At 40.8% G+C, this 127,567-nt stretch overlaps 5 protein-coding genes and 1 long non-coding RNA gene across 12 annotated transcripts; 1 reads left to right on the top strand and 5 right to left on the bottom strand.

Moving 5' to 3' along the window:
• Positions 1-7,764: 7,764 nt before the first annotated feature.
• Positions 7,765-37,753, bottom strand: arhgef37 (Rho guanine nucleotide exchange factor (GEF) 37). 4 transcript variants are annotated; one of them, XM_036004713.1, is made up of 17 exons: positions 37,552-37,753; positions 36,524-36,631; positions 32,132-32,333; positions 31,604-31,731; positions 27,372-27,898; positions 24,853-24,982; positions 23,389-23,536; positions 23,048-23,247; positions 22,587-22,717; positions 20,342-20,446; positions 18,749-18,862; positions 17,223-17,392; positions 16,400-16,547; positions 15,370-15,498; positions 13,594-13,789; positions 12,164-12,333; positions 7,765-8,466 (listed from the first exon to the last, which is right to left on the bottom strand). In XM_036004713.1, the coding sequence occupies exons 5-17, from the start codon at positions 27,885-27,887 to the stop codon at positions 8,248-8,250; spliced, it is 2,376 nt and encodes a 791-aa protein (XP_035860606.1). In that variant the 5' UTR covers positions 27,888-27,898; positions 31,604-31,731; positions 32,132-32,333; positions 36,524-36,631; positions 37,552-37,753; the 3' UTR covers positions 7,765-8,247. The 4 variants fall into 4 exon arrangements, with proteins under 4 accessions (XP_035860606.1, XP_031172994.1, XP_031172995.1 ...); XM_031317134.2 differs by having other exon boundaries at positions 31,604-31,728; XM_031317135.2 differs by having other exon boundaries at positions 31,604-31,711.
• Positions 37,754-38,067: 314 nt separating this feature from the next.
• elp1 (elongator complex protein 1) lies at positions 38,068-56,027 on the top strand. Of its 2 annotated transcripts, none has more exons than XM_031317131.2 (36): positions 38,068-38,212; positions 39,160-39,371; positions 39,566-39,718; positions 39,889-39,970; positions 40,475-40,555; positions 40,729-40,814; positions 40,945-41,135; positions 41,346-41,469; positions 41,599-41,692; positions 42,091-42,321; positions 42,407-42,577; positions 42,906-42,984; positions 43,277-43,432; positions 44,020-44,126; positions 44,967-45,070; positions 45,173-45,226; positions 45,324-45,429; positions 45,941-46,056; positions 46,258-46,331; positions 47,537-47,615; positions 47,870-47,949; positions 48,041-48,178; positions 48,930-49,015; positions 49,151-49,299; positions 49,985-50,108; positions 51,528-51,625; positions 52,153-52,354; positions 52,486-52,547; positions 52,641-52,703; positions 52,816-52,876; positions 53,548-53,661; positions 54,114-54,213; positions 54,325-54,452; positions 54,920-55,071; positions 55,584-55,659; positions 55,876-56,027. In XM_031317131.2, exons 2-36 carry the CDS (start codon positions 39,222-39,224, stop codon positions 55,941-55,943), a joined length of 3,939 nt encoding a protein of 1,312 aa, XP_031172991.1. In that variant the 5' UTR covers positions 38,068-38,212; positions 39,160-39,221; the 3' UTR covers positions 55,944-56,027. The 2 variants fall into 2 exon arrangements, with proteins under 2 accessions (XP_031172991.1, XP_031172992.1); XM_031317132.2 differs by having other exon boundaries at positions 38,086-38,212; positions 39,217-39,371.
• Positions 56,028-56,844: 817 nt separating this feature from the next.
• On the bottom strand, positions 56,845-88,764 carry LOC116062458 (probable carboxypeptidase X1). 2 transcript variants are annotated; one of them, XM_031317138.2, is made up of 14 exons: positions 88,345-88,764; positions 78,895-79,004; positions 78,649-78,788; positions 78,090-78,174; positions 70,117-70,276; positions 69,934-70,025; positions 68,238-68,361; positions 64,319-64,515; positions 63,371-63,550; positions 60,556-60,753; positions 59,846-59,942; positions 59,024-59,163; positions 58,108-58,210; positions 56,845-57,388 (listed from the first exon to the last, which is right to left on the bottom strand). In XM_031317138.2, exons 1-14 carry the CDS (start codon positions 88,682-88,684, stop codon positions 57,081-57,083), a joined length of 2,274 nt encoding a protein of 757 aa, XP_031172998.1. In that variant the 5' UTR covers positions 88,685-88,764; the 3' UTR covers positions 56,845-57,080. The 2 variants fall into 2 exon arrangements, with proteins under 2 accessions (XP_031172998.1, XP_035860617.1); XM_036004724.1 differs by lacking the exon at positions 88,345-88,764 and adding an exon at positions 86,021-86,220.
• Positions 66,027-68,228, bottom strand: LOC116062460. Its single transcript, XR_004107977.2, has 2 exons — positions 67,155-68,228; positions 66,027-66,525 (listed from the first exon to the last, which is right to left on the bottom strand). It is a non-coding gene; the product is annotated as an uncharacterized LOC116062460 (long non-coding RNA).
• Positions 73,524-77,288, bottom strand: LOC116062459. The gene is made up of 3 exons (XM_031317139.2): positions 76,915-77,288; positions 76,107-76,279; positions 73,524-75,470 (listed from the first exon to the last, which is right to left on the bottom strand). Exons 1-3 carry the CDS (start codon positions 77,143-77,145, stop codon positions 73,754-73,756), a joined length of 2,121 nt encoding a protein of 706 aa, XP_031172999.1. The 5' UTR covers positions 77,146-77,288; the 3' UTR covers positions 73,524-73,753.
• A 2,356-nt stretch (positions 88,765-91,120) lies between the features above and the next one.
• On the bottom strand, positions 91,121-100,637 carry smu1a (SMU1 DNA replication regulator and spliceosomal factor a). 2 transcript variants are annotated; one of them, XR_004898177.1, is made up of 13 exons: positions 100,507-100,637; positions 99,723-99,933; positions 99,067-99,219; positions 98,756-98,866; positions 98,186-98,314; positions 97,882-98,001; positions 97,630-97,746; positions 96,425-96,552; positions 96,129-96,255; positions 95,093-95,260; positions 94,558-94,710; positions 92,586-92,871; positions 91,121-92,168 (listed from the first exon to the last, which is right to left on the bottom strand). XR_004898177.1 is itself a non-coding variant. In XM_031317218.2 (12 exons), exons 1-12 carry the CDS (start codon positions 100,530-100,532, stop codon positions 92,773-92,775), a joined length of 1,542 nt encoding a protein of 513 aa, XP_031173078.1. In that variant the 5' UTR covers positions 100,533-100,637; the 3' UTR covers positions 92,308-92,772. The 2 variants fall into 2 exon arrangements, 1 of the variants encoding a protein (XP_031173078.1); XM_031317218.2 differs by lacking the exon at positions 91,121-92,168 and having other exon boundaries at positions 92,308-92,871.
• Positions 100,638-127,567: the final 26,930 nt, after the last annotated feature.

The following is a 127,567-nucleotide window of genomic DNA, read 5'->3' as shown; positions in this document are numbered from 1 at the left end:
GACAATTTTACTCTAAAAAAGGATAAATACAATTTGAATGTCGGTTCTAGCTCGGAGGATGTTTCCCGAATCGAGTTTAGAATGCCAACACAAAGAAAGCGGAATGTGAGGGACATCCGGCCAAAAATGAGGGACATCGGGCGGATCCTCGGGCGGCACCGGAACAATCCCGTAAATTAAACATTGTTGATTTAGAGTACATCCGACAGCAGAAGAAGACATTTTTAGGCGACCAAAATGTTACAACTAATTTTCTGAACTGAAAACACACAGTGAGAGGGTCAAAGTACCCACAAATAAGACATGTCAAGTATTTAAAAGTACACAGTGCCATGAACACTCATTGCAGCCTCTATCCTCATTGACAGGTCTTAATGGGACCATCATTGCCAAAATTTACATCATGCTGTATTGAAGAAGACTTAAAACTAGCGATTGAGACCATAAACTCATTATGAAAATGTTTACTGAGGTAATAAATCAAGTTAGAAGTAGGGTTATTTTCTCATAGACCTAGACCATTAGAATCAGACTTATTTTTACAACAAGTGAACTTGCATGGTCATTAAACAGAATGCAGATTTAAGGCACTTCCGCATTGGCTTCCCTTTTCAGGCACGGAGGCGATATTACGAATCCCACTATGGCCACGCCAAGACCCACCCACCCTTCAATAGCATTTATTGGCCAGGCGTCCATGCTTACGCAAGGTAACGTAACCCCATTTGTTCAGGTCCTATCCCCTGACCAATTCGCTATCCTAACCTTAACCACTCGAGGTCAAATGCCTAACCCCAACCAATCGAGCTGATTCGTAGGGCGGGTCTTGGCGTGGCCATAGTGGGATTTGTAAATTTGCGGCCCGGAGGTTGCCGCTAATTGCTACATATACATAATTGCTGTGGAAGAGGAGAAGCTTTGTGCTCATTGGTCAAACTTGCTGCAGCTTTTCAAAAGTTCCTGCATTGCCTGGGAGGCTCAGGCAAAAAACTCTCTCTCCCTGGTACATGGGGTGAAGCTGACTACTGACATAAGTACAGAAGATGAAAGAGAATATCTAAATCAGTTTGGCCTAAAAAAAAAAAATAGGACGGACAATACAACCAGTGTATTTGTCAGTCAAAACCTCTTCCTGCAGTTATCCAAACTCCTGAAAGTCGTCATTTCCAAAAACCCAGTGAAGCAGCTCACAGAGACATTGTGCTGGGTCTGTTTCATCCCCTCCTGTTTTAATATTTGTCATCTTGTGTCTTTCTCTCTGTCAGTATGAATCAATACTGGGAGTTCTTTGTCTCACTTTCCCCATTTAGCATTTCTTTACTCATTTCTTTATCAATAACTCAAACTAACTAAAATCTGCCTCCAAGTAAAGCAAACTGACGCTAATGACACAAAAACAACCAATCAGAGCACCTGTGGCTGGATGTTTGCTGTCGGACGCCGGCTGAGAGAACAAAACAGCTAAAAGCAGAGCTTGCTAACAGCTTCTGACAGGCAGAGAAAAACACAAACTAGGTGTTTAGGTTAGGTTTGGCTCACCAACAAAAACACATAGTTTGTGGGGTGAGGAATAAATACTGTCACTGCATTTCCCCCCAATTTTTATTTCTCTGGGAAACATTTGCTGTGAGCTGCTTTAAATTCACACGGCACGGTGAACTCACTGAACTCACCCGAAACATAAACAAAGCTAAACACAGAATATAAATCTGTGTGTGTGTGTGTGTAGATTCTCACTGCAGCTTTCTATTGTGCATTTTGTTTTTCTACTCCGCTGCACCGAAGGTGTATGAAGATGAAAGAGGTACCTGTGAGCAGTTCAAACTCACATCTGCTACTCTGGAGAAAACAAAGTGACTAAGGTGGCTCAGAGAAAATGGGAATTTGACAATAGTTTTATTATACGCCGGTGAACAATAAGAAAGGGAGCAGAGTGACTGCAAACTGCTGAGTCAATCTCAGCATTAAAATGAAGAGTTGAGGACAGGATGTGAACAAAACCAAGAGACACGAAGAGAGGAGGCACGCACGCAAACAGAGTATTTTAGATTAGCTGCAGATGATGTGTTGACAGCTGCTGCGCGAAGAATCCGACCAATTTGGACAGCAGGCCTGTTGTCACTGCAGAGTACGAGGAGATGTGTTTACTCTGCAAACATGTTCAGTCTGTAAGAATCTCCCAGAACAAGTAAATTGCTCAGCTGACACGCTCAGCTGTTGGGTTTCTGTGCCTGGCTTAAGGGCACCACAGTGGTGGTTGTTGACTAAGTAAGTTATGTTGTTGTCAACTTCAGTGTCCAGACTTTTTCAACAAGTCTGGGATTTAAATTTGCAACCAGCGGGTTGAAAGCTTGTCAGTTTGTCCTCACTAGTGTCTGGGAGGAAGATAGATGGATTTCAAAAGAGTTAAAGAAATGATTAAGTTATAAGAAAAAAATGATGGAATTTTATACTTAAGTGATTGTAACTTCGGAAGATGTCTACTTGATTTGAATAACTCAAGAATGTAAAGCCTCATATCAGCTTTAAGTATTGTGATTTGCAGTTTAGTAGTCCGGGCTAAATTTGGACAAAAAAGTGATCATTTTTAGATGTCTAGGTTACATATAACCATTGTTTTTAACAGAATTGTAGGTGTAGTTAAGACCTGCTTCACAGTGAAATACAGGTGATCTTCTCATCTAAAATACATTTACGTTTCAACCAAATTCATCCTGATTTTAACCTAGTTTTCACCAAATCAATGTTAACTGGTAACATTTCTAGTGGTAGTCAATTAAGCCATCTTAATAACTGATTAATCATTCAAATCATTTATTAAGCAAAAAATACTTGTCACTGTCCTGTGAAAACCACGTATCTTCAAAAGTTGATATGAGTGCTAAATTTCAGCTTTGTGAGAGTGCATCTTTTAGAAAACAAATTGGGTTTTAAATTGTATATTTAGCTGAAGAAGTTGCAAAATGTAATCAATTTAACACCACATTTGGAGTTAGGTGGTCTTCAATGGACAGTGTTGGTTTCAGCTTGTTAAATAGGAGGATTTGGAACCTGTCTCAGTTTTATTTCATTGTTTGGGTCTTTTTTTGGACAAAATAAGCTGTTTTAAGACATCAAAATGGACTAAACAGATGTCCAAAGACATGCAGGTTTGGTTAATTGGCGGCTCCTAAATTGCCTGTAGGTGATTGACCGGTGACCTGTCCAGGGTGTACCCCGCCTCTTGCCCAATGTGAGCTGTGATTGGCTCCAGACCCCTGCTACCCATCAAAGGAAAGCCGTGTATAGCTAATAGATGGACTTTGGACAATGCTGATGACCAACGTTCAATATTATCTATTTCTATCTTCAATGTAGACCTTGAACATAGTTTCAGATCAAGTCCATGTCCTGTACTGTAAGTTCCAACCCCTATGGAAATAATCACCAGTTAAAACCAGTTAAAAAGGGTTCAATGCCAACCCAAACAAGTACACGTTTTCACAAGACATTAAAGTGAAAAAAAATAAAATGACTTCAAAACGATTTGAAAACTGTTTTGATCTGATGAAAGCTAAGTTATGATTTCTCAGTTTCACACGACACCTGATCTGATCTACAAACAATAACCTTGGTGCATGGTTTTCATGTGTGAAGGGTCATATTTTAGCATGTGGTATTAATGTGAGGTGACATGATGACACTGAACAGGTTTCTGGTTAGTTTTTATTGAAGAGACACAGTCAGTTCACAGCTGCTCTGACATATACTACTGCTGAGCTGCAGACACTCCCATCTGCTGTGTGTGTGTGTGTGTGTGTGTGTGTGTGTGTGTGTGTGTGTGTGTGTGTGTTCAAAATCATAACTTTGGCAACACTTCAAAGACTTCATGGTTCAGTTCAGGTAGCCCTGTGGCATCAAATAAGTTAAAACAGCAATATGACTAAACACAGTTACAAAACAATAAATTATAAACAGAAATGCTGTAAAGAAAGATTATCAGCAGGTTAAACATGTTACACTTCACACGTTGGTTTGACAGCTGCTTAATATAAAATAAAAAAAATTCCCCAAAAAATATGAACAGAATGTACAGGATTATGTTCAGGCTCTGCTCTCAGGCAAGCTCTAATACTGTCAAAAGTAAAGAGGTCACACACACACACACACACACACACACACACACACACACACACACACACACACACACGCACACGCACGCACGCACACACCATAGATCTCGTAGTCCCCCTAGTGGAGAGTTGAAAAATGGCAGCCTCTTTTTATCTGCGCACACAAAAACACACATTAGGGACTATGTTTATGCCCTAACTGCGAAACATAGCCTGCATTTTATGAAGTTTCTGATGAAAAAGAAAGATTTTAATGGAAAAATTCACCCTTTACTTCTTATCCATTATTGTTTTTTTGTTGTTTTTTTACAGTATTTACATTTTTGGTCATGTTTGCTCTGGGAATAAGGAAAGGATTCAAAAATAGCAGCTCCTCGCTGTTCATTTGTCTTTAAAAGGGAATTAAAAATATACAGGAATATATGCCAAAATGTAAGGTTTAAAGCCATTACCTGGTTTTTAACTAAATGTAATAGGCTGAATTGTTCCAGTCACGCTCAACTGGCAGGTAAAGGCAGGTTAAATGTCGTCAGTTTAGCCTGATTTTTAACTTGAGGACATTTAATATTTTGGTATATTAATAACATTTCACGCACACTCTCCCTCGTGTCTTAAACTGGAACTCTCCTGTCCCTCCTGCTGCTCTGCTCCGTCCTGACATTCAGACGAACGGGAACAGCTAAGCTCCAGCTGAGCAGCTCCCTCCCTCTGCTTCACGTGCACTGCAGCTGACACAGCACTATCCAGTGGAAAAAGGCTCTATTATATGCAAAAACATGCCACTTTCATGAATGTCATATGCAGACACTGTCAAGTAGACACCACCATGTTGGAGAAATATGAAATAATAAAGAAAATAAGGACTTAAATGCTGCTTCTTTCTTGATTTCAAATATATCAAATCTCTCTGCTGCAAAAGATTAAAATTCTACTCTAAAAGCAGGGAAATTATGATTTTGACACTGATCCCGTTTTAACTCTGCATAGAAAGGGTCTTGTGACTGCTTAATACTAATGTCTACCTATGAGACAAACATCTAGCAACAACAAATAATAAACTGTCTTTATCTAAATATTAAGTTAGTGACTAAACAGTGAGCTTTAAAGCCTTAGTGCGTAACTTTTTGATATCAATGAACGTCCGTTACATTCAAGCCATTGCCAAATGAGTTGCTACAAAGCTAATTAAGACTATCAGCTCCACACAACTCTCTCTGTATTTCTCAGTATGACTATGTTCAGAAGATTGTGTCGAACAGCGACTTTCGCGTACAGAAACTCAAGTGAAGATAATTACCTCTTCTGAAGAGTCCATCATGTTTTTTCAATCCTCCGTGTCCTCCTTGGCTACTAGCAACTGCGTGGAGGAGGGGTGGGGGGGCGTGCGTGATCACGGAAGGCTTGTATCATGAGGGACGCGCCGACAGTTTTGTTGTCCTTATTTAGAATTCCTCATGTCCTCAGACAGAAACTACGCACTATAGCTTTAAATTCTAATTTTAATCTCTGCCCCACATGTTCTAACTAGACAAATCTTTATAAATATATATAATAGTTGGAAGTTTGAATCTCGTAATTTCGATCACTCTGGTAGGACATAAATGGGGCATCTAGCTTGCTCTACTGCACAGAGGTTGTATGAATTATTGCTCAGCTGTGATTGGAGCATTAAGTGAAAAGGGTGGGGCAAAATTGCAACAACCAAAAAAACATTAAACTACAGAGAATGCATTTTTTTCTTTTCATCCCTTTTTTCCAACATGGTGGGTCTGCAGTAAGAGTTGGTGCAGATGAGTCTTTTTGGTCTTTTCCATTAATGCTGACATGAAGAATGTTTTGTCTTGCTTATTAATTAGTTTGTCAGATTAGGGACAGCTCAATATAATGGGTGGGCATCTGGATCTTTTCACCAATAGACGCATTGTTTAGCTGTAAATACATACAACATACATAAACTAATGGAGACAAAGACTTCAAATAGTTGTTTTCTTTAAAAAAAAAAAAACATGCACTGAAATTAAAAGTTAAATGCATTGAAAGACACTCTCTCTGCTTTCATGTTAGAAAGAAGTGGAAGAACTGAAGCCATGGTACTTTTTTTCAGTTCAGTCATGCAGGTCTGTATACTGTGTGTCAAGAAGATACTCAAGTGGAAGACATTTGCTAAACCGACAAAAACAACTTAAATTCTGCGGTAGCTAAATGTTTTCCCAGTCCATCCAACTTGAAGAAATGCCACAGGGAGACGCGACCTGCATTAATTGAACAGTAACCATAGCAACAAGCATCATCAGGTGCCTATGAATACAGAAGAAGTTCGCTTCAGTCCTGTCTATACTATTTTATATCTATTGAAAACCTTTTCAAGTCAAAAACCTCAGGAAGGAATTTAGTCTTGTACTGTAATAGGAGCGGAGAGAATGAAAGCACACCGGTGACATATCTACTTTACAGATACAGAAGTAAACGCAGGAAGAGAGGAGTCTATTTTAAAGCAGCTCATGGTTAGAGTGGGAAAATGAAGGAGGCTTAGACAAAATAAACATCCAGAATAACAGGAACACTCTGTGCCGCCGAGTCTCCTGCCTGCCTGCTATTCCTCCTCACATCCTTTTTTCCATTTTCCCTCCAACTCTTTTACTTCTTCTCCCTGTATGAATTCCATCCTGTGTCTTTACATCTCCACCTCCACCTCCCCTCTCTCTCCATCTCTCTCCTAATCAGCCCTTGAGACATTTAACATTTACATCACATTACACAGTCTGAGATGATGAGAGCGCTGTGTACCTGTCAGTCTCGATACAGTACTGCTCCTGCCTCCAGGTGAAGAGGAGGAAACTCAAAACACACACACACACACACACACACACACACACACACACACACACACACACACACACCTGTCAGCCCAATTTCATATCAAACAGATACACGCACGCACGCACGCACGCACGCTGTTTGCTCTGTGTGAGTCCAAGTGTTGCAGTTAGCTCGCAAACACACGGAGGCTCCAACGACAACATGCAGCCTTTCGTTTTCAATTCAAGTGTCCTAGTGTCCCGCTGAGGATGCTGGGATACGTCTTCTCACAGAGCTCAACTGACCCTCATGCGCCTTCAAAACCATTCTCCCCATCATCTCTGGTGCTTTGTAATAATGACCAGAAGAGATTTGCAGTGCAACTTGAAGATCGTCCTTTCAGCATTAAGATGCAGAGTTAAAATTCCATCTGAGCATAGCATTTGTCGTGCCAAAGTGCTCATGAGCAAGACACAATATAACAACCAGCACACGGGCTGTAGCTTCCTTCATTTCTTTTTTCCAGTGTGTCACATATAGTAAGATTAAAGCATTCAGTGGGGGCCATGTCCACAGTAAAGCAGAGACATCCTAAAAACGCTGCGGATATCTCAAAGGTTACCCTCGCCCCATTTTCATGTGCCTTCTGATATTACGATATTTCTGTCAACTAGCTTTTTAACATTTTTACACTGTTGCACCGTCAAGTAATGTCTAGATAGTGTTTGGAATGACATCACAATCAGATGTCATTGTTTTAAAGCTCAAATTTGTTAGTCCACACCATTATGTGAGACTTGTCTCATCACCACTTCGGAGCGCAAAATATATATTTTTAGTGTTGTTGGACAAAAGTGTCACTTTTTCAAATATATCCAAGTTAGTACAGAAAAGGCCTAAGAGAAGGCCCGTACTTGTAAAAGGTTACGCCATTACTTATCCAATCAAGAGTCTAAGGACAGAGGCTATTGTATTCTGTAAAGCCCTTTGAGGCTAATTAGTGATTTTGGGTTTTATAAATAAAACTGACGTGACTTGACTTTTACTTTCCTTTTCTTGTAATTTGGTAAATGTGCACAGGAAGTGGGTGTAGGATAAGTGATGAAGATAACAGTAACAATGTGGCCATCTACTGTAACTATTGTATTAACAACTGAAATAGCTCTGAATTTGACATTGAAAATGAAAATAACCGATGGTCACTATGTAGAATAATGCTACTGTTTGAAAAGCAGGTGCACGTGCATTACAAAAATACTGCTGTAAGCCTTCTAAAGACAGTGTTGGTGAATCCCCCGTCATACTGTACATGCTGCTGTTTTTCCCCTCCTTCCTTTCAGCAGTAGGGCTGGTATGTGCCAGGTGGCCCAGTCCCCATAGGAACCATTGTGAGGTAGTTGGAGGGCACGTAGCCTCTCTTCCCACCTCTCGCCGCCACTAGACTCCATTCAGGGTTCCCACGTTTGTCGTGGCGCTCCAGGACATGAACTGGCTCGCCGGCTCGAAGAGAAACTTCATGGTTTCCTCTCGCTGTGAAGTCATATGCCGCCAAAATCTGGAAGAGAGGACTCTGAGTCAAAAACAAGGAGTAAATGTCTGTCACGCCAGGTACCTTGTGAGGTGCTAATGGTTATTACACAGCAGAGAACAAAGTGAAGAGAAATGTAGAGAAAACACTGTTATTTCTTGACCTTACTAGTAATAGAGGGGAAAGAATGTAACATTTGGCCGGGTGGCATCAGAGGAAAGGTCATGCACGCAAAAAGTTTGATCTTCTGTGATGTGGCCATTTAAAGACATCTCAGGCTCAATTTGCCCGGCTGTAGCTCTACATTGTCAAACTTTGCTCAAGTTTGTTCAGTCTAAGTTGACCTTATCAGCCTTAGCTCATTAGGATCAGCTCTGATTTGGGCTGAATGTAAATGCTAGCATGTTAGCATGCCTTGTGTTGTCCTTTTTTCATGCATGCTGACTATGGGATGCTATGCTGATGTCTGGAATAGAACATTAGCATGTTAACATGCTCATAATTAGCATGTTAAGTCTGCATATCACTTTGCAGCAAGCTAATGTGCATACAGATAGCATGTGTTAAAGCTGGGCAATAAATCAAATATGATCATTTATTGACTGCCAGCAGAATCATATTGTGATATGACCTTACATTACAGTACTTACGTTGCATAATGTGATATGCAAGTTTGCACAAACTTGACATATTGTGTATACATATGTCAGAAAATATACTTTATGATACAATTTCATTAAAATGATTTCAACAATAGCGTTCAGCATAGTGAGTGTGGTAACAAGCAAATGTTTCGCATTTTAGACAGATTAAGTAGGCTACAGTTATTTCAATGTGTCAGACACAAATTAAATCAACATTTCAAGGACCAGTGTGGAGGATTTAGAAAGATCAATTGGCAGAAATGGATTATAATCTTCATAATTATGTTTTCATTAGTGTTTAATCACCTGAAATTAAGAAACATTGTGTTTCCGTTCATATAGAAAGAGCCCTTCATATCTACAAATGTAGCTGGTCTCACTGAATATTTAATGATAACTGGATACCGAATCCCAAAATGGCGGCTATTCAGTTCAATGAGAATTGCTTGCATGGCACATACGGCAAAAAAACGTTTCTAAGGTTCCGGGTTTACTTCCCTGATACGCGGCCTGACGCGCAGGTCCTACTGGTCCCGCCCGTGAGTTTACCACCTGACCCATAGACTTTACATTGTGGTGACATTACAGTTTTTACCAGCTCCCGATATCAAATCTAAAAACTCCATGGATTAAAAATTCAGAATAGAAAGAGTCAAAATCAACCTTGTGTGCAGTTTGAGGTGTCCTTACAACGTCTTTTTTACAATGGCGGCCTGTGAGGAAAATGCTTTTTGGGCCGCAGGGGGATTTTTCCCTGCAATACCACGAGTGCCACTGGACAAAAAAAAATTGGCTGCAAGGCTAAGCGGCGACACCTTTTCCAGTTCTTATTATACATGCATGGCGGGTCCTCTTCCACTGAACCTGCCATGTTTTACTGCCATGTTTCTACAGGAGCCCAGAACGGACAAACCAAACACTGACTCTAAAGAGGGCCTTTCACGTTTCTACGTTACATGAAGGCGACCATAGGTTCTACTACACACGACTCACTGCTAGATGGCACTAAATCCTACGTACACTGCTCCTTTAAGTGAATATAAGTATCGGCTTGAATTCGGATACCCAATACTAAAGGATTCGGATCCCTAAATAACAGTGTGACTTACACACTGATGTTGTACAAAATCACACCACTCCAAGAAATTATTATTATTATTATTTCTTAATCTAAGAAATTAGCATGACGTCAGCATGCATGCACACAAGTGCAAATGCGAACACACACACACACACACACACACACACACACACAATTCACTGTAATATTCTCTGAAAAGGTTAAGCCCACTAGTTGTGTCTTGACAAATCCCATCTCATCACCACACACACACACACACACACACACACACACACATTATAAAGGCTTCCTAATGAGCCCTGTGTTGGTATGACAGAGTGCCACAGCAGTGCTAATAGCCAAGTTTAGCTGGCTGCTCAGTGTCATTAACAAACCCTTCACCTCAGCTACAACATTAGCTCTGCCCTGATGGTCTACACCAATTAGCATTTCATTAGCATTTTGCCAGGCAGAGACAAGGAGGAGGGGAAAAAAGAAGTAAAGTGACCATGGCTATCGGCTGCAGAGTGAATCATGTTGCAGGAGCTTGGCGAATATTTGCTGCAGCTATGTTTCTGATGGAAATGAAAAGAGTTGAGGAGTGGTGTAGCTACGCGGCGCCTCTCTGTGTTGATATATGGTATTGACAACGTGGTGGGGCCACAAATGTGAGAGAAAGAGACAGTTAACGGAGACTGCCTGCGTGTCTGCAGAAGCCAGACAGACATGTATTAATAAAAATATTGTTTGTTATACACTCTGTCACAGATCACAGAGAAAGTAGCAGCCAAGATGAATTTGGCACCTTAATGCTGCTGCTTCTGCTCTTTATAAGTTGACAGTGATAAATCATCTTTATTTTCTTCAGCCACTAACAAAACCTAAAATTTAGGGTGGATCAAAAAACAGAAAGGAGTTGGGGAAAAATTAAGGCGTTTTTTTGTAACATCTGTAACAATGAGGACAAGGCCAACGCTATGTTTTGTATATGAGCCGACTTGGGGTCATGAGGGATGGACGTGGGGAGGAGGGGGCATCTATACAGCGTCTATAAGGTCACTGGAGCAATCACTCACTTTAGCAGGCCTATCTCACACACACACACACACACACACACACACACACAATGCCTAATGCATCTCCCTATCTCCCATGTACAAACCCACATAAACAAAATTTACAAGCCACGACACTCCCCTCTCACACTCACAAGTGTTGCAAATGTAAATCAATTTCACAGACACACACACACACACACACACACACACACACACACACACAATCTCAGCCTGCAGCGGTGCATAAATTAACTCTCAACCCTTCACACAGTAACCCACTTACAAGGTTAAACAGTCAATTATGGACCTTTCTATTGATAACACACACACACACACACACAACATGCATGCACAAAATAACTCCAGTGTGCCCTCTTACAGATATGGGTACACCCATGATTACACTCACGCATGGCTGGATATGGAAAGATTCTCTCACACAGACATGTGACAGATTGATGCTTCCACAGCAGAACGCTGTCACATCGGTCAGTTAAAGCTTCAGACACACACACACACACACACACACACACACACACACACACACACACACAAAATGTCTGTAACATGTAATTAAGGAAATTAACACACACACTCACAGTTTGCAGTCTGATGTCAGATAATTTAGCAGCAAGCTGAGGTCGATGTTGCAGCCAGGCTAATTCTCATGAATGGCTGCTCCAAATGTACAAGTCTTGATCACTAACGAGGCCATTACATATGCTGATTGTTATTAGTTTAGAAAATATTAATGTCAAAATATGAAATTCCACATTTCAATATTTGGCTGATGCCAATATAAACTATGTATTTAAATCATTCCGGAGCATTAAGAGAGTTTTTAAGAGAATCACTTTCTACCTCATTAATATGCAGGTTTATACATCACAGGCAGAATTCTGTGTAGTGAATGTGAAGTTTCCATCATTTAAGTACAGTCAATTAATCAATCAATTAATCACCTGGAAGCATGGCCGGCTCATGACTGTCAGTGGCCGGCTCTCTGGGGTGTAGGAGTGTCTTCTGATTTCTGTCACGCGATCAGGCGGGGTCAGGTGCGGTGAAGGAGGCGGGTCCTCTGTTGCCTGGTGATACCGAATCAGCTTGGAACAAGGAGCGTACCCTCTTCTGCCTGAATACAACATACACAGATAAAGGAGGTGTTGTCAATGGAAAAGCTGTAAAGTGGTACCTTGTTATCATATATAAGGGCTGCAGCTAATGATTATTTTTTACGACCGATAAATCTGTCGATTTTCTCAGTCAATACATGTATTGATTGGTCTACAAAATGTCAGAAAATAGTAAAAATAAATGGCCACAACATTTTTCCAGAACCCTAGCGAACATCTTCGAATTAATTGTTTTCCAAAACCCAAAAGGTGTTCCATTTACTATCACAGGGGAGTATGAAAAAGTTTTCACATTTGAGATGCTGGAATCAGTGAATTTTAGACATTTTTGCTGAAACATAAGACAAAAATTATTAATCAATTATCAAAAATGCCTTTTAAATCATCTACTTTTGTAACATTTAGTCAGTAACAGCAGCACACACTTGGAATCTCTCTTTGTATGTACACTGACTATCTGATACTTTTAAAATCACACTTTGTTTGTTGTTATTTTTGAAGCCAATTCCATTTTCAGAATATGTCCTCTAAAATGTGCCACCTATCTGCTCAGGTGTCTGGCTCTCTAACCTATACTAAATTCTACTGGGCCTGTGTTTGATTGCTGGTTATTTGCAATAATGCCAAATACCCAAAAGATGGCGCCAAAAAGCTGCCTTTAAGAAACTAAAACCTAATGTGTATGGTATGTTAGTAAGGCAAGGCAAGGCAGCTTTATTTGTATAGCACATTTCAGCAACAAGGCAATTCAAAGTGCTTTACACAAAACCTTAAAGAGCAGTTGAAAACAATAAAACAGATAAAAACAGATAAAATGCGAGATAATAGGCTGCTAGTATGGGACTACGTATAAGCTGTTGCTCTATACACGTAATCCACCCGCAATCCTTACCGTTCCCAGAACGGCTGGTCCCACCGGTCTTACTTTTTAAATCTCTTTATATGATTTATATTTATATTTCAATTTTCAACAATGTAACTTCAGTAACAATAAAAAAAATATAAAAACTAATCTCGTAGATAAAATACGAGAATAAAAGTTACAGTGCAGTATAAGAAATTAACAATTATTTAAAGAACGGCAGCATCAAGAAAAAAGATGTCGATGGATTCATGTCCAAAGCTTGAATTCTACAGATTGTGTTATAAATATACATAGAGACCGCCCTGGTTGAAAACCGGCTATTGCAATAAAATGTTGCTATTGGCTGACGTTCATGGTGTCGGCTTTCCTCTTCAGGCAACCCCGTGGTTCTTACCTCCTGCGTCGACCAGCCATCTTCGTTTGTCCCCGCGACTGTCTGCCTCACTGATTATGGCCACCAGCTCGCCTCTGGCCAGGTTCAGGTCCAGGTCCCGGCTGCCCACCACCGTCTCCATCACCTGGTAGATTTTACCAGAACCGTGCTTATCTGTTAGCTGCTTCAGACGACGCTGAGAGGATGGACTCAGAGGCTGGCAGAAGAAAACAGAGGCAAAAGGATAATGTAGAGGAAAATTACATGACAAAACATAATTAGACCTGACAAAGGTAAGAAGAGCAAGATAGGCCTGACGTATAGGGCTATGTTAAAGTCGTTTCTTACTAGAACATGGATAATCCTTAGTTCCAGATTCTAACTGAATGAAAAAAAAATGGTTGTTATCCTTCATCACTGTACTGTACACATTTGAAAACAAAATCTCAGAAATTACCATGTGGGTTATTTCTCAGAATGAGCTTAGCAAAAGCATTAAATCTGTCACTGAATATGTGAACATACTGGGAAGTGATTCGAAAGTTGCAGAACAAGAAGAAGAATATTCAGAATCTTCTCATCAATGACTGATGACTGATTTGTAGTTACACACGAGACTGTAAAGCTGCAGACATGAATCACTGTGATGACTTGGAATATTCTTCAGCTTGTACAACATGTTTGACAGCGATGAAGAGTATTAAAGAACCACCTGCCAGAAAGTGTTTTAAATCTACTCTGAAGATATTAATAGCAAAACATGACGTGACTGTGCAACCCGCTTGTCAGCCGGTTATTTATGCAGGTTGCCTGGCAGCTTTAAGGAATGTGATCCAGTTCAAAACAACTAACCGGCATTACAGGCAGCACGACATACTGTAAAGAAAAGGTATTTGTTGATGACTACAAGAAACCAAAGGCGTAACTATGACATAATCACATGCAACAACTTGCTGCCAATTGTTGTCCTCTCATCATATATAACACCGCTGCTACTCTAGAACAGTAGGAGCCTACTAGGAACGTATTTGGTCATGACCTGACGTGTTGCACAATGGTTAAAATTGACCTAAAATGAGAAGTCTGAGCATCAGTGTAATTAGGATTCATCCTCTGAGGACTAAGAATGTCTATATAAACATTTTTATGGCAATCCCTCTCATAGCTGCTGAGATATTTCACTCCAGATCAAAGTGTTCCTAAAGCCACACTGCTAGATTGGTTTAAACGGTCATTAAACAGAGTTCAATTTAATGCTTTTTTAAAACAAATTATAGTAGCTACCGGTGTCAGGTTGTGTGTATGCAGATGTTAAAATTGCTCAAACATAAAAAGGTCCATAAAGTAATGTTAGCTGGGTTGAAGATCCCTAACTGCAGTGACTTTTGTTGAGTAAATTTCAATCAGGACATGCTTGTCCTTCGTCTTCGGTGACATCGTTCTATTTTGGAACATGTAGTGTCTTGTACAGTAAATGTCTTGCACCCATTGTGTTAATGCCATTCAAGCAGCTCAAATTTCTTGGGCTTGTGCACCTGTTGTAGTCTGTAAAAAAAGTCGGTAGTCTGAGGTCAGGTGTCCAATGTTGTGCTGACTGTTGTCCTAATGATATCTTTATTTTGTTGAGCACCGTGTCTGTCTGTCTTTGACTTATAAAACTAGGCCTGGGCTTTAAAAGGATTAATGACGTAAACAGTGCATGAACACACAAGTTGTTTACCAGTATTCTTGGTTAACAACCCAACACAACATACTGTGACACAACAATGACTTTTAGCTCCATCATTCTGTACCCACCTGGACAGCAGGCGCATTAAGCGTGTCCTCTACACTTTGACACAAAGTCTCCAGTCTTCCCGCACCTTCCAGCACTGCAGACTCTGCCCACCTCCAGAATGCACTGGGATTGAGAGAGCTGTGAGGGAGCTGGAAGAAGAAATTAATTCATTTGAAAGCAATTAATGTTCATATCCTCGTTCATTAGCGTACTGGAAAAAAAAAAAAAAAAGGTTGCCCAAGATCTTTATCTAAACTCAGAAAAAAAAGAAACGTCCCTTTTTCAGGACTGTATTGTAAAGATACTTTTGTAAAAATCAAAATAACTTTAAAGATCTTCATTGTAAAGGGTTTAAACAATGTTGTTCCATGCTTGTTCAAAGAACCATAAACAATTAATTTAACAATAATTTAAACAGTTAAACAAAAGACAATAACAGCTTGCAGGTGGTAGGCAATTAAGGTCACAGTTATAATAAAATTAGGAAAGTAAAAAGACCTTTCTACTGACTGAAAAACACCAAAAGAAAGACCACGGTCCCTGCTAATCTGCGTGAATGTGCCTTAGGCATGGTGCAAGGAGGCATGAGGACAGCAGATGTGGCCAGGGCAATACATTGCAATGTCCCTACTGTGAGACGCCTAAGACAGCGCTACAGGGAGACAGGAAGCACAGCTGATCGTCCTCGCAGTGGCAGACCATGTGTAACAACACCTGCATAGGATCGGTACATCAGAATATCACACCTGCAGGACAGGTACAGGATGGCAACAACAACCGCAAGAACTGGCCAGTCTGGTGCAGTACATGAGGAGGAGATGTACTGCAGTACTTAATATAGCTGGTGGTCACACCAGATAAAAATTGTTCAGTTTACTGTATGTCTTAGTTGTTAAATCTTTTAATGTTCATACAAATATTTGCATATATTAAGTTTGCTTAAAATATAAAAGCAGTTGAAAGTGACAGGACGTTTCTTTTTTTGCTGAGTATATCTTTCTGCTTGACCTTGTCATCTATGCAGAGAACACATGATACATGTGAGATTACCTGTTGTGCAAAGCTCTGGAACAGCTGCTCCATGTCTGAGGCGAGGTCTTTATGCAGGCAGCTGAACGTGCCCAACATGCTCCAGATCATCTGCAGAGCCATACCATTAAACTGAGGAAGCTCATTGAGGAGCAATGTGTTCATCGTCCTGTGAGGAGAGGAGATGAGAGGTTTGCATCTAAGTTGAAGTCAGAGATTTAATTAACGTTTCGTTCTTTTATTAGACGACCTCGCCCTCATCTTAACATAACTTCCAAAGGGTCTATTCATACTGGTCTCACGTTACAAGACCTTTCTCCGCAGCGCTGCGGAGAAGGTTGTCCCCACAACATTCGAATCAGCATAGTATGGCGATATTTTCCGTGGCAATACTGTATCGATACACAGACGCCAAGTATCGATCTATTATTATACATGTGTTGGTCAGTCTGTCTGCTTGACAATCCCATTTCGCAGCAATACAATTTTACTGAGATGAACAAACAGAGAAATGTATCTTTTTAGATAAAACAGATGTTGACAAAGTTTCCTTTTGGGGACATTATTTGAGATTGGGAAAAATTTGAAGTTGGAAAAAAGGTAATAAATTACAATATATTGCAGAATATTGCAATATGGTTAAAATCGCAATAATATCGTGATATAAGCATCGTGATGATATCGTGTTGTGAGGCCTCTGGTGATTCCCAGCCCTAATAATCATACAGACTGCCATAATTCAAAGGAGGAGGCTGAAGGAATAGAGCCACTGACTCAGAGATAAATGTTATCCATTATAAACAGACAACAGACCTTCCACACATAAGTCCAGCCCTCTCTCTACCTGTACGTGTTGGCCACAGCCTGTTCCTCGTAGCTCAGAGTGGATTTGGCTTCTATCAGTTCATAGTCGAGCAGCTTGTCCAGCCTTTTTCTGATCAGGTTCCTCGGGCCCACCAGGAGGTCACGGAGCACACACAGCGGCTTGTGGATTAACGTCCTCATCCTCGTCTCCTACATGGAGGTATAGATGACGTTCATCATCAGACAAATGCTGTGTAATGCATCAATCATTTTAGACTGGCAGGGTCCATCGTGCTTACTTTGAATACTTATGTGTACTTTTTTTCCCTTAAGTTCAATTAATAATGCAGCAAATGTATTTGCAGTTCAGTATTTCTGTAATTTGGTTGTTTGTTTTTGCTTCAAGTTAAGTAAAGGATTTGATTACAGTGGTGGAAGAAGTATTCAGATCCTTTACTTGAGTTAAAGTACTAATACCACACTGTAAAAATACGTAATAAGTAAAAGCCCTGCATTGAAAACGTTACTTAAATAAAAGTATGTAAGTATCATCAGGAAAATGTACCTAAAGTATTAAAAGTAAAAGTACTCAATGCAGAAAAATCCTCTCATTTTAGAAACTGGAAACGATCTGTCAATCAACTAAGTGTTTAATGGTCTAATCATTTCAACTGGACTTGTTGGCCTATATATTGTTGGGTGGTTTAATTTACAATAAGACATCAGATTTTATAAACTGCATGTGTGTTGTGTGCAAAAATCTTAATTTGTAAAGTAACTAAAGCTGTCAGATGGATGTAGTGGAGTAAACAACATTTCTCTCTGAGATGTAGTGGAGTAGAAGTAGAAAATGGCATGAAAAGAAAAGACTCAAGTAAAGAACAAGTACTTAACATTTGTACTGTAGTACAGTGCTTGAGTAAATGTACTTAGTTACATTCCACCACTGTTTGATTACTACTGGTATCTACATGAGAATGTCTAGCCTCGTGAGACCGTCCTGATCTCACAAGCTCCAGTTTTCCACTTGCAGATCAGTCTGGCATCTTGACACAGAGAAAATTTGGAGCCGTTCGCCAAACGATCGACCAATCAGCGTTGGTTTTGAGGCGGGTTTAGGTGTGACGCAACGAGAAGCGACTGTTCAGTCTAAAAAACATGGCAGCTTCCACGGATGAGATGAGCGTAGCTATCGCGCAATTTTTATCCGAATTAGAAAGTATTCCTTTATTGAAAGAAGAGCAAAAAACGGCACTGGAGGCTTTTCTCGGCGGAAAAGATGTTTTTGCTCTTCTTCCGACTGGTTTCGGCAAGAGTTTGATATATCAACTGGCTCCGCTAGTCGTGAAGAATTACGATAAATTAGCCTCGTGAGACTGTCCTGATCTCACGAGCTATCTGGCGGAGTCAGGTTAGTGATAGACAGATGGTTTATCCAATCAGCTAACCAGTATTTTCACCCCTTCCCAAAAGTTCTCCAACGGAAAGTTCCCAGATGGATATGCCGAGCAAATGCGAAGCAATCCATCTGGCGGAGTCAGGTTAGAGAATGTCAGGTAGACTCACAAATGTAGGAAGAATCCACTGTCTGAGAGCAGTAGTGATCTCCTTGTAGCAGATAGGTGCCTTCTCTCCATCCATATCTAAATCAAACTCCTCCGTTTTGCAGGCCAGGAATCCCTGAAAAACCAACAAAGAAGAAGGAGCCGTGAACCCCTGCTCAGGTCTCTGACATCTGTTGGGCTAATTTTGAATAATGAAACGGTTGTAGGACTACTGAATTTGCCAATGTCTGCTTTTTTGTTTGTTTTCTATGTTCACACGGGTTGCTGTTTCCAAATTAGAAGTTGTTAAAGAAACGTTGCCGATATACGATATGCTTTGTTGATATACAAGAAAATGATCTCAGCAAGAGGACGACTTGCATAGCCTGGTGAAAATAACTGGCCTTCTACAGTATGAGTAGGAAACTATGAAAAGGAAAGAGGATTCAGTGCTGATCTTTGTTGGTTTGGAATGGAAAGAGGAAAAGTACAGTTTCAACCCAGGATAATTTTAGAGGGAAACGGTACACAGAAACCCATGTGTTTTGACCTCAGGGACGCCAGGGGCCTCGGAGTTTAAACAGTGTGACTCAGAAACACATGGCGACATGTTCAAAAATACATATCCAGTTATGTTCCACTTATTCCACTTCTCCACTGCATATACTGTAAGTCACTAGTTCAAGTCTTTGGATGGGCTGGTGCACTCTCTTTACCCTTCATTTAAGACATGCAGCTGTTCTTAAGGAAGAGACTCAACCCCCAAACTTGTTGGTTAATATACTCACATCGAATATGTGGAATTGAATTAGTACGAAGGGAACAATGCTAACAATACTGTTATGTAAAATTAAATCTCCTGGAGCCCAAAACATCCAAGGTATGACTTCCCCCTCCTATGTGGCATAGATTTGATATACTCACTAAATATAGAGATGGTCAGATACCATTTTTTCCTTCCTGATACCGATTCCAATACCTGAACTTGCGTATCAGCTGATACCGAGTACTCATCCGATACCAGTGTGTCATATATTTTACTATGTTTGAACAGCTGTATACTACTATCCCTGTATGGATGTGATAGGATTTCTATCTTTGTTGTTCAGCCTGGCTTGGGTTAAACTTTTTGTGAAACATAAACGCCATATAACTTTCTATTATTATCCAATTTGACAGTCAGTCGTAATGGAAAAAGAACAAATAAAGCTACGTTATTCGGGCTAAATTACATGGTATTGGATCGATGCGTAGACTCCAGTACTTTCCGATACCGATACCAGCATTTTAGGCAGTATCGGAGGCTTTTCTGATACTGGTATCGCTATCGGAACATCTCTAACTAAATGTGGTGAACAGATACAAAATGATATTTCCTGAGTCCCAAGAATACGATGCTCAAATCAGAATTACCAAATTCTTTATTTCACCTGAGAAAAGTGTATTAAAAATGGAGGTACCAGAGCAGTTTGTCTGAGAGGTATCAGCATGGAAAACAAGACAAAGCAAAGAGAAAATAAGTAGATGATAGGTTCACTATCAGGTGAAATGCCTCAGTCAACAGCAGAATGTTGCACATATCATAATATGATCCATTAGAACAAATGCAGCCTACCTGTAGGTGGTGCAGGTACGTCTCCACGTTCTCAAGGAGCTCCAGGATCCCATGCTCCAGAACATAGAAGAAACCTTCCAGGGTGTCAAACTCCTCATCCACCAGCTGGAGCACAACATACAGGGAGAGATACAGTTTTTTGTGAAATTAAATAAAAAGTGCTTTATTGCCCTGTATTTCAGGAATTTAAAAAGGTCATGGGGCTTTGATTTGTGAGTTGGAAACACAAGATCACATTTGCCTCTTTTCTAAGCTCTGTAATTGCTATCATTTCTCTTCCTTTGTCTTCATCTTTTTAGTTTTTACTACGTAGAACACATTGAGGGCAGTATGACTCTGACCTTTCTAATGCATACTATTGGCTGCTTGTGATTTTAATTGTTTAAGGAAGAATATTTTGTAGATGCGTCAAATCCCTAATCATGAAAGTGTCAGCTAAACGCTTAAAATATAATGTAAATAATGGGAATAGAAAATAAAATAACGACTTGAAACAATCACTAAAATCACTAGTACCAATCCCTTACAATTAGAGGATGGATACCCGAACCGAGCATGTCGGGACCCGGCGGTACCCGACGGGCCGGGCCGGGTTCGGACAGATATTTAGAAAAGATGCTCGGGTTCGGGTCGGGCTCGGTCACATCAGCACGATAAGGCATTGAACATTTGAAATTTAAAAAAGCTTATTACGTAGGTGTGAGCCTGTGTTAACGTGCGCTTGTTGCCCTGTGTGCGCTGATGTGCTCATCTGTTGACATTTCCGAATGCCTTCCTACAGCTGCTTAATAAAAGCGGGCTTTCCACACAAACAAAACGTAGGCTACATGTGTCATTAGTATGAGAAAAAAAATGAGATTTTAACTGTGTCGGTCTCGGACAAAAATTATCTTAATTCCTGTCGGGCTCGGGCCGGGTTCGTTAACTGCTCTGTCGGATGCGGGCCGGGCTCAGACAGAAAAATGCGGCCCGATCCGCACTCTACTTAGAATCCATGTAACTACTAGGGGTGTGAAATGAATCATAGCATCGATGCATCGCGATGCGGACGCGGACGATTCTGCACCGATGCAGCGACATACCATAATCGATTATTGCCTAATGATGTTACTTGTTGATTTTTCCGGGCGCTGCTTTTTTTGTTTTTGCCCTTTGTCTGTTGCGTTCAGACTCCGCTATATTCAGGAAGTGTCTTTTTTTAGGAGCTGATACAATAAAAAGGGGAGTTTTATATATATATCTGACATCTTGAATTTGGTGATGAAAACCATGTGTAGCAATATATAATACTGAGGAGGTGACGCGTCTAGTATTGAATCGATATGAATCGTTGACAGGATAATCGTAATCACATTGAATCGTGACACCAGTGAAGATTCACACCCCTGGTAAATACTGCTTTCCATCTGCTGTTATGCAACATTAATACAATGGTGCGTTTTGTCTACATGGATTCTAGACACATGGCTCCTTCTCTTACTCTGTCTGAGCTATATTTTCTTTATTTTTGTATCATTCATTTCTAGTAATACACACATTAGCAAAGTGCTACTAGTCTATTCTGTCATCTAAAGCTGTGGTTGCACTTGTTTTAAATACAGCAAATAGCTTTAAATGACAGCACAGATAATTGGGTTTTTGCAGAGCTTCAAAGTGTGATTCCTTCATATTCTACATATATGCAATGCAGCTGCAACCTATATAATGTATGCGGAATGTAAAAAGATCATAAGGCAAAGTAGGAAAATGTTATCCTGTGAGCAACTATTAAAAATGAAGCCACAGGTGACATGTGAGGATGCTCATGGATGTGAACTCTTTGATCAGACCTAAAAATTTTTTTAAAAAAAATCTGTGGACAGATAAGTGTAACTTAAGGCAAAGCAAAGTGTAGCAGAACAGAGCAAACAGCAGGTTCCTAACAAGTCATATACTGTTTTGTCTGCAGGTAAAACACTGATTAATCATTAACCACTGTATTGCAGCTAGAGGCAGGGTGTCTGCTGGAAGATCATCTATGACTCAGAGGCTTGGGAGAGTCAGTAGTTACCTTCAAGTATAAGCACCATGAAACATAACTGCAACGTGTACGTGTTGCTTCTCTGATTTCTAATGTCTAACTTCAAACAAGGGACAGTGATCGGCCAGGGTTAGTTATAGAACAACATCCTGGAGATGGCAAGGGTCTTGGGTTGCTCCAGCAGGCGGTTATTTAAACTAGGGCCATTAAACACTTCAATCCTACCTTAGGTGCTATTCCAGTCTCATGTTTGATGTGCTGGCTGAGCCTCGCTGTCTTCTTTGCGATGCTGTGGGTGTTGAGGCGGTTGATCTTGTCCTTTATAGTCAGGGTTTCTGTCTTCTTGTATTTGTCAGCTACAATCATAGTATGAGGGACAGTTAATCTGGGGTAGTCAAGTCAACTTTATTGTCAAATATCTCAAAGTATGTGCCAGACAAACACAGGAATTGAAAATACAAAATATAAACAATACAATCAATACATTCTAAATAGTGCAAAAGTAAGGCAAAACCAAACAGTTTAGAAAACTAAAGAAATATCATACATCCTTGACTCTAGATGTATCAGTGCCTTCCTGCACTAACTGGATCACAAAGGAGGGTACCATAAAAGGGAAAATTATATTTTAAGTTGTTTATGTATCAGCTTATATGATAATAGTGGACTTTATGAACCGGCCTCACCAACTTCTCTGAAGCGTTTGTACTCATTGATGCGACAGTTCAAGGCGATGGAGGTATGAGCGGCATGCTCCAGAAGGCCATACGCCGGGTGCGTTCGTTCAGTGTGTTTCTGGATGGTCTGCAGGAGGAGGGGGTAGCGGGCGATTCGCTGCACCGGCATCACCAAGAAGAAACTCAGAGAGGTGGCGTTTACTTCAGGCCTGGAGAGATGAATGGCAACATTAAACAGTCATAACTTCAGGACTGAAATCAACAACCATTTCGTGTTAGGTCTTTTGTTTATCCAGTTATAATTTTATGTTTTAGTCAATATAAAAAAACAGAAAATGATAGATCCCTACGCTGAGGCCTTGATGACTCCGACAATCTCGTTCCAGAGCGCCTCCTTCTGTTTGTAGCTGTTCTCCACCACTGTAATGTTGGTGTAGTTGGCCAGGTATTCCTTATAGGCTGCCTCAATGTCTGAAGACAGGCTGAGGAACGAATCACCTGTCAGGGAGGCAAAACGTATATTTACTTACTTAACTTACTCATGGCTTTTAGCATGTGCAAATACAGTACATGCATTGCAGACTTGTGTGTTTTGCATTAATTTGGAGATGCACCCATCACCACATCCTGAGACCTTTGTCCAGACTGTGAATGTGTCAGTGTGAACTCGTTTAAATTCTAACATGAATGTGAAAACCACCTCTGACAACAAGACGGGGGGAGGATTTTATTTGTTTCCTGTCAACAAGTGTGATCAGAGTAATTGGTCTAAGAAGAGAAACCCTCTGTGAAACCAGCAACAATTTTACCACTTCCTGTTGAAAGGCTGCGCAAGCTCATGTAGGACTGGGTACATAGTTCGATATTTTTCAGGCACCGACCGAATATCCTCGAAGTATCGAGTATCAAAAAATGCAACGTCATTCAATACCAAATTGCAATACCTAAGATCAAATCTCATCAGGGTTAGTGCGCCAATAAGCATGCTTAACCAAAATCTAATAATGCTGCTGATTGGCTGTGTAACGTTACACGTTGTAGAGACAGGCAGAAAAAAACTCTACATTACTACGCTGCTTTAACGTGTAGTGTTGTAAATTATTTTTGTTTTATAAAATTGGTATCAAAAAAGTATTGTTTAGGAACTGGTAGTCTCGCTTTGCCAGACCCTCCTCCAATAGTCTGGTTTAACGTGCTCTGGTTTATTGGCATTTCTTTAAACCAATCACAATCATCTTGGGCGGTGCTAAGCAACGGAGAAAAGCTGCGGTGCATCTGCAAAATAGGTTTGGAAGGAACTTGTTTTGGTGGAACATGTGTACGTTTAAAAGTTGTTTTAGTCTTGCAACAGAAAACTCAGATTGGACAGATAGTCTAGCTAGCTGTCTGGATTTACCCTGCAGAGATCTGAGGAGCAGTTAACCATAGTCCTCAGAAATCCACCGGACTTTAAAATGCCAACACAAAGGAAGCCCAAGGCAATGGATATCCGGCCTAAATGAGTGAAATCCGGCAGATTTTCCGGCGGCAACGGAGCAATCCCGGAAGTGGAACGCTAAGTACAGACTAAGGAACCGGTATCGAAGTCACGGTATCGGTACCACACTAAGAAATATCTGTGTATTAACAGTTGTATGACTGTATTTTAACAGAAATTGTCCTTAGAACGTGATTCACTGTTGTTTTTTGTTATTTAATTTCTATTTGCATAATCTAGGATATCCGGGGATATTTGGGGCAAATGCTGAGGAAACCTAATGCTGAGGAAACGACGTGAGAAAATAAATGAGAGAAAGTTAAGTTGTATCCCTTACAGAGTGTCTTCAGGAAGAGGGGGTCTCCAGGCTGAACCTGCTTCTGGTCCAGCAGGCTGAGGAGTCGACTTGACACGTCAATCACATCCTCGATGTAGAGAAACATGCTGTCCAGGTTGGCTGGAGGAGGCTGCGGTGGGCAGGCAGACAGAAAGTGAGAACAGAAATGACTCGTGTCCTGAGCTAAGATTCTATTTAAATATGTAATGACATGCAGAAGAAACATAATCATTTAACCTAATGACCTGATTACCTCAAGTCAACTCCCAGTGGATGTGGTAGAATCAACGATCATCATACCAACTGCTATAATTAATATGAATCATATTTCTCCATATCTGTATATCTGTGTCAGTGTCTCTGTGCCCCAACTGGCCGCCCACCAAGAGCCAGGGTCTGTCTGAGGTTTCTGCCTGAAAAAAGGACGTCTCTATTGTACCAAATGTCTGCTCTTAGGGGGGGGGGGGGGCTGGGGTAGATCTACTCTACCTGTAAAATGTCCTGAGATAACTCCTGTTGTGATTTGACACTATAAATAACATTTCATTGAAATTGCTGAGTTGCTTTTTTTAAACATTTTCTTTAATTTCCCCCAAATATTAACCACATTCCTTAGCCTTTCCACTAAATTTTGTGGAACTAAAAAGGACACTCGGAGTCCAAAGGAATAACAGGTTAAAGTGACAACACTTATTTCTAACATCCTGAGATGTTAAAAGACAAATACAAAACATGAGCCTATATAAATAAAATAGTACAAATTCAACCAAAAAATGGCTCAAATAAAATTAGTTAGCTCAATAAGCTAAGTAACAACAGGTATTTAAGTGTATATAGGTTACTTAAAATATAGGTTACTCAAAACAGAAAACTAAAATAAATGTTGAACGGCAAAGCAAACACAAGTGATAATTTGGCAATATAACAGAACTGTGACATATAGTGTTATTAGCATCAGCATCATGTACTTCCAAAACTGAAGTTTCTGTGTTATAACAATTGTAGAGTTTAAAAGTAAGATGTATTCACATATTCAAATGAAATGTCTATCTTGTGCAACATATGCATGTGTGTCTGCTCTCTTACAAGAAAAATGCTAATGCACAGCTGATAAAGAACCCTTCTGTTTGCCTCCATTCTATTCTAATGAGAGAACAGTGGGCACTGCTGGAAGACTGAACAATCTGCACAGAAAACAAACCAGCAACTTTCCTGTCTCACAATGGCACCATTCATTCACATATCTATCCTATTTCTCTGTCTAGCCACTGTGCTGCTTTCCCCTGCTGTCCTTCCTCCATCCATCACATTCCTTTATCCATATTTTCAATTCTGTTTTCAACTCCGTCTTTCATTAATTTCCACACATTCGCATTTTGCCTCTCAATTTTACACCGGACGATGCCACATAACACAGACCAATTTCTTTTTTTAATGTCTATCTCATCAACTGTTCCTTTATTCAACAGTTAATCTCCTTCCCTTAGCAGGTCATCAGCCCGTAATTTAGCCCTTCCGCTGCTCCTTTTTTATTTTGTTTTCATTTCATTATCTATCCCTTCATCTACCGTTCCCTTGGCGCGTTATCATTGTCACGCTCACTCACACAGCTCAGTCCTTTCGGCACATAAAGCCTGATTCCATTATGTTGTACAGGGCCTCGTTTCATTTCCGTGCCAATAATAAATGATTATTTAGCAGTAACAAGCAATACCTCAGACGTAATGAAAAGCTAACGATAATAAACCACCGAGCAGCCTCCGCATTACAGTTCTTCTCCTGGAAGTTGCAGTGCCAATTCAACATGTAGTGATTATGTTTTAATTAAAAAAGGCACAATCAAAGGGTTGTCCCACAATAAAAATTCAAAACTCGGAACTAAACATGATCTGAAATTGAATAGGCTTCAAGAAAATCCAAGGCACTCGTCTCCAGAAAAAAAACGTAATATGCCTTTGCTCTAATGCTGCATATATTGTTTGATATATATCTTTGTACAGGGGCTTGCAGCCTCTTTCTCAGCAGAATCACCAGAATCGATCTTTTTTAATTATAATTTTTTTTACCAATGATTCACCTAAATATTTTCTGTTTATACGGTACTGCAGACGATGACTACATCATATCTGTTTCCAGGAAAAACAGACCGAAAGCAGAAAATACAGAAAATCCATGTTATGCACTTATTTACAAATTAAATAAATGTCAGACTGGCTGACTGACATGTGATGTGCTTTCTTCTTAGAAAACTATTCGTTTTTAGAAATGTCTCATAATATATATCGTCTCAAAAGGTGTATAATTCAACTTTTGTTTTTGTTAAAGAAGGAAAAGAAAATTGCAAAACTCAATACTATCAAATCGCAATACTTCAAGAATCGCGATAAATGAAAATCGCAATACAAATCAAATCGGCACCCATGTATCGTGAAAGAATCAAAATCGGGACAAAAGCATATCATCCCAGCCCTAGCTACTTAATGCTATAAACACTTCATTTATACCTCACTGATTTATACCTGTAGTTTCTGGAGGTTGCTCTTGATGGTCACGGTGCTAATTTGCAGCAGTCGAATGTAATTCCTCTCCGACTGGACCAGCTCCTCGATGGCCAGCATCTGTCTCTGGGCTTCCCTCTCTTTAGCTGCCGCTTCCTCCTCTTCAGACTTTTTTTTGGCCTCTTCTGCCTCCTCTGCCAACCTCTCCTCTGATATTGCGCTGTCCTCTGAGAAACTATCCTGTGAGGAGAGTTTGACATTTTTCCCCCCAGTGGAAGTATTTGTATCCAAAAGTTCCGAGGTCTCGGCAGGCGCCTCCACAAACACCGACGCATTCAACTCCTCCTCTGTGCTGAAAATCTCTTCCTCAAACTCATCTGTGTCTGCGGTTTCATCCTCCGTCTCCTGGAACTTCTCTTTCATTACATCTTTCTTGGAGATCTTCTCTAAAGCTCCGAGGGGAGACAGAGCAGATGAGGCCGGTTTAGGGAGAGGCAGTGTGAAGGAGGAGGGCTGAGGCCTCCTGGGCACCTCCATGTTGGAGATCACTGTCAAAGCAAAGCAAACACGGTTTAGACCATTTGTTTCCATGCTATGTAATGGCAAATAATATCTCTTCATAAGTAGGGCTGAACGATTAATTGTTTTCAAATCGAAATCCGAGATTTGAAAGAATGCAATTAGCTAATAGTGAAGACCGTGATTAATCTCCAATGAATGTCCAATATTTAGTTGAATGTTTGGTTTAACATTAAACACATATAATAATAATGTTATAATAATGTTACATATCACAGATTGTTTACAGAAATGTCCTATTTTAAGTGGATGTTTCATCTATATTACTTTATTTAACATGATCATAGAAGGTGCGAATATGTAGATGCTGCTATTGAACTGAGGCATTACAGAAATTTCAGTTTACCGGAAAGTACTGATTATTTATATGTATTGGAATAAATGTTCTGTGTTTGACTGTTCAATGTTCCATGCTTATTAAAAGAAAAACACTTATTGCTGGCAGAGCATATCTATGTTCTCATCCTTGCATGAGAATATAGAGCAGTTCGGATGGTGTCTCATGTTATAATGCTCCATGACATGGTGTATCTGTTAGAAAGTGAATATTGAACTTTTAAATTTTTTCCCAAAATCGTTCAGCCCTACTCATAAGTAACAGGTTCTTTATCTTCTTCATAGGCATTGTTAAGCATATTTCCAATATTATAAGAGCATTTTATTCACATTTAAAACCACAGAGAAAACAGAGTTATGGTAAATGATGGCTTGGACTGCAGTTTTCTACTGTAAAAGAACACCCATCTTAACAAGATATAAGTCTCCCCCCCATTATTGATTCTCTGAGCTATCAGTGTGATAACATTTTACTGGAATTGTACCTCGTACGATTTCATGTGACACATAAAATAATTGATTGATTAAGTGCAACTGCTGCATGGTGTCAAATGTCCTCATCCCAGTGTGAACCAGATGGACCACCAGATGTCAATAGTACTGGATGACAAGGAAGGACACTCCAAACTTTACAATGATACATTTTCTTGCATTTCCAAGAAATTAAGTACATGTTACAGGACCTAAGTCGCCTAATTGTGGTGAAATATCAGCTAGAATGAGCAGCTTTAGCCTCGTACATAGCAAGAAAAAAATGATCTTTTAAAAAGTCAAAATAGATGGCTGCTATTTGGAGAGATACATCAGGCCAGTGAAACTTAAAAGTCAAAACATACTTGACGTCTTTTGTTGAGTAAAATAAGGTGTGGAGTGGACAATGGTGTGTTAAACTTCAAAAGCTCAATATACGGGCATTATGAAACAACCAGAAAAGATAACCAGCAACAGTCAGAAGATAAGGATTTCTGCAGGCGTTAACTTTTTGTAAGTCCTACCCTTGTATGTGCGTTTCCTGTTTTAGCACTGCTGTGCTGTCAGAAGTGACACATTTACATGAAAAGGTGAAAGAATACTGATTGTAGGAGAATGAAACTAGTTGGCAACTTCCATGCTGTTGGAGACATTCAGTATTACATAAACAACTTTTTCAGTTTAAGGACCTATTTGTCTGCAATTCATGTACTCACCATTTACATGGACAAACCCAACATGTATGTAGTATAAAGAAAGTTATTGTCGTAAAAACTCAATTTCCATTTTCTACCCTCTGTCTGTTGTTCACGGACCACAAAAGTGAAGTAAGAGTTTGGTGCTGGATATATCGTCCACATGGAAATTCCTAGAATTTCAGGGCAGCTAACACAATATTCCTCATTTTGATTTAAGGTTTTATCACTTGGAAGTGAAGTATATCAATCATCTCATATCAAAATGAACTCCACAAACCCTCAGACAGCAGCATAGCTGCATATGTGATGGCTTTGTTTATATTAGAGGTGTCAAACTCATTTTAGTTCATGGGCCACATACCCCAAATTTGATCTGAGGTGGGCCAGACCAGTAAACCACTCCAGAAAGACCTGCCAGAGTTTCTTGTCAGCTTGAAAAAGAACTCAGATATTCTCTGAGATTAAAAGTAGTAAATTTGGAATGAATTAATTCTCTGCAATTTTCAAACTTTGCAAAGTCATCCAGTGGGCCTGATTGGACCATTTGGTGGGCCGGTTTGTATTGTTTACTTCACACAAACATGCAGAGAGGGGAGATGTATTGTCATGGACCCTCTGAGCTGGAACACCATGTGTTGACCCACTGGGAGGCTGGCAAGCTGCTTACAGACCAACTAATGCTGCCACCGCTGTGACAATTAGCCATTACATGGTTCAGCTAAACAGCCTTCTTTAAAGGATGGACTCTAATGACAGTTTTATTTTTGAGACAGTGATTAAATTATAGAGTCTGTGACTCATGACCACATCAGCAACTTAGGCTCAGAGTTTCTTCTATGCATCATAGTCTGTAGGCTTGGGTGGTTTCACTCCTGATACCAAAGCAAAATCTTTGTGATACCTTACTTTGAAAATGATGAACATGTTTTTCTACATTACACTCTTCATACTCTGTGTACTGTTCTTTGGACACATTCAGTCTGTACCAAAATACTCTTGAGGTTACATATACAGTACAGCCCTAATAGTCTGATACTGTACATCTAAACGGAGTCACTAAATTATGAACAGATATGTTCTTGCACAGAGTAAATCTGTTCTGAATCTTTTCTAAAAAGGTCATCAAAAATATGTAACTGAAAAATGAATGAATTCATTTTCATCCGTTTACTCGGTTTCATTATGTATAATACTTTATGCTAGGTGTAGCGATAAACTGGCAGCTGTCTCACACAACAGCCCTGAATTCATTCATACAGTCATGAAGGTTAGAATGTTCCGTTTTTGCTTTTTGACTTAACTGAAGCCTGTAGTTCTAGAGTGGTGTTTGTAACAACAAATTCACACAATAAATGTTAAATTGCCTCTATAGTCTTCTTTTTGTTATTATGTGCATGGCTACACTGGATGACATTGTATTTTCAGGTGTCCACCACTTGAACATCATTATTAAAATAGGTTATTGTGACTGTTATCCTTCATTCTGATCTAATCCTTCCTCACAGATTTATCTTTTCCCTCCAACAGAGGGTTTAGGGGTTTAGCAGCATATGGTGACCCAGAGTTGGGTATAACAACTAAAGATGGGTGTCAAACCTCAAAACTGTTTTTGGACTTGCAAAAAAAACAAAAAAACAATCTGCAGCAATAATCAAAACTGGACCAAAAGCTGGCATTGAATACCCGCTTGTTCAAATAGTTCCTTATTTGAATCAAAATGTTGCTTATTCTAAACTTGTAGACAAAGTTCTTGACAGGCTGCTTGTGTTTTCATTTAACATTTGTAAAAAAGTTTGACTTTAAAAAAAATGTAAAGTAGCTTGTAGAAAAACATGTTTAGAACTCTAAAAGTAAAGTATTCAGAAGAGTATCATTTTGGTACATTTACCAAAACCCAGGTATTATACTGGTGTTACCTATAACCTTTCTAAACCATTACGTTACTACAATTATGGCACACAAACACACAGAAAAACAAATGACTCTAAGTCACAACCTGACGCAAAAGCTTTCTTTACATCCCCCCCCCCAAAAAAAAGAAGAGCTCCAGGCTGAGACGTCTGCTGCCTACAAGCAGAACCAAAACCACAGCAAACTCCACTGTCCTGACAACAGCAGTGTGCAATAGAGTGACAGAGTAGCATTTACATGAGATCAGGCTATCATTACCTTATGTAAAATCCTTGATTCGGCTGTGGTGAACCTTGATCTCACCCCTCTCTCTCTTTCGCTCTCTCTCTGTCTTGTGTGCTCTGTCCCAACTGAAGTAGAAATCTGCTGCAGAGGAGACTCTGCTGCATTGAAAACACACACACACACACACACACACACACACACACATGCGCCAGTGTAACTTTCTCCAGTGACTCACACACAGCAGGCTGCTGCTGAGCCTCATGTGGCAGGAGTGTGTGAGTGTATATTCACAAGTGTGTGTGTGTGTGTGTGTGTGTGTGTGTGTGTGTGTGTGTGTGTGTGTGTGTGTGAGAGAGAGAGAGAAAAACACTGTGTATAAGTGTGTGAGGAAAGGGGGGATGGGAGTGGAAAGGACGGTGGGCCGGTTATTTTGCAAAGGAAAAAGAGGGGAGGGGGAGGAAAGGGTGGCCACACACACACACACACACACACACACACACACACACAGCTGAATAAGCTGATTGACTGCAGCAGCTGGTGGGAAGAGGAAGTGGCACTCACCCAGGCGGATGCTGATTGGCTCACAGTGTCTTCACAGTGGAATGAAGGGCCAATCGGACGACACCTAGATAGCTTTCATGAAACACTGCACAGACCAATGAAGGCGGAACGATGAAATGATTGAAGTTTTCCTCTCACAGGAAACAAAAGCCCCGTGGGACGTCCCATCCTCTTCCAATTCCAAAGGGATTGTCTGGATTTTCTGGTGGAGAAGGTAACAAAAAGGACTCACGGCTCACGTCTTTGGATTTTTTCAGCCGTAAATAAAAGATTTATGGATGCAATTCATTTCAAACAATTAAACAAACAATTAAAGACGGTGCGTGCATGCCCACTGAGCAGCTACTAGTCATTACAAAATTCAAATGAAAAGTTAAGAGAACTTTGAGAGTCCACAGCATAACCATTCACTTTCATTCAATGTTAAAGACTGAGTTTCCTCTAAGGGAAGGAGGTATCCAGCCGTGCAAATATCTGATGTTAATTAGAGACACCAGTCACACTACAATGGAAAAGAATTACCCTTGTGGTGCTAAAAGCTTTTTAAAAAATGCATCTGAGCAAGACTGAGACTAAGAGCCAACAGCTACGCTACAGGCTGTACTTAAACACAGCAGTGCTTTTCCATAAAATACTAACATCAGCATGCTGACATGCTCACAATGACAATGCTAATATCCAGATTTTTACCACATTAACAGTATTAGTTTAGCATGCTATGCATGCTAACAATTGCGAATTAAATCAAAAATCAAATTGAAAAAATTTGACAGGGCTGATGTGAATGTCATTAGTTTTGCAGGTATTTGGACATAAAACCAAACCAAGGGTTTCTGGGATCATTGAAGTTAAAAGTGTGGCCTGCAGCCTGGTAAAATGCTGTTTTTATGATATGCAAGTCTATTTTAGCTCAAATGCCTCTGGGCGCAATTGGATAGTCCTTCAACCAATCAGACCAAAGATCCGGGTGACGTAGCAGCGACAGCGGCATCAACGGGTTGCTGCGCTTCGGTGGCCGTCATGTTGAATGTAAACAAAAAGCTGCTCGCCGTCGCTGCGCTATCGTCATCATGTAAAGCCCGCCTCAACAGTTGCGATTGGTGCCTCGATTTGGAAAAATTGGAAATGGGCTTGAATGGGCTCTTGGCCAGACTGACTTGCAGAGCAAATCTCAAATTTGCCGGAAGTTCGTCAGGGTTTTCCCAGGCTAAGTCTATTTAGTAATAGAGAGACGTCCTTGTGTTACCTGATACCAAACTGAAAAAAACACATTCAAACAACAGTTTTACTTTCAAGGAGGTACTAGATTCTCAGTGACCGCTTCATTCAGCTTCAGTGGATTTGGTTCCACAGCAAAAGATCAATCTGTCATCTCTCACAACACACCTTTCTTCAACACAGAAAATCTGTTGTTTGATATAGTGCAGACAGGAGCTGTCGCTGCCAATCCAAAAAGTATCAGGGTGGAGATGTAATACTGACAGAGGAGGCAGGATGCAATCACAACTTACTTCATTTTTACCTCCGTCATCTTCATGTAGACTTTATATGTTTTTTTTTTAGAAAATGAAAATATCAACATAGGACTTAGAATGAATATTCAGATTTACAGACTTAGCATTTATAAGTATTTCAATATTTTACTATACTAATTTCCACTTACCTTTAGATGATTCAATAGAACATTCGTTTCTCAAAAACAATGAAGAACCAAACACATACACTCAAAAGACCATCTTAGTATGAGCCCTGCCAATAATTAGAATTACAATAGCAACGTTAGCATGAGCCCTGAGACAATGGAGAGATTCATTGCAGTCATGGAGGCAGGAAGGCAGCGGCTAATCTTTATCCGATCGGTATGTCAGGATGGAATGCTGCAGTACAACATTTTTTTTTTCTAAACAGCTGACTCATGATGATCTGACAACAACTTAAGGTGTGATGCAGAAGAGCACGGCTTGTGCAAAGTGACAATACGCTTCAGGGAATTCTCAAAACCTGCCTTTCTAAAAATGTTCCATTCCTAGAAAGCACTGAGTATACTTGTTCCAAGGCTGTGGAAATGGCTGACACTGTTATCCTTCTTGTCATCGACATTACAGGCAGACCGTGAATACTATTGTTATCTGTTTGTTTAAACTCTGAAATATCAGGGTGTACAATACTTGCTTATCACATGCGGTGCCAGTCACCTGTTGGACTGGAGAGCTTTTGAGTTAGTAGTTAGATGGTGACTGATGTCTGGAGTGGAAAGGCCATTTAAGAAGATCAAGGTGAAAGAAGAGTCAAAACTGGGTGGAGTGATGAGATAAGAAGGCTAAATGTAGAACCATGTTTTCTGTAATTGCACGGTTGGTCCACTTCCTAGCTCCTTTGCATGCATATCTTCACATGAAGAAATTAAGGGCAAAAAGTCCCCAAGGAATCTCAGAGTTTCCATTCCAGTCACCTAACATACATGCAAACAAACTGCGCTGTTAAAAATGCACCGATAATAGCAATAGTATGCTTTTCATCACGTTGGCACAAGGAGGTGATTACTGAACACATTTTAATCTGAGCTCATTTCTTATTAAAACAGCAACTTTATTCCCTAATAACTATTCAAAGTGTCCCCACAATTTTGTAAATGCCCTGACTTTTTAGACAGTGGGGGCAAAGGTTTAGCCTGGTCCTACCAGACTCTGGTACATTTCATTTGTACAGAGAGTCTGGCCACTCTCCATTGACAAGTGTTAACTTCCTTGAAGGTGGGTACTCTGTTGAAGTTTAAAACTATTGGATCTGCCCAGAGCCACTCTGGATCTGCCATAACCAATCGCTAACGTTTGGTCGTGACATATGTCAACAACAACTATCGACTTAGCATTGCTAGCGTTCACCTTAGCCAACTCTTTCACCACTAACGGAGCGAGCTGGAAAATCTAACTTTTCCCGAACCCCGTGGGGAGGAGGGCTACAACATCATGGCCACCAACACAACTCAGCAAATATTGTTCTTGATTGGGTTTTAACTTCTGGATATTCGGCAGCGTTGCCACAACGGACCGAATGGCTTCACTCGCATCTTTCTCCACCGCCATTACAGAACTACAACTCAAACTAGCACACAACCTCAACGTTATCATTCTCAGCCACTCCCTCTGTTCGCTGATTGGACCGGTAAAGATTGGCCGGAGAAAACCCAAGAATATACCACAAACCCAGACGGTGTACTGAAGGAAAATGAAAATTGAGCGGAAGTACGTAGGAGGGCGGAGCCAGGCTAGCAAAAGTTGTCCCCTAAATATTTCTATTTATTTCCTACACTGCATAAAGACATAGATTATCTTTGTTATGGTGCTAAAAGTAAACTATCATATGACAGACTTTGACATCAGACATGTAATACCATCTATCAGGTGGCAATGGTCCAACTCGGGACATCAGGGATGTCATTACTTTTCAAGTTCATAATCAATATGACCAGATTACTGCTTTAACATGCTCCTCTTGGACAACACTTCAAGAGGAACTTTGAACTGGAAGGATGCAAAAGTCTGTTAATAACCAGCATTAAGGTCTCCCTGCTGCTGGCAAAACAAAAACAAGTGACAAACAGCTGAGAAAAGATATCATGGCTGTAAATGAAAGCAGAGATGATTGCATCCTGCCTGTTCAGTCAGCAGTAAACACTCTCTCTGTCAGAGTCTCAAGTTGCTGCAGCATTACCCACAGTGAGTGAAGAATTATTTTAGGATGACTGCGAGTTACAGCAGATTAAGGGTGCCATCATGACTTTACTTTGCTGTCTTCGGTTTGAGCTATAGAGGTTTACATTGTCTCATGTGGTGTGTTTAGTTTTTACACTGTACTTTGCATCATGGATTCATAAGCTGCTTGATTATTGGTATGTTGTTGACCTGGCATCACACTGGGGAAGAAATATTGGCAGAGAGGAGTGTTGAATAAATAGTAGTAAATGAAACGCAGCAACGTGATAACATTGACTTAATTCTGTGTGCTGGAAGACAAGCAACAAGTTACAGTGAGTACTTATAGGCACCCTATCCTTAAATAAATATGTTTTAGAAGAAACAAATAAAGAAATTTGACACTGAAAACTCACTATGCATAAAGAAGTTAAGCAAGAAATACAACAACTGAGTCAAGAAAAAGTCAACGAAACTGATGTATTCACAAACTGTTCATACATTTAGTGGGAAAAAAAAATGTTTTCTTCCACAGGGGAGTCAAACAAATTTGTTGTTTGATTCTTTCTTTAAATTACAGTCATAACTAAACTGTAAAGCCTGGCAACCAATAGCAAAGATTGTGCCGTGACAGACAGTATGGATACATCCACAGAAAGGTGCCCAGAATAATGAGAATAATAAATTGAAGTATTACCTCTGTGCATTAGGTTTCTTCTCTCAGTGTAGCTCCACTCTGGACACCAGAAGCAGCAGAAGGAGAAGGAAACGTCATGGTAAGCTTGGCTTCCTAATCACCGGAGAACTGAAATAAACAAATTCAGACGGACTAAACATCATTGTTCATATCACTACACCATGTGCCTGGTCTGAACAACAACCAGCTATTTTGCATGAGGCTTTACAGTTGGCCTTTCCTGTGTCAATTTTTTCTTCTTCAAATCAGACAAAAAGTTAATGGAGAGCTGTGAATTATTTAAATAGCTTCACATAAGCCTAACATATAGGCTAATATACACACAGGTTTCACAGGTAGCAAGGCATGGAGATGACATACTGTACATAGATTTGGGAAATGAAAATACATGACTACACACATCAGATGTATTTAATAGCATGTATACAATATTGAGACACACACACACACACACACACACACACACACACACACACACACACACACACACACACACACACACACTACAGATTGAATGTGAGAGGTTTATGTGAAATATGTGCATGTTTTGACAATCATAGCTCTATGTGCAACAGGTGGAAATAATAAAGAATGATATTTAACCCCCGGTTGTAAATGAAAGGTGTCCTTCACAAAAAAAATGTCAAAAAATCAACCTGTCCACCATAACACTGTGTTAGTTTGTGAAGCCTGCTTTCATTTCACATGTTAGCATCTTGGCGGCAATACAGTAAATGATACCAGCAAAACGACATTAGCTTGTTTTGATTTTTATTATGAATGAGAGTTGATGTGGGCGGCGGAAACCAATCAAGACGATACTCAATTTTTTAGGCATTTGCATTTTCTTAACCCATGCATTTTTTTTTTTAGACATGTCTGTTAGAGGACTTTAAACCAACAAGAGCTCGTTAGCAAACTGACGCAGAGCGGGATGAAAAGGCAAACCCTTCGTTATGCAGTCTGCCTTGTGTTTGGATAAAGACAGAATTGAGAATACTGACGAAGAAATGTAATAAAACGTTTACCTTTCTGTCACAGTGCTCTCATCACGTATTTAATCCCGTTGTGATGTCCTGAGCTCTCTCGGCGTTCCTGACAAACTCCCGTTTACCTGGTTGTCATGTGTCTATGGTTGTTGTCATGTCGGCAGCCTGTCAAACTCGCGACAATAACAAACGAGCACGACCTCCGGGGAATCCTTTATCAAAATAAAAGCCTTATAAAAAAAGCAGCAACATATGTTAATTTCAGAGTAAAAGCCGAACATATTTTCGGTACGAAAAAAGAAGGGAGGGCACTGATAAACAAAAATCAGAAGTGCTGGTGTTGTGTCGATATCTATACCAATGACTGTAAATATGATAAATGATAGTAGGGTTATCATCATATTTTGTGTATAAAGTTTGCCCCCTAAAAACCATGAACTGATTAACTGAATGGATAACATTTATGTATATTGTGTTGTTGAGAGAAATCAATTTATCAATACATTTTACTAAATACAAAGTCCATTTCCTCACATGGATGCCTGTTCACTCCTCGGCGCCAGGGGGCTCCACCTCCGGTACCTTCTGTAACTACGTCAGAGGTAAAAGGTTATGAGTCTGACAGCGCCACATGCATGATGTTATGTAGTTGATGCTGGGTATTTAAAAAGGTTTTATTACTTCAAGCTGTTTCTTCCAGGTGGGTTTTTACAGTTTTCTTGGAAAAGCTTTTAAAGCTTTCATTTTGTGTTTGGTTCATTGAAGAATTTCAGCTAAATAGCATGTCGCTCCTTCAAGTTTAAAGAAATGCTAGCACATCCAGTTCTTTCTAAAACCGTATACTGCTAACAAACTAACGTTAGTTATTTACACTATCAAAGTAACGTTACCTTTAAAGCTTCACCGTTATTGTTGGTTTGTGTTAGCTACTTGTCTGGCTTTCGGCGAACTGATATAACGTTAACGTTAACGTAGCTAACTTATGTCTACAGGGCTCAGAAAACTGGCTAGCAGTTAAAATTTCAAGAAAACACTAAATTGACAATGTAACGTTAACGTTAGCGTCAATTAATAGGGGCGTTGTTAGATGGAGTGTAACGTTAAAGTTAAAGTTAAAGTTAAAAGAGAGAGAACACGGTATTTTCCGAATCCAGTGGGGCATCACTCTGTTAACAGAGGAAAACAAACAAACAACTTTTTCAAAATTGATGACACGATTCATGCTAGATTTATTTAATTTCTCCACACAACAGCAGCCAAACACAGACAGTGCAGCCCCCGCCCCCCACCCCCAAATGCTCTAAAACTGAAACTATTAACGTTATATAAACAGGGCTGTGTGCCAGTGTTTTAATGTTGGACTGAATATCTCAATATTGCTATGATATTTTAGGAATTTGTCTCAGTGCTTATAGAATGTATTCCACACCCGGTAAAAACTGAAAAGCACCCATTTTATAGATAGGATTTGTCAAGCAGGTAGAGGTAAATTTTACACCAGCCACACTGAACTGTAATGTTAAACACTGAAGCCATTTCATGCTATTATAATAACTAAATCAAGTTTTTAATCACAGTAATAATACATCACTCTATGTCAGTCAATAGTTTTGCTACAGAACATGTTTAATTTTTGCTGTTTTTAAGGTGTTTGCAGGCTCTGGCTCCAGACTCAGGCTCTGTGTATTTTCAGTCTGTCTTGAGGTAAAATGCGGAACTTGAAGCTGCTGAAGAGCCTACGGAGCTCGGAGCTGCAGGGTCCAGGCTCCCCGCAGTGTTTAGCAGTTCGGGCTGACACCGGCTCGCTGCTGGTCGCTTCCCACTACTCCATCACAGAGTACGACCCACGCACTGGCCAGGTGAGCTGGGGATGACATACTGATTGGCTCTGGATTTTGACAACACACTCAAAACATCTCTGTTTACTTAATTATTTTAGCTTCATCTGGTTGAGGATAGTAACGTGGTTAGAGATGCGTCCAAATAAACAAAGTAGCAAAGGGAGGCGCGGCATTTCAAATAGGAATCAACTTTCTTCTATCGTGTTCTGCAGGTGGTCAGTGAGGCCTCGTTGACAGCTGAGGGTTTCCTCCCAGAGGACGGCAGCGGAATGGTGGTTGGACTACAGGACCTGGCTGAACTCGAGTCGGCTTGTTTGGGCACAGCTGGTGGCGATGTGGTCCTCTTCAACTTCAACACCTGCCAGGTTAGCACCTCATTTCTTTAAAGAGTTGTGTGGCAGTTAAGTGTTGGCTTTAGGGTTAATGTCTGGGTTGGTTTTAAGTTAAGGTAAGTATAAGGGGCAAGGGAATGTACTGTATTGTATGTATATGTTAATGAGAGTTCTCACAAAATATCTGTGATCATGTTCCACAGTTGGAGTGTGTTGGCAGTGTGGACAGCGGTCTGACCTCGATGACTTGGAGTCCTGATGAAGAGCTTGTCGTTCTCACTACTGGTCAGTATGTAATACAAATGTCAAAAAAACATATTTCACTGTTTTAAATCAAAAACGTCCTCCTTAATTTTAATCGTCAGAGCCCCCAGTGGAATTGTCAGTGCTCCCTGTGCATCGCTGCAAGCAGGACAAGGCACCAAACATATTAAGATACAAGTCTTATTATGGTCTCAACAATGGGCAGAAGGCCAGTACATACTCAATCCAATTGTCTAAACATTTTTTTTAAAGTTGCTACCAGTGAAGGTGGGGTAAGATGCTAGTCCTGTTAGTGAAGTGGGTTATTATAAAGTGGAGGCAGTCATTGGTAGCACCTTTTTTCTTTGTTTGGAAATTGTCAAAGATGAACAATAGTTCAAATCTTTTCATAAGCTGAGTATGGTCAAAATGCACCGTTGCTCTAGATAACCATAGTTACAGATCAATGCTTAGTTAGTTCATTCTTAGCTAAACCTATTAAGCAGTGTTCCAAATGAATAAATCACTAATACTTTGTGCTCACAGGTCAGGAAACAATCATCATGATGACCAAAGACTTTGAGCCGATCACTGAGGTCGGAATCCACCAGGATGACTTTGGTGAAGGTACAATGGCTCCAAATGGACTCTGTATAGATTAGTGGTTCCCAGTCGGAGGGTCAGGACCCACAGAGGGTCACAGGATGATTCATGGAAATGTAGAAATATTTGTTATATGGCTAAATGATAATAATAACATTTATAATACATTAATCTACTGTATATTGTGTGTTTTGCAGGGAAGTTTATCACGGTGGGTTGGGGGAAGAAGGAGACTCAGTTCCACGGCTCAGAGGGGAAACAGGCAGCACAGAGGAAGACCCAGGTTGGTGTTTAACCACAGAAACATCCAAGCCCGGAAAAAAAACAAACAAAATATATAAAAAGTTTTGAAAATGAATAGAAAATTAGTTTAATATCAAAATATTCCAAATGATGTAAACACGCGCCCACAGGAGGTGCAGCCGGCTGCAGCCTGGGATGACCGCACACCCCGGGTGACGTGGCGAGGTGATGGTCAGCTGTTTGCCGTCAGCGCCGTCTGTCTTCAGACCGGAGCCAGGAAGGTCCGGGTCTGGAACAGGGAGGGTGTTTTGCAGGCAACCAGCGAGCCCATCAACGGCCTGGAGCAAGCGCTCTGCTGGAAGTAAGAACGCTGCCAAAGAAATGTTCTTGTAGTTCGTTAAATACATGTTTTTTTTTTTTTTTTAGATTAAGCTCTTTCCCATGTGGAGAACCGTATTAATGTGTAAAAGATCCCGGTGTTTTTCCTGGATGAACCATCATTTACATGATGAAATAAAAGGGAGAACAGTAGAGGTGTGAATTCATGGCCAATCTTCTCCTGCTGTTTCAGACCCTCAGGCAATCTGATAGCAATCACACAGCGTCATCCCAACAAACACAGCGTGGTTTTCATGGAGAAGAACGGACTGCTGCATGGAGATTTTACCCTCCCATTCAGCAAAGACCAGGCCAAGGTACGTTCAGCTAAACCTGACTCGCGTACGGTTTTAGAAATATATAATGAACCTCAGTGATTTTTTTTTTTTTTAATTTTCAAAACCAATATAAAACACTTTGTGTGTGTGTGTGTGTGTGTGTTCCAGGTGAAGGATTTGCTGTGGAACAGTGACTCCACTGTTTTAGCTGTGTGGTTGGAGGACATGACTGCAGGAGAGGACGAACAAGTCAACACTTCCAGTAAGTTCAGCCAAAGTTGGAGCCCGTCCCTCAGGCCAATCATCATGTTGGATCACATCGGTGACATTAAATCATTGCCTAAAGACAAGGAACACAAGGAATCTGACATGAATTGGATACATCTGTGACAATCCATTGTTCCTCCTCTGATAAACTGCAGTAAACTGACTTTGGACTTTATTCTTTATCAAAAGTATTTGGATGAACATTTTTCCATGGCTTGCCTTTTAGAAGTTTGCAATTTATTGTTATGTCACTGAAAATACTACAAAAGCAGAGCCTGTTTAATAGCTAGAATGACTTTGTTCATCAGTAAGTTGAATAAATAAATAATTAAATAAATAAAAGAAAACGTATATTAATCAGCCACCTTAAATCTGCCCGTGCTCCCTCTACAGTTCAGCTGTGGGTGGTGGGGAACTACCACTGGTATCTGAAGCAGAGCCTGGACTTTAGCAGAGACTCTCAGAAGGCTCCGGTCTGTGTCTGCTGGGACCCCGAGCGCCCCCTGAGGCTCCACGTGGTGACCCGCAGCTGGATCAGCGTCACCTATGACTGGGGCTGGACGACTGGGAGGAGCCCCGGGCTGGACGCCACCGACAACGCCAACGTGGCTGTGATTGACGGAGGTAAGGGACAACGAGTCGAGGGGACATGGAACCGTGGGATGATTTTCAACATAATGTTAATATTTATCTAACAACACCCCCTCAGATAAAATCCTGGTGACAAACTTCAGGCAGTGTGTGGTTCCTCCTCCCATGTGTTCATTTGAGCTCCAGCTGACCTCACCAGTCAACCAGGTGACCTTCCTCTGCCAGCCTCAGAGGACCAATCAGCTGGCAGCGTTGACCTCTGACGGACAGATCTCAGTCTACAGCCAAGGTGGGTTTGCTTGCTTGGTTGCAATGACAGCAATCACCAGAATGAATGAGAGTGGAATTTAGTATGCTGAACGCTGTTGCATTCTTCACCTGTTACAGCTTGAGAAATGAGAATATGAGTGAGGAGAGCAAAACACAAGGGATCTTGGGTAGAAGGAGACAGATGCTGCACAAAAATGAAATCTGGCCTGATGCTCACATCACACATAGCATTTTTTTCTTCAGGTGTTTTAAATTGAGATACACACTGAGGTGTATCTGTGTTACTCTGGGTCTACATATTATTCTGAGCAGTTGGTTCTCTTTGCTGCACCCACCAATCTTTCCAGATTCAGGAGAACAAGTTGACAAAACAGCAGATGGGTTCCGCTTGATGTCTCGTCCCCTGGTCCTCCAGAAAACGTTAAGGTAACGCACAGCAACCTGCAGTGCAGCTGTTTTTCTGCAGACGATTCCCTGTCTGAACTTCTGTCATGTTGACTTTAATCATTTGAACATATTTTTTTTTGTCTAAAATCTGCCACGTGATACTTTGAAACGAACAAGCACTACATGAAGTTGGGTGCTGGTATTCAGCTTGTAGGCTAAAGATGCTAGCAGTCTGATTAATGCACGTTGTTTTTTTTTTTCACAAGCTTTACTAGTGTTTCTTCAATGTTCCCTCAAGGATTGCTCTCCTGTTCCTCTGATTTTTCTGCAGAGTGACGCTTCTCCAGGAGCAGCCTCTGGCCCTGCGGCATCTGCTGTGGCTGGAGGACGAGCTGTTTGTGTGTGTGAGCTCCGGTCTGCTGCCAACCTCCTCCACCCTGCTGATGCTTCACCCTGCTCATGGCGCTGATGACACGCTCACTGTCAGGTCAGCAGGGCTCAACTCAAAACTAGAGATGGCCCGATACCATTTTTTGCTTCCCGATACCGATTCCGATACCTGAACTTGCGTATCGGCCGATACCGAGTACCGATCCAATACCAGTGTGTCGTATATTTTATTATGTTTTAACAGCTGTATACTACTATCCCTGCATGGATATGATAGGATTTCTATCTTTGTTGTCGGTCTGGCTCAGGTTAAACTCTTTGTGAAACATGAATGCCACAGAACTTTCTTTTATTATGCAGTTTGACAGTCAGTTATAACGGAAAAAGAACATAAATAAACTACTTTAACGTAGATTTTCTTTAGGGCTTTATTACGTGGTATCGGATCGGTGCATAAACTCCAGTACTTCCCGATACCAATACCAGCATTTTAGGCAGTATCGGAGCCGATACCGATACTGGTATTGGTATCGGAACATCTCTATTCAAAACACCCGAGTGGCAGCACTAGTTTTTGTCCTGTTAAGCTAACAAATGAACTGAATTGCATTGAATATATTAAAGTCAATTTTTCCACATCCATGTTGTAAATTTAGGACTCTGCACGGTGTGTTTTTATTTCAGGTCTGAGATAGAAGTCGACGGTGTTGTTGTCAGTATGATTCACTGCTCCCAGACTGGCACTGTGGCACTACAACTGGAAGATGGACGGATCAGGAAGCTGTGCTGGGGTGAGTCACCACACTCTTCTTCTCTAAGTGATGTTTTGTTGGAAATTTTATGAATTCAAAATGGATTATTTGATAATTCAGAAGCACTCTGCACAGCATGGAGATTGTGGCTCGATGGTGTTTTAAGCCCCCAACGTCTCCTTCCAGGGAGCACTGCGACCGTTGACTTCAAGGCACCTAACCCTAACTTTAACCTTAACCCTAACCATAAGCATTGCCTAATCGACTTCAAGGCAGTGCTGCGACCGTTGACTTCAAGGCACCTAACCCTAACCCTAACCATAACCATTGCCTAATCCTAGTGCCTTCCAGGCAGCGCTACCTGGAAGGAGACGTTGGCGGCTTAAAACACAGATAAACGAGATTGTGCAGAGGGTCTGACTTTCAGCCTCCCAAATAGGAGGTATTCTTCCAGCTGAAGTACCATTGAGCAGCATAATAATTTGCTGCCTTCAGTATTGCAGGGTATTGACAGTATTACAGAGGAGAATGTCACCGTATAAGCATGTAAAATGCATTAGTTAGGCAGCACGGTGGCTCAGTGGTTAGCACTTCTGCCTCACAGCAAGAAGGTTCTGGGTTCGAATCGGGCCTTTCTGTGTGGAGTTTGCATGTTCTCCCCGTGTTTGTGTGGGTTTCCTCTGGGTGCTCCGGTTTCTTTCCACCATAAAGACATGCATACTAGGTAATTAGGACTACAGTTGAAAATTAGCCGACTGGCTAACACTGGCGCATTTAGAGAAATGTTGATTAATGTGCATTGTCCTAATCAAATAAACTTACAAAGTTACAGAAGGAAATAAAAAAGCTGTATTTAGTTTTATTATAATTTCTGTGTAGATCGTCCTGAGCCATCAGTGGAGGATTGGCGGGACTCGAGTGGATGTGCCATCAACTTCCCTGTTCCCTGCGTTCAGACGGCCCTCGGCAGCATCAGTGGGGAGGTAGAAACACGTACAACTGTGTTGACATGACTTATTATAAGTGAGTTCTTTGTACAGGCCTGAACCCTTATGTTTCTTTTTGTCTTGCGTTTATGTCTTCAGGAGTATCTGTTCGGCCTGACGGACAGATCCCACCTGTACGCTGGAGACACAGAGGTACGCTGTCAACTTTATTTTACCAGCTCTCTCAATACGTTCATTGCGAGAAAGGGCTGCTGGGAAATGTGTTCATTTATGTCTGCTTCTTTCTCAGCTGGCCTCCAATATTTCCTCCTTTGCCGTTTGCAACGACTTCCTCCTCATTACCACACACTCCCATACCTGCCGCTGCCTCCAACTGAGCGTGCTCAGTGTCAAAGGTAGGACGGACACACACACACACACACACACACACACATACAGAATTTGTAATGAGCTGATACAATGTTACTCAAAGTTGATGTTATCCAGCTGAGATTGAATACAATTTAGATTTTTTTTTTTTGTTTACATGACAAAGTATACAAATTATGTATAGCAATAGTTAATATTATAAATATAATTAAATTCCGAGTTATAACAATACGGGACAACTTATTGTGCAGATCCCAAAGGTGAGTTACTACCTCTGTTCCAGGGTCAGTGTCATCCATCTAAAGTTAAAGACAGGTCCATATCCATGTAAATAATATGGCGTATTGCATCAGTTATCTTAACTTTGGAGGAGGAGAAGGAGTTTAGTTCAGTGTTTGTTGGAAGTAGCTTCTAACTTTATCTCTGTTGTTAGCTGGCCTCTGGCCGGCTGCTCCTATAGGTAATGTGAACATCTGTGCTGTGTTAGTATACAGTAATTTATGGTACAGTTGAGTTGAAAGCCTTTTCACTCCGCAGGGCTGCAGGCAGCCTTGGCCTCAGATGGAGGTCAGAATGACGAGACGCTGAGGCGGGTGGAGAGGGGATCCAGGATCGTCACTGTGGTACCGCAAGACACCAGAGTGATTCTGCAGGTCCGTTTTATCACACATAAACAGACCTCTTGCCACCTTTCACTTTCCTGTGTAAACACCGCAGCAGTGCTGCAAATGTTATTGTCTATGACTGTGTATTTTTATGCAAAGCCAAGCTCCAGATGCAGATAACAAATTTATTAAAAAAAAATGTATTGTCATGCACAAATGACAAATTTAGAGGTATGAATGTATGTCCAGATGCCTCGTGGGAACTTGGAGACCGTGCATCATCGATCGCTGGTGTTGGCTCAGCTCAGGAAGTGGCTGGACAGGTGAGTTTGACATTCTTCCATTATATCACCTGAGAAATGAAAGAAAGAGACTTCAGATACAGTATTAGGGCACCACTGAGGCCTATATAAAAGAGACTTCAGATACAGTATTAGGGGACCACTAAGGTCTATATAAAAGAGACTTCAGATACAGTATTAGGGGACCACTAAGGTCTATATAAAAGAGACTTCAGATACAGTATTAGGGGACCACTAAGGCCTATATAAAAGAGACTTCAGATACAGTATTAGGGGATCACTAAGGCCTATATAAAAGAGACTTCAGATACAGTATTAGGGGACCACTAAGGCCTATATAAAAGAGACTTCAGATACAGTATTAGGGGACCACTAAGGTCTATATAAAAGAGACTTCAGATACAGTATTAGGGGACCACTAAGGTCTATATAAAAGAGACTTCAGATACAGTATTAGGGGACCACTAAGGCCTATATAAAAGAGACTTCAGATACAGTATTAGGGGATCACTAAGGTCTATATAAAAGAGACTTCAGATACAGTATTAGGGGACCACTGAGGCCTATATAAAAGCATCCAAAAAGCAGCATGTCATAGGACCTTTAATCTCAATGACTAAAGGTCCTCCCAGACCTTCTTAGGGCACTGACACACCAACCCGATTATCGGCCATCGGACAGTCTCCCGAGGTCAGTGACTCGAGTCTGTTCGATGTGTTCCGTGCCGTCGTCCGTCGGAGGAGCTGTCGGCCTTCATTTCCGGAGAAAAAAGACCCACGTGACGCGTTCGTCCAATCAGCTGCCGGTTTTCATTTTCTGGGAAACAATCATAGACTGTTAATGGAAACAATACAGAGAAGTGCCGCCTGCTGCTATGGAGACGTATTACGTTTCGCGCACGTGCAGAGCGTACGCTGAAGTCGGCGTCGCCTCAGTGTGTTCTGAGGCATTTTTTTGGACCTCGGGGACCCGACTGATCAGTCCGACTGGCTTTTCTGCCGACGGTCGGCCGTCTGGTTGGTGTGTAACAGCTCTTACATTGTACATTTTAAACTAAATGTAGCCTTTTTAATACTTAAACGTAACACAACATTGTCTTGATGTAATGCAAATGCCACGGTTTGTAGCTTAATACTTAAAGACTTGAAACAGCGTGTGAGCAAAAATGTTAACATTGCACCATACTGAACTGAGTGTTAAATCTGTTTTGTTTTTTTGTTTTCCAGTTTGAGGTTCAGAGATTCTTTTGAGTGTATGAGGAAGCTGAGGATCAACCTGAACCTCATGTATGACCACAACCCAAAGGTACATACAAGGTTTCATGTGTAGTTTTGTGACATTACATCTTTTATTTTGTCCACAGCAGGCAGTTTATTATTATTATTATTATTATTATTATTATTATTATTAAGTGAATATGTTTCAGTTGTTTGACTGTTTCCTGGCCCTGTTCTAAATTATGAAGGCAGTGCATCAATTAGGATTAAAGCACAAAACCAAACACTGACACCATGTGCGTTCCTGACTGCTCACGTTTCAATGGCCATCTCTTCCCGCAGGTTTTCCTGGAGAACATGGAGACCTTCATCACACAACTTAACTCCATCAGCCACATCAACCTGTTCCTCACTGAGCTCAAGTAAGATTCTTTAGCTCTAGTTTTTCAGTTATAGCAACTCTTGTTCTAACAAGTATTTTACTCCTATATTGTTTCTTTCTTTGGTACCCAGGGAGGAGGATACAACCGGCACCATGTACCCCCGTCCTGAGTGCAGCCCGGCCCAGGCCCAGCCTGTTTCTGGGCAGAAGAAAGTGGATGTAGTTTGTGATGCTTTACGGAGCGCCATGGAATCAATGGATCCAAACAAGTCAGTGCTTCTGAAATTAATTTAGGAACGTGCTTAGAACCTCAAAAACCTGAGACTTGGCCATGCTCACTTTATACTTGACTCACACCTTGGTTCAAAAGACTTAAAGGAACACGCCGACTTATTGGGACTTTAGCTTATTCACCGTATCCCCCAGAGTAAGACAAGTCGATACCCTTCTCATCTCCGTGCGTGTTGTAACGCTGTCTGACGGTTCCACCGGTAGCTTAGCCTAGCACAGAACCTGCAGGTAACTGGTTCCAACTAGCCTCAGAACTGTATTCTCAGAAAGGCGAAGCTCTGCTACTTGGGCGGAGTGATCTACTTTGCAGCAAGCCTTTCTGAGAATATAGTTCCCGGTTTGTTTACGGTTAGAAGATGGCTGTGTCTCATGTGACCTTGTTATTTGTACACCCTGTGACTCTACAAATCACAACATGTAAATAGGAACATGTTGGTGTTATTTTGTCACTTATTTGGATCAGTAGCCTAGTTGGAATCAGTTACCTGCACGTTCTGTGCTAGGCTAAGCTACCGGTGGAACCGTCAGACAGAGTTACAACACGCACGGACACGAGAAGGGTATGTATCAACTTGTCTAACTCTGGGGGTTACGGTGAATAAGCTAAAGTCCCAATAAGTCGCCGTGTTCCTTTAAAAACAGCTCTGCAGTGATTAGGCCACACATGTGCTGTCTGCATAAGAGTAGATAAAGCAGGGATATAAACCGATGATGTTGTCGACCTTCCAGGTTTTTTCTGTCCATATTGACGACTCACGTGAAGAAGAGCGTTCCAGAGCTGGAGGTCGCTCTGCAGAAAGTCCACGAGCTTCGAGGTGAGAACACTGATGACCTAACCCTAAACTGAACTCTGTTTCACTCAGCTACACATACACAGAAGCAGATTTTGGGAGGAGGTGATTTTTTATTATTTGTTTCTCATTGTGTGCTGCGTTTGTGTATTTGCCCAGTGAACCCTCCTGACGCTCCCGGTTCTGTGAGTGCTGAAGAGGCGTTGAAGTACCTCCTCTTCCTCGTCAACGTCAACGACCTGTACGAACACTCTCTGGGAACGTACGACTTTGACCTCGTGCTCATGGTGGCTGAGAAATCTCAGAAGGTATAACACAGCAGAGGAAGAAAGGTCTTCATTATGTTGTTTCACTTGACTTTGACTAAATAAAATGGAAGTCCAAAGTAGCATGACATTGTGTACCGAACACAATCAGTTATGTTAACGAGATTATTAAGTAAGCCCTTATTTCACATACCACCTGTGATGTTGAGGACCTCTGTATCCTAAAGCATTTAGAAGTTTTCAAGGAAACCCATTGTCCTCGTTAATATGCGTGAGTATGCACCAAAACTCCAGAGGTGGAGTAAAAATGACACAAGGGGCATTCAAGCTGCCAGATATTGCACAGATTTACACATTAATATGTTCACTTACACTGCAAGGTTCTCCAAAATATCAATTAGATAATTAGCACTGACAGCAGATCAAGTTTATGTAATGTTTTTTGTTTTGGAGTTTTTGTTCTTGGCATCTTTGTATTCGTGGGGAAAGCAAACCGAGGAACGGAGAGTGTATACGTAAGAATCAGTGTACCTTGAAAATTATTTTTTTGTTTTAAATGTTATGGAGGATATGAAAAGAACAAACAATGTATTCATTTCCAACATTCCCAACACCAGCTTTCCCCATTCATTATTTTTTTTAGACTCCCTTTTTATATGACTTAGTTGTGATTGGTGGATGATTTTCTCAGTATGTATCAGTTAATTGTTGTACACCATCCCTGCAGGACCCCAAAGAGTACCTTCCCTTCTTAAACATGCTGAAGAACCTGGAGCCAAACTACCAGCGCTACACCATCGACAAGCACCTGAAACGCTACAGGAAGGCCCTGCATCACCTCAGCAAGTGTGGTCAGTCTGAATGTTTGTCAGCTCGGCCCGTTTTACTGCTCTTTATTTAGAGAGCCACCGTTAGCTGTGAGATTCTCTAATTACCTGTCTTGAAACGTCTTAAATAAAATTTTTGATTTTTAGGGTCTGAAAATGTCTTGAAATCTGGAATTTACGATAAGGAGGTCTTAAAGCGTAACTCTCACCAAAATGCAACCTAGGGTCTTTTTGTGAATGTACCCGAGTCAAACTTTCGTTTAAAAGCATATTTAGGATGGAAGCGCCACTTTTAAGATTTACTGTATTTCCGTTTTTCGGTCAAATGGCCTTCTGAATGGGAGTGCTAGGGGCACTTTTATGCTAGCCTCAAAATAGCTATTTTTAAAACACTAAGAAGGCTCGACACAACATGAGACTTTGCTCAAAGTATCACCAGGGGCTCTACACATGAACTCGAGTATTGAGAACATTGTTTGTGTACCCAGAGTTTACTAAAAAGAGGTTTTAACAACTCACCGTAGCTCGTTGTTTCCGGCTGCTACCACCTTGGCAGTCAGAACGAGTCGATATCAAAACAAGTAGCCACAGATTTAGTGTATCCCTCGGTCACCGGTGTAGTTAAGGTGTAGAGCCCCTGGTCATACTTGGAGCAAAGTTTCATGTTGTGTCGAGCCTTCTTACTGTTTTAAAAATAGCTATTTTGAGGCTAGCATAAAAGTGCCCCTATTACTTCCATTCAAAAGGCCATTTGATCGAAAAACAAAAATACGGTAAATCTTAAAAGTGGCGATTCCGTCCTAAATATGCTTTTAAACGACAGTTTGACCCTAACCCTAACCCAGAATTTCATTAAATTACCTGAAGTACCTTAAAGGCTGATAGTTTATACACAGTCAACCATGTCAAGGTTGTAAGGCGAATCAGCACTTGGTATAAAAATTGTCGTCTTGAGCGTGGCTCTGGTGAGCTGTGCCGCGCTATGCTTTGCCACACCATTCTGTGTCGTGTCGCGCTGAACATTTTCCTGTTTTGTTTTTTTGTCGTGGTAAAGTCTTAAAGTTTCCTTTTTAGATGACTTAAAAAAGGTCTTAAAAGTCATCAAATTTGCTGTTAAAAATGTGCAGATACTCTGAATTACAAGACTCGTAGGTTTGATTTTCTTTGATGAAAAAATGATTGGCTTATGAATCACAGTTCTTAGGAAGTTGTTATCCTGCGTGCATGATTTATGTGAGACAATGCTCTTGGCTAACTTGAGAAAGTCAACGTGACAATCGTCACAAGAAAACCAACACTGAACATGCATGTTGATCTGTTAATCTATGTTCTAATGGTTTGCAAAGTCTTGACAGGCTGTGTTTTTTTTTTTTTTTTTTTTGTTTTTTTTTAAGCTGAATACAAGTTTACTGTGACCTGATCTCCGTTGTGCTTTGTGTTCAGGAGAGGAACATTTCCGTGAAGCTTTGCTTCTTGTGAAGGAGCAGAAACTCTACAGTGAAGCTCTGCGGCTGTACCCAACAGACGGTGCTCACTACAAGGTAGAAACACAGCCTGGAATATTTTTCACCCAGAAGTATCTAAAGCCATCAGTTTAGGTGGTTATACACTACCGGTCAAAAGTTTGGGGTCACTTAGAAATTTCCATTGCACTCCATTATAGACAGAATACCAGCTGAGATCAGTTGCATTGTTTTTTTTAACCAGGGCAGCAGTTTTCAGATTACATTATGTGCTTACATAATTGCAAAAGAGTTCTCCAATGTTTTCTCAGTTAGCCTTTTAAAATGATATCCGATTAGTAAACAGAATGGGCCTCTGGAACATTGGATGAATGGTTGCTGATAATGGGCAATGTAGATATCGCATTAAAGGTCAGCCGCCCACTCAGATCAGCTGGTATTCTGTCTATAATGGAGTGGAATGGAAATTTCTAAGTGACCCCAAACTTTTAACCGGTAGTGTATGTTTGCAAAACACTTTTCCTCTTCCAGTTTTCAGATAACTAACTTCAATTCTTTGAGATGATCTTTTACGGAAAGCTTGACCCCTGAACTCTGACCTCTAGGCTCTGAGCTGTGCGTACGCCGAGCACCTGATGGAGCAGCAGCAGGCGGAGCAGGCCGGCCTGTTGCTGTGGCGATGCGGCGAGCCAGCCGCCGCCTTGCAGGCATTCGCCAGCAGCTCCAGTTGGAGGAACGCCATCTGTGCGGCGCAGCAAATCCCACTACCACCTGACCAGTTGGCTCTGCTGGCCAGGGACCTGGCAGGTAACCGTAACAACCGGTAGATTGTAGAAAGATAAGAATGCAGGTTGACAGTCAGACAGACAGGTAGCCAGTTAGATGGTCAAACACGGTACCATGCAAATCCTAAAACAGCTACTTTCCTTCCCTTTTAGAGAAGCTGACTGAACAGCGACGGTTCTCAGAAGCTGCTCTGCTGTTGGACCAGTACGCCAAAGTAAGATCCTCTGCAGCAAGAAGCTGCTGGATAAAATGGCTTCCAATGAAGCAGCTTGCTTATGGTTGAAACATGCTCAATCTTTTCCAATAGGACTGTGAAGAGGCCATCTTGGCTCTGGTCACTGGTTCAGTCTGGGAGGAGGCGCTCCGATTGGTCAGTAAAAGCTTCTTTTTAATTGGACTTTTTATTTTATTTGTTTTTACTTTTGTTTATTCATTTATTTCTTGTTGACATTACCATGGTATATGTTCTTTGTCTGCTTCAGATTTACATGCACAACAGACAGGACATCACAGAAACCAACCTCAAACCTGCTCTGTTGGAAGGTGAGGAGAACTCCGACTGGCCTGTTCAGCCATCTAACTATCTCTTCTCATGCTTAGTCGTCTACTGTCACTTCCTAAACAGATCTGGAAACAAAGGAAGGGGTTGAACAGAGAGGCCAAACATTTGTCTTAAAGTGCTCATATTATGCTTTTTGGCTTTTTCCCTTTCCTTTATTGTGTTATATATCTTTTTTGTGGACGTTATAGGTTTACAAAGTGAAAAAGCCCAAAGTCCACCCCAAAGGGACTTACCATCTCCAACAGAAAACAAACTGCTCCAAACAGCTCTATTGTAGTCCAGCCTTTACTTCAGAGACAAACGTGGTCACTTTGTAACACGTTATAATGCTCGCCTAGCTGCTAGCATGGCACGCCCTCATACTCTGCTCCTGACTGGCTAGTAGTCCTTACCTAGCTATTGAGCATGTGCGACTCCCAACAAAGATTAAACAGAAGAGAGATGCCTCACTCTGTAGCTAAACCAGATAGCTCAACACACAGGGTGAAAAGAGGAGCTGCAGCAATGTGCAGTACAACAAAAAGATGGTGTTTTTTGAGAATTAAACCACGTAAACCTATTCTGGTACAACCTCTAAATACAATTATGAACCGGAAAATGAGCATAATATGAGCACTTTAATGTCTTGTTGTGTCATGTTGTCTTGTGTCAGCTTTCAGCACCCAGACTGCATTCCTGGAGGCCCAAGTAGCGACGTTCACGCGGCACAGGACCCGGCTGGCCGTGGTCCGGGAGCAGAAAGAGAAGGCCAGACTGGACATGCTGGGTGAGAACAAGTCAAACTTGACAGGACCTAAAGTATCTGAGCTAACATGTTTTTTTGATGATGTTATGTCAAATCTGTCTGTTAATGTCATACCATATGTTGCTTTTTATAGTACCAAATGTTCACCCCCTAGTAGGCCTAAAAGGAAGTTGTAAAAAGCTTAATCTCAGTAAGAAAGAATTCCAGTAGTGTTATTTTTTTTTTTTTGTCAAAACGTATATAATATATAATAATAATTTCTCAGACCAGTCGTAGCATCTGTATGCTCAATATGTTGAGTCATATTCTCACCACAATATGGTTAAGTACACTCCATACAAGGTCAAGAGGGAAGCCAAAAATGAAGGAATTAAGAAATGTATTAAATAGAAAGTGTATTTTCTGATTATATTCTGCAGTTGAAATCATAATTAAAACTTAAATTTGCAGTAACGCTCTGTGTTCTTCATCAGATGACGATGGTCCGGACTGTCCTGATGCGGAGCTGTACTCTGAAGCCAGCAGTGTGATGAGCGGCTCCAAATACTCCCACAGTAACTCCCGCATCTCCTCGTAAGACAAAACACACACACATTGTTGTCAGACTGGGGTGTTTTCCACACTGTAAAGTTCCATGTGAAAAATAATTACATTTTGGGTGCTGGTTTAATGTTCTGTCTGCAGGAGGTCGTCAAAGAACCGTCGGAAAGCAGAGAGGAAAAAGTTGAGTCTGAAGGAGGGAAGCCCGATGGAAGACAGAGCACTGATGTACGCTCTGGGTGAGATCCTCACTACTGTGGACAAGATGAGAGGTACAGACACTTAAAGGCTCCTCATCATTTATAGTTACTTCATTCTTTTAAAATCTTTTATGTTGAAATCATCTGTGTTCGGTTTGGCAGTGTAAGTGAGATTAAGTTGTGTCTGCTTGTTGAAATTCTTGTTCAGTTCTGTGGTGTACAGTACAGAAATAGCAGTAAAATGGTAGGGAGCAGCCAGGGATGATGGGAAATGTGGTCTTATTCTGGAGAAGCATTTTAATCAGCATTTTCAAGACATGGACTAAAAAAGAATGTGTGTGTGTATATATATATATATATATATATATAAAAATTAATAGAAGGGGAACGCACAACTTCTTCTGGAAGCTCGTTCCATGAATTTACCGCACGGAGTGTGAACAACTTCTTTCTCTTTTCAGACATTGCATGTTCTAAGGTAACGTTTTAAAGAGATATATACACATACACACTGAAGCCTTTAATTGCCTTTCCTGCAGAGGAAGTGCACAGCGCGCTGAAGGCCCTGGTGCTGTTCCAGTTTGACAAACAGGCGGAGAAGCTGCAGCTGGCCTACGACGATGCTCTGCAGACGATGGAGGCAGCTGTTCCTGAGGTGTGGCCTGAGGGCCTGCAGAACAGTCAAGCTCCGGTAAATATTATACCATATATAATCCATAACACGTGTTATGATCAAATTTGAGGTCTGTTGCTGTGATTGGTTTAACGCTGATATGTCGTGTCAAATGAATAAAATTAGATATGAGTCTACAGTATCTGCGAGATTAATCTTTTTCCTTCTTTTTTTTTTTTTTTTAAGACAATTTTTTAGGCTTTTTAGGCCTTTATTAGACAGGACAGCTGTGAATAGGAAATGGGGAGAAAGAGAGGGGGAACGACATGCAGCAAAGGGCCACAGGTTGGAATCGATGCCATGGCAGCTGCGCCAAGGACTGAGCCTTTTGTGAATGGGGCGCACACTGCCATGGCTCTTTTTGAATAAGAAAATGAAATGCATTAAAACACAAAGCAACCAAATAAAAGGTTAAGAGTCAAGACATGGGTCTACATCCATTCTGTGTCTATGTGAGCAAGGAGAATGCAGTATTGTTAGTGTTATCTTGTATTTTTAATGTAACGTGTGATCTCATTCTTGCTTTTCAGCTCACTGGGCCAAACTCGACTGCAAACAGCATCATGGCTTCTTTCCAGCAGCAGCAGAGACCTGCAGCCTCACAAGGTCAGCACAATGTGTAGCGTTAAAGAGGGTTTACAGTCATCTCATTATCTCACAGGTCGCTGTTTGAACAACTTCATTTTTTTGGATGCACATCTGATCTGTGCCATATGTGAGCACACACTCCGAAATGGGTTGGTCGTAAAGTCTAGGTACCATCATTTCTCCGTTCAAAGTAATTTGTCTGTTTTTAACGTTTGTCTTTTTTTTCCCTTGTAGCTGCTGAGGTCATGATGCCACCAAAGATGAGAAACGGAGTCAAGTGGAAGCTCGCTATTCTTATGTAAATTAGTAGTTTTAGCTTTTTTTTTAACTGTAAAGTCAAACGGTAATTATGTAATAAATAAAGATTCAGTTCATGTCTCCTCTTACCAAATGTGTTAATTCTCTGGAGTTCAGAAATGAAACATGATTTTCCAGGTATTTCCAGAATTTAAACACAGTTTGATGTCCAAAAAATGTTTTAATGATTTAGGTGGACAGGTTTTAGTATCAATCAAAAGAGGCGAGGGCCTCTTTCTGCACCATCATTTAACAATCATACAGGTATTTAGACAATGACACATTTATCGTTGTTTTGGCTCTGTATTCCTGCACAGTGGATATGATTTAAAATGGTTAATTTATATTAAGATTCTGTTAATGTAGAAACTGTAGCCCTGTCATTTTACTGCTGTGCTCCATATAAAAAGTGCCTACACTGGATGTGAACACTTTGAAAGCTAAAAAATCTTTACCCTCATATAGTCCTTTATTTCAAATACCACATCACCACCACATCACTGTTGTGTAAAAGTGACCTTAAAGGAGAATTCCGGTCGATTTCAACACGTAACTCTGTTGTTTGTAAATTTGGAGTGCTGTCAGTAGTGAGAAAAACTGAACTAAACAGAGCTGAATTAGCACAACTTTTATGCATTTCTTTCACATCTAGTGCAGTCAGATTCACTGTGTTCACTCGGAAGGAATGACTTCACATGGGTAGGTACTTGTAATGACATTTCGAACATGTTAAGAGGCTAAAAAGTTTAAAACTTGCCTGGTTTCAGCCTCCTGGGTGCTAACGCTAGCAGGAGGATAACACTGTGTAGGAAACACCGATTGTTTTCGTTTTTCTTACTTCTGACAGCACTCCAAATTTACAAACAACAGAGCTACGTGTTGAAATCGACCGGAATTCTCCTTTAAGCGAGGAACTGTTCCCTCAGTTGTTCTGCTGCTCTACAGCAGAAGATGAAACATAATTTCTCAGGAGTAAAACTGCATGTTGCTGAAAAAGAAGCAAGGTCCCCAGCTGTTTTGTCTTTGATAACGGCAATTTCTTTTTAACTCATAAAGTGACATGAATCCAGTGAAGATGGGTGTCTCTGAACCCAAAGTGAACTGAACCAAGTCCAGCTTTGTTCTGATATTATCTTCAATCATCACATCCTCTTTGCCCGTTTGGCTGCGTCAGCGATGCGCCTCTGGTTGATGGCCCTGGTGGTGGCGCGGAGCTTGCGCAGGCGTAGCTGTCGCAGCCGGAGCTGCAGGTCCTTGGGGAGTTTCCCTCCCCTCGCCAGAATGTCTTTTAGCCTCTGTTTGGGCATCTTGGTGAGGCGGAAGTCGCAGATTGTCGGGTAGTGGTCGTACATGACCTGGCAGGTGCGGGAGGAGGGGAAGTAGCCCTCTGCGCTGACCGTCACCTGGTACTCACCGGGATTCAGCAGCCGCCAGTAGTCTCCATCAGTAACTGGAGAAGGAAAGACAAGCAGAAGCTGACAGTGAGCACAAATCATCAGAGGTGACCTGAAGTAACATTTAGGATATGATGAAATCAATTTAACCCTCCTGTTGTCCTCGGGTCAAATTATAACCCATTTTCAAACGGTTTCTATATCAGAAATTTGGGTTTCTTTCAACCCAATTGTCAAGGAAACTAATGTAGATGGTTCCATACAACGCTCTTCACAAGTAAAATAAATGGGTAAAAATAAATTTTAATTTGGGTGTGTTATTCAATTGTATAGCATTTGAAGAAGAAAAATGACAAAAGAACGTTTAAAAGAAATAATGTCTGAAAAAGCTCTCGCAGAATTCGCAGAATATTGCAATATGTTTAAAATCGCAATAATATCGTATCGTGACATAAGTATCGTGATGATATCGTATCGTGATACCCCCTATATACAATACTTTTTTTTTTTTTGGAATAGAAGTAACTAAATTTTAAGAAGTAACTTAAAATTAAAAAAGAGGCTACTCCACAAGAATTAAATTTGCTTTAAGGACAATGTTTTGTAAGAGTTTAATTTACTTTATTTATTTACTTCAGTTTATTTTGGATGACAGTTGAGTAAAGTATAACATATATAATACCTTTAAATATATTAGTTATGTACAGTATGTACGTTTCTTTTTGTTTTCCGGCCACAGAGCTTGATTTAATAAATATCTGATGTAAGACCGTACCTGATCTGATATGATGATCGATGTCATCGACTTTAATGATGGCATCTGCTATGCCAGCCTCTGTGTCTTTGTCTCGCACCACCCCCTTTATTCCACGGTGGACCTAAAACAAAACAAAAGAGAGACAGTACAGTTTTATTTGTGCTGTATATAAAACATACAGTGTTTCCTCTATGTAGATTTTGTAGTGGCGGCCCGCCATGGCAAAATTTCTGCCGCCACGGTATCAGAAATAGGGCAGACGCACAATGTAGTCGCAGTTGCCTTTTAAATTATTCTGCTGACATAATGCACCCCTCGTTGGCTGCCGCTCACATTGCAATTTAACAACAAGTAGAACTATTCAGAGGTTATTGGGCCCGTCCAGTTGAACTCCACATACTGTTGTGTTGATGGAGTTTATTGTCAAAACGTTCGCTTTCTTCCGAGTCGACTATTAAACGAACAGCTCCACCAAAAACGTCACCGCGGTGGGTCCGTTCTAATTCATTTTGTAGACCTGTTGGAGAAGTGACCTAGAGTTCCTCAAAAAATACAGTTCAATCACAACTGAAAATATGCCTCATTGTGTGTGAATAGAGGTGAATAAATATATTTGTTCGTGTTGCAGCGAAGTGTAAGTTCCGTTTCATACGTAAAACGTTGTTGTTCGGACAGACCTGCCCCCACTGCTAAAACAAATCCTAAAGGACACACTGACATATATACAATGTTATGTGTAAGTTCTATTCTATTTTTTGCTACCAGATTTGGCAACTCATTTTTCCAAGGGATGTTCATCTGATTTAAGAAAAATAAGAAAAGAGGGATATTAAAAAGGGATATTAATGAAACAAAGATTAAAGGAGAGCAACTGAAGAAGGAAAATATTTTTTTAAAAAGATCAACATGTTAACAGAACTCAACCAGAGCAGACCTGCTCCATGTAAACCAGCAGAGATTCTCTGTTGTTCTCCCACTCGATGGGAAGCTCACTGGCGTGAGGGAATTTATCACAGGACAACTCCACCGTCACCTCGAAACAGTTGGTGTGCAGGTAGCTGAAATCATTCATACCTGCAAGGAAAGAAACAAACGAAGAAATGGTTATTTTCTGTGAAGTTTTCTTCTTTGATGGCGTCTCTGCTGGGGTTGTGTTCAATTTCTTACCGAGATGTTAACCTCATTTTAGACTTAAAGCTGTAATCTGTCACTTTCTGTCACAACAATATCCACTGCCATTTTGTAAAGCTGTTTTTATTAAATTGCAACAACAAACCTCAACTTTTGCTCCAGTCAAACCTTGTCGCTAACTTTTATGACTTCATCTAGTCTATATCCTCGACGTTCCACTTCCAGGGTTACTCTGTTGCCAACGGAAATTCCGATGGATTGTACTCATTTAGGCCGGATATCCGTTGCCCTGGGCTTCCTTTGTGTTGTGACAGCTAGCTAGACTATCTGTACAATCTGAGTTTTCTGTTGCACAACTAAAACAACTTTTATGCTGTGTTTGGACTAGCCACACCCTCCTCCGCAGCATTGTGGAGGAAGGTCTGGCAAAGCGAGACTATGACTTCATAGATTAACACGTAGAGTGTGAATTATTCCCAAAAGCTCATAACTAATAAATAACCTGCAGAGCCAAATCTCACCTGATTATGGATTGCAAACCAAACTCTACCATACATATGAATATAATAACTATACCATCATCATTTCACATAAGTTTACTTGTGAAAAACACACACATTCTTACTTCCTGGTACGTTGTGCCATGCGGCTCCATTGATGATGTTGTTGTATCTAATGAAGTCCTTGTTGTGGCAGGGCCGCCGGTCCGGGTTGGACATCACCTGGATATATATATATATAAATATGATACAGGAACATGTTTAGTCTATAGTGATGTTTTCTGAGATGCTTTAACTCTCATGTTGTCCTCAAATTTGACCATTATTCAAAACTTCTATATATATATATATATATATATATATATATAAATATGGGTTTCTTTTAACCAAATTGCCCAAAAATAACATGGATGGTTCCATACAACATTCTTAAATAAATGAATTTTGGGTGTTTTATTTAATTTAATAGAATCCATTTTCTTCCCAGACCACAGACGTGATTATTTGCTGCCAATAAAAATAATGAAATGGTTTCAAAACCGTATCCTGACTAAATCTGTTGAAGTGTGTGATAATCCATCAACAAATGTTGATCTGATTTTAATTAGTCAAAATAATTTATAACTTAGTGCTTTTTTTTAACTCAAAAATGAGGTATAATTTCACATAAATGAGGTTCATTGACCATGAATTCCAAACATAAGTGTAAAACTAGTGGGAGTAAGTTGGAATGAAGTTGGCTAGAAGGTGCAACACAGAATTGGGTGATAAGTTATGTTTTAAGCTTTAATGAGAGCAGGAAGTGAGAGTGAGAGAGTAAGAGTGGGGGTTTGACCTGATTGGTGCTGGCGTACACTGTGGCCAACCAGCGGAAGAAGCTCTCATCAGCGGTGGGCGTGTGCTCGTGAGGTGCCCAGTCCCGGGTCATGTCAAACGGGTAGACGACCACCAGCTCCCCGCCATGGAGGTTAGCGCTAAGAACAAATGGGATGTTCTGCATCCAGTTGATGACAGCTCGGGTCTCTGACGCCACCTGATGTCGGAGCGGGAGATCCAGTCAGAGGATAGACTCCACTCACAGTTTATACACATATTGTACATTTGCGGTTTTGTAAATTAGCAGTTTTAGACACGTGTCTGACGTTTTCATCACAACAGATCAGCAAACAGTGGCAGACGTTTTACCACTAGTTTCAGCCAGACAATGAATTTTCTCCATCCATCCATTGTTAGGATAATTATTTATCAAAGAATGGACAAAATCACTGGAGTTCTCTCAAAAGTTTGTTATTACTTGCAAGTAGAGTCAGTTTAGAGTACTCACAGCATAAGTACAGAAAATGACTAATGATTGTCTTCAGCAGCAGCTTTTCATAAGCAGGAGGGAGTAATATTACAAAAGAAATACTGTCTTCTTATCTCTGGTCAGGCCCCGCGTCTCCTCCACATGTGCTCTGCCCTCAGGGACATTCTTGTGCTTTTCACAGTCAGTCACTTGTCAGTGGCTCTCATGATTATCTCATGAGAACAGAAATAGTTGCACACAGACTTCATGCAAATCGTTTAACACTAAAAGGAAGCAAAGATTATAGCAAGCATAACTTTTCTAACAATCCATTAGAGCTGGGCGATATGGAGAAAATCAAATATCCCGATATTTTTGACCAAATACCTCGATGTCGATATTGTGGCGATATAGTAGGGTTGACAATTGGTGCTTTAACAAAATATCTTCACACTTAGATTTTAGATAAATAATCATCAGTAATGTGGACATAATGTCCAAGTGGGGTAAAGGCAAATAATAGAACAGCTAGTAACGTAACAGTCTGGTAAGTTCAGAGAAGTACATCACTTTACTGTAATGCAGCCTTTAAAACCAGGAAAAGACAACACTTATGTCATATCACCATATTACGATATCCAAAATGTAAGATGATATCTAGCCTCATATATCAATATCGATACAATATCGATACATTGTCCAGCCCTACAATCCATCCATCTTTCATTTATCCAACCATTTATCCAGGGTAGGGTCGCGGGGGCAGCAGCTCCAGCATTGGACCCAAAGCTTCCCTTTCCTGGGCCACATTAACCAGCTCTAACTGGGAGATCCCGGGTGGAGATATAATCTCTCCACCTGGACCTGAGTCTTCCCCCAGTATTTTCTCATAGTTTCTTTTGATAGATATTCCTGTGTTTTATATTTCATCCATATTCAGATATAAATTAGATTTTACTGCTGTACTTTAGAGTTACATTTGAGCATTTAATCATTTTAACAATGATACAACCATTTTTTGGGGCATTTTAGGCCTTTATTTTATAGGACAGCTGAAGAAATGAAAGGGGAGAGAGAGGGGGATTGACATGCAGCAAAGGGCCGCAGGTCGGAATCGAACCCAGGCCCGGTGCGTCGAGGAGTAAACCTCTATATATGGGCGTCTGCTCTACCAACTGAGCTATCCAGGTACCCACGACAATTTTTTTAAAGTGTTCAAAATTAGTATACCCCACAAGTTAGCCACATAAGATGATGTCAAAGTCTCGTGGTAGTGTAGAAAAATTATATGTGTGGTCCAAATGGAAGTGGAATTACTGAATAGCATAATATGCAATGTTTAAATCATCGTTGCCTCTGAAAGGCTGTTAGAACAGTTATGCTTGCTATAGTCTTTGCTTCATTTTAGTGTTAAACTATTTGCATAAGAAACTGTGCATCCATTTCTGTTTCTGTGATAATCATGATTATCACTGACCTTGTGGAAAGCACAGAAAAGGGCAGGGCGTGTGGAGGAGATGTCAAGCCTGACCAGAGATAAGAAAGTTTCTCTTTTCCCTATAAAAAGCTACTGTTAAAGACTATCGACAGTCATTTTCTGTACTTATGCTGAAGTGCTGTAAACTGACTCTACTTGCTGCAAGTAAACACACTTTTAAGAGAACTCCAGTGATTTTGTCCATTCTTTGATAAACAATTATCCTAACAAACACACCTATGGTGCACCCACACAGGTGATTTCACTTACTTTGCTTGATTAAAGCTAGTCTAATCAAGTCTATCAACCAGAGTAAATGAAAACACCTGTGAGGGCCTTGGAAGGAATGAATTCCCTTAACTATAAACACTATGAAACAATATTTCAGTGTGTAACATTCTTGCCATTGCGTTATTTGTTTTATCATTATTCCCATCTCGATTTTGCAGCGTTTTTCAGTTGAATTGGGAAGCCTATAAATAAACCAGACCATCAGCTATATTGTGAGTGTCTTCTTTCTTTCTTAGCATTAGTGCTAATGTTGTTGGTGTTTCTCAAATTTTAACAGATTTTCTCACAGACCCTGTTGCATAAAGTTGTAATGAAACAAGTGAAAGTTAAAAGGGCCAAAGCCGTCAAAATGTTCCTGTCACCCTAAATATCAAACGTGAAAGCACTGCTAAGAACAGAAATAAGATCAAAAGATAAGGAGGCAGGAAAAGAGAAGAGTCCTCATTTTGAGAATTAGAGAAATACTGCAAGAGGAAGAATGGTGTGTGTGTGTGTGTGTGTGTGTGTGTGTGTGTGTGTGTGTGTGTGTGTGTGTGTGTGTGTGTGTGTGTGTGTGTGTGTGTGTGTGTGTGTGTGACGTGTGTATATAAAACTTACAAAGGCCTCCTCAGAGGTGTATTGCTCAGGGATGGGGAAGTAGTGGTTGATGAGTTTGGACTGGTCTGTCGCCAGCTCGATGGCGGACCACATCCCTGAGTTTAGGTCAGCAAAATTGTGGTTCATGTCGATACCTTCATAGCTGTAACGACCAAAGCCCCAACCTGCCAGTTCTGAGCCCTGCACATTAGAGAAAGCGGGATTGCTGTTAAGTTATGGTCATTAAGCACTCAAGTCTGGAGCCATCATTACAACACAACAACTGGACTAAATGCATTTCCAGTAGGGCTGCACGATATGAGGAAAATGTGCGATATGCGTTTACATTGTTGATGGTGATAACGATATAACTTGTGTTCCCAGTTCAGCTGCTTTCAGTATTCTGCTCAAACACAACAAACTGCTTGTTGAATTTCAAACAAATGAAAGGAAATCATTTCCAGCGTTCTTTTATTGAACAAATTGGATTGAACATAAAAGGCACCACTAAAAAATAAACCCGACATTTTAAAGTGCAGTTGTCTGAGTGTCTATCGCGATGTGTTGCAGCCTTTCGCGATGTGTATAATTGCGATGATGATAAAAAAATACGATACATTGTGCAGCCCTCATTTCCAGTAGGGGTGCACCGATCCGATATTAAGATCGGATATCGGTCCCAATATTGATATAGTATAATATAATGCTTTTGTTAGTTTTTAACCTCTGTCGCACGTGTGTCGCATGCTGGAAGAGTTGAGTGTAGAAATAAATAAGAATTCAATACATTACATCTATGTTATTTTGTCTTAGTTAGGAAAGTAATGTTTAGTTAGAAAAGTCTGGTGCCTTTAGTCTCTTCCACATGGTAGAAGGAAAGTATAAGGTGGAAGGTACAGACACACAAAGCCCAGGCATCTGTATCGGGACTGAAAAAGTCGGATCGGTGCATCCCTAATTTCCAGGCACCTTTTTAAAGGCCATCTCATATCCATCGGGGTTCATGGAGGGCAGAAGGTGGATGCGAGTCTCTGTGACCAGGTGGACGATGCGCTGGTCGCCCTGCTTGTACTCTTGGCACATGTACTGCATGAGATTGAGCAGAAGCTCTCGGCCCAGCACTTCATTCCCATGCATCCCTGCAACGTAACGGAACTCTGGTTCTCCTGCAGGGGGCGCCAAAACACAGACACAGGAATGGCGTTAAGAGCACCAGTTCTGATATATTTTACCATTTGACCAGTTGGTGGAATGTAACTAAGTACATTTACTCAAGTTCTGTACTTAAGTACAAATTTGAGGTACTTTACTTTACTCTTTCCTTTTCATGCTACTTTCTATTTCTACTCTGCTACATTTCAGAGGGAAATATTGTACTTTTTACTCCACTACATTCATCTGACAGCTTTAGTTACTAGTTACTTTACAAATCAAGATTTTTGCACACAAAACACAGTTTACAGACTGGAGGAGGAATATATGTGAAGTACTGTGCAGTAGTTTCATTTATTTATGACATTAGGCCTTTTAGGGAAGTGCAACACACACACACACACACACACACACACACACACACACACTCCTTTTTACTGTATTCTATTTATTGATGTGTGTATGTTATGTGTTAGATAAATAGGGCTGTAGATGTCTGGTTCAATGTTTGTGTTGTGGATTATGTGTCAATATGCCTGTACTGTACAACAAATTGCTTCTCGGGACATTAAAGTTTTCTAAGTTTTCTACGTCTAAGTTTATATGTTATATGTTATAAATACGATGTTTTATTATAAATTAAACTACCCAACACAATATAGGCCTACAAATAGACCTAAAATGTTTAGACAATTAAACAGTTAGTTGATTGACAGATCATTCCCAGTGTCGTGAGGATTTTTCTGCATTAAGTACTTTTACCTTTAATACTGTAAGTACATTTTCCTGATGATACTTACATACTTTTACTCAAGTAACATTATCAATGCAGGACTTTTACTTGTAGCAGAGTATTTCTACAGTGTGGTATTAGCACTTTTACTTAACTACAGGATCTGAATACTTCTTCCACCACTGCATTTGACATGTTTAATACTTTTGACTTTACGTTGTTCCAAAGTCAAAATGAGTTCATACAGATAGAAAGGGTCTCTGAAAATCAAAACCAAGACAGAGCAAGACCCCAACAGGCAAATCAAGTATCTTTTTGAGGAAGCAGTGTGCTACATCCTCCTCAGAAACGTCAATACTCCTAAACGATCTGTGCTCTGTGAAATAGCTTCTGTACAGATCAACCTCTTTCACACACCCCGTTTATAAAGACCTGGATCTGTTTCCTGTGTTGTCTGCATACATTGACAGGCAGCTCTGAAATCTCTCACCTCCTCCTCACACTGTTTATGAGCAGGAGTTTCAGCTCACACATTTTTTCTTAACTTGACAACTCTGTATGGAGATGGCTTTGCTTCAATAACTAGAGCTGGAAACACTACTAAGGATCGTGAATCAATGTTTTGGTAGAGCCAGTTTGAGTGGAACAACTTATACAATAATCATTTATAAAAAATAAAAGCCTCTGCAGGTTAAAAGTGTTTAAGTCTTAGTGAAAAAAAACCAGTGTTTTTCAGACTGTGCCTGCAGTTTGCTGTAACTAACAAACTTCAAGATTTAACCCTTTGACATGTGCAATTCATCTTTGGGATTCTTGTGGTTTTATTAAATGCATTTCTATAATCTCTAATATGAAATGTAAACCTAAGTATCAGTGACCCAGTCAAGACAGCAGCATCAATAGTGTTGTAGTCGAACAAAATATGGGGGGAAAAAAAGTTACATAAAGAAAGGGAAGGGGCAGGAGGAGTATATTGGACTATTTTAAAGCCTGTTTGTGTGTTCCAACTGTAACCACAGAGATGGCAGATGACCGAACATGCTGAAAACTCAGTCACATAAGATCGTTCCAACACATGGAACAAAACACCGCACCCAATCAAAACACTGATCCCTGGAAAAAAAGACTTTGAGGTGGATAAAAAAAAAAAAAAAAAAAACAGGTCACTGAAAAGAGTGGAGAGGAAAACGAATTTTTTCCTTCTGTAAAGGCAACCAATTATCTGCAGTCCTGATATTACAAGACACCAGACAGGAAGTCCACACCAGTTTTGATGATTTCTGTGTTTTGACTTAAGGCAGTGACACACCAACCCGATAATCAGCCGTCGGACAGTCTGGCGAGGTCAGTGACTCGAGTCTGTTCGGTGTGTTCCGTGCCGTCGTCCGTCTGAGGAGCCGTCGGCCTTCATTTTGGCCGACCTGACATGTTGTGTCGGAGGGCGGGCAGTCGGACTCCATGACCAATCTGATTGGTAGAGTGCTAACCCGGAAATGACGAGTGGGATGAGCGTGACTAAGCCTCTCAAAATCTGACGATAATCTTTTAAACTGACCTCTGTCGATCTGAAATGAAGACAGATTCAGCAACTGCATGGCCTATTTCTCGCTTCAAATGTTTTCAGAAACACGTTTCGGTGAACTATTTTAGTACAATATGAGATCATATTCTGAACAAGCCGCCATGACAGTCCGGCTTTGAATTTCCGGAGAAGCCAGACCCACGTGACGCGTTCGTCCAATCAACTGCCGGTTTTCATTTTTTGGGCGACAATACAGATTAGCGCCGCCTGCTGTTATGGAGACGTATTACACGCTCAAGTCGGCGTCGCTTCGGTGTGTTCTGAGGCACTTTTTGGACCTCGGGGAGCTGACTGCCTTTTATGCCAACGGTCGGCCGTCGGGTTAGCGCGTCAGGGACTTTAGGTTGAAAGATCGTGCATTTTACTTAATTAAGTAGTCCTAACTGCAATGAAACAAGCTGAAAAAATCCTTTGGCAGAAGTTTTGAGACCATTACGTTTGATAACTAAAGACAAATTTGAAACACTGAATAGACAGCCATGATCTTCCACTCTTCTTCTGCTACTCTGTGCTGCCTTCACTGCCATGTGTTTTGGTGGGAAACCTCTCCACTCTGCTGCCATGTGGGCAGAGCTGAGGAGGCCAAAGAAAACATTTGTACGCTTCAGAGCAAACGAAGGGGAACTCTAAGTCTAAGTCTGTATAGGTTTATGTTTCACACACAGTGCTGGGCTGTGTAGTTTTGCACGGATGGAATACAGAGGCAGCCATTGCAGAAGTCGCTTCTGACCCCTTCTATGTGATCGGGAAGCATCTGTCCCTCATTAGAATAAATGATTCCTCTCATCGGAGCAGTACAGCACATAGAAGACTGCGATTTCAGTTAAAGAAGCATTTCTTTTAGGTTCTCTAACTCATATTCTTTGACCATGAACTACCTCTTTCATACATCAATCTATCCTATTGTTAAACCAGCTACATTAAATCCAGTGCAATATTTATTCAGGGTTACAAGTCTCCAAGACCTTGTCTGTGCGTATGTTCATGTCATTTTCTGTTGTTATACATGTATGCTTTGTTTCCTTACTTGTGTGTTTATGTCATTTGTGGTAATGTTTCATGTATGTGTTATTCATCTTATGTATGTCTGTATGTATGTCTATGTCCTCTTTCTTATATGAGCTACCCAGGGATGCAAAAAGAATTTCAACCCTGGCTGACAATAAAAGTTGTATTGTATCGTATCATATTGTATCGTATCGTATCGTATCGTATCGTATCGTCTCGTATCGTATGAAAGACCACACATTATTTGAAAAATGTTCAGCTTTTGGTTGATGAAAATGACTAAACTTCACCAACTGGATCTTTTACATTTTAGGTGTCATATGATGAACATTAGAATGAGGGTTTTCCTTTTAAACAGGTGTGGTAGACTTAGAAAGTTCCACATCTTCACATCTGTCTCCAGTGTATCTCACCCAGCTCGTGTTTTCCCGGGTTGTCAGAGATTTCCATGACGTAGAGCTTCAGACCTGTGTAACTCTTCCCGATGCTGTAGATGCGAGTGATGTCAGGACACGCCTCGTTCACCGACTTCATCAACTGGGACACAACAACAAAGTTGCACATTTTGTCTGTTTTACAATCAACATGCACTTATGCCTGACCTGTCTAAGTTGTGTTAAAATGCTGAATGTGGATCTGTGTTTGTTTCCGTGGGCTGTTCTCTGACCATCAGATGCAGGTCGATGTCTCCAAACAGACCGCAGGTAGTGGCAGCACAGTGAGGACGCTGCCATGAAGGAGTGAAACCTCCCATAATATTTGTTTTATGGTCAGACTGAGACCAGACCACACACACTGTGGGAGCTTCCTAGACTCACTGCAAAAACCTCCTAAACTGGTAGGCTATGTGTGTCAACATGAGGCTTTATTAATAAAAAAAAAAGATCTCTTGATGAGCTTTTCTGTCAAGAAGTGTCCAATTGGTTGAGTTAAATGTCAGGAGCAGATTAAAAACATCATCGTCATCATGCAACGCATTCTCATGATATCGTGTGATATCGTGTGATATCGTACGAAAACTTCCAACAATTTGTATGATGTCCTACAAAATAACGGCAAGCGCCAGCCGGTCACAGTTAAGTTTAGCAGTCTTTAGAAATAAATTTAGCCGAGAAAAGGTCACCGTGAGCCTGCTACTGAGTGCCTTGAGGCCTTGGTCCGCTGTTGCAGTTTAGTTTAGCCGACAAAAGGTTACCGTCATGCTGGGACAACAGTTAAGTTTAGGCACCAAAACAACCAGTTAAGATTAGAAAAAAGATTGTGGTTTGGATTAAAATAGAGCCCGACCGATATATCAGTGGGCCGATATTATCGGCCGATATTAGGCATTTTCCAAACTATCGGTATCGGCATTTATAATGGCCGATAAATTAATATTTAAAAAATAAAATAAAAACGGACGAAACACCCTTCAACCATGTCATGAGTGTTGGCGCTGCATAGTTTGTCCACCAGAGGGCGCTCTACAACGTCCCTGTTGGCAACTCTTTGATTTATTTTTTTGTTATTGTGTTTTTGTTCAAAGGACTTTAAGTTTCATTATCTCAAGTTTGTATTTTCATACATTTTATTTATCATATCTTTAATATATTTTGATGTTCCTCTGTTCTGACAATAAAACAAACAAGTTTATTTTTAAACTGCATTATCATATTATTTTAGTGAGGACTCATAAATAACTACAAATAACTGTTAGTGAAATCTGTTTATGTTTTGTTACGCGTTTCTGGATTTTGTTTTTAAATATATATCGGCCGATATATTGGAATATCGGATTTTTAAATCACCAAATATTTTTATCGATATCGGCCTTAAAAATCCTTTATCGGTCGGGCTCTAGATTAAAACATTTGTCCCCCTAAGAAGTACTCCCGAGACACGAACATAAATTTTCTGGATCAAGGTCTTTTGGTTTCCCCAAGCTCCCCCGCTTGAAAACCGTATGTTTTACAACCAACCCATCCAGCCCCACCTCTTCCCTACTCCCTCCATACAGCAATGAATACGTGGAATACAAACACATTGCAATGCATTACTTTTCGTAGCAATATGTACAAATGGTTCAAGCCTGCGTCATGAGTCTCTTCTTCTTTGACACCATTATCTAACCTTTCTCATCTCCTTGTAGTTGTGGTGTCTGAAGTCCAGCTTGTCTTTAGACTCTGTTGGCTGTGTCTGCCATGCGTAGATATTATTTGGATCTGTGATCATGGAAAAGGTGTATGTTACAGTGACCAAACAGAAAATAAAGTTTACATAAAAACATTGATTCTAGCAGTTGGCCTCCTGTACCTGGGAGTGTGCAGCCCAACACCTCAGCTCTCAGACAGATGTCACCCTGCGTCCCGTTCTGGTACCAGGTCTGTGGGTTGATCCGGATGTAACGGGCCACCGTGGAAGTGCTGAAAAGAGCGAGGACAGGTGTCTCTGTGTCCTGGTTTCCTTCAAATACCTGCAGCACAAGGAGACGTGGTGAAACACGAGGAATCTTCAGTCTTGTGGTAGAAGTGGTTTAAGACGCAAAACATGAAATCACATTACTGAAATCTAACCAGGGACCTTTCTCATGATGTCATCAATTCGCCTGTCCATCCACAGCCTAAATTGCATCAAAAAACACGTGAAAACACTACTCCATATACAGAACAAGGCTCATGAAACGACACGTTTAGCTGTCATGATTTTTAGTTCCATTTGGCCATGCCATCACCTTCTACTCACCTTTTTTAGGTGTCCTTACAGGTCTCCCTAAAAAATCAATCAGACAGCTGCAGCTGATTCAGAACGCTGCTGCTCGAGTCCTCACTAAGACCAAGAAAGTGGATCACATCACTCCAGTTCTGAAGTCTTTACACTGGCTTCCTGTGCCTCAAAGAATTGATTTCAAAATACTTTTGCTGGTTTATAAATCACTAAATGGTTTAGGGCCAAAATACATTTCTGATCTGCTAGTAAACTATGAACCCTCCAGACCTCTCAGGTCGTCTGGGGACAGGTCTGCTCTCCCCAGAGTCAGAACTAAACAGGGGGAAGGAGCGTTCAGTTTCTATGCTCCACATATCTGGAACAAACTCCCAGAAAACTGCAGGTCTGCCAAAAACTCTGTTCTTTTAAATCAAGGCTGAAGACCTTTCTTTTTGATGTTGCCTTTCTTTAAATATTTGTTAATTTCTTATACTGCACTGTAAATTTTATTCTCGTACTTTTAATCATTTTTAACAGCTCTTTAATGTTTTATGTAAAGCACTTTGAATTGCCCTGCTGCTGAAATGTGCTATACAAATAAAGCTGCCATGCCTTGCCTTACTCTCTTTTGCTTTGACATTAATCTTCCTGAGCTTTACTGTTTTCTCCTCTCTTGTGAACACTTGTGTATAATCATACTTGTGTATGTCAATAAAATACAAGAAGACATAAACTGACTTATACAAATAATAAAAGATATGTCTTTTTTATAGTCATTTGTCTTTAGAGAACATTTGAACCAGTCTGATGCCCCATGGAAAAAAAATCTTCGCATGGTTGACACTTCATGGTCAGCTGTGGCTTTGGCACACACAACTTAAAGACCAGTCAAATAAGCAAACCTAACCACGGCTGAAAAGTTTCCAAACCAGTTTTGCCATCCTGCATAACCAAAGGGCAGAGGAGTTTCATGAATCTAACCCAATCACAAAGCCCTGTCACTGAGGTTATACCTTGTGTTGTCCTCGGGTCACATTTGACCCGCTTTCAAAGTTTTTTATTTCAGAAATATGGGTTTCTTAACAACCAAATTGCCCCAAAATAACTTGGATGCATGCATGTACGTTGGATGGAACCCATACACCATACACATCCATGCATCCATGTTCTTCGCAGGTAAGATTAATGATTACTTCCATTGAATTTTGGTTGTTTTATTTAATTTCATGGCATTTGAAAAAACCTTTTTAATGGTTTCAAAACAGCATCCTGACCAAACTTTGACATAAACCAGTCTGTGATTCACTCAACATCCTCTGATATTCTATTAGTCAAAATAATTCATAATATCTGCTTTTTTTCAAACTCAAAAATGAGGTATAATGTCATTTTATTAGGTTTATTGACCATGAATTAAAAAAAAAAAAAAAAAAAAAAAGCGTTGAAAAGAGGGACAAAAACGTAGCCAAAAGCATAAAAAAGCATCAAAAAAGTCGGAAACAGTTCCAAAAAAACGCATTTTTCAATTTTGACCCGGAATGACAAGTTCATGGACGACGGTGAAGACAACACAAGGGTTAAGAAGCTAACAAAACAACACATTAGTATTATTATTCCTTCCTAACAAAAGTGAGTAACTTCCGAGTTTTTGTCCACTGCTAGAATGTTTGCATGCTGTAAGAAGAAGAAATGACTTGAATGAATGAATGAATTTTGTACGAACACAACATTTTTCATGTCCTTCAAAAAACACTAGTGACCAAATTTTCCTTCACAGGCTTTTGTTGGAATGGTGGGAACATCTTGTGGGTAAATTAAACTGTAATGACTTTCCCTTTTCTTATTTTCTTCCACAAACTGACATTAAAGATCAAGTGTGTGCAGGAGAGTCAACATGAAGCGTTTTCTTAAAAATGTAGTGCAGGAAGTGCTCAAATGTAACCATTTTACAATAAAAAATGTCAAGGAAATTTACCAAAAGCTAGTAAAACATGCTGTATGAAGAGCAGCAGGACATTCTCCTGAACTTGACAGAATATGATTTATGAATTCATACAAATAAGAATTGCCAAATTAGCAACCCTTTCAGTTTCCTACAAAATGTCTTTTTGAATAACTTGCTGGTTATTAGTAATTCTTAGGACAATTCCAGGAAAAGACTGTAATTTGACCAGGGGCGGTTCTACATTGAATTACACCCAGGGCGAGACCCCATTCAAGTTTCGCAAAATTACTAATAATTGTATATTTATTTTAAGTTCTGATTACTTATACTGCCATATCTTGTGCAGAATTGTGTTCATTGTCTTTTGAAAATGTTTGAGGTGGAACAATAATATAAAATATTAAGAATAATATGCAAATAAAATATAGAATAAATATTCTAAATCTCAAATTTTTCAACTCAGGATAGGATTGGAGATGAAAAGTTTAACTGGCACATAACCACGATCAGCATCGTGGGTGCTCAGTATTAGTGGAGTACCAACGGTATCGGCGCCTATGCCCAGCAACCCGTTCGACCCAGAGGTGAACTGTCCCCTGCTCCCCCCTCCCCTTTCCCCTTCTCACACAGCTTCTCTGTGCACGGTACCTTCTCAGCAAGCAGGGGCGCCAATTTGCCAATTCCCCACACGGTGAAATGATAGATAATACAGTAGAAAACCGCTTCGAGGATTATTTTTTTTAAGTGCTCGTGCCGCCCCCCATGTGTCATGAAAAAATGCCGCCCCAGGCGACTGCCCGGTTCGCCCGTGCCAAAAGCCGCCACTGAATTTGACACTGTAATTTGACACTACAATTTAAAGTAATTTAGAGAAAATAGAGAGTTCAATTTGTAAAGTAGGTGAGTACATACTCGTAATGTTTTAAGACAGAACTAGGCGATGAAATACTTGTTCAGTGGAAAAATAGACGAGTGTAGGTTGATGAGTTCATAAGCAGCCATTTATATCCTTGGGAGATTGTGTTACTCTATACCAACAAATACTACTGAAATTGATGAAATTAAAATCATTTCTTTATTTAATATGGAAAAGTAAAGGTGGCATTTCATAGAAGACTTAGGGCCAGCTGAAGTGAACGGGGTGTAGTTGGCAAGTCATTTTAACATGTAGGCGGATGAGGAAGGGTGGAATGGGTGGGGTAGGAGGTTGTGGGGACAGGTAGGGCTTCAGGGTGAAATCTTTAGTAATACAGTAAATGTTAAAATGACTTGTCTGTCCTCTGTAGCCAGCTGGACGTCTTAGACCTCCTTGTTGGTCCGAGTCCACCAATTCCTCGTGATCTTGTTTGTAAGTTCCTGGAAGAAATGGATGATGTTCTTCTTTTTCTTTGGCTCAATGACTTCCTGCTGGAGCACGGAGGAAGCATGCGCGCTGCCGAGGATTTGTATCACCTGCTGGGCGATCAGCATACAGTAGGCTTGTATGGAGGCCTCGTACTTCTTCGCCGACTCTTCCCAGTCAGGGGCAGTTGAGTCACCGCTTTGGACCTTGATCATTGTACCCATTCCCCAGGATGCCGGAGGGAAGATGAGCGATGTCATCAGGCGCTTTACGGCTTCCTCAACGAATACGTACACCTGCTCGGTGGGCGTGATGACACCAACAGGCCGTCTTGTCGGCTGGCTGAGTTCTGAATCGGACCACGCCTTTCTGCCGGGAGCCAGCGACCTAGGAGCACTCTGTGCCTGTTCGTCAAACATGCTAGCGAGCTTGTCTGCCAGCAGCTTAGAGAAGGTGAACAGCTTGTCCTGGCTGATCAGCTTTTCCAGCCCGGTCAATGCTGCGTCGTCACCCCGGACGCTGCAGTCGTCTTGTTTCAAGGACTGCTCCGTTTCATCCAGGAAAGACTTCACCACGCCTGCCATGCTGTTGACCACGGACTCAGATAAACCTGCCGCTGTGCTGTGGAAGCTCTGAATCCCACCGCCGTCCTGGGTGTCCTGAATAACACTTCCCTTCTGGGTGTCCTCAGCTTTGTCATCACTGTTGGAACCAATGTCGTCATCACCATTTCTGCTGGAAAGAAGATCAGACAACACCCTCCTCGCCTCTTCTTTTTCGTCCTCCCTCAGTTTGTCTGAAGTCTCTTTGTAGGAGTTAAAAAACTTCCGCATCGTCTTCTGCAAATTGGTTTTAAGCGCCACGGCTGTGGAGACAAAACGTTTCTCAGACACGGTGGTGTTTTCAGACCGTTGACATGGGAAGGTCCATTTCCTTGGCTGTGGCTCCGACAATTGTTTTACACTGTTTAACACAGTGTCCAACATATCTGAGGCCACAGAGTCCACGTCAGGCTCATGCGTGATGGCCCTTCCCTTGAAACAATACGGGAAAAACATGAGCAGTGACCTCATGAGGAATCCCTTCAGTATATGCAGGCAGATACCTCGAAACCTGCTGCATGAAAGTTCTTTGACAACCTCCTCGGGGGACACAGTCATCGGATAAGTTATTGCCTTGTCCTGAAGAGGCGATCCGTCTCCGTCTCCGACTTCAGATTTTGCCTCCTGGGGTCTTTTATCCTTTGGGCTAATTTTAAAGGCTTCTTTTACTTTGCTGGTGCAGCTCTGAAGTTTCTCATGAAGGTACCACCAGCAGCTGCAGCAGTACAAGTCCAAATCTAACTCTTTCAAAGATCTTTTTTCTGTCTCTTCCCTGGTCCGTTTTAACAATTGAATTTTCATGGCGATGTGTTTTAGGATTCTGCTAACAGGGCCTTCTGTCAGCTCTGGACAGGTGTCCAAGCTTTGAACGATAGCTGACATCACCTCCCCTGTTGCCGGATCCAAAAAACTTTCGATGTCTTGCCATGATCCACACTCAAAGAGGGCCCCGTCTACAAAGCTCACAGACTTTTTTGAGGCAGACCTGACATCTGCCGCCTGTTCCTGGCCCTGGTCCACCTGCTGCTCCACTTCTCCCAGCATGCTACCGGCTGACATTTGGGAGGCAGACCTACCCAAAGAAAGAAAGAAACAGTTATTGATTAGTTGAATCACACTTGGAAGTTTTCTTAATGATAGTACTAATCACATATTTGCCAGTAACCTTTGATTGAGTCACAACCTCAATCAAAGCAAAATGTGAAATTTCTCTTTTAGGGATGCAATTAACAATTATTTTCATTATCGAGTAACCTTTGGATTATTTGATTAATTGTCTATAGTAATAAAAGTCTATGGAATAAAGCAGGAAAAAGTGAGAAACTTTAAAAACTTCCCTGAGACATCTTTAAATTGAAAGTTTTGTCTGACCAACAGTACATAATATATATAAAAATATATAACATGTACAAAATGAATCTTAAATAATGTAAAACAGAAAACAAATGAGCTAATTTTCTGTTACAAACAACTGTTTTTTTACCCAAAAAATGAACAACTAATCAATCTCATCAATTAATCGACACGTTATTTCAGCAGTATTCTCTTTTCATCAGCAAAAGAAGACTCTACGGGAAGACTCATCCTAAAATGTCTGGTTTCCCTGTTAACTAAATCAGCTGTCTGATCCACAGACACTCCTGCTGTTGTTAAGTATTAGTATACACACTGGAGAGGCCTATTCAGGGCTGAGAGGTGGATCTTCTACCTTCTGTCTTTGCACGGAGTCTCCTCCTCTTTGCAAGATTTGCTGGGTGAAGCCTCCGAAGAATCTTGGGTCTGCAGATGGACCTTCAGGGCCGGGACCAGCACCTGGGACACCAACTCGGACACCACCCCGATGATCCTCGTAGACACCTGGGCCAGGTGAGTCTGTGTCAGCTGGAAGGAAAAAGCACAGTGTAATACGCCTGTAGGCTACTGGAGACATTTAATGGCAGCTTCTGTGTTCCAATTCTAAACAACTGAAAACAAAGTGAAACCCTTAAGGTTTTATCATATGACTTATGATTTATCATGTTTAAAATTAGCTGGTTATATTAGAAACCTGTGCCCTAATATTGCAAATTAAAAAGGCAAAACAAAGCCCTTAAATTCATTTTTTTCAAAAACAAATATGTTTATTATATTACAAACGTTTTTTTTAGGACTGATTCAAGGTTTTTTTCAGCACATATTCAGCTCTTATTCTGTTTAATCACCTAATTTTAGGCTGTTGCACCATATGCTGCTGAATGGATTCAAAGAAAAATAAAATAGAACGTCTAAACTTTGGACATTTTGGTTTGAATTATTTTCTGTTAAACAATAACCAAATGCAACTAAAGCTATAAACTATGCTTACTTTTTGTATCAGTAAAGATTTGTTCAGCGAGAACCAGACTTTCTGTCAAAGAAAGCACTACGAGATAACAGGTGTGTTTTTTGCAGAGGTAGCTAAAGTAACGTTAAGTTAGCTACTAGCTAGCAGGACTAGCTAGCTAGCTATATGACAGGTTAGCTAGCAGGTAACTTACTGGTTCTCTCATCCTGTCCCGTATGGTCTCCCACTGTCGGTCGTCCAGGCTGTTGATAAAGGAGGAGAGGATGTTGAAGCAGATATCCTCCTCCTCCTCCTCTTCCTTCTCGCTCAGCACACTCTCTGCCACGTATCGTAACGCCGCGGCCCGGTCCTCATTCCGGGGTCTCGGCGAGTCAGGGCCCACGCCTCGACTCACACTAGTGTCCGTTTCTCCGGAGCCCTCCATTATGTCTTCAACTGTCCAGACACAAAGTACGCGAGGGGAGGTGCTCGTGCTGGATACTGACTAACTAAATATTGAACTTAATCACAGCAGACTGCTATTCGTGTCTCGTTTCAACCCGATAGTCAATGTTGTTTTTGTTTAGTTTTAAACACGTTATTATTGTAACCATGACAACACCAAACCATAATCATTTCTTTAAACCTAAACAATTCTAACCAAATAGCGTTGTCATCATAAAACTGACGAGGCAATGTGCAAAACATATTCATTCACTGCTTTTGTTGCCAAAGCTAGGCTATACTAGCCAACATATTTGGCAACAAAGTGGATATCACTTTAAAAGTATGAGATTTTTTAAGAAGTCCACTGTTCATACATCATGGAAGCTATTAAATGCTGTTTAGAAATACATGCTTATCTATTTTTTTTTAGTTAGGCCTATGTTCCTGTTTTTTCTTAAAAATCAACCAGGCCTGCTACATTCCAAATTAACTTTTTATGTCCTAAAATTATCATTTACAGAGCAGATGTTAATGGAAAAATTACAAGCAAATGAGTAGGAAACCTATAAAATATAGCATATGTTTCCAAAGGTTATAATACAGCCTACCTTAGTGAATAGGCCTACAGCACCATTCTCTTTAATTGTTAAATTCACAATATTTGTAGGCCTATGTATGAATTGATTCATCGTGTTACTCAGTGGCAGAAAGGGGAACGTCATGGTGCTGTTCATGTGTTTTTCTGGATTTTAGCTGTAAATGCTTCATGTTGCATAGCCTAATAAAATAAGAAAGGGAAAGTCATACCAGTGTAATTCACCCACACAAGCTGTTACCATCCTTACAACAAAAGCCTTGAAAGCAGAAGTCAGGGAACCTGTACACAGGAGTATAGATAGGAGTTCAGTTTGAATGTTGTAAAAGAGCAATATGTTCACTCACAGCCTCTTCGGTCCCGTTCATGCACGGCTTCCAGACCAGCGAGTCGTTACTGAACTGCACCTTGTAGGTATGCACCACGTTCCAACTGTGTGTGAACAAGACACATGTAGTTAGTAGGCCTACATGTCATTTCACATGTAATACACAGAGTAACCTTGCAAAGAGAGCTTGGGTCCAAAACAAGACCCCCATGCACCATTAGAGAAAACAAGCATGACATCATGCATTTATCCATTTTTCAAATTTACAGGATTAATCAGAAACATTACCTGAGCTTCGGGGAAAGAAAAATAAGGATGATAGAGGGAAGCCTGGTATTTGTGTGTCTTAAGATAGGCCTATACCAAAATATACAGTGCAGGAAAAGTGCAGTGCTGACTTTTAGCTTTAATTTAAAGGCCAGATGAATAGTATTGGGAAGCTGTTCATTTTAGCAAGTGTTAAAAGACTCACATAAGATATCACATTGAAGGAGTGCTTCAAAAGTGAACATCTCTGCAAAACTACATTTCCCAGTGTTCACTGTGAGCCTGTATGAACTTTAACCTTCTGTACTGACCTCCAGATGGAGCTGCGACCCTGCAGGATGACACCGATGAAGCGAGTCAGTCGCAGAGCGTCGACCTCCAGCCACTGCATCTTGTCTCTGTACTGAGCACACCAGCCTCCATCGTAGATATCACCGTCGTCTACTCCAGACTGCAACACACACACACACACACACACACACACACACAATATTGTTGCTCTGTAGATAGCATGTAATACATAAAGTTGTTGGTTTGCTGTTAGTCTGTGTGGTTACCTGGATGTTGAGTCGGCCGCGGTGAGGGCCCAGGCCTCTACGCTTATAGGATGACGCTCTCAGCTGGTTGTCTTTTACCTTCAGTGACTCCAGACCCAGTGGAGGACATTCTGACACAGTCAACAGGGATTTACTCACATTTTGAATATTACAGTATTATACCATGACAGGAGAAGGCAGAGCAGTTCCAGAGATAAAACTCTAGTACTTTTGCACAGAAAGTGTTAAAAGACCAGCCGTTATAGCATGAAATTCAGTCAAGACAGAAGGTTATTGTCCGTGTTGAATGATACCGAATTTATTCTGTATCATTTGTCATCATATGTTAAGTAAAGCTTCAAATTTCATCTTACATTGGGCGAAAAACACATGGAACCAGCATCTCAATCCACTTTGCTCCTCTGTATCACACAGTATATGCAGGTTTGCACACCCACCCCGACAAGTGCACTACCCTATCCCACCCATAGTGTTCTATTTATTTACAAATGTACATACTGTAACTACACGTATACATAGTCATATTCTACTGCTCTTCATACTATTCATCCTGCACATACACTTATTCTTATAATGTTACTGTTTCTGCACTACAATGGTACTGTTACCACACTGCACATAGCTGTACATACTGTACATATCTGTCTACATGGTTCATACTGAATATCCATATTTATTCTGTTTTTCTTATAATATATTCAGTTAATACACTGCATATATCTATATTATTCTTACTACTATTATAATGTTACTGCTACTACATTGCACATATCTGTACATGTTGTTCATACATTGTTCATATTACATAGACATATTTATTCTGCTCTTATAAAGTAACTGCTAATACATTGCACATATTTATATTTAATTTATATTACTCTAAACCTCCTTCTGTAAACCAACTGTACACTACTGTCTACACTGCACTATATTTCTTGTCCTGTCTATGCACCACCTATCTATACCTGTCTATACTTGTATATCACATTGCACTTTTCTGCTCTTTTTGCACTTCTGGTTGGACGCAAACTGCATTTCGTTGTCTTTGTACTTGTACTCTGCACAATGACAATAAAGTTGAATCTAATCTAATCTATATGTACTGCAGTTATACAAACACATACACTCACATGTAGATACTTATTTAATATTGATCACAAGATCAATTCTCAAAAGCATGTGACAACAAATCAAATCATTCAAAAGAGACGAAAGGAGAAACAGCTTTGTCCATTTATGACTTGAGATATTTTAATGTTATATAATCCGCATAAATTATATAACAATAAAGGAGACACATTTTATCAATGTGTCAAATGACAGGTGACAGATTAAAAGAAAAGACGAACAAATGAGTGTAGAAACTTACATAGAGGATATGAAGCCTCGCTGAATGTGTGATGAGTATGAACGTTATGTAAATCATATGCTATGGCCATTATAATCACCAAATCTCAACACATCTGAACACCTGTAGGTGTAGAGATGTGTGAGACAGCACTCTCCACCACTATTATCAAAAACATCAAATGAGGGACTCCTTTATGTTTTTACTTAGATTTTGACTTGTAATTGAGTATTTTTCATATTGAGATATTGCAACTTTTACTTAAAGCTATAGTGCGTAGTTTCTGCCGCCCCTATGAGGAATTCTAAGTAATGTCAACAAAGCTGTCGGCGCGTCCACATGATACAAGCCTTCCGTGACCACGCACCGCGCAGTAGCCAAGGAGGACACGGAGGATTAAAAAAAACGATGGACTGTTCGAGTTTCTGCGTGCGAAAGTCGCCGAACGCCACAATCTCCTGAACATAGCCATACTGAGAAATACAGAGAGTTGTGTGGAGCTGATAGTTTTAATTAGCTTTGTAGCAACTGATTTGGCAACGGCTTGAATGTAACGGACGTTCAGAAATATCAAAAAGTTATGCACTAAAGCTTTAAGTGAAACAGGTCTTCTAACACTGATGGATTTACAAAGCCAGCCGAGGAAGCAAATTGAAAGAGATGTAAAAAGGAGAGCAGGAAATAGAGAAAGCACAACTCTCTTGCAGAGGGTGACATGTCTTTAAACCTGTTTAGGGTCCTCTGCTGCTGTATTAACACCTCAGACAGACTCTCATTGTCTGGAGGGTTCAGCTCAGTTCAAACGGCCTCTTCCTGCCAGGGAGCTTTCCTGGCTGTTAAAATGTCTCAGGCCAAGATATAGAAGCAGTGTAAATAAATGCTAAATGTAGGTGGCATTTCCTATAAAGAACATTCCCCCCCTTTTGCCTTGTGGTCCAGCTGGATCTCTGTGACTCAAAATGTTGCTGAGCTCTTAAAAAGTCATTTATATTTTATTTTTTATTTTTAAATTCTTTTTTTTTGTTGCTGTTGACCGTAGGGATTTCTGCCCAACCACAAACTTCTGAAACAACTGAAGCTGAGCCAGAGACTAAAGCAGTCCACAACCCAGCTGATTATCTGGGTGAATAAATTCCACAAGGAGAAAAAAAAAATGAAGATTGTTTGTAAGTTTTGGGGCAAAACCTTTAAGCACATAGTGGTCCTGGAGGAGAGCAGTTTTATTTACTCTGCCTGAAACTGAGGGAACTGCCTTTTCATTAGACTAGTAGTGAGGTTTATATAAGTAACCCTGTCTCTCCTGTCTATCTCAGTTTTCACATCCACTCCCCCCCACACCCTTTTTCACTTCCTTTTGCCTTCTTTCCTCTCTTTGAAAGAAGCATAACAGGAAGATGCGTCCCTAGATGCCTCATCAGAGAAACACCCCCACCGAGTCTAATCTCCCTGGATTCCTCCACATTACGTTTTGGCTTCATGATTCAAAGAATGCTTTTGGGCAATATTTAGGCTTTAAAGAAGTATTAATTGTGCAAAATGCAAGTGAGTCAAGCTCATAACTAAGCAACGTCCGTTTAAATGTATCATATTGCTGGAATACCACCTGTAAAAACATCATCAAATGATGGGAATTGGTGGCCTATCCCATTTGCCTTAAAGAAAACTAGAGCCTGACCGATATATCAGCGGGCCGATATTATCGGCCGATATTAGGCATTTTCCAAACTATCGGTATCAGCATTGATAATGGCCGATATATGAATATTTAAAAAATAAAATAAAAAACGGACGAAACACCCTTCAACCACGTCATGAGTGTTGGCGCTGCATAGTTTGTCCACCAGAGGGCGCTCTACAACGTCCCTGTTGGCAGCACTCGTGTTTAACCCTTTAAGTTTCATATCTTAAGTTTGTATTTTTATACATGTTATTTATCAGAACTTTAATATATTCTGATGTTCCTCTGTTCTGTTCTGACAATAAAACAAACAAGTTTATTTTTAAACTGCATTATCATATTATTTTAGTGAGGACTCATAAATACTACAAATAACTAATGTTTTTTTTTTATATATATCGGCCGATATATCGGAATATCAGATTTTTAAATCACCAAATATTTGTATCGATATCAGCTTTAAAAATCCTTTATCGGTCGGGCTCTAAAGAAAATATACAATATCAAACAATTACCAAATCACTTGTTCCATGCCAAACCTTCCACTATATTTATATTTGAATTTGATTAGACGATCTTGAGATATCCATCAAACAATCTCCTTGGGTTAGGGAGTAAATGTTTAAACTCATCACCATTCAAGTTTCTTGTTAAACGGATGGTGAGTATTAAGCTTTTCTTCCTTTCATGCTTGCAGGATTTCAAACTTCTGGCTCAGGAGGTGAAGTTTGTCATTACCTGTTGTGCTGTATGGGACCACCCACCAAATCAAATTTTCCACTTTTGCTGTCTTTCTTTTCTTTCATCAAAATAACAGTTGACATCTCACACAGACAGGAAATGATGAACACAACTGGAAGCAAACTTAACATACAGTACACGGCAAAGTGAAAAGACACTTAACTCAATTTGGAAACTTTGTGAGTGTTAAAGGGATGATAGAATGCAAAACCGATTTTACCTTGTCATAGTTGAAAAACGACAGTTTGGTGGGTAAATAGGACATACATAGAACCTCAAAATCCCATTGACACCTCTTTCCTCTGCAGATCTCACAATTTAAAACTGCCTGAAAACGGGCGAATCTGAACAAAGCTAAAAGTTGACGTCAACTTCTCAATTCCTTCTCATTTGGCTCTACCTTCTATCTTTGTAACGCCCCAAAATTTACATAGGCCACTAACTGATCTGAGGTCAGTTAGTCTTCTAAATCTAGGTCGCGCAAATCTCAGACACTTTTTACATTGTTCGCCTGCTCTCGCATTACTAAATTCACTTCTGATCTTTTTTTATGCGAGAAATCGCCTATATATCAAATATGGGCCGTTTTACAAAAATTGATGGCTAATTGCAAATTTAGTATGACGGAGTTCAGCAGCTCCACAGTATGCCGTGACAGCGGCGCAGTGCTTGCCCGGATCGCTGGCTTTCTGCCTGGACTGTCAGACCCCGCTGCACGCTGGCTGGAGCTCTCTCAGGAGATACGGAATACTGGCCCAGAGAAAAGCAGACAATTGAGCGGGACATGTGGATTTAAATCAGTGGCGCAGTGGACTCGCACTGGGCGGTGCGCAGGAGCTGCCTGCCGGCGGATCCTCAGAGAACGGTGTCAAAAGCATTGGTGTGTGTGTGTGTGTGTGTGCGCGACACACAGGAGGATGAATAGACTGTAACAAAACTCTGTATCTGGTGCTTTGTACAGTAAGATTAATTGATGAATTTGTGTGTCAGCCGGGCAGAAATCAAGTTTGAAGCTAGCAGCATAGCGGGCATGCCTGGACATGTCTGTAACGTTGTCTTTGGAACGTTAACGGACAGTGTGAAGAAAGCTGCCGCTGAGGAGAAAAGGGATTGTGTGTGTGTGTGTGTGTGTGTGTGTGTGTGTGTGTGTGTGTGTGTGTGTGTGGTGGCGGTGGGAGGGGGGCAGAGACATGGGCACAGAGGGAAACGTGTGTGTGTGTGTGTGTGTGTGTGTGTGTGTGTGTGCGTGCTAAGCTCAACCAATCAGCGTGCAGCTCATCTAAATATTCACAAGCAGACCATATAAGGCAGAAAAGTTCTCATTTCAGTCCAGTCCCATTTAACAGGGTAGCATTAGGGCCAAAAAAAACAGCAAAAGAGACATTTTCAGCCCAACCAATGTTACATACCCTATTAGGAGACCTTAAGGAACAGCGTGAAATACCGTGTATAACCATTCTATCACCCCTTTTAATAGATTTTTTTTCATGACAAAACCAAGAAACTGGCTGTTAGGTCATTTGATATTCTTAAAAAGAACAAAAATAAACATGTTCTTCACTTAGTCAGATAGGAAGAGGTTCTATTATCAGTTTCTACTTTCACACTTTTACTTACTTTCCCAACATGGCAACTTTTCCGGCGTATCACTCACAGTTAATCCAACTCCAGCACTGGCTGACAGGCCTGACCGAACTTTAATGAGCATCAGCTCTGATTTGACGTGGCAGGTTGCTTACTAAGCATTTATTTCTAGCCACCTCCACAAGCTAATCTCTGCTTCGACCTTTCCCTCAACATACACGCGTAATATGTAAAGGGGCTCTGTATACACATACTTCCTCAGTCGGCTCAATTCCCAGCCCAGTACACACACACAAAAACACACACACACACACACACACACACACACACACACACACACACACACACACACACACACAGGTTTATGGCACTATCTTTGTGGGGACCCGCCATTGACATAATGCATTCCCTAGCCCCTTACCCTAACCTTAACCATCACAACTAAATGCCTAACCTTAACCCTTGCCCTCACCCTAACCCTAACCTAATTCTAACCCTAATCCTATAACCAAGTCTTAACCCTCAAACAGCCCTTTAAACTTGTGGGGTCCAGCATTTTGGCCCCACAAAGCTGTCGGGACCCCACAAGTATACTGGACTCCAGGTTTTTGGACCCCACGAATATAGTTAAACAAGCACACACACACACACACACACACACACACACACACACACACACATATGCATGCATATACTTATATACAAGACTATTTGTACATACACACACACTTTACAAAGGCATATATAGAAAACAGCTGGTAGACCAAGCAGACTACACAGACTCAAAGAAAATGATGGTGTCAGTGTCTTTGTGACATGGAGTCTCTGAGCACTAAGAGGATTCAGGCTGGCAAAGAGAAACTGTGTTTGTGTTCTGGCTGTCCATCTCAACAGGAAGACAATATAAAGCTGTGGTGATAGTTTGTGTGTGTGTGTGTGTGTGTGTGTGTGTGTGTGTGTGTGTGTGTGTGTGTGTGTGTTACAGTAACTGTGGAGGCAAAACATCTATCCCTTCAATGTTTATCATGTACTCTAAGGTCAGGACTCGAATGTCCTTTTAAACATAGTACAAAGCAGTTTAAGTATGTGTGCATGCGGGAGAAAGGTAACAAAAGAGAGACTGAAGAGAAGCATACAGAGAAAAGACAAAGGTGGACGAATAGGAAATCAAAAAAAAAAACAGGACATGAGACATTTACAATGTCTGCAGAGGCCGGTAAATAAAGATATGGGACATCTTTGTGGCCAGTAAGCTCTCTGATCACCCTCACATGAAGCTGCTCCCAGTCTTCTCATCAAGGGTTTATCAGAGTCTGTGCTTTCAGTAGTGAAGCAGCAGATTGTATTATTTTCTTTGGTAGTATACTGGTTCAGTAGGCCTACTGACTCTGCAGCGTTGTGGAGATAGGTCTGGCGACTACAGGTTTAGATATACAGTAATCACTGCCTCAGCAAGGGATCCACATGAATCAGAGCTGGGTCTGATTTTCTGTTAAATTAGCAAATAGTTTTATGGTGTGTTTGATGCTTTCCTGGGTGGGTTTGCCTCAACTGACAATTCAGTGTGTACCAGTGACCTTCACATTTCATATAACTATTATATGTTGGTGAAGAAAGTATTAATGGTTGAAAAAAAATCACCTGTGACCACTTGAATTGTCCTGACACAGTAAACCCCATAAAGTTAGTGAAAGCACTTCAAACTGTTTGCCACTAATGTCTGACCCTTGTCTGATTGACATACTGTAGACATCAGTGCTTACGCCCATACATACGTGGGACTGTCTCCGTGGCCACTGATTGGCTCACACTGTGTTTGACCTGAGGTTTGGCTTTCTTAACAACCTTCGGCTTCTTGGTGATGAGTTTGGGTTTCTTCAGGATCGTTTTGGGCTTCTTCGCTACCTTAACGCTCCTGGTGGACCTTCTTTCTACAAGAATGCAAACCATTTCATACATAGAAAACGTTAACATGTTGAATAGCATTACTTCAGACTGGGAATTAGTCAGTACAGTACACCAAGAAGAACCATTTTGCATTACTTTAAAGGAAAATAATTGGACATTTTTGGAAATACGCTTAATTTGCATGTCAAGAGTTAGATGAGAACATTGATGCCACTCTCATAGTTGTCTAGTAAATTTTAAGCAACAGCCAGCAGCTGGTTAGCTTATCTTAGCACAAAGACTGGAAGCAAGGGTAAACAGCTAGCCTGGCTCTGCCCAAAGGTTTAAAATATTAGTCTAGTGAGCTTTAGATGTGCTGCTAGGTGGATTTTTAAACTTCGGACAGAGCCAGACTATGAGCCCTATCTTGCACCCGGCGGAGCGCGGCGCAAAGCCCTCCACAAGTGTCTTTGCTATTTTAAGACCGTCCAGCACCCACGTCGTTTAAATAGCAAATGCACCTGCGCCCATCTTTGCGCCCATGGGTGTGCTGGTCTTACAGGGAGGTGTGTTCAGGTGCATTCTTGCCGTATTGCTATCTTGAGGCAGCGGAAAGTGGTCGCGCCACTGACCAACAAAAACCTGGTCTAAAGTCAATAACGCAGCATTTCATTGTTATTTTAACAGCAAATTAGTAAAATGCGCCTAGACTTAGCACAGCGCGCGCACACTATGCTTGTTACACACACACAGGGACGCGCAGCAGCACACAAACACGCAAAAGATTACAAATAAAAATATTACGGTGCAAATCTGCCATCAGAATAGCAATGCGCCAAGGTCCAAACACGCCTGTCTTTTAAAGAGAATGGGAGATGACACTCTGATTGGTTTATTGCATGTTACGCCCAAAACACACCTATGAATTAATGAAGACACTAAGTACAACCCTTTTGGACCATGCGCCCGGTGCACGGACCCTTTTTTTTCGCCGTCAAACTAGCAAAAGTGGATTTGGACACACCCTAAACGCTCCTGCGCCAGGCGCTTCACGCCGTGTGCTTAGATTGTTAAAATAGGGCCCTAGGTGTTTCTAGTCTTTATGCTAAATTAACCATCTGCTGCCTCTGGCTTCATATTTAATGGACATATATAAGCAAAGCACCAATCTTCTTATCTAACTCTTGGCAAGAAATAATGAGGGTATTTTCCTAAAATTTTGAACAACTCCCATGGGTTGGAAAGTTCTTTATTTACCACCAACAGAGGCCACCATGGAGAGCCACAGCAAGCAGCAAAGAAAACCTGAGACTGGATTCATGTAAATGCTGCTGAGCTGGAGAGTTTTTTGGCTGTAGATATTTACATGTATTTACATTATAGCCATTTGGCTGCAGCCGCAGCTTCAATGAGTGTACAGTTGAATCACTGCATCACATTGGTCGGTTTTGAGGAGTGTGAGGGGTCTTGTTCTTTTTTTTTTTTTTTTTTTATCTGAGCCATCACAGCCCATCTGGTTTTAATCAGCAAAAAAAAACACACACAGCTAAAATGTCTCACTGCACACAGGGTAGAATGTGGAACATCCTCCCCCAACCCTCGGACACTGACTCTCTGACCGCAGATATGCGGAGCCCACAGAGCCCACAGAGCTCTCTTTACACTTTGAAAATCTGAGTCTTTGAGGAACCCTGAAAGATTCTTGTCTTGTGGGTCATGGATCTTTGGAACCTTTGACATACAGGGGGTTTGGTCTGATGGACCTAAGTAAAAAAAAAAAAATGATTCCCCAAACTCCCCCAGTTTGTAGATTTATTATATCTATTTTTCTAAAGATGCAAACTAATCAACAATCCTGGTTAATTTGTTCTCAGGGGAGGTTACAGTATGTTTGTTTGCAGAGTAACACATGAATGTAGGCTACACTTGAAATTTGTACTTCAACAGCATGGCTGTTTCTGGGAAAAGTAATTAGACACATGTAAAACCAGTAAACAATTAGTCATGTTGTTAAAAAAAAGAAGATAAAAAAGTAGGTTGGCACAACTGCCCTTATGCAGATCTTTCCAATCAAGTAAAAATAATAATGTAAGAATGTTTTAGGGATCCATTTGATCACTCATTATTGAATACCACAGACACACTGCACATTTTCACATTAATGATGTGGTTTCATAGTGGGTAAAACAAACAAAACATATCATCTACTCACCTAATTCCAAAGGACCTTCTTCTTCTTCTTCTTCTTCTTTTGTCTCTTTTCTGGACACTGCTGTCTCCGCTGTCTTACCAGTGTCTTCAGTCAGATGTTTAGTAGTTGGAGTGCTTTTGGGAGGTTTAGCCGTTGACTGTGAAGCTGGGAGTCTTGTGGTGGGAACCTCGGTTACGTTTGTTTTCCCTGCAGGAGAAAGGCTCTCAGTTGTAGGGAAAGCTGGATCTGAATCCATGGTGGATGTCACTGTAGTCGTGTCATTAGCAGTTCTGGCTGAAATGAGGATAAATGATCCACAATGCAGAAATAAGAACAGAGTGATGTGCAGAGCTCCTGCCATAGTATCTCTTCCATGCAGAAACCCCTCTGACACCAAACAGTCATTCAACCTCCCTGACCTACAGCTCTGCAACACGGTCAAGTCACCCACAATGCAAAAAAACAACTTCCAGTCAGAGATTGAAAAAATAAAAGCTGTGTTGTAAGCCGTGGTGGAAGGAGTATTCAGATCCTTTACTTAAGTAAAAGTACTAATACCATACTGTAAAAATACTCTGTTACAAGTAAAAGTCCTGCATTGAAAATGTTACTTAAGTAAAAGTATGTAAGTAAGTAAGTAGGTAAAAGTAAAAGTACTCAAGGCAGAGAAATCAGTTCAATGTTTAATCATCTAATCATTTCAGCTGTAGGCTACTTGGAGGCTGTTATATTGTTGGGTAGTTTAATTAAATATTAAAACATTGTATGTTATAAACTTGGTGGTTTGTGTGCAAAAATCCTAATTTGTAAAGTAACTGGTAACTAAAGCTGTCAGATGAATGTAGTGGAGTAAAAAGGACGGTATTTCTCTCTGAATGTAGCAGAGTAGTAGTAGAAAGTGGCATGAAAAGAAAATACTCAAGTACAACTACCAAAAATGTTTACTTATGTACAGTACTTGAGTAAATGTACTTAGTTACATTCCACCACTGGTTGTAAGTTCTGCGTTGTGTTTTGTTTTGTTGCTAATTTTTCCGCTTCTATGCTGTTTTGTGCCAAGTTTTGGTTTGGTTGCGTTGTCTTCCTTTTTGTTTCTTTGTATTTAAAAAAAAACTTTTTAAACAACTGTAGCTCAGCGTATTCTTTCAGGAAGACTTCTAATAACTTCAATCACCTCTCTCTCTTCCTAAAACTAATCAGCTGTTTTGAGGTGTTCACTTTTCAGTAAACCGACTAGAATTGGCCACGAAATTCATGAGCCAATCACAGCATGACATCCTGCTTTAAATGTCTTCTCTCTGCTGTCAGCTGTCATTTCAGGCAAACGTGCAACCCTCCTCCTCCCCTTCCACCTCTGGTCATCGTCACCCACGGCGCCCTGAGTCCCCCTTCCGGTAGACAGCTCCTTTGGTCCTGTCTTCGGATTCCTTCGCCACCATCACCAGTGTCTAGACTCCATCGGGGGGGATATGTCTTGGCTTCTCTACCGCTTAAAAATTATTTTTATAATGATGGAGTCTAATCTCCAAAGACTCTGTACATTTCATATTATGCACATGTACAATAAACCTTTATATATCTGCAACGAAGTCTCTCCTGATTGAATTAAGGGCAGGGGACAACGGATGAAAAATAGCCTTTTGGCTAATTCTGGCATTTTTAACCCATGTAAAATCATGCGTTTTATTAATTTGCAATGTCCCCTTTCATAAATAAACTGAATTGAATAAATAATATAATAAATAGCAGTGAGGAATAAGAATGTGTTTAAATAAAAAGTAGAGTTGAAACAATTAGTTAACCAACAGAAAACAAATTGCAACTGTTTTGATTTTTTAATTTTAATTTTTCTAAAATAAATTTTTAAAAAAGGCCCAAAATCTTTTGTATCAATTTCTCAAATAGCAAGATTTGCTGCTTTTCTTTGTGAGGTATGATACCAAACTGAATTTACTCAGGTGTTAAGACAGATGGTTGGATAAATCATGGAATTTGAAGGTGCCACCTTTGGCTCTGGAAAATTCTAACAAGCATTTCTCACCATTTTCTGACAAAACTATTACTCGAGAAAATAATCGGGTGATTAACCAATAATAAAAATGATTGTTGGTTGCAGCCCTAAAACGTAGGATTGTTTTCACCCGTAAAGTACAATACATAAAGCCACATGTAAGGCATGCAAGCCGTTTAAAAAAAAAAAAAAAAAGTCTTACAATTTGTTCCTTGCAATGTCAGTTGGATATGGCAAGGTGGAGAATTCACCAACCCTCAGGTTACTTAAATCAACATGTCATTTTCTTATACTTCACCATTATAAAGAACAGAAATCAAGAAAAAGTTCCCAGAATACTTGTTGGTCTAACAAATAGACAGGTAATCCTGGTAGCTGATTTTCCAAGCTCAAGATTCAAGTATAAAATATATCACATTGACCTAAAAGGTTAACTGCCATTTTCATTGCTTCTGATTAGCAGTTATTCAGTCTCCTTTTTAAGAGCACATTTTATAAACGGTGACAACAGATGCAGCAGAGATGCAAAGTCAGTAGCTGACACTTTTAAACTCTTAAACATACTAGGTAAAAGTTACAAATCCATGCTTTTATTTTGAATGCGTAATCAAAATCCTGGCATCAGTCTTGCTGACTAACTTCACACTCTGAGTTGCTGTACTAACAACCATCCGACCAGAGTTTATTCAGGGATCAAACTCAGTAAACTCCTCATCTCTCCATCTTTCTGTTACACAGAGGCAGCATGCATGACTGGGCATTTAGGTATTAAAAGGATTTTTTTAAAAGTCTAAAGTCCCATAAAACGTTGTTTTGTAATGAAGAAAATCTTTTCATATTCTCTGATTGGATAATATTCCGGTTCTCCAACACCACAGGTCAACACAATGTAAAAGGTGCTTTCTTCTGTTCTGGTTAAATAGCTTTAATGGCACAGACGAGATATAATAACGGGAAATACATACATCCAGCAAGTTATAGAAACTTGAAATATTAAGTCTCATTCCAAATGTATGTACAGTGTGGGAACAAAATGCCTTACAATGACTTTGTTATTACATTTAATGGATTATGTGGTTCTCCATGTAGAACTAAATTTCAGAAAAAAATATTTATCTAGAAGAATTTTACAGTGATGCCATTCAATTCTAGTTAGAAATTCAAAAGAAAAAAAAGACAACAAAACACTACTTAACCAGGTCTTCTTGGAAAAAACTAAACAGAAATGCAAATAAAAAAAAAACATATTTACAAAAGAGTGAAAAATTTTAAAAACAAAACTGAGTCTAGTAGCTACACTCCTCACCCCAGACATCTGACAACCCCCCCCCCCATCTCTGAATTTGAAGCCTCCAAAAAAGAAGTTACTGCATGTCTGTAGAGCTCAGGTGTTGAACAGCAGAACCTTTTTTATTTTACCTGCAACTGAAACTATATCATGAATGAATGAATGACATTTTTATTTATTTTTAAATCTGGATAAACATGGAAGCACCTTTCTTAATGTGTGTAATGAACGGTTACGAGTATTTGTAATAATCATGTGTGTGGGTCACATTTTGAAGAGTTTCTTTCCAAAATCCACCACTTAAACAACATGACACGTACCCTCACCAATTCAAAAAAAATGCATTAAAGTAAAGCAAATGATGTTTCTTTGTAAGATATCATTAAATCCTTTCTGTGATGGACAGATTCAGTTGAACAAGGCTCTGCTGTGCAAACACTCGAAAACCCCCAAAAACACCATTAGTTGCTAATATTCAGCTGTATGGCTTCATGGTAAAAGAAGAGCACCCGTGCTAATGGAAACATGCAGCTGAATAGGTCAAACCTAGGGTTGGGCATCGAGAACCGATTCCTACTTGGAATCCTTTCAAAAATTACGATTCCATCGGAATAGTTTCTTTATTGGAATCGTTTGGAGGATTTGGTCTCAAATCTGATCATGGGTTCCAAATTTAACATGCGTGAGTTCTGGTTTCCGTAGCGGCCAGGCGCTTGTTGTGTTGCAGCCTTGGAGCACAGTAAGCGGCGCTCTAGTGTGGCTTTATTTTACGTTTAAAAAGCCCGGTAAAGCTGCAACCCACCACTGAATCAAAATAAAACCTTCCTCTTATTTGTGAAATAAGCATGTGACCCGTTTCAACTCCGCCCTTCGAAGAATCGGAATACATAAGAACTGGAATCGAAAGGAAGAATCGCAATTGGAATCAGTTAAAATCCAAACAATGCCCAACCCTAGTAAAACCTATGGTGTCACTGAGATTGTCAACATGTATACCAAAACTTCAAGTTCACAGTGACCTGAAATAGAGAGATTCACCCAGTGCTGTGAAAAGACAAAGACCAAACGGAACGGGCAGAGCAGTGTCCAGGAGTGAGGTGAGCAGCTGCTGGGTGATAAACGGCCAGTCTCAGTTTGGAAATCAAACACCTCAAGGCTTCCAGAGCTTGAGCAGACCGTCCTCGCTGTAGGAGGCGATGAGGTTCTGATGGGGGTGGTGGGCGATGCCGATCACATCCTTCTCGTGTACCTGGAGGGACAAAGGACACATGGTTTAAAAATGACGGACGCCATATATAGCGGAAAACTCAAAAAGACTATTAGCTATTTTAAGTTAGCAAAGTGCAGATCTAGAAATTATTTAATTTAACTAATTTAATAAACTGTCTGTACACTTACAAAGTTCTCAATGCTTCGGTTTACATGTAGGGACCCTCATTATGCTACCGTGGAAGTGTGGTGCTATTTTGAGCCTTGTTAGTGGTGTAGAAATAGCGATTTCTTATTACTTTACCCGTGCCCCGACGACTAGCGTTATAAGCTAATTAGCGGTTTGTGCTAAAACTGGTCACATTAGATTAGCATGAAAACATATCCCAGAGAACGGTCGACTCGGTAATCATGTGTTATTAACCCCTAGGTTCATTTTGCGCCAAATTTGTCCTTTAAGTTACAAAACCAGAGCAACAATTAAGTAATAATGTCTTACTAGCAGAATTAAGGTACTTAATAAAAGGTAAAATTACTGATATTTTTTATTGGAATTGTTTTTGTATTATTACAACGGTGTGAGTGTTCAATGTTCCATGCTTTTTGGAAGAAAAACACATATTGCTGGCAATTCATATCTATGTTCTCATCCTTGCATAAGAATATAGAGTGGGTTTGATTGTGTCTCATGTTCTAATGCTCCATGACATATTTTATCTGTTAAGGCCGTTTCATGGTTCTGCGGAGGCTCCACACAGAGCTTTCGCCGTAGCCTATGTAGTGACCTGATGTTTATACTTGTGCGCTGGTGTGTGTCGAGCCGGCATGTGTGTGTGTGTGTGTGGGAGTGGGTGATAGAGCGAGGGAGACGTGAGAGAGTGATGGCGATTAGCTTCGGAGCGAGTAGCGACTCTAGAGTCATAGCGAGAGAAACAGTGTCTCCCCTGTGCTTTCTGACCACGGTGGGAAATCTGGAGCAGGAAAAGTTAACTCTCTCCTTGATTTCATGTTGTTTATGGAGAAGGAGAACCAGGAAATGAGTCGGGGGGGAAATGCAACGTTACCAAGCCACGTGCGTCGCTGCGACGTGTAGTTAAAGTTTTCGAGAGGCTACGGCGTAGGGTCCGGCGTAGACGCAGAGGGGTCTGCGAGGGTACGCCGTTGATTCGACGCAGAAGCATAAAACGGCCTTTACACAGTGAATGTTGAACTTCAGCTAACAAAATTTGCAAATTGAATCGTAATCGCAATATCTGGCAGAAAAATCGCAATTACATTTTCCCCCCAAATCGTTCAGCCCTAAAACCTAAAAAAAAAAATTGTGGTAATTATTTATCTGAAGTAAACAATGAATGAATGAATGAATCTTTGTGCCAAATGTGAAGAGATTCCCTCAAGGCGTTCCTGAGACATCGTGTTCACACGCATGGGGGCTACCCGAAAACCTAATGCCTCTGGCCACGGCTATCGCTGGCACGGAGGCATGAAGAAAAAAATAAGTTTTGACTTGCGGAGAACTTGGGTTTCTTCTAGACAGGCCAAATACAGCAATGCTCCTAAATGATTAATTTATTTGTATTTGTCCAAGCTTGTTTATAAAGTCATTAAATAAAAAACAAGCAAGCAAGACAAAAGAACTCCAAGACGTAAACCAAAACTTTACAGTCCGTTTGTTTTGCGGCAGAAGCAGAGGAGGGAATGTGAGCTCCTGAGAGCAGTCACGTACCGTCAGCGTTCTCTCCAGCTTGCCGGTGACGGTGCTGAAGCAGTAGAGCACAAAGTCTTCACCCACGCAGTAGATCCACTCGCCGCGGGGCGACAGAGTGCAGCACACAAAGTCACCTCCTTCCCTCTTACCGGAGCTGAAACTCCTCACGATCTGCGCGGCGGGTCACAGGGGCAAACACACACACACACACACACACACACACACACACACACACACACACACACACACACACACACACACAAAGCAGGTGTGTTAAAAAGGCAGGCAGGTAGGCAAGTTCAGTTTCATAAGCAAACAACAAACACGCTCAAAATAGCTACACATGTTTATTGCTCAGTATTTTAGAGATAAAACACTGGGTTCAAAATGACTGACCTTGTTTTAAAACCAGATGAAAAAACACAGTTTATGTAATGGCTCATGAGCCTATTTCAGCACCCTGCCGTCGCTCCTAACAGCACTTACGGAGCCACACTGTGCTCCGATTTCCTGCCGGACTGTTCCGTGCAGAGCTCATCTGATTGGAACTGACCTGTCCCTGCATGTTCATGATGACCACCGTGTTGGAGCGGTTACACACGACAAAATGCTCCGGGTTCTTGGGCAGCTGGATGACGTTGTTGACCGTGATGTCGGTGCCGGCTGACGTGCCCAGAGGCTTGAAGGTGTTGGAGCACTCGGTGGTCTTTATGTTCCACATCTGGAGCGGGTCGAACACAGGGGAACGAGACACCGGTCAGACACACATGCTCTCAAGATAACACAGCTTACGCACAGGCACATTAATACCATTAAGACCTTAAAGGACAAATGCAAAAGTGCAAAATGAATCTAGGGGTTAATAACGCATGATTACCGAGTCGACCGTTCTCAGGGATATGTTTTCATGCTAATCTAATGTGACCAGTTTTAGCCCAAACCGCTAATTAGCTTATAACGCTAGTCATCGGGGCATGGGTAAAGTAATAAGAAATCTCTATTTCTACACCACTAACAAGGCTCAAAATAGCACCACACTTCCACGGTAGCATAATGAGGTTCCCTACATGGAAACCGAAGCATTGAGAACTTTGTAAGTGTACAGACAGTTTATTAAAAAAAGAGTCGAACGACGAACGCCGTGTAACCAGTAACATAGCTCGTTCGTCGTTCGACTGGTCGTGACCGTTTTCCCAAGATGCCGCCGGCCTGTATACGTGAACGGTACGGTCTTTCTAAACTATCTTTTTAATAAACTGTCTGTACACTTACAAAGTTCTCAATGCTTCAGTTTCCATGTAGGGACCCTCATTATGCTACCGTGGAAGTGTGGTGATATTTTGAGCCTTGTTAGTGGTGTAGAAATAGTGATTTCTTTTTACTTTCCTCGTGCCCCGATGACTAGCGTTATAAGCTAATAAGCGGTTTGGGCTAAAACTGGTCACATTAGATTAGCATGAAAACATATCCCAGACAACGGTCGACTCGGTAATCATGTGTTATTAACCCCTAGGTTCATTTTGCGCCGGATTTGTCCTTTAACTGTGTAGCTGCAAAAGACATCTTATTTTTGCAGCGGCGTCTCTCACCTTGACTGTGCCGTCCGAGGAAGCGCTGATGATGTGGTGACCGTCTGGAGTGAAGGTGGCCTCGTTCACAAATGAGGTGTGGCCGCGGAATTCCTTAAGAGTTTTACCTGACTTCAGTCCATGGATTCTTCAGCAAAAAAGAAGAATTAAATGCATGTCCATAAAATTATAAAAAAAAAAAAAAAAGATGTTCAGTAAAAACCACTGTTGTGTCATCAACTGGAAGAATTAATTGTTAGGTTTTCTTGGGAGTTTGGAGGAAGAGGGTGAAGGCGTTTGGCAAGAACTGAGTTTACCTGATTATCTGGTCGAAAGAGGCGCTGAGGATCTGGCTGCTGTCTTTACAGAAACTGACGCATGTTACTCCTTTACTGTGGGCGCGCTCAAACCTCCTCAGACACTGACCGCTCTGGATCTTCCACACCTACACACACACAGACATATACAATTATTATTTTTTTTTTTACTTCCATAGGTCAATGTCCAATAAACATCTGTTTGTACAACAGAAAAGCAAAAAGAATACATTGGAAATAAGTGGATTTTTATACTGGAAGACCACTGCTGTCTTCAATTATATTTCATGATACCATTTACGTCGCAATTTTCAGGGTTTTTACTAGAGATGCACCGATAGACCGGCCGGTGACCGGAATTGGCCGGTTTTCACATGCTCGGCCATGACCGGCGAGCGGCAGGTCAGTCTGACATATGCCGATTTCATGCCGGTCAACGCTACAATTAACTGACAACATAAGTTATACCAGTTACAGTTCTCAAGGACGCACGCACACACGGACGCCACAGCAAAGTCTCTTTTTCCTTTCTTTCAACTTTTCCGCCATGTGTCGCGCGGAATCTCGTGAATTAACCTGCAACATGTCAGCTGTTTGGAAATTCTTCAGCATGTGTGCAGAAGATAACAAGTTTGCAATATGCAACACCTGCAAGGAAAAAGTAGGGTGTGGAGGGACGACACCAAAAACCAAAATCACATTTTTTTTGTTGGATATTGGATGTGAAAAGAAGGAAATGGTTCTAACATTGCACTTTAGATGTGTGTGAATTTCCCACACCAGGAGTAATTTATATAGTTCTATTTTATAGTGATCCATTATCTGTTCAAAAAATGTTCTATGTTCTGTGTAAAATGTTCTATTAAAGAAAGGATAGAAAATAAATATTTGTATGTGCTGTAAAGTGGTTAGAAATCGGAATCGGCTAAAATCGGTATCGGCTGGCCTAACTCAAAGAACATCGGAATCGGCCTAGAAAGTTGTAATCGGTGCATGTCTAGTTTTTACACCTCATTGATACAACGAACCATACATACCACTGCTGTTTAAATACCGCCTGTTATATGACTATTTAAAACATGAAAGGTCCCTGCATAAACTCTGATGGGTACAAGTTTTCTTTTAAGACATAGCGCTATAATCCATGTGTACTAGAGGAAGAACCTGCTGCGCAAATGTTTCTAGCAGTAATGTTTCTCGTCTACCTTAATCTTCCCATCCTGGGCTCCGGTGGCCAACATCTCTGTGTCCCGACTGAAGCCCATACACAACACAGCATCGTCCATCATCATGAGGTTATCCTGAGCCTGGTACTTCAGATCCTGTAGGACACAAACAATGCATGCAATTATTTCAAGTCAGCACAAGTCATTTTGAAATGATAAAAAGTCAATGTAGCTATATATTTAACCACACAGTAAATCAGGTTGATGTGCCTTTGTTTAGCATAAAGCTACCTTTCTGATTTTGCCGGTGGTGAAATTCCAGACCTCGATGAAGCCGTCCACAGAGCCAGTGACCAGATACTGACCATCAGGGGAGAACCGTGAACACTCCACATGAGATTTCTGTCCGAACTGTGCAGGGAAGAAAAATAAGTCAAGTCAGAAGATTTTAGGCATTTAAGTCATAAAAATGTATTGTATCTCCTGGCAGAGCTATATCAAAATGACAGTATGCTTGGCTGAATGCAGTTTGGAACAGTGAAGCAGCCCATTAATGTTGCTTTCAACGATCCGCATCTTGGGACAGTGTGGGTACCTTGATCTGCCTGCTGAGCTGGGTGGGGAAGCGCTCCTCCTCAACATCTTTAACGGCAGCTTTACCCCTGAACAAATCGATAGTCATGCCAGGAGGCAGGAGGCCCTGATGCTGCTGCCACTTCAGAGACTGAAGGAGGAGAATGAAGATCAAATCATCAGCAGCACTTTATTTGAATGGTAGCATAACTTTCATGGCAAAGATTAATCAAGATCAAGAAAGACAATGTTGTGGACGTCCATATAGTTGCTGGTGCAGGACAAAAAAAATGTATATTCAAAGAAAGTGAGTTAAGTCCACACAACAGCTGAATGCTCCGGAAAAATATTGTGCAAAGAAGGCACATACAACGTTTCGGCCGATAATTCGGCCTTCCACACCTGAGGAAGGCCAAATTGTGGGCATTCAGCTGCTGTGCGGACTTCACTCACTTTCTTTGAAGAGTAATCAAGAGGCACAACTATGCAAATATGTTGCAATTATGTCAGGATTAAGATACAAATTAGTTATCTTATGGTGAGTCTCTTATTAAGGAATTACACTCATCATATCTGCGTGTTTATCACTTACCTGTCCCAGTAGAGCCATGAGACGAGAGGGCGGCACTACGCTGACCTCCCCTGCCAGGGCCTGGGCGATGGCCGCTCTGCGCTTTTCCTTACTGCTGCCATCTGGGTACGCCTGGACATCAAGAAACACAAATATCAGAAATGCCGCACAACTGTAATATGTCTTTCAGATGTTCTCTTTATGCAACATTTGCAGCTGGAGGTATTTTGAAGCCAAAGGCAAAATGAACAGCCAGACCAACTGATCCTAAAATGATTTGATGGATGGATGAATAAAGATTGCATCTTGTCACACGTTTGGTTTGGACTCACCTCTCTGGGATCAAAGTAAGAGCGAGCCAACAGGTTCTCCAGGTGGATGTATCTCTCTGGCTGGGTCTGTTTCAGCATGATCATGGGGTCAGTCTGCCTGAGGAGGGAACGGGCTGCACCCAACTCTCTCAACTCGATCAGCTCTAACACCACCTGTTCAGGAAACACAGACATTCATATTTAGAGGACGTGACTTCAAGCATGATCCACCAGGTCCTTTTCACTGAAACATCTGTTGACATGGGACAACAGCAAAACAAATGCAGGGTCTTTTTTTTTTATCTCAAAAACGATAAACTAATACATCTGGATTAAGAAAGGAGTAGCGAGAACAATACATTAAACCAACTGCCTCCTTGAGTAGAAACCAACAGGAATCACGTTTAATTCTGTAAAGAAACGAAATGGGACAACAATCACGCAACACCAACACTACACAAAGACCAAGGAGGAGAGAATATTAAGCAATCAAACACCTGGTGAATTAAGTTCATGAAGTGGGGAAAAAAGACGGATTAGAGAGAAAATAAAAGGAGCCCATAATATGTCACCTCAAGACACGCTTATTATGGATGCACTGGGGAATGCATGAGGATATCAAAATGTAAAGTGGGCAATGAGAGAAGCCGTAGACAACAATTTCTCCAAATCCTCACCTGTTCATAAAGGTCTATCAGGGTCTTATCTGGCAGCTTGAGGGACTGGATGGCTTGCAGGACAGTGTCCCAGTGGCCGCTGTTTATGTCTGCCACAAAGCTCTCGATACTGTCCACAGTGTTCAGAGACACGGTGGTCTCCTCCTGCAGAGTGACTAGAGTCCGCTGGAGATTATTTTCTTTTAAGTACTGCATAATCAGACGGATCACGCTGTGGAAAACACAAGACATTTGGATAAACAAATAGTGCAAGATAGCTTAGCTGAAGCTATTCAAATTACAATGTGTTGATGTATTGGATAAGGAGTCATAGTTTGATGTTAGTGGATCATTTAACAACAGTAACATAACTAACAATCAACTGATTTTTGCTGCTTAAGTTTGAATAGTTTACTTCCCCGGTCAGAGCAGAGTCTGGTGGCAACTGGCAGTATAACGTTAGCTAGCATGCTAACTTATTCTAACTCTCATATTTGAGTTGTTTATTCTATAGCTATGCAATGAAAATGCAACATGAGGATAATTTAATACTTCAAATATCAGAGCAACACTTCGGACTGAAATTACCGTCACTTCGCTAAAAAAAAAAAAAAAACAGAAAACATCTACGGGGGTGACTGTAAGATTAGCTTGTTAGCTTAGCTCAGGAAGCTAATGCTAACGGATTGCAGCAAAGGATGAGACAGGCCTCTTTTACGGACAATGTTATCAAATGCGGAGTTATTAGCAGGCAATTCATTATAGAAATTACCCTTCTTTCAGATAAATTAACTTGACTACTTACTCTGCGGATTCCACCTCCAGAGACATGATTATTTATCTCAAATTAGCAGCCACAAGACACTCTTGAGCCTGCAGGAGAAGCAAGACACGCAGGACACGCAAACACGGAAGTACTGGGGGGGAGTTAGGGACCTTCAAAATAAAACGCTCAGTGTGTGGAGGTGGTATTTTGGGATTTAACAAACTAGACCGTACTTTATAAAATACAAAACGGACAGTTAAATAGGATTTTCTTTTCAAGTTGACTTACAAAAAAGGCTCTCAAAATTATGATTGATAGCCATTACATGTCTATAATAGCCTACAAATAAATCATATGTAATAAATACAACTTAATGTACTATTGTGTAGGCTACTTTACAGTATATGTGAATTTTTTCACTTGATGTCAGTTACATTCAATTTCATTGAACTCCATCTATTCATCCATCCACAATAATAACCTTTGTGGTGGCTATAATATTAGGTCATTCAATACTATACACCTGAGATCAGTTACGCTTAAAATGGAGTCCAGGGACCAATAAGGGTCCTTGAAGAGGATGGTCACCAGCAGGATTTCTGCTAGAAATTAGTTGAACAACAATATACCAGAATCAGATCTCGCCTTTATGAAGTCAAAGCATGGATAGGTTTGTGTTCCCTGGGACTCCATAAGAGGACCCATACAGTGATTCTTATGAGCCTCATACGCATTAGTGTGCCCAGCAACTCCCATCTGCTTTAATGCTATTCCTTGTTTGTTTCCAGGATGATCAACAGGGGGCGCTATCTGCACAGCTATGACTCAGAGGCCCGCTTGACTCTCTTCTCTCCGCCAGTGAAGGTCTTTCAAGGTTATGATGATGCTCAGAGCAGCACCACTTCAGTCTGCAGCCCCACGGCCTGGGTTTGATTGTTTTTGGCAATCATGACATAATCCCTCAGCGAGCCTCATCCACCTTGGAAATGAATTTGGCACCAAGAACACACCAGACCTCCTTTGGTTTCATTTGCCTTTGCAGATGGATAAATGTATCGGGAAGCAATGAGGAGGATGGGGAGAGGAGGAGTGGTGTTTTCACACAATCCCATAACACCGCAGTCATTCTGAATAGATTAATGTAAGAGCAGAAGAAAGATGTTAATATAATTTTGCCATCTTCTGGCATGACAAAGCAGAAGCTGCATGGGGAATGCTTAACGCAGAGGGAGACGCCACCACGCTGGAAGAATGACAGCAACACAAAAGGCTGTAATGTAATCACTTCATCCTTTCTGAGAAAAAACAAAGACATTTCTAAATTTATGTGAGGTGCGTGCCATTCTCGCCGTGCAATAAAGTTACCCTTTCCTATTGTAATTGGAACACATTACCATCACAAAGAAATTTAGCCTGTCTTTGGTCATTCAGGAAGAAAACTGTGAAAATAAACACCTAGTGGACAGTGCTATGAATTAATATCTGGCATCAAAACACTTCACAGCTATGAGTCCCACAATGTGTTTGAGCCAAAAAAAAAAGCAAACTTTGTTGTACTTTGTTTAAACTCTGGACGAAATGACCAAATCTTGATTTTCATGAATTAAACTCTGTTTATCTATCCTGCGAAAATCTAAGCATCGATCCACAATTCACTGCTTCAGCATCACATTTTTGCTAAACACTACAGACAATTCTGCATTTCTGGCAGAATCCTCACAATTCCAATATCTTGTGTTCTCATGGAAACCATTTGAAATGCTAAACTGAAATGACCACACTGAATACTCACAGCTCTGACAATAATAACAAAGCCAGGCATCGAGCCAAGGGCAACTTGTTTAAGGGATGAACAGATGAACGAATGAATTGGTGACAAAACTGCAGAGTGAGAGGCAAAGGAAGATCTGAAGGCTGGATCTGTCGAAAACAGACCATTTTTCCAGTCTGTGATCTGGATCCTACGACAGATTACAACTTTAACTGTGACAGCAGACAGCTGCCCTGCTTTCTAAAACGCATTCTGGATTTGTAGTATACCCCAACATACCTAACCACCTGCAGAATTGTACACAGTTGTTGCATCAATATTGTATATTTGTGTTGTGTTTGGCTGATACAGAAACAGGACACACTGTAGGAAATGCCCAACAGGACATCAAATAAAGTAAAGAAATAAGAGAAGGGAGACTCCCCTGGGAGCAGCTACTTTAACGAAAACACAAAATAATTGAGCCTAGAGGCAAGTAAAGACATTGTGTCTGTTAAAGGTTTCATTTAAAATTCAGTAGTGACATGCATTAGTGCAATGGCATTACAACTAGAGTTGGTCCCCAGGCACAGGACTATGGCTGGCGCCCAGGGCGCTCCTAATTAGTTAGGATGCGAGGAAATATTCCTCGTATGTATAAATGTACTTGGCAAATAAAGGAAATATTCTATTATATTGCATAACAAGGATATTAATGTAATAATTACTTTCCTGTAGTTTTGTTTCATATACACTTTTTTATTTGTGTTCAATGTCTTGAGTGAAGGAAGTACTTTCTCTCCAAGGGTGCCAATTATTACAAAAGAAATGCAAAACAAACTCACATAGGAAATAGGAATTACTGCTGTAGCTGAGATTCAGTCACATTACTTTTTGATGGGGATAACAAAAGATAAGAATAAGTTACACATGATAGTAAATCTTTGCGATGTCTTGTCAGCTAAAGAGGGGATTGCAGATGTGCTGTTGGAGTAGGATTAACTGGCTTTTTTCAGATTTGAACAGCAAAGATGCTCTGCATGCATACTGTATATTGATGGTTTGACACAGGATTAGATGGTCATGATTCACATCAGAGCCGAAAAATTTGAATTGATGCAGCATTTTCTAATTCACAGTAGTTGGATTTGAAATTATCAGATATACTGTATGTTACATGATAAAAGAAAAAAACATGGTCTGTGGCACCCTCGCATACATTATGAACTGAGATTCACTGAACAGCATTGTTGACTATTTCTCCTCATCATCATCGTGAGCTACAAATCAGCAGCGTCATTCACTAACCTGACCACAAATGGTCATGGCGAAATTATGTGAATACAATGTGAACTGGATGTTTCATTTTCATCTGTCCGTTAAGTGAGATAAATCTAATCTGTGAACAAAATTTGAGACCGATTTTTAATAGGGCATACTTTATGTGGGGTTAGGGTTAGCTTTGCATAATGTTGAACTGTCCATTGGTGGGGTCTTCTTCATGATTTAAAGACCCAGCAAAAAGTCTTCATACCTAAACAGCAAAGTAGGAACATTTTCAGTGCCTTAGAAAGCAACTCCACATCCACATATGACTATACAAACTCTGCTTTTTTAAAACGATTTGGTAAAGCAAGTTAAACTACTGGTAAATATCACTTTCTGGATTACAGGAAAGCATTGTTGACTGTTGTCTCTGGTCAAAGTCAGACATTTTCTATGCTTATTTATTTCCACCTTTCTCCCTGGCCGAACACAATGAACAAAGGTCCATTAATTTGCGACCGAGAAGCTACTTACAACTCCTTACCAATTGCTGATTTCTTCGCCAGTCAGTCAGCCCTCGAATCACAAGTGGTAGTGGGTGGAAGGGTGTGTGTTTGTGAGTGTGTGTGTGTGTGTGTGTGTGTTTCTGAGAGGTACTGGTGATTGGAGGGGTTGTGGTGTTAAATCTTGATGGATCTGTCCCTGTAGCCTGTTTGCAGCTTGGGTCTGAGCGTCAGTCCTATGGCATGTCCATTATTCTCAATGGACGCATTAGAAAGCCAAAGGGGACTCATTGAGAAACCCTTATTGATATTCTCAATCTTCTTGGCACAAAAACAGGAATAGCTGCATTCAGAACTGCATTCAGTTTCCTGGAGAGGAGGGGCACCAACCCATACAGAGACGAAGAATTGGGTTTGTTCATGCCGCAGCAGCTTGCAATGGAGCGTGATAAATTACAGGTCATCAAGGTGATAAAGCACTAAGCTGGAAATGGGATTGTGCCTGTAAGGCAGTGTACCAGGCAGCACACACATGAACTGATACATGCTAGTCCCTGAGCAGTCTGGATAAGAGAGATACGCAGCAGGGCACGTTTCTACCCGTGACAATGTATATAGAGGCTATCCACTTACCGGGTGAATGCCGCTGCCTCTCCTCAGCTGAAAAGCTCCCTGGGCCGTGTTGTATTTACAGAAATAAACAAAAAAACATCAGTGCTGACACAAGTGGATGGTTTTGAGTAGGGTAAGGTCTGTCTTTTCAGTTACTGGTCTATTTCTGCTTTTTCCAGGGCCCATATTCATGTAAGTCTGACATCTACAACTTAAGGTGTCTTTTGTGTCAGGTTGTCCACTGGAGGGCTTTATGGACATTTATGAAACATGCCAGAATCTTTTAGGATGGAGTAAGGATGAAAGGCATGCCTTTGGGGAATTTGGGGTCGCAATGGCTATGATGAGCTTTGAGGTGTGAAATGTCAGCCAATGCTATAACCAACAGGAACTAACACAAAATCTGTTATAGTAGTTGAAGACACAATAAAAGCTTGCATGATAGCCTGTAGTTGCAGGCATTTTGAGGTCCTCCGAGGTGCAGAGCCACAAAAGGCTCTGATCATTCTATTGAGGCTCACAATTGACACCTAATTGTGTTCAGAAGCCCATTCAATAGAGCTCACAGTAGGGAGATCCGGCAGGTTGAAATTAGGTTATTATGCAAAACACAGAAGACAAAGGGAGGCTATTTGCAGTTAATTAACGTGGTAATTTTCTTAGTAACTGTCTAATAATTTATACAGCAGAAGGAATGCAGATACTTAGGCCTCTCTGCTTACTTTTACTGGAGTGATTGCCTTTTTTCTACCTGGCTTGAACGTGCGTTTGTATGGCCCTCACACTCTTCCCGGGGATTTATTGATTCTCTGTGTCTCGCTCATTGTCATGCACAGGCACGATAATAAGTAAATCCATCTTCTGTCAGCCTCTGCTGAAGGGAAGGCAGTCCTAAGGGGAAGAGGGCAACATATTCAGGTCCAATTTTCCTGTCCTTTGCTAAGGATTACCATTGCATTGTTTTCTCATGTACAGCCCCGACAAGGTGTCCTGAGCTGCACCAACGCATGAAGTGCAATGGGACTCAGGCTCATTTGAGAGACTCACCGGCATCGAGAATCCAATAATAGAATACATTTATCCATGGTGGTTTAATTAGCGTGTGCTCTTGGAGTGGAACAAAGCTAGTTGATGGGATATAAACACTCCAACAAATACATAAGTGCACTTTGTGAAAGATACACCCAAGCTAATGTATGGGGGAGATTATTTTGTATTCTGTTCCCCATAAACCTACACAAGCCACATACAAGACTGAAATATATAAATACAGACATACTGAAGTATTTAACTAATGTATTTCAGTAGAAATTTAGCCCTGGCCCATTCCTAAAGTATATACTTGCCGTTATTGCAGTGTGTTAGCATACATGTCAACTGTCCACTTGGTCTCTGAGACGCGGTTGGTATTGAAAGGAAGTACTTGACATTCTTTTTTGATTGAGGCCATTTTCACTGGTCCACAGCAGCACATCCCAGCAGGGAGCGTGCTTCAAGCTGAAATAATGGGCCGTGGACTGTCACCGTGCCCCATGGCAGTTGGCAGCTATAGAGACTGGACTGGCATGCATGGTTCCTTTTCAAATATTGGATCAGGCTGAAAATCACTAGTGGGTTCTTGCAGAAAGTAATCTGAAATGTCAATGCCTTGCCTCATCTGTCCTATAGCACCACTCTGTGTTATATTACTTTTTCAGTGGCATTTTGTCTCTATAGAAATGTGACTGTCCGTCACAGTTGAATGAAAGTAAGAGAACAACCCATTTGCAAAGGTCACATCCAGATAATGAGAGCCAGATGGCCTTTTTTCCATATCTGCATTTTCAGTTCATGATTTACGGTGCATGATGTAATTACTGTCCGTCAAGATGAAATTATGCAAAGTCTTAGCGCTGAACTATACTGAAATACATTTCTTCATGTATCTCTTATCAGAGCTGCACTGCTGGTGGAAATAACCCTTTACTGTAAATAGCAGGCAATAAAACCATATCAAATTCACAGCATGTGTTAGTTTCAAGAATACAAACTGTAACCATGCCATTTTTGAAAAACATGGACATTGTCTCTAACACATGCCTAGAAATGTAACATTGTTATCAAGTTCTTGCACTCTGTTAGCTCATTTAAATTCTAGTGTGCAAAGAAAAGGTCAGGAAAAAACCTGATAGCCAGTTTGTCATTATAATGGAAACACAGACATTCAATTTACAGTAAATCCTTTTTATTGACAAGAAAAACCTTTCAACCACATCTTGTGGTCTTCCTCAGTGTCAGTTAAGTGTCGGTAAGTAACAGTAAGTTGCGTTTAAAAGCTTTGGAAAAACCTAGTTAAGAGGATCTTAAATCTTTGAGATGTTGTTTTGCACCATTAGTGTTGCTTAGTTAGTCCGTCCAACACTTTTGTTCAGAACTCAACAACTACTGTCCAGATTGCAGCGGAATTTATTGAGGATATTTCTGACCCTTAAAGCTTTAGTGCGTAGCTTTTTTATATTAATGAAAGTCTGTCTCATTCAAGCCATTGCCAAATTAGTTGATACGAAGCTAATTAAGACTATCAGCTCCACACAACTCTCTCTGTATTTCTCAGTATGGTTATGTTTAGAAAACAGTGTCAACTAGCGACTTTTGCGTGCAGAAAATCGAGCGAAGATAATTACCTCTTCTGAAGAGTCCATCATGTTTTTTTTTTAATCCTCTGTGTCCTCCTTGGCTACTAGCAACTGTGGAGGAGTGGTGGGGGTGGTGCGCGATCACGGAAGGCTTGTATCATGTGGGATGTGCAGACAGTTTTGTTGTCATTACTTAGAATTAGAATTCCCACATGGGGGAGACAGAAACTACGGACTATAGCTTTAATCGTTAATAGAATAGAATCTTAACATTTATATAAGGTGAGCCCTCTGCCTTTCCTCTGTTGCCATCATCAGACCATTTTTGCTTGCATATTAGTCTCGTATTGCCAGACCTCATGCCAGATCGTATCCCCACAGCGCTGTGTCAGTGCTGGAGTATGGTCTGGCTGCGTGGGTTAACATTCTGGCATATGGGAAAAAAACCTTTTCTGGCTTATTTGTATTTCTTAAAACCAATCACAACCATCCTGGGCGGTGCTAAACCCCGGATGCAGTGATGGTGCCCTTGCAGTATTCACTAGCAAGGACCACACCATCGACTAGATATCTTTGAACAATTTCTTAATGAAAGATGAATGAAAGATGATCAGTGTGCATGAAGGCGTGTTGAAGTCAGTTGTAGTTATCTGTTTTGCTGACTGCGTAGCGAGGAAGCTTTGGTAGGGAATCCGCTGTAGCACCCAAGCCCGACAGACCCCCTTAGGACCTTAAGGAGAGGAGAACGGAGAGGAAGAAAGAAGAAGGGTGGGAGGGAGGGGCGCAGAATGCGAGAACAAATGAGAGGATAGGGTAGGTGGGTGTTTATAGGACTGCTGGAAGAGGCGCGGTTGAAGTGTGGCCCTGCTCCCGGTATTCTGCTAGGTAGCTTCAATTGCGGAGATAGCGGAACGCACCGGATGTCATGCTTTATCTCAGCATTATACATACAGACAGACTACTTGCATAACAATATATCATCAATCAATCAATCCATTTCCTCTACTCACTTTTCCTTTGCTGGGTTGCACTATAGTGGGAACTTCCCAACATCCCAAAGCACAGTAAAAGGGAGATTGGAAACATCCTGGAAAGGTTGTCAGTCTAGAACATTGGCATATCAATTATTAAATCTTAACTAAATCTATCCAATGATAACCTTTCAATCGTCTTGGAAATTTAAAGGTGTTGTAGGTAGGATTGCGACAATCCAGGACTTAGTCAAAAAATGTGAACATCGACAACTTCTCAATCCCTCCCCCCTTTCCGCTTAAGCCCAAAATGATCTCCTAAGCCCCTCCCCCCACAAGGGAGAATGAATGCGTGTGCATGAGCAGTGATTGACACGCAGTTAGACACCCTCCCCTGGCCCTGATTGGTACATCTGATCAGGGAGCGGTGGAGTTTTGCAAATCACACTACAGGCTGTAGGTGGTGCCAGAGGAGCCGGATTTCTTTTTAAATTACCTGCTTTATGTAATTCTACTCGAACATAGGGTCAGTTTCAGGAAATATGACAGAAAGTTAGTTTTATAAGGCTTACCTACTGCACCTTTAAGTGAGATTTCAATTATATTTACTGAGCACATCCATGCTCTCAAACGCTTCTGATTTTAATGATGAGGCGGTCTTGGTCTCCAACCCTGCTCCTGGAAAGCTACTGCCCTGCATGTTTTAGGTATCTCCCTACTCACACCTGATTCTAATGATCTGCTCATTATCAAAGCCTTGACAAGCTTCAGCTGCTTTATAATGAGCAGATCATTCGAATCAGGTGTGTTAGAGTAGGGAGCTACCTAAATTATGCAGGGTAGTATCCCTCCAGGAGCAGGGCAATGTCACCTTTTTTTTTTAGAAACTTTACATTTTTAACCCACAACTGATGATCTGGGAATAGATTTAACACTTTGCTCCTGCACATGTAATTAACAATACAGCCTCTAGGGACCGCAAATGGGTTACTGTTTCTTTTTTTTTTTTTTTTCTTAAAGGACAATTCTGGCGCAAAACAAACCTAGGGGTTAATAACAGATGTGTACCCACTCTGTCGTCCTCTGGGACATGATTTCATGCTAATCGAATGTGTTTGTAGCTTGAAACAATGCTGCTGATTAGCTTACAACGCTAGTATTCGGGGCACAGGGAAAGTAAAAACAAATTGTTATTTCTAACACTAAAAAGGCTCAAAATATCACCACACTTCAACGGTAGCATAATGAGGGTCCCTAAATGTTAACCGAAGCATTGAGAACTTTGTAAGTGTACAGACAGTTTATTAAAAAGATAGTTTAGGAAGACACTAGCTCCCAAGACAGCGGCCGCCTGAATACAAGAACGTGACTTTATAATGGAGAACGACAGAGTGGGTACCCATCTGTTATTAACCCCTAGGTTCGTTTTGCGCCGGAATTGTCCTTTAATATTAAAAATAAAATAAAGACCCTTTGAGACTGGAACTGTGCTTATGTTCTACACATTAAATCAGTGGTTCCTGAGCTTTTCGTTTTGTGTCGCCTAAAAATGGAGCAGTACTTAGGACCCCTTGTTACAGGTTCTTATGTCTGTGATCAGTTCTGCCAAAGAGTGATTTCCCCCTCTAAACATTTTCTAGATTGATGGCAACCAGAAAAAGTAAAACTATTCAGTATTCCACAAGAGAAAAGCCAGACCATTATCTATCAACATATGACTTCATTTATAGGCAAAAGCACAAAGGCAAAAACCAGCTGCTGACTGAAGGAGACACTTTTCTCTGCTGAAACTATGAGGATGAATGCTCACTGATGCAGAGAAAACACCTGCGAACAAAAACATGCACCCATTCACACAGATGTCATTCTTACACACACACACACACACACACACACACAGAGGAGTGTGAAGCAGAAGAAGTGGAGTGTGAGCATCCGTCAATCTCTCCCTACACAACAACCCTGCAGCCAGGGAGTCCGCAGACAACATGTTTTTGCCATCTACAGAAATTCAGACATAATCAACCACAAAAAAAGGAAATTGTCAGTTTGCTGTAGAAAGCATAAAGCGAGGTGGAGACATGTCCACTCAGGTTTGAACTGTTTCAGTTCGGGAGAAAAAATGATGTTCGTCCCAAAGCAGCATGACATGATGTATGTACAGAGACAGCAGGAGAAAAGTAAGTGGGTCTGGAGTAAAATAAAGGAAACAACTTGAGTTCCTGGTGAGTTTTGTAAAAACATGCCAGGGGTTGAATTCACACATATGGAGCTCAGCGAAAATTCTGGCAGCAAGACTTCTAAACTTAATCATGTTTCTCTCTCTTCTAAAACTGAACAGACGTTAGAGGCGCTCACTTTAGCTAACCAATCAGAAGAGGCCCTGAATTTCTCAAGCCAATCACAGCACGACAGCCCTGTTTCTCTCCTGTCTCTCTCTGTTGCTCAGTTGTCATTTCAGGCTAAGAACACAACCCTCCTCCTCCCCTTGCTCCTCCGGCCTTCATCCTGCACGGCTCCTGGTTCCTCCTCCGACCAGACTGCGTTGGCTCCTCGGTTTGATATTCGGGTTCCTCACACCGCCATCAGTGTCTAGAGTCCATCGGGGGATCAGCTTCTGGCCTTCTAACCCCCTAATTATATATCATTTAATAATGGTGGAGTCTAATCTCCAAAGACTGTACATGTCATATCATGCATTCGTACAATAAATCTTTGCATATCTGTAATGAATGTGCTATGCGTTCAGTCTGGAAGAGGTCAGAGCTGAAATGTATGTGATCCTAAGCTATACATGACACTAGGTCTAATAGCTGCAGCTGACTGGAAACAATGATTTTTAACTCTGGGTTGTAGAAGATTTTGTATAGCATGTGCATCGTGCATGATGTTTTTTCTTTCTTCTGTTTATTCATATTAATTGAAGTGATTCATATTTAATCCCACGCCAAGACCAAGTAATGAAACATAGAACATGTGCTGCTTATCAAATGAGACTCACCGGTGGATGGTGTGTTCTGTGAGGGGTGAAACAGGGGCCAAGTCTTGAGAAGCACAAGCATCATTTCAAAAAGTTTCTGATGCATAAAAATTTGGCGCCCCGGGCTTATCGAGCGGTTGGAACAGCCTGCGCTCTGTTGTTTCGAGCTTTTGCAGCATGAATGTTAATTACTGATCGAGAGACAGAATTGGCCTGAGGCCTCAGAAAATATCTAGAAAGTATGAATTATGTTTTGTTACACAAAGTCATTAAGAGGATGCTTTTTATGTGATGTGCCAATGCATACTATCAGCCACTCAACTCATATTTAAAGGTCAAAGACAGGATGAGGATTGGAGTTTACATTAAGCCCTAGTTGATTCATTAAGTACAGGATGCTTTTCTATGTTTTTCATAATTTGTAACATATTCTAATATAAGTTTTATTTCATTTAATAGGGCCCATTCACACTACCATTTATTAAAGATAAATTGGACACCAAATTAGTTTTTTAGAATGGAACTGACACTATCAGAGGATTTGATCTCAAAGTAAATCCTTGTGGAGGTTTTGTGTAAAGTTCAGCCTTAGACCTTTAAAATTTCAGTAATTGAATTGACCAACTGCTAACTGTGTTGCCACTGTTGACGCCTGAGGGGCCAGCCTGGTCTCACAGAATTCCGTGAAATGATTACGAACTGTTAATACTGCATTACGTGGTGGTGGCACGGAATGTGTGAAAATTCCGTGTGGCCACCACGGAAAACAATGCTAATGTAAAGTCAATGAGAAGATGACGTAGCATTAGGAGCGACTACAGTAGCGAGTAGTATGAAAGCCCGAAAATCCGCATAGGGAGGTTGGTTGGGGTGGTGGATGGGTCAAACACAGGACTTTCATCCAGGAGACCGGGGATCGTGTCCCACATGTCACGTTTCCTAAACCCAACTGTAACCATCCCGTTCTTCTTTTCCTAAAACCCAACCGTCCCGTTGTTGTCCTTCATTTCACAGAATTCTTCTGTGGGCCCATGGAATTTTCAGCGATCCGTGTTCATTTCATGGAATTCTTCAGTGGACCCATCACGGAATTTTTTTGCAATTCCGTGAAACTGCCACAGATTTTGAGTTAAGGGGCCGTGTTCATTTCATGGAATTCTGAAATCAGGTTGGAGGTGCTGTCAGGCTGTCCACCATGGCAGTAGCTATACCTTTAGCCTATATTTAAAAAACTGAAATGACAGATAAAGGAATTTCTTTCTCAGACTGAACGCAAAGCACATTTTCATGCAGTCTGTGTGTATGTATGTGTGTGAGAGAGACAGCTCTGACTCTGACAGGTTTCAAAACTCGCCAGAACCTCAAGTTGTTTCTTTTATATTATTATCATTAGCTTTGGGATGAATAGAAGCTTTTATTTTGAAACCTGAGAGAGTGGACTCGTCTCCATCTCACTTCTGTCTTTCTGTAGCAAACCCACATCTGGTTGTGTCTCCTGTAAATGCAATTGTCCAGCCTCCAAAATGTTCTTAACGATGTTAACCGTCCTGTTGTCCTCGGGTCAAATTTGACCCATTTTGAAAAAGCTTCTATATCAGAAATTTGTGTTTCTTTCAACCAAAAAAAAATAATGTGGATGGTTCCCTATGACGCTGATAACAAGTAAAATAAACGATCGGTTCACTACTTTCATTACATTTGGTTTAATTCAATGTTATAGCATTGGAAAAAAATTATAAAAGAACGTTAAAAAAGTGAAAAAAAATGTCTGAAAAAGCTTCAAAAAACGTGAAAAAAAATAAATAAATAAAACGTCAAAAAGCACAGAAAAAAATTGATAAAAACATCAGAAAATTTACAAAAATCTTGGAAAAAAGTGACAAAAACGTCGGGAAAAGGGACAAAAACATTGGGAAAGCGACAAAAGTGTAGAGGACCAGATAGTTTTCATTTTAAATTTAGACCCAGAAAAACAAAAGTTGCATGGTCAATGGGAAGACAACACAAGGGTTAACACATCTTTAGAAATACATGATTTATATCCAATCCATTGATGTGGTAATCCTGTTCATCTTTTCATTCTGTTTGTGACTATATGTTGGGTGCCAGGCACTCATTTCTGTGATGTTGTTCTGTACTGCACTTCCCAGAAATCTACAGTTAGTCAAACAGGCGTAGTTGGCATTTTCCTTCGTTTTGTTTTGGTGGTTAATGAAGTCTGAATTTCTGCTGATGGCAAAATCATTTTGTCAGTTCAACAATGGCCATTATATGCTCATCCTAGCTACCCAGTTCTTCTGTTTATTTAAAAACTAATTGGAAACTAGAAACACATCAATTCCTACAGCTATGAGACACTGCACAGCAAATCAACTGGTACACACAAATATAAGGTGCTGATAAATTGGATGTACAGTACATTCAATCTGTGACAGACATGATCGTCAATACTAAAATGTTGCAGATTATTACTTTTAGACACACAGTGAATCAAACCCTTATCCTTGGCAGTATTCACCCTTTGCACTGAGCTGTACAGAATCTCTTTAGCCTGGCACTGAAAATAAAGAGCCCTGCATGCACAAATGTTGCTCCAGGCCACTCTCTACATTCCTTTAAGTCAATATTTATTCAGAAAATCATTATCAATCCCATTTTTTTTATTAGATTTCCTTCTGAGAAGAGGCACTAGGAAAAAAATATCTTAGGCGTCTTCTGTTGAAGAGAGAGAGTATGTTACACTAAATGTCTTTTGTGGCCAACGGGAATGGAAGGAATGAATGATTTTAGAGGGCAGAGGTGTTTCCAAACCTCCATTCAGTGGAGTAAAAAGCTTATACAACACTGAAGCCCACGCAACCCAACACTGGAGAGCTGATAAGACTCAAAAGCAAATCCAATACAGTGGGGTGCCAGTGCTGGTTTCTCCCTGCAGAGAGTAAAAAACCCACATTATTAATAAGACATGAGGCAAGTTTGTGACTTTAAAGTCCAACCGTAATCCCATTTAGTCATTCCTTTTTGTACCAAAAATAATGTCAACATGTTTTTTTTTAATGTATGTGTTTTCTTTTTAAATTATTATTAAAAGAAAGATCCTTTTCATTTAATTAATAATTGACAGCAGCTAAGCTGCCACAGTGCCCCTGTTTGGAGGGAATGAGAGACAACAAACTGGAGCTGTAGCCTACATGTCATCAGCACACAGTGCGTTGTTAGTGGTATTGAAGACCAGCATCATCTAACTGCACCAAAGTGATATTTACAGGCCCCTTTACATGCTGTTTAATTTACTATCTAGCCTGCAAGCTGACTGCAGCAGTGCACTTTTACCCGTGTTTGTTCGGTGGCTTGTTCGATAAGCTTAGTTGCAGGACATGACGGGTTCATGTAAGTTCCCCTCCTGGGCACTGCAAAGGTGCCCTTAAACAAGGGACCGCACCGCAACTGCTCGGGCGCCTGTCATGGGCAGCCCCCTCACTCTGACATCTCTCCATTAGTGCATGTATAGGTCCTGGGCATGTGTATAATAACTAACAACAGAGGTTCAGTGAGACCTTCTGCTCTGCATGTAATAGAACGCTGACGTAGAGTTGGGCAAAATGGAAAAAAATCAAATATCACAAATTGTTTGACCAAATGTAGATATTGCGGCGATATCGTAGGGTTGACTATTGGTGCTTTCACAAAATATATAGTTTTTTTTTAAAGATAATTTTTGGGGCATTTTAGGCCTTTATTTATATAGGACAGCTGAAGACATGAAAGGGGAGAGAGAGGGGGACGACACGCAGCAAAGGGCCGCAGGTCGGACCCGAACCCCGCAAAGGCCTCAGCTCACATGGGGCGCACACGCCTACTGGGTGAGCTAGAGGTCGCCCCAATGCGAGACTACTTTACTGTAATGCAGTAGCCTGGTTGACACCAGACCCTTCTCAGTTGTAACTGAGAGTGGGTCTGGGAAAGCTTCATTGACAGTTCACTGACTTAACTGCTTTGTGCAAGATTTGATTAGCTGTATTGTGTCTCAGTATTACACCCGTGTGGTATCCTTTTAAATATCATATTAAGAAAGGAAGCACTTGTAGGCTCTCAAGGGGCCGACTGCAGAAACTTAAAAAAAAGATATCAGAAATGTTTCTGTCCTGTGGCTCTCCTAAATGAAAATGACATTTTGTCTGCAGAAAAATGAGAATGAGTCCTGCTGAAATCATGGAACCATCCTGGTCACATCCAAAGGTCACATCCTGTCAATGAGAGCATTTTACATATCCTCATTTTAAATGTAATTTGCATGATGCATTATATAATTCATATTTTAATATACGTTCTAATAGTTGAAAACGTATTTATATATATATTTTTTGACAAAATGATCCAAACTCAAGGACCACTTTTCACAGTGGTCCTTCGCACAGTCTTCTTCAGGTTGATGGAGTTTGCTCAGTTGTCATGGAGATAGATCATTAGACGATTTTTTGTTGAGAAAATAAAGCGAGAAGTATCATTCTCATGGCTCATGGATTTAGTTTGACAAAACAATTTCAGCTCAGGTTAATGTTAATACATATCCAATGTCTGCTAAACAATGTATTTTCGGAGGTGGTATATTATTTTGATGGGGCATTATTGTTTTGGATCCCTTTTAATGTTGCACTGGTTCATTACATCCGCTTTAGCTGAACTCAAACTACAAAGAAAAGACACCCTTGAAAAATTGCGACTGACTTTTAGGAGACTTTTTATAACATGTTGAAAAAAAACCTATTTTATTCTTTTTTGAACTGCATTTGATCAGCATTATTTTTCAAAGGAGGAACCACCTCCTTTATAAGTCATAATTAAGTACTGAGCCTCATAGCGGTGCAGCTAGAAACAAATGTCCAGGGTGAAAAATCTTACATATGCAATCTGCTGGGAGAGGGAATATACAGTAAGCAGAAACTAGTGCCTCTGGGCTAAATGATGTAACCTGTTGACTAGTGTCCGGAAATCCTGACTCAGTATCCTGCTGGGAAAAGAAAAGTGTTGAGTTAAAGTCTCTTTTCTTCTCTCTCTATCCTCATATGAACCCTCGCTGTTTGTATTCATAGTCAGCGCAACAATTACATCATACCATAACATTTAGTTATTACCTAGCAGTTATTAAACTCCTGGAAGATCTTTAATATATCTACTATTTCATTACATTCTTTATTTATATCCCTTATTGCCTTTTCATTCTTATTTCTTAAAATCTTTAGATCTTTTCTTGGTAAACTGACATCTCTATTCTCCGCTGCTGCAGCAAGCCTCTTCCCCCTTAGGGATCAATAAAGTTTATTTTATCTTATCTTGTTTCTCCAGAGAAAGTTGACTGAGCAGGAATCGTCTTTATCACTAATGTGATCAGACCCAGACACAATTAAAAAAATTCACGCCAGGATGCAGCCTATTAATACCTGTTGAGCACGGACTGAACACTCCGTGCCTCCGTTCTAGCCCCGCCCCTGGCTCTCTGTGTGATTGGAACCTATTTTTAGCAATGCTGTCATATTCTGAGATCTTAGCATTCACTTTGGTGAATACAATATTATAAACAAAGGCTGGAGCTACCAGAACAAAACCAAAGTTATGATAAACCATAGTTTTCTGTAAAGCTACATTTATATTTCTGTGTCAAAAATCCCACTATAAATGTCGCAGGCATATGAAGGGTTTTGTACGTAGTCTAGCATTGGGTCACTACAACACTAGATGCATCATGTTATTAATCTCAACTGGCATTGGACAACTAGTCGGAATAGAAAACACCAGCAGCCCAAGCAGGCCAATCACAGGTCTTGCAGTCTCCACTTCTATCTTTTTGAGGAGGTGCATGTTACGTTGTAGTGTGTGGTATAGCTACGGTGGCTACTTGCAGGCTGTGTTGCTACGCCATAACCTCCTAATGCACAAGTATATCATTTTTTAACAGTTGCAGATCTTGAGAAAACAGTCCCTGCCTGTGTTTACTCTCACTTGGACCACTGTAATTCTCTCTACTCCGACCTCAGTCAGCTAGGCTTTTAACAAACTTAAGGAAATCAGATCACATCACTTCCATTCTTGCATCTGACTCCCTGTGAGTTTTAGGATTTGATTTTAAGATTTGGCTCATAACTGTTGAGACTCTGCAGTGTCATGCTCCCAGTTATATTGTTGATATGTTTATTCCTTATGAGCCACAGCGCAGCCTGAGATAAATCCAACTTTACGCATGAAGAAACAAACCCCTTTTGCTGTTTTTGCTGATTAATATTTTCTGCTAAAATGTCCATTTTAGCTTTTTGGGAAAAACTTGGATGTACCATCCCATTCTTAACATTTGGAAAAGTAATTTACCCACAGCTCCAATATACCTTTTTATATATATATATATTTTTTTTTTTTTTTTTTGAAACGCAACTACCCACCTGGCAACCGGGGTAGTGAAGCCGAGTAGATGGAGGAGGGTTACCCCATTCAAACAAACAAGTCAACCTGGGTATGTCCCTGGTAGAGCCATTGGTGTGAAGGGGGTACTACACTTCTCCATGTCACTCAGAACCCGTTGAGGGGGAAATATAGTATTCATGAGCAAAATAAACCAGTCCGTTAAATGACCCTTTGGAACCAGAAAAGGCATAAAATAAAGCTGCAGACACGGGTGACAAATAGCCTCGTTTAGCTTTAAAAGATCGTATCAGAAAGGATGAGATCTCATATTCTCGCTTCTTTTATCGACTATCAAACTCATTCTCCTGAGGTTGGCTTCTCTGCCGCCGGGCTGCAAAAACATGACAAACACAATCATAGCAACTCGGGGGAATTTAAGGGCAGATTCGGCATGATATTAAAGGTCATCTCATTTTGCTCTGACTAACTAACTCTGTTGTCTTTTATACTCTCACAAGGCAATAAATCTTTTCATTCTGCTTTCCTGCAAGCTCTTTCTCATACACTCACACGTACAGTTTTAATCAATTTTCCGCCTGGTGAATATAATGGTCGGATGTGTCTGAATCCCCCCCCCCTCCCAATTGGACATTGTAAAGGTGATAGGATATCACACTTCTCATTCCCCAAAGTGAAATAGAATTAGTTTAAGTCCAAATCCTGAGTATTTGTATAGAGGAAATCCCTGTCAAAGCTCCAGTGCAATCAGTCCTGGCTGAAAGTTCACTATAACTCCACTCCATTACTCTTGATGACTTCTATATAGACTCCCAATATCCATCTTGTTGAAAGGCTTCTCACAATGAAAGCATGCAATTTATACTGAGGAGTCAATGAGACTCAAAGTAGTCCCTCAGACAAAAATCAATAGCATTTTGAAGGGTGTGCTTTAGTTTGTGGTAAGTTATGGTACGTGTTTTTCTTCAGAGCTGAGTAAGAACATTCTTATATGCAATTCACATTATGCACTACACTATGCACTACTTTGTATGCAGCATCCACCCCTACATGCTCCCTTGTCAGTCCCTATATCCGTGAATATATTTGCAGGTGTAATTTGGAACATAATTAGCAAAACAAATTTCTGGCATGAGGGGGCGACCTGAGTTGTTAGGGCACACACTATATTACTGCAATGTACCTGCTTCATCTCCACCTTATTTCCTGTCTGCATCTTTAAAGTCTGCTTTCCAATACAGGTGAAAAGGGTGAAGAAAAAAAAATTGTATTTGTGTTCCTACATGTTCATGGTGTTATTGGGGTCAATATTGTTTCCCACATTATTTTTGTATAAGGGACTGTTCATTATTTATTTAAGGGGGCCACCTGAGGAGTTTTGGGACCTTTAGTCAAAATAGACCTGATCCTCCCTTCACCAGCAATTAATTTTGGATGACCCTCCAAAATGATTAGGAGAAAAAGGATGACCCTCCCCAACAATATACTGTACTGGTTTACACTTGGAAAAGATGTACAAATTCTCATTGTTTTTTTACAGCCATGACATGGTGACTAAACCTCTGCATTCTCATCTGACGCATCACACTCCTCTGTTATGGTGTGGTGGCCATTTCAGTAGATTTACTTACTAACATTGTTGTGGAAACACAATAAGCATGGAAACTAAATGCACACTTCCTGCATTACTGCATTACTTCAAATACTAAGTTACTCCTCTAGTAAACTAGTATTCATATGAAATAAAACAATAAAACATTGAGACCATTCAGCAAAGCACACTGGGTAATTCAACACTGGTTGCCATGGACTCGTCACTAGGCTTCCTCAGTCATTGTATATTTTAGCATAGGTAAGCTTGCCGAAGCTGAACATTATCCAAAACTCCATTTCTCAGATGAGCATCAATTTGGGAGCTTGCATGTTACCACTCCTTCCTTCTCAAATGCCTTGAAAAGGCTGTCGTTTGCACATTTTCACAAATAATCACAAATAATCACCGGGACCGAAAGGATATATGTCTGTCTCATGCCTTCCCGGCTGCCGACTGGTGCTGTCCGCGACGCGAGTTTCGGCTTTTTAAAATAAAAGCTTGCGTCTGGTCAGCTATGTTTTCGTACGGTGTTTTGGATGTTTTGAACTAAACAGTACGGCAATCATGCTAATGATTTCAGCAGATGTCTTAGTTACAACATGATTGAGCTAGCAAAGCAGTTTTGTGTTTATATGTGTGCACGGGATTTATTAAGTTTGAGAAATCCCACGGTCTCTAAACTACAGGTCTGGCTGACTAAACAGGGAGGGAACCCATCTGCTAGCGATAGGGGCCGAGACTGAGAGAGCTACATGGAGCTACATGGATAAATACGCACCAAACAAGCCACTTTGAAATGTTGCTCTTCTCATACAAAAGTTGGGTGACCCTCCCCCTTAGGCAAAAAAAAATTGGATGACCCTCTCCTCAACAAAGAATAAAAAGACATGACCCTCCCCTATTTTCATCCAGTGGTCCATTCCATAAATACCGAACGGTCCCTAAAGGAGTGAGAACACATTTAACTGCTTGAAGTTATTTTGTGTGCACAATTGTTGCTGTTGTTGTCTCCAATGTGAGAAAGATGTTTTTTTTTTTAATAGGCTGAAATGATGGTTTAGTTTAGTTTTGTTTATAAGTTTATAATGTCGTGGACAGTCCCCCTTAATTAACTGTACAGTAAAAGGAGCAGCTTTAGCCACTACGGCTAATTTCCAGCTGTAGTCCCCGGCCTGCTGACAACAGGCATCCTAAAATACAATGGCTAACAAATTAAAATAAATCACGTTACATCTGTAATGACAGGCCTAAGCAAAAAGATTTAAGACATACAAGTGGCACACAAACAAGCAAGCACAGATGATGGCAAATGCATTACAGCAGTCCATGGTAAAGTGTGATTTATGCTTCTGCGGAGGCTCCACGCAGATCTTTCGCCGTAGCCTACGTAAGTGGCCTGAAGTTCATACTTGTGCGTTGGTGTGTGCATCGATCTCAGCAGGGCCGGCGTGTGTGTGTGTGTGTGTGTGTGTGTATGGGGAGTGTGTGGAGTGTGTGGTAGAGAGAGAGAGAGAGAGAGAGTGACAGTGATTAGCTTTGGAGCGAGTACTGACTCTAGAGTCATAGTGAGAGAAACAAAGTGTCTCCCCTGTTCTTTCTGACCACGGTGGGAAATCTGTAGCAGGAGACGTTAACCCTCTCCTTGATTTCATGTTGTTTATGGAGGAGAACCAGGAAATAAGTTGGAGGGAATGCAACGCCACCAAGCCACAGCCGAGCAACGTGCGTCGCTGCGACGTGTAGTTAAGGTTTTCGAGAGGTGCACGTCAGGCTACGGTGTAGGGTCCGGCGTAGGGTCCGGTGTAGGGTCTGGCGTAGGGTCCAGCGTAGGGTCCGGCGTAGGGTCGGTATCTCCACATGCCTACGTACGTAGCCACAGTGTAGATTTTAAGCAGAAGTATAAATCAACCTTAAGCCTGTTGCTGGCAATACAATTATCTCTAGCTCACCACTACATAACATAATTATTTGATTATATACCAATATCTTTCTTCAGATATTGATTACTGTCTGGATTTTATAATAATATATAATATCAAATATTTCCTCAAACCAAGGCTTAATAATCCACTGTTTTTGCCCTAAATGTGTTCATTCGTTTTTGAGCTGTCTTATGGCTAAAAACATCAAGTACTTTCATTTTAAATCTTGTACACCATTTTGGCCCTTGGGAAGACCTAAATGACACACTTGCAGGGAAACAGAATTTCAGAGATTTCATCAATCCATCTTCAGACACACTTAATGGGAGTGTTTTTCTGGTGCTCTGGCTTATCCATTAGGCTAGTAGAGGCTCCTTACGTGTGTGTGTGTGTGTGTGTGTGTGCGTGCGTGCGTGCGTATGCATAAAGCATCTGTCTCTTTCTGTTGCAGGTAAACATCCCTTGTAAGAGATGTTGTGATGCTTCCTCAGCCGTCAGCTTCCTCCCTGAGGCGGCTTCCTCCCTCGAGGATCACCAGTCAGCCTCGGCTTCCTCTGGCTTCCCCTCGCCCTGTCTTCTCATCCTGTATGACAATAAAATAATGGCTGTTGGATAGCTATTTGATAGTGTAATCACATGTTGCCTTGGAATGTTGCACACACGGCTGGTGATGTGTTCCTCTCAAAATAGTTGCCGGGATGCAGATTGTGCTCGCTGCTGAAGTGCCACTTGATCTTGTAACGGGGTGAAGAGTCATGCCATGAAATTCACTTGGCTTTTACTGAGATTTGATGAATTTAGTTTTCATGGCAATATAAAACACTGATCTTACGCTGGGATTGTGAGATTTCACGGTGAAAAATGAGTTTGAAAGGAGTCACAAGTTCACAGCTGTCATGTTGGGGAAACTTATGTATTGATTTTCCCACAGAAGATTAAAAGTGTCATCTCAATATTTGCTTTCAGACCCACAAGGCATACAGAATTTCACAGTGAAAGGTGGTTCCATTCAGACAGCATTAGCCGCAAGGCCAAACAAATGCTGCATCCGTTCGGTCCACCTCAGTCTTGTTATGGGCCAGTGCTCTATTGCCAGGTGCTCAACACTTAACTTCACATTGATTCACATGGTTTTTATTTAGCTTACCAAACCAAATGAAAATCATAACAATTTTGAATTCCGGTGGATTTCTGAGGACTATGGTTAACTGTTCCTCAGATCTCTGCAGGGTAAATCCAGACAGCTAGCTAGGCTATCCGTCCAATCTGAGTTTTCTGTTGCACGACTGAAACAACCTTTGAACGTACACATGTTCCACCAAAACAAGTTCCTTCCCGAGGCCATTTCGCAGAGGCACCGTTGCTCCGTACAGCGCTTAGCACCGCCCAAGATGACTGTAATTGGTTTAAAGAAATGCCAATAAACCAGAGCACGTTTTTCTCCCATCCCAGAATGCTGAGTGGACTAGCCAGACCTTCCTCTGCAGCGCTGTGGAGGAAGGTCTGGCAATGCGAGACTAGTGCTACGTTTACACGTGGCCGGCTATTTTCATAAACTGACATTTCAACCTCTCCGTTTTCAAAAATAACATTGTGCACAGCTGTCAGTTTTCAGAAAAGTGTTCGTTTATGTACACGTGTATATATGCTGTACCTGTAGGTGGCAGTGTAACGAGAAGCTCAAGCCCACGTTAGCCAATCAAAATCCCGAAAATAGCAACAGCAACGAATCACTTCCTCTTTCTCGGCTGCCTAAAACTCCATTTGTCTCAGTTTACATGCAAACGAAGATTTCCAAAATCTCCACTCTGGCCGGAGGTTTTAGAAAGACTCGTTTTTAGAGGCAAATTCTCCATTTGCGTGTAAACGAAGGGCACAAACCAAGGAAAATGACAGTTTTTCAAAATAACCATGTACGTGTAAACAGGGCATAGGAGCAAGTAACTGGTAACATCTATATTCTTGCCAGGTGGCTCCACCCACTCCCAATTAACAGTATTAGGAGCAGGTGTGGGAAGTCACACACCTGGAGCTGATATCATGGGAGAAAAAAAACAGTTTTTTCTGTGCGGCACATGGTGAGAGTGAGGCTCTCAGGTTCTCCCTTTGAGACAATCAGGACAAAACGTTTGTTGCATTTTCGATCGTTAAGTTAGGCTAAGGTAGTTTTGGGTTTTCTAGTTATAGTGATGGGGCAGAAGGATTTTCCGTTTTGACTTTGGGTTAGGGTAAATAAAAACCCTGTTGATCGTTATCTTTGATGGCTGTACTACCACTTCTTTTCCAGTCCTCCGCCCAATCCTGTTGCAGTTTCCATATTTAGAAAAAAAAAATATTTAGGTGGCATTGTTTCTTCAGAAACATTTGCTGTTGCAAATGACCCCTAACCTGAGTTGATGGGCTGTAAAACCTATACATCCTGATAAGACAAATGCTGTTTGTTTCACTTTATCCATTTAACCTAAAAACATGTTAATGTTAGTTGATTTCCGTTTGAATCGTTTTTGATTTGCTAACTTATGAGTATCAAGTGACGTATTCATCCCGCCAATATATTTTCCATTTGATACAGAAGCATTGCTAGAGCGATCAAACAGTACAACAACCTGTACAGCTGTGATGATCTCATCCCAATTGTCACCTTTTTCTAGCCATTATTCTCTCGCTATTTTTTTCAATATGTAGCTAGGTAGCTCACTAGCTAAGTCGGAAGATAACCCATTCCTAATCAACGTACAAAGTTTGGATTGGTTGATTGTTTCAACCATCAGTGAACACATCACACCCATTTGAATCACTGAACTATGCGGATGTGATCAGGGCTCTAGAACCAAGCTAAGATTTTTTACCCTCTTAGCAATGGAGGATGTTGTAATGAGCAAGTGATTCGTATGAACCTAAATTTAAAAGTGTATTACGAATACACCGCCAGTCATTTCATAGCTTTCAACTGCCAAATGTGTTTATTTTTGGTGTTTAGATTGCTTGTAGAGGGAGGTCATGTCAGTTAATGCCACTTTAAGGCATGGATGGAGGATGCACATGCACAATAAACATTAATGCCTGCGATTTCATACTATTCCATTGATTGACAGGTGGCCGTAACGCAGCAAGAAACGCAGCAATGCACCAGCAAAAAGCAGAAAAGAGGAAAACTATGCATAAATAAGCATCAATGTAAATTCAATTTTGTTTATATACAAGAAAAGCTCTGTGTATGCAAGTGTGGCAAGGCGGGTGGCGCTAGGGGAGGAGTCACCACCCGGGTCTAACTAACCGACAACGCCACCTGGGGACTTCCACCCCAAGAAATGTTTATTTCTATTTCAACAAGCTCCCCAGTTGTACAAAAGGCTACACAGGTTCACTAACTGAAGTAAGACAGACATGGTTACAAAAGAAATAGTCATTTATTAATGATAATTTATGACTGGAAGTGCCTGTAAAGAGGATGGTTAGCAATGAGGATGTTTGACTCAAATTGCAATACAAAATGTAGAAAAGGTTTTATTACAATATATATTTAGCAATCACGTTAATTCTTTTAAAACAGATACACTCCCAGTTATGGATTAAATTATCAAGGGGGGGAAGTGGAGAGACAGTCTACTAAGGGTGTGTTCCAGGGGTGCACCAACTTACCCACCGCATGTGCCCACTGCAATCCGGTTCACTGCAAATCGTGTCACCACAAATTGTGTCACCGTGCTGTTATCACTACAATCTGTGAAGGGAACCACACTAATGTGCCTAGCCTCCACCACACGCTGGCTACTAGCTCCACTGGAAAGCAAAATAACAATTTAACAAACTCAAGAAAACAATCAACCAGTTGATAACCTAAAACACAAACAAATCAAACAGGGAGTGTCCTGGGGTACTAACAAAGATGTACTAAAATGATTAAAATACAAAAACAACTAAAGGCAAAACAGCAGCTGACAACCTACAATTCAGACAGAAGATTACATTAATGACAAGTTTAAAAGCAGTGTGTGAACATTTAGCTCAGGTAGTAATCATACCAGACTCCTATGCTTTAAGTTACTCATATGTACTCAGTAGGCTAAGGGAGAGTTCATCACACCACTCCAGGCAGGGGAGCTTGGAATCCCTTCCAGGCCCAACAGTCAGGCAGGTAGCAGACTGCTGCAAAATATACAACTAAGTATTTAAAAACACCTTTAAAGCATAAAACAGACTTAACACAATTACATACCTAAAAGTCACAGAGCTGGTCCCATGTGGCAACCAACAGCCAGAGACAAAGCCAAGAGGCAGCCATGATGATACAGGTGCTTTATATAAGCTCAGCTAATGAGGGGGTTTGGCCTGGGTGGAGCTAATTTGATCTAGTTGAGGTGCGTTCAAGAACCAACAGGGTGCAAAGCTTACTGCACACACCACTACACAAGCATTAGACACATTTACCGAAATGTTCATGTCCTTCTTTTAATAGCAGGAGTTCAGATTGTTGGTGTGGAAGCGTGCCTATGTTCCCACAGCCTTATGTTCCCACATTTGTAAGATTTTTTTTACAAAATTAGGCCCTATGTTCCCCTAACCCTAACCCTAACCCTAACCCTTGAATGGAAATGTACAACCTAATTTTGAAAATGTCCTAGAAATGTGGGAACATAGGGCCTAATTTCCAGTGAAAAAAAAATCTTAGAAATGTGGGAACATAGGGCTGTGGGACCATTGAGCTGTGGGAACATAGGGCTGACCCTGTTGGGGGAGCCACTTTGATAAAACACAGGCCCAGCTCACTATCAGACAGCAGATTTCTCAGTCACCGTCTGTGACAAGGAGTCAAAATGCCTCTGTCCTTTCTACGAAAGCTTATGAGCACTCTCATGTTCAAAGTGTTGCTGGGGAGGTCTGTGTCTCCAAGCAACTGTCAAGTTCTACTGACCATGTGCTGTAGTAAGAAATCAAGTCACTTGTCCCAAATGAACTAGGCTACAGATGAATTAAACATAAATATCTGTCTTTAGTTAGCGGGCCACAGAGAGGCCCACTTCCTTCTCAACGAGCCAGTTATCACACACTCATAGAGACTGCTGTGATTGTGGTGCTTTGATGACATCAGATTCTTTTCTCGTGTTTGTATTTTTGTGTATGTTTAAAAAGCCACCAGGAGTCGAATCAAGTTATGCTGTTTTCCTGCCAGTAATGTGGGTGAACAGTTGGCTGGTGTGTGTGTGTGTGTTTTACGTGCACCTAAAAAAGAAAAAATGAATCACTGACTACACATTTCTTCTTCTGTTTAGTCCGAAAAAACTACGCATCACCTCCAGAAATCTGGGTTTTATCCCCATGCTCACCTGTCTGTAAAGCTCAGGGCTGTCCTACTCTGAAACCACCAAGTGCCTGAGGGCTCTCTGTGTCACTCTTTTTCAGCCATTTATACACACTTCCTGTAGGTTTACAATCCTGCTGACGTTGCTTGAAGGGGAAAAATACCATTCACAGTGTTACAGTGAGCATAATGGCCCTGACACACCAACCCGATTTTCGGCCGTCGGACAGTCTGGCGAGGTCAGTGACTCAAGCCTGTTCGGTGTGTTCCATGCCTTCATTTTGGCCGACCTGACTTGCTGGGTCAGAAGGCGGGCAATCGGACTCAATGACGAATCTGATTGGTGGAGTGCTAACCCGGAAATGACGAGCGGGATGAGCGTGACTAAGCTCTCAAAATCTGACGAAAATCTTTTAAACTGAGAAGCCAGACCTACGTGACGCGTTCCTCCAATCAGCTGCCGGTTTTCATTTTTTGGCCGACAATACAGATTAGCGCTGCCTGCTGAACTTACTCTCAAGTCTGCGTTGCTTCGGTGTGTTCCGAAGCACTTTTTTGACCAACTCGGGGAGGCAGTCAGTCCAACTGCCTTTTCTGCTGACGGTCGGCCGTCAGGTTGGTGTGTCAGAGCCTTAAAAGTCAGTTAGCAGTGTATGTTTTCAACTTAATTTGATAAAACAACGTCATTATTTTACTTGCAAATGAAGCCACAATAAGGAGTAAAGTACATAAATCAAACATGAAATATAAGCCTTTCTTTACTCCCTACAACCACACCTCTGCTTTTGTCAATATGTAAAATCCCAAAGTTTTGTCCTGTTCCTCATATTATCATTCTGAACTCATGGAACACTGATTAGGCCAGAGTGCTTTAACACAACGGGCCTTATTTTAACGATCTGAAACGCAGGTATCAAACGCCAAACGCAAGTAGCTTTGTGGGCGGATCTCAGGCGCTGTTGCTATTATACCGGCGGGATAAATGACTCTTGCGCCCGACGCAAATCTAAAATGGGTTGGTCTGAAGTAGCTACATTACTCATAGGTGTGGTTTGGGCGTAGCGTGCAATAAACCAATCAGAGCATTATCTCACATTCCCTTTAAAAGCTTGTTCCATGGCGGATTGCTATTATAATGGCGGATTTGCTAGGCGCACACTCTTAATACATC

Source organism: Sander lucioperca, chromosome 1 (genome assembly GCF_008315115.2).
Source record: "Sander lucioperca isolate FBNREF2018 chromosome 1, SLUC_FBN_1.2, whole genome shotgun sequence".
Classification (NCBI taxonomy): Eukaryota; Metazoa; Chordata; class Actinopteri; order Perciformes; family Percidae; genus Sander; species Sander lucioperca.
This window is presented reverse-complemented; position numbering and strand designations above follow the sequence as displayed.

Coding starts and splice junctions, on each gene's coding strand:
- arhgef37 (XM_036004713.1), bottom strand. CDS start 27,887: ATGGAGGTGCCCAGGAGGCCTCAGCCCTCCTCCTTCACACTGCCTCTC. Junction 24,983..27,371: donor GCAACCTCCAGAAACTACAG/GTATAAATCAGT, acceptor TGCCCACCGCAG/CCTCCTCCAGCCAACCTGGA. Junction 13,790..15,369: donor TTAATGCGCCTGCTGTCCAG/GTGGGTACAGAA, acceptor TTCTTCTGCCAG/CCTCTGAGTCCATCCTCTCA.
- LOC116062459 (XM_031317139.2), bottom strand. CDS start 77,145: ATGGAGGGCTCCGGAGAAACGGACACTAGTGTGAGTCGAGGCGTGGGC. Junction 76,280..76,914: donor GGGACAGGATGAGAGAACCA/GTAAGTTACCTG, acceptor TTTTCCTTCCAG/CTGACACAGACTCACCTGGC. Junction 75,471..76,106: donor ACTCCGTGCAAAGACAGAAG/GTAGAAGATCCA, acceptor TTCTTTGGGTAG/GTCTGCCTCCCAAATGTCAG.
- smu1a (XM_031317218.2), bottom strand. CDS start 100,532: ATGTCTCTGGAGGTGGAATCCGCAGA. Junction 99,220..99,722: donor TGATAGACCTTTATGAACAG/GTGAGGATTTGG, acceptor TTTCCTGAACAG/GTGGTGTTAGAGCTGATCGA. Junction 94,711..95,092: donor TCATGAACATGCAGGGACAG/GTCAGTTCCAAT, acceptor CCCGCCGCGCAG/ATCGTGAGGAGTTTCAGCTC.
- elp1 (XM_031317131.2), top strand. CDS start 39,222: ATGCGGAACTTGAAGCTGCTGAAGAGCCTACGGAGCTCGGAGCTGCAG. Junction 42,322..42,406: donor CGTGGCTGTGATTGACGGAG/GTAAGGGACAAC, acceptor ACACCCCCTCAG/ATAAAATCCTGGTGACAAAC. Junction 47,950..48,040: donor CTGTTCCTCACTGAGCTCAA/GTAAGATTCTTT, acceptor TTTGGTACCCAG/GGAGGAGGATACAACCGGCA.
- LOC116062458 (XM_031317138.2), bottom strand. CDS start 88,684: ATGGCAGGAGCTCTGCACATCACTCTGTTCTTATTTCTGCATTGTGGA. Junction 79,005..88,344: donor AGAAGGTCCTTTGGAATTAG/GTGAGTAGATGA, acceptor TGACTGTGTCAG/AATGTCCTCCACTGGGTCTG. Junction 64,516..68,237: donor CCCGGGAAAACACGAGCTGG/GTGAGATACACT, acceptor CGCCCCCTGCAG/GAGAACCAGAGTTCCGTTAC.